We start from the raw sequence: 121578 nt of genomic DNA, 5'->3' as shown, positions 1-121578 counted from the left end.
CCTCCCCGTGCTTCGGGTGACAGGCTGCCGCCCCAAGCCTCGCGCGCCCGTCGGGACCTCCCGCCAGGCGCGCAAGGCTTGCAGACACTCGCCCGAAGCTTCGGGTGACAGGCTGCCGCCCCAAGCCTCGCGCGCCCGTCGGGACCTCCCGCCGGGCGCGCAAGGCTTGCAGACACTCGCCCGAAGCACGGAGAGCCCTCGGGGGGCTCCCCGTGCTTCGGGTGACAGGCTGCCGCCCCAAGCCTCGCGCGCCCGTCGGGACCTCCCGCCGGGCGCGCAAGGCTTGCAGACACTCGCCCGAAGCTTCGGGTGACAGGCTGCCGCCCCAAGCCTCGCGCGCCCGTCGGGACCGCCTGCCGGGCGCGCAAGGCTTGCAGACACTCGCCCGAAGCACGGAGAGCCCTCCGGGGGGCTCCCGTGCTTCGGGTGACAGGCTGCCGCCCCAAGCCTCGCGCGCCCGTCGGGACCTCCCGCCGGGCGCGCAAGGCTTGCAGCCTGTCGCCCGAAGCACGGAGAGCCCTCCGGAGGCCTCCCTGTGCTTCGGGCGACAGGCTGCCGCCCCAAGCCTCGCGCGCCCGTCGGGACCTCCCGCCGGGCGCGCAAGGCTTGCAGACATTTGCCGGGGCTGCAGGCTGCTGCCCGCAAGCCTTGTGAGCCGCGGGAACTCCCGCCGGGCTTGCAAGGCTTGCAGATAGCTTCCTGAAGCCTGGAGAGCGAGAGGGGTCGGTGTGCACCGATGCCTCTCGCTCTCCAGGCTTCAGCGAAAGCCTGCATTCGCACCATAGGACGCACACACATTTCCCCTTCATTTTTGGAGGGGAAAAAGTGCGTCCTATGGTGCGAAAAATACGGTAAATGGCGTTCAACCTGGGATACAGGTGAGGACCAAACCAACCTCGTGTCTCTTTGCTGTGATTGAGGAACAGAGGCAGGATTTTCCTGGCTCTAATAGCGTTCCTGTGTGGGTACCATAGAAAGTTGCCATTCACTTCAATGGAGACAAAGTCACTGCTGTTATACAGGTACAACCTGAGCTGCCCCCAACAGAAGTCCCATTGAAAGTGAAATACACAGACTGCAAAGAGAGATACTGTGGTCTCCCAAATACATCTTCAGCACATAGTCCCATTCTCTCTCTCTCAGTCGCTATTACATGGATACTGACTTCCACTAGTTACTGAATATTCAAGTTCCTGTGTCTGATTAATTCTTCCCTTGCTGACATGGAACACTGCTGGCCTGAATGTCACAAGATGTCAGCGGTGTCCCATTGCTGACAGAGGGGGAGAGCTTGGAGAGACAGGAGGAGGTAATTAGGCAGGAATGCGGAACAAGGGAGGAGCAGCCAAGTTGTAGTAGATGCCTGAGTTCTGAGAACAAGGGGAAGGAAGGGGGGAGTTCCAGGGAGAAGACACAGAATGACAGTTTAAGCAGAGGGAGGGCCACTGGAAATAGCCTATCCCAAGACACGTAGGCTCGCAAGAATTAATGGGAGGTGTGAACAGGAAAGGAAGTGTAAGTGGGGCTTTAAAAGTGGGAAGAGGAAGGGGCGGAACTCAGACTCGGCAACAACTAATTTGGAAGCAGATGCTGAGTGACTGAGCTCCAGAGTGATTTGTGTGTTTTGAGCAATAAACCTGAGTTAATTGCTGCCGGAGTTGTCTCGCTTCTGTGGGAGAAACCCAACCATTACACAAGAACTACATCACTTTTGGTTTGGTTCCCCTCTTCCCCTGCTTTTTTACATTGCCCACGAACATATCTCATCGTAGTGGCATCACAGGGGGACCAGCGTGCACTAATGGCTTTTGCAAAAGGGGAACTTGTGTAAGGTGGAACACCGAGACCAAAAGTGGGTGTTTTGTTTGAAAAGCATGACGGCTTTTAATAATTTCCAAGTGATGTTGGCAGACTAGGTTGTGTCCACATAGGATAACAAATCTGCTGTTTTACTCATGAATGGGCAACAACAAAACATGTGCCTCTGAAAGAATATATTGTGCAGTGACGGAAAGCACACAGTACCAGTTTCCTTGTTCTATTGAAAGTTCCAACAAGTGGGGTGTTTTGCTTTGTTTTAATTCAGCTGCATGACAGCTGCCTGCCTACACAGCTGAACTAAATGAGGTGAAAGGAATTCGTGATTTCTACCACTCCTCCACATGCATGTTCATTTCATGGAAATTTGTGATACACAGTTCTCCATGCCATGCTTGACACAGTGCGGTAAATAATAAAAAATCCTCTTTCCTTATGGGTTGTTTAGGATAAATGCCTTTGTGCCTGTGCATGATGCAACCAAAAATAATAACTCTGTATCGAGTACTCTCCCCCACCCCCACAATCAATGGTGCTGGTAAGTAATGGGACTTAATAGTCCTATATCCCCATTTGTGCGTGCGTGTGTAATTTTTATTAAATCTTCTATTTTACAATTAAAAATATTCATTAAACAACCTTAAAATGTCAGGGACTTCCCTTCTTCTCTTTCCATGGTTCAGTTTGCACATATAAATCCCTGCATATTTTACATTAACTAAACCATTCAGTATTCCATGAATACGTACATTAAAACTTGTTTACACTGTTGAATTTATCTCAAAGCTGCAAACGTTTTCAAGTGTAGAGTTTGCTCCCATATATTCAAGAAACATTTCCCAATCTTCTTTAAACGTATGTTCTTTTCGTTCTCTTATTCAATATGTTAGGTCAGCAAGCTGCGCATATTCCATCAGTTTAAACTGCCATTTTTCTTTAGTTGGGACCTTGCTCGTTTTCCATTTTGGGGCTAACAAAACATGGGCCACAGTACAGTGGTACCTCGGGTTACATATGCTTCAGGTTACAGACGCTTCAGGTTACAGACTCCGCTAACGCAGAAATAATACCTCGGGTTAAGAACTTTGCTTCAGGATGAGAACAGAAATCGTGCTCCGGCGGCGCGGCGGCAGCAGGAGGCCCCATTAGCTAAAGTGGTGTTTCAAGTTAAGAACAGTTTCAGGTTAAGAACAGACCTCCGGAATGAATTAAGTACTTAACCCGAGGTACCACTGTAGTGGCATACATAAATAGCCTTTTTTGACACATTGGAATTTCCATCTGAATTATCCTCAACAAAAAGGACAAAAAGGCAAGTACTTTTCAACATTTTTTTCAATTCATTATAAATTATTTCCCAATACTTTTTTACCGGCCCACCACATATGAAAGAAACTACCCTCAACCTCATTGCATCTCCAACACTTATCTGATTCAGTCTTATACATCTTAGCAAGTCTAAAAGTAAAGGGACCCCTAACCATTAGGTCCAGTTGTGGCCGACTCTGGGGTTGCGGCGCTCATCTCGCTTTATTGGTCGAGGGAGCCGGCATACAGCTTCCGCGTCATGTGGCCAGCATGACTAAGCTGCTTCTGGCGAACCTCAGAGTTAAATACCATCTGTAAATCATTTTCAAATAATTCTCCTTCAAAGAATAACATGCTGTAAACTTCAGATCGTTCAGTTTCCTTCCCCCCTTTAAATAATGATGTGCATTACTTCATTCACTTCAAAATGTGGTAGGACAGCCTTGCTGCATTTAGGGGGCCTCCTGCTCATTCTCCTGAGAGGAGCCCTGGCCAACTGCCCCAAAGTCCTGCCCTGACACACACAAAAAGAAAGGCCTTCTTCACACAGCATGTAAACTATGGAATTTTCTCCAACAAGAAGTAGTGATGGCCAACAGCTTGGAGGGCTTCAAAATAAGTGTAGACAAATTCATGGAGGATAAGGCTATCAATGGTCATGTTCTATCTCCCCTATCAAAGGCCGTATGATTTTGAGTGCCAGTTGCTAGGACTCACAACCGGGGAGTGTTTTTCAGAGCTCTGGTCCTGCTTGCAGGCTTTTCAGAAGCCATCTGTTTGGCCATTGCAAGAAAAGATGCAAATCTGGTTCTTTATCCACTATGTCACCTTCTTACTCGCCTTGACCCAATGGCGCTGACTCCATTTAGAGTCAGATGCCATATCTTCCACTACAATTTTATTTCAACCACTATCCCTATAGTTATCATGGCCTTCATCAAAGGCTTCTGAGCTCGGTGATATTGAGAAATTGCCATTTGAGATCCCCATAGCTCGTAGTTCCTGAAGCTTTCTGAGGGCCAAACTATCAGTGTCCCCCCCGACACCCTGAAATCTAGGCATGTGGAGCTACAAATCATCTAAGTCCAGCAAGGTGGAGGGTAAAGGGACCCCTGACCATTAGGTCCAGTTGTGACCGACTCTGGGGTTGCGGTGCTCATCTCGCTTTATTGGCCGAGGGAGCCGGTGTACAGCTTCCAGGTCATGTGGCCAGCATGACAAAGCCGCTTCTGGCGAACCAGAGCAGTGCACGGAAACGCCGTTTACCTTCCCGCCAGAGCGGTACCTATTTATCTACTTGCACTTTGACGTGCTTTCGAACTGCTAGGTTGGCTGGAGCAGGGACCGAGCAATGGGAGCTCACCCCGTCACGGGATTCGAACCGCCGACCTTCTGATCTGCAAGTCCTAGGCTCTGTGGTTTAACCCACAGCGCCACCTACATCCCTAAGAAGGAGGGTGGGGGTTACAAATCAGCTAAGAGCAGTAACTTTCCCCTTGGGTTACCTTCCCAATCAAAATTGCTCCTCCAAATGTTCTCCTGCCTATTGACCAAATAATAAATTTGGCAGTGCCAGTTCTAAATTTTGGGGGTCCTTGGGTAAATGGTCTCAGTGGGCCTCCCTTTCTGAGGGGGCTCATCCCTTCCTCCTCCTCCTCATTGTTGCCACTGTCTATTCACTTGTTTTTTTGCTCCATCACATCAGAGAGAAAGAGAGATGGGGGACAAGGTCTGCAGTGAACAGGTAAGAACTGCAAGGAGGAACAGCAGCACAGCCAGGAGGCTCCATGGATTTTAGGCATAGGTCAGCAGCACAAACAGTAAATCACTTGAGGACAGTGAAGTAAAATCTTTATTCAAGGAAACAAACCACAGTTCTGCTTCTTTCTCAGCTATGTGAAGACTATGGACATGGTCCCATGAACCAAACCACATGTGATGCGCTTAATGCTTTAAAAAAACCAGCCACTTTGGAAAAATAAAACCATTTGGAAAAATAAAAATAAAACAGTGGGGCCACAAGGTAGCTTGTGTTCCCATGAGAATTTCAAGCTGAAAATCACCTTTCCCTGGCTGCTATTGGCTTCAAATCTGCTTGCTGCAGTAAACTGCAGATTTGAGGGCAAAGAGCAGCATATGCTCAGGTTTTATCTTTCACATCTGGAAATAAATCCATCTGTTGCTTCCAGTGGGCTTGATCCTGGAAAAAATAGCTGAGTATTATTAAGCAGATTTTTTAAAATGTGAAGGACATACCCCAAGATACCCCCCCCTGCTGTAAACACACACCTGCCCATTTTTATAACACTGAAAGGTTTACATAGCACAAGAATACTATGTTCATTGTTCTTATTCTCTGATCTTCTTAGCTAATGCTATACACAGAGAGCCTGCAATGCAGATAGCAACACTTGAAACCAACACTGGGTAGCTAAAGCACTACAGTGTTTATTGCGTGGCGAGTTCCCGCCCCCCACCAAGATAAATAAACACACGAGACACCATAATTAAGGTTAATTGGGCGAATTAGGCCACAACTTTATTGAATTCAGGAATGAGAGGCATTGGCTTAGGCATTGGTCCTATCGACTATCCGGCTCCAGCCCATTTGCTGGAGACACGGGGAAGGGTTAACACTAATCGGGGGAGTCTCCCGCCGAGGCACGTCGACTAGGAGCTCCCCCGGGTCACCGCTCTGGGGCGTGCCTTTGGCCCACACCTCCATAGGCTTCGGACAGGGCCACGCCCCCCGGAGTCCTTTAATGGACCACCCTTCGTTCACTGGGGGGAGGTGATGGCGTTCCTCCCCCCCCACACATCCTCTTAACCCCTTCTTACCAATGCCTACCGCCAATGCCGAAGAGTTGTGACGAGTTGCTACGAGGTAGGCGAAAAACCAAAAGGCTGTAAATTGCCAATTGGGAAAAATTCCTACCATGCCCCTTGCGGCGACAGACCGAAGTCCATAGCAAAGTCAGACCTACCTAAAGCCCAACTAAAGGGAGGGAGGGTGGGAAAACGTGGGGGCTAGCCGGAGAAGAGAGGGCGAGCCCCCTCCGCTCCGGCCCTAAATAGGGCAAGCCACGCCCCCCCAGCCAGCCGATTGGCTGGCTGGGAGGCGTGGACGTTGGGATTCCCCTGTTCTCGCGGGGGCTGAAACCAGCCCCCGCTCACGTGGGGAGGGCGTGATGCCCGCAACCCCACCTCCTGGGGCAGGCCTGGAAGTGGCTTTGATCTTTTCCCTAATGGGCCAATATCAAATGTTTATTCAAAGGCTGCTGATAAAAGCCTAAAACGGTGGAAACACAGCACAGGGCTATCTCTTGTTCATCATGTTTTCCTTGTTAATGCTACCCTAATGGGGTACTCTTAATTCATTTCCAACAGAACTGCGTAAAAACAGTCAGTTCTTATTTAAAGACTATCCTCCCAGAACATTCTCCCTGCTTGGTGTAGCTCAGCACAGCAGAGTGATTCATCGGCAAAGGCAAATGCAATGAGAGCTAAGTGGGAATTTATTTTTTAAAAGAAAAAAAATCTTATTTTGAGGATGTTCAACCCAAGGCTCTGTTGCCAATAGCAAGGGGTATATGGCTGTACTCTATCCATTTAGAAAAGGCCATAATGGCAGAGTTCTAGGGATCTCACAATATTACAGTGGTGCTTCAGGTTACAGATGCTTCAGGTTACAGACTCCGCTAACCCAGAAATAGTACCTCGGGTTAAGAACTTTGCTTCAGGATGAGAACAGAAATTGTGCGGCAGCAGTGGGAGGCCCCATTAGCTAAAGTGGTACCTCAGGTTAAGAACAGTTTCAGGTTACGGAATAAATTAAGTATGTAACCAGAGGTACCACTGTGCTGCTAGGTACTCAAAATACCGTAAGCCAAACATACCCAACTATTTAGTGAAGAAATGCTTTATGAACTTGTTTGTATAAGAGACAGTAACCTTGCTTTGAAAAAAGGTGCAATACTTCTAGAGACATGAACCAGAGAAGTGCTTCTTGGAATTTTACTCATTGTACTGAGATTAAGTAGCAACAAGAGATCCTTCAGTGACCTGATGCTGTTCTTTCTTAGTCAGACTTCCATCTGTCTCTCACCCTCTTTCTCATGTAAACACATAACCAGCAGCACTCATATGTGGAAGTAGTAAGCACTAGAGGTGTGCAGGAACTCATGCTGAGATTTTAATCATAGGGTTTTATTTTACCCAAACTCTCCAGCGTCAGTATTTTGGGGGAGGAATGTTTAAGGAAATCAATAGCCTTTGTTTCAAGTGCTTCTTGCTCTTTCTCAAGTTCTGTCTCAGAGGACCAGGAACATTATTAAAGGTGTGGTGGTGGTGCAGTTAGGTTTGCTGCAGCTATGGACAGCAAACACATTCAGAGCAGCATTCCTGAGCACACAGAGGGTGTGTGCTGAGGGACAGTGGCCAATAGAGCTTTCTAGAGTTAAGAATCCTTTGCAGACAACTGTGAAGTCCCTTGAAGAAAAACACCATATAAGACTTCCTGAACTCCCCTGTGATGGCAAGACAATTCAAATGCCTCCTGCTTTTCTCTTACCCATTCCTAGGGAAAGTCATCACCATTCTTTATCATGGATGAGGTAAGTTGTGACAGACAGCCTCTGGGATTCCGGAAAAGAACAGTGGGAGTGAACAGGTAACAAGCATATATGCATTAAGAGACTTATGATCTTGTTTTGTTTTCTAATTCTTATTTGTCGAATCTGCCAGTATACAGTGATAAAGTTTATGACAGAAATGAAACCAGGAAATGAAAATGTGAAAATTCCTGATTACAGACATTCTACAATGAACCTTGCTTGTAAAGGCAATAAAATGAAATACAACATAGAGATAATCTGGTCCAGGAATTGCGTATTAAAGAATAAAAACAGAATCAACCTCTGCACCATATAAAAAATCAGTGTTTTGCTGTAAATGCGATTTGCAGTTCTCGTTAAGCACAACGTACTTAATCTCTTTCTCTAATTGAAGGACCATTACTTTAATTTATCTAATATTGATTCAACATCTTTTAAACTACATCAACTTCACCTACAGGTCCTGTATAAGTCTTTGATCGAATTTCATTAGCATATATTTAAAGTAACATCCATGTTGTGCCAATTCATTTAGATCATTTCTTATATTCCTTGAATCATGGGGAAATGGAAGGCTTTAAAAAAAAAGCTTGCCTTGATGATCTTAACAATAAATTGAAATCAGCACAGGCCTAATACTACTTTCTATGTAGGTTTTCAGCCCTTGAAGTGCTACATTGTTGATTTCTGTTCTTTTTCTGATGCATATAGATTCTGAAATACTAGAACAGCTTCTGCCATTTCTCAAAGGTACTACAGGTAAGCTACAAGTGGCAATTTCCCTTCCAGCTCACTCTGCCTTTTATTCCAGACAAAGGGCTGTCATTCAGTTATGGTTCCTCAGTAGAACAGTGTGTCCTTTCTCCTTTTTCCTTCCTCCTTCTCTCTGGCATTAACTGATTTCCCTGGCTCTTTAAATGGAAGTTGATGCTGGAGAGAACAATGAAAGAAAACCACCCGAGTACACTGTGATGCGGTAACCCTGTGCTACCACAAGTAGCAGTAAGGCAATTTGCTGTTATGAAGGTGAACTGCAGAGGCCACAATGCCTGTATTATAGGGCAAGGTTTGGGATGGAAGGGGAATCTCTGGGCATGGTGCCCATAGTAGGTTTTGGGAAAGAAGGTGAGGGAAACTTATTTCCTACATGGTGCTGGTAAATATATTAATTGGCATAAAATATAGAGAAGTCAATTCTCAGCTTTTATACAGCTTTGGTTCCTGTATAGGACACACTTCTTTCCTTTGATGAAGACAGTTTCCCCCATTTCTGGACTGGTGTGGAATTCAGTTTCATCCACCCTGTGAGGCAAAGAATTGCAGTGCCTAACTTCCGTCTCCCAATATTCCAACCCCCACAGCAGTAACAATGGTCTTGCATGCAACACAGCCGATAGGGTAAACTGCACAGAACTATGGATGTAAACAAAACCTTTTATTAACAGTCAACTTTTCACAGAATCAGTTGAATACATGTAACAATGTATTTACAAAACAAGCAACACACTATTTGCAGACACCTTTTAAATGCCATCATCAGTTAGCTGATTTTTTTTAAAGATCCCAGTATTGCACATATCAGCTTGATGATCAACAGTCTAACCATAGATATCAGTTTATGAGACACAATTTGAATAAGCTTAGACTACCAGGCAAACATCCCAGATCCCCAAATTTAGCTTAAAATTGGCAACATCAACAAATTGCACTGAAAGCCCAATAAAAACCATCTAGTAAATGTTCACTTAGAAACTTAAAGCAGACTAATTCTCTGTAATAAGCAAAGTAGGGAGTGGGGGGGGTCCCCTGATTACACTGAAAATCCTCTCATCACAAACAATAAGAGTGAAAGGATGTGGTACTCTTCATTTCACCCAATTTTGACTTGTTATGGGAGGCATGCTGATATGCCTCTTGCACTACCAGAGCCTTGCTGGGTAAAAAAACAGAGTTAGATCTCTGCTCTGCTAAGTTAAGGTTGGTATGTATTATAGCATAACTGACTGCTTGATTCAGTGTTTGCAGATGTGTCTGTTTGGAATGGGACCATTGTCCACAAAAGGATACTGCATTAAGCAGAACACTCTCTACAGAGTTGTGGTTAGTGATTTGGGACTGTACTGCGTAAGACAAACATGAAGCAAGTTTAATACCAATTACTTGTTTAGGAGTGTGGGAGAATTGAATCTCAAATTCTTCACCTTTCTAGCCTCCTCCTGAAAGCACCAACTATTCAGAGGATGCAGGCAGGCAGATGCTCTTACACTCAAGCTTGAATTCAACCCACTGATGTGCATATCTGGAGAGGGGCTCCAGGCTGCAATTCTGTATGCATTTCTTAAAAGAGAGATTTTTTTATTGAAATCAAAGGGATTTACTTCTGAGTACAGAACTGCACAGTACAGAATCGGGAAAGAAACTTGAATGTTTGTTGTCACAAGAAAATTTAAAGCAATTCTTGAAATCACAACTTCTACTTTAAAAGCATAAATAAAAGTTTGTAGTCCTTAAAGGCATCACAGGACATTTATATACCATGATTCAGGATGCATAAAACAACAATTTACAAATATAATCATTGGATTCATCCACCAGTATACACAAGACGGCATATAATCCATATGCAACAGAAGACTAGCGCTCACACAATAAGACAGGGATACGGAAAGGTTTAAAAAAAATTACACAGGTAAACAGATGCACAATTCAAAAACTCTAAGACAGGAGTGTTATGCACAATTCAAAAACTCAGACAGGGTAGTGCTAGACCACTTACAGTTCTCTGTCAGAAGCAAGGGCATATAGGCAAACATGCACAACACCATTCCTTATTAAGTGTTGTTAAAAGGCACAAGGGTCCAGGGCTTGCATATGAATTAACTGAAAATATAACACCACAGCAGTACTTGGTAACTTGGCTCTTTCAGTGGACTAGTATAAAAGTATCTATTGAAAAGGTTGCTAGAATGCAAAAACCACTGCTGCCACTCAGACCACAACTGATATAATTCTCCTTGAGTGAGAGCTCAGTTTGTACAAGTTTAACAAACTGTGACTCAAAATGTATCATGCATGGGCACTTAAAGCTGCAGTCCTGTGCATATTTTTAAGAATAAGTCCCAATGAGCAAAATGAGGTTTCCTTACAGATTGAGCTAAGCACAAAGAGGCTTTATCTACATATTTTTGCCTAGAAGTCATAGCCTACAAATTAAAATGTCTGGAATTTAATCCAACAATACTAAAACAATACTTGGAATTGGTTAAAAGGGAATTGCATATAAATACAGAACAGAGGATGCCATCCCAATGTTCCAGATTTACAAATAAAACCTTCCATGGGTACAGTTGCCCACCAGGGGCTTAAAATATCTTGTGTTTTTGCTCCCTGCCAGGGACTACAAAATCATAGACTCAATGCAGTTGTAAAGATGGCTGGTCGCCTGTGTACCAGAAGTTGCCAGAAGTTCTGTTCTGTTCATATCCTTGCAGACATTCAGGGCTTGCCCCACAGCCTCCTCAAATGACAGGTCAGAGTTACATAAGTAAACATGCCACTTCTTAAAAATTTAACCCCTCTCATTGCTCTGGCTGCAATAATTATGGGTAGAGTGCATAATTACAGCAGACAAAGCTGTTTGTATAATCTTCATCTCAACTGGACTTGACAAAAAGCAACCCAAGTTACTGTGCAACTACAGCCACTTATTTCATTTACATCTGTGCCAAGTCACTCTGCAGCTGAGTGTTCGGGTTTTTTTTAAAAAAAATATTGATTCTACACAATTTAAAATAACTAGTGTGGCAAGCTAAAAACACACACATTTAATTTGTTAATACATTTAAGTTTGACACGGATGGCATTTTTTGTCAAGCAGAACTGTGATTTGTTGGACTTGATTTGCACTGTTTGCTGCCTGTTTTACAACCACTGCAGTTCATTATACACTAACACAAACATATTTTAAATACAAAACTATTGCAAATCCTCCATTTATATTTACAAGAACACTTATAAATAAGCAGCAGAGTGTTGATGCTCAAACGATGAGAAAGCATTTTTGGCTAAATATGTAGATTTTTTTGGTGACTGCAATTTATCTTTGGCATATCTAATATACACTATATAATATTATTTTTCTTAACCGTACATCACTTCGGGGGGCGGGGGATGACAGTATCTTAGCAGACTGAGCACATCACAAATAGAAAGAAAAAAATTGTAAGCCAGACCGTTTCAAGATGTCAGAAAGGTTTTGATTCAAAATTTGAGGAAGATGCTAAATTCAGTCTGGTGCTGAATACTTTTTGTCACACTGCTCTCCAAACTCTCTTCAAAACCCCATAGGTTATGCACAGACCCTTATAATATATGCACAAAGCAGAGCATGGGCAGTAGGGCAATGGTGACTGAAACCCTGTCTCTGAGCATGGAAACCTTTGAAATTAGGTTCAATAAATAGAAATTGGGCTAACAACTTACATTCTGCAGACAGCACCCTTAGCACCTTGGTTTTTCCTGCAGACCTCTCTGCTGGAACAGCCCATTAAATATGGGGTGTGCATAGGCTCTAAGATTTGCTTTGTATCTGTACATTTAAAAAACTTACAATCTGCTTCTAAGTCATTCTGTGCTCTGTTTGCTTTAATCTGTTTTTTTTCCGGTTCAGAGCTGCTCTGTATAAAATGAAGCTGTGTGCTCCCGATTTACTATAATGGGGAATCTAAAGTGAATCTAAAAACCTTCCTCCCACCTTTGACCAAAATGGATGAAATTTACATGCCCAGGAGCTCCATGAGAGAGATTAAATCTGCTAAATTGCAGACAAAGAGGTCCAGGGACTTTTATTGTGGGAGAATTAAAGGACTTCACTTTCCTCCATAATGCTCTACTGGATAAGCACAAGGAAATGGGAGTTTGTCTCTTTCTTACCATAAAACAATTAAGTGATAGCCAAGTGGTGCATATTCTTACCTGAACATTATTTTAACATTTATTTTAACATTTGCAGCTTCACAACAGCCTTTCTTTCTGGCCGAGCAAAGAAGACAATTGAGGAGCAAAGTGGCTGCAAGTTCCTCTCTGGGGGTCTGCATAGTTTTGGCTTACTGTGTTATGCAAACCATGCTATTATAAATGCAAACATTGAATTATACAGCACAGAAAAGCAAAGAAACAGAGCAACAGAACCCCAGGAGAGGGCCCTATCTGATTTGGGGGAAGTTACTGATATCATGTGTCAATGAAAAAAAGGAGGAAACCCCCAAACCCTGCAATTCTCATTGTTCTATTCCTGGAGCCATTGCTTGTTCTTGTTTCGTTTTTTCGAGACAGATACTATGAATCTAATCTGGGCATTTTGCCCATTAATCTAGCTCTTTTCTTTGCCAAGGATATGAGTACTGTTCCTTCATTCATTGGGATCTTTTACCATAGTGTTTCAAAGTAGATAATTTGCTCTTTTGCCATAAGAAATGAAACCAAAGCACACAAATGTATAAAACAGCATAATCTTTAGCTCACATGCTAGACACAGCCTGGGATATTTGTTCCAATACTTAACAGTCAAGAATAAGCTTCAAAGTGCAAGTACTTTATGTCCAACATGCTTCATGTTTAGTGAATTCAGAATTCAGCAAGTGTTTGTTTCTCAAGGTTCGTATTGCATTGAGCAAAACACCTTGGAAGTTTGCAAAACTTGCTCCTGACCAGCTACTAATGCACAAGACTGAGTTTGAAAGCTGATACTTTCATAATACCTGTGAATTCACTGATAAGATACATTATGCTACATAACTTACACTACTAGCATTTTCACATCTTTTTTTCCTTCACAAGTGCATGTAAATAAGGCACTATGCAGTGTGGGGCAAACTCGGGTATAAAAATGTAGCAAAACTTCAAAAATACTTGTAGGAACTTAAAATTATATAACAAAACACTGCCTGTAACACCTTCTAGCTAAGTCTACATGCACAGTTTACACTAAATAAACTTTATAAATTTGCAAAATTGTCTCAAGACAAAAAAAAAGGGAACTGTTTCTCTTCTTAACATTTAAAAAAACCATTATTTCTAAGCATTGCAGATTTGGCTACATTAATGTACATAACCTTTCATTCATTAAATATTATGAATAGATATTCTGTACAAACACAGAGATCTAGTATTAAGGCATATTCACAACAAATGGCTTTGTTTACAATTTATCCCTGTAGATAATTTACTCAGGGGTTTTGAAAAATATGAAATCATTTTTAAAAATTTCAGAAATAATGACTTCATATCCCAAATAATACTACTACAATCACAGGTAAAACTCCAGATTACCTCAGTGGATCTGGTCTTGATAAAGTATATTTCCAATTCAATATCTTACTAATTTTAGGAAGAATCTGGTCATCTTTCTAACTCTCACTAATCATGTAAGAATAGAAAATTATTTTATTTTATTTTAGGAACTCTGAGGTATAATTCCTTAAACTTCCCTTACTATTTTGGAGAAAATATGGCTGATGAAAATTATTAAGCATAGAAATTACTTATGAAAAAGTAACTGTGGGTTTTAATTTTTGTTAGGTCACTATAGTTACTGAACTGTTAAATCTACAAATATGTTATCCGTGCCTTAAAAATAACCTACAAAACAACCCACCTCAAAAGGTACTGAAAGGTACAGGTTTGTGCGGCAGAAATGCACACGTGATATGTGAAAGATTTTCCAAGTAATGTTCCAAAGTAATGCATGATCAAGGCCAATGTGTGAAAAGTACATGCTTTTGAATAGCCAGTGCTACCTATCAGACAAATACAGATTAGTACTTCTCTAAGTAAGGCATCCAATTTAGTTTTTTGTTTGTCTGATGTTAGCATCTTACAGTAAAGGCTCCCCAAACATTTGTGTACTTGCTGCACTAAGCCCCTTCTGCCTTAACAAGGTTAACTATGACTAGCATATTGGCAGTTCAGATCCCAGTTTCCCCAACTCTGAGAACAGGCAAACAAAAATAGGATTGAACTATAGAGCCATAGGTTGGAAGGGGCCTTGAAGCTTGGTTAGTCCTACCAAGATGATGCATGAAATCCACAGCCACAGCATCCCCACCGGAGTCTGTGGAGTGCTTTAATATCACCTGAAGAGCATGATGAAAAGATACAGAATTCCGTTTAGGCTCTAGCATCATCAGTTGACAGTGCAACAACTAAAGGACAACACACCAAACTCTTGGCCTTATCAACTAATAATGATACTAATTAAATATAGGCTGGGTGAGGGAGGAACTTCCTGAGCTTCATTCAGGACGCCATTGCCACACTTACCAAGAACTGTGACTGCAAATGTGGAACATTATGAACTTTTCGCTATAACACACTTAAGACAATTCTAGTAATGAGAAACATACAGTCTTAGAAAGGCAAGGCATTTCAGCAGTGTCATGAGCAGATTCATTTTTCAAGGTTCCACAGCAGCAAAGGTATGTAGCTTGTTGATTGGCCAACAGGAAATCCATGTTGATTCTCTCCACTTGCTTCAGTAAAATTGTTAGAACCAAAAGAGAAGCTTTCACGCATATTGAACTGCTCATCTCAGATTGGACAACCAATTTTCACAGGCTGGAATTTCACAGTCAGCTGTTCCTCAGGTTACATGACTTCTGATAACTCCACTCTCCCTTCGGTGGCAATGACTTCCTTTTCCATGCTGGCAGTGGTCCTGTTTTCACACAGCTTCTGCTTGAGTTTATTGAGTTCATACTCATGCAAGATTTTCTGAGTTAAGTACTTCTCACGCTTTATTTTGGCTTTCACTTCAGCCGGGACATCAGGAATCATCCAAGCCACAAAGAATTTGACAATGAAAACAACATGCTGCAAGGCAGGGGAACAATGCAAAAATAGGAGGATGTGTGCAAAGAACTATGGAGGCAAGGTATTTCATCAAACAGTTGTTATTCCCTGTCCTAAACATTTGCAATGCAGACTTTCTAGGCTTGAGCTCTGAGAAAGATGGTTTTGCAAAGTGATGATATCTTCCTACACTAGGCTTCCTCAACCTCGGCCCTCCAGATGTTTTGAGACTACAATTCCCATCATCCCTGACCACTGGTTCTGCTAGCTAGGGATCATGGGAGTAGTAGACCAAAAACATCTGGAGGGCCGAGGTTGAGGAAGCCTGTCCTACACCTTAAAGTTGTGGCTACAAAGAGGGTTTTTTGGGGGGGGGGATCAACAATAGCATGCCATGCACACTAATTTCATTAGCTTCGGATGCATTTAGATAAATAGCACAAACTTTTGGGAGGCAAAACAACAGAGGGTTGTTTGCAGTAAAGCTTGCAAAATTCTGCAATTCTTTTATAATCTGCATATATGCAAATGGTGTTCGATTCTGGATTTCTGTTTGCAACTTGTAAATCCTTTGTGTTTTGTTGTTACCTTTCTTTTAAAGCTACAATTCCATGAATCACAACAAGATAATTTTGTACCCTCATCAAAACTGCAGTAACTCTACACTGACACTCTACACTGAATCAATTACAAGAGGCAAGGGAACAACTTACCTCCATAATAATGATAAAAGCCATCTTGGCAGCCAGGATGTGCCAGAACTGCATTGTGTGTGCATATTTCCTCTCATGGTCTGGTGGATATCGATAGTCCCTGTACCTGTTGAATACAAACATGTAAAGGTGAAGGGCCACATTCAAAGGCAGACAGATTACAAGCTCAGTGGCATTTACATTCAAATACACCTGTCACTTAAGAAGCCTTTTGATCCTGATCTTAATGTTTTGCTTTATTTATTTCTTTTCAAGACATGGCTCTTGTAACTGGTTCAGTGTCCCTCGTTTGCTCTTTCATAGCAAAAGCAAACTGTAGAGCACATGCTAGCAGAGCTTTCAGCTATCATAAGGAGATGTTTGGCTAGGTGGATCATGGAAGAGCATAAATCAGGGAACAGAAACGTAAAACAAGACGTGGTGTAGGAAAGTTGTTCAAACAAAGCACTAAAGCTTAAATGGTACATACAGAAGCCTTGGGCTTTAAGGGGAACATGTCCTTCACTTCTACTGTAGATTTCCATGGCTCATTTATAGCCAACAGGAACAGTCCTCTTTACATGCAACTCACACAAATGGATAGCACAGAGATAGAGAGCTGCGTGTATAGCCCCACCCCTGAGGCAATGTGAGTCCTCCTGGCCCCCCTTGAGCAACACCTTCCATTGACAAAAAAGGCTCCCTCTTCCAGAAGGTATCTGTAAGCACACTGGGGGCCAGGAGGAATTACATGAGCTCCAGGGTAAAGCTAAATGTGTGGTCTTTTACAGCCATGATGCCCCTTTGCATAAGAAACATGCAAAGAAGGCTAATGCTAGAAATGATTCTGTAGGCACCTTGTAGTGAAAAGCCATGTGGAATCTTGTGTGTTATAGTAGCCCCATTCCAAGAGGTGCACTCAACAGGGAATAGGGTTATCAGGAATGTCATGGAGGTAGCACTGGATAAAACAAAATGTTGAATCCATTCCTAGCCGATTACATATGAGTCTTCTTTTAAAGGAGACTGTAAAAGTCTCCATGTGATACAACTCCCCTTTCTCCAAACTCTGATATATGCATTTTATTTTAGGTCACCTCTCCAGGTGAGACAATCACAGAGCTACTACTGAAAACTGTAGTTCTGTGTTGCGGGCCCCCTCTTCCCCTAGTGACATGTTAGAGAAGCAGGTGACATTATATCATTTATTTATTTATTTTAGCTTTTCCTGACCCACATAACATGTTACTGAGAAAGGTGGCAGGGGGGTTGCCAATATGGGGTTGCAGAGACACCATGATCAGCATCACATCTACTTCTAGAGTGAAATTACTTTAAATTTAAAAAGCGAGAATAAGGCAATGAAAGGTTGTAGTCTTTACACTTCCTTACTTCTGTCCTTTGGGCTACATTTGTTCTTTTTTTCCTACTACCATACTGGTAATATTGCCACAATTACATCTTGCCTTCAAGATGACATCAAATTACATTCCCTAAAACTCCTATAATAAAGCAAATGTCTTATTCTGATGGCTAAAGGGCCCCTCATTTCATCTTATAGAAGGCAACAGTAAGGAGAAGAATTTAGTGATCAAGACCAATATAACTGATTTATTACAGAAATCTACTGCAAAAAAACACACACACACAAACAGACATGTAAAAGGGGTTAATTGCAACTAACCTGCAAGTGGAAAAGTTTTCTGGGTTTATGTCAGGCCTGTTTTTATCAGGAAAATCTGAGGTTTGAAATATGGAGAGGCTGTCATTAATGTATCCAGACATGGGTGAAGAAGGATCCATAGAGTAGGCATAATAATATACCAATCGAGGGATCATATCAGATGTGAAGGCAACAATAAATGCCTGCAGGAAAGAAGTTGGATTATATGTTAAATGTTTCATTCACAGGAAATGCAAAGAAATGAACAATGTATCTACCTTTGAATACTAATCCATGCATAGATACGAAGGTCACCAGCTGACCTTAAGCCACTCTTTCTCAGCCTAAGCTACTTCACAAGAATGTTGTGAGGATATCGGAGAAGAAGAAAAACCAGGTATGTCACTTCGAGCTCCATTGAAACAGGGATTGAAAAGTGTCTATTTATTGATATATGTAAAAACATAAGAACAATGGTGATTTATCAGATGAAAACCCTACCTAGTCCAGCATCCCATTTCCCACAGTGGTCTATCAGATGGCTATGTGAAGCCCAGAGGTAAGACAAGAGCACTTGCCTGTTCCTATTCCACAGCACCTAGCATTCAGAGCCTCTGATGCTGAAGGAAACCTGGATGTACAACTGGTAAACTTAACTGGAACCATTATTGATCTGCCAGTGCTCTATGATCCTCTGCCAAGGCTCTCTTCCATGTACCTCTTCCATCTGGAGTATGACAATACCTTCAGAGGAGAGGGCTTTCTTGGCAGTGGTTATAAAGCATCCTTCCCAAAGAGGAAGGTGCAATCATTTAAATGCCAGGTAATAGCACATTTTAATTGATTTAATTGAGCAATCATTTAATAGTTCATTTTAAAGCTTTCATCTGCTGCTTTTATCTTTGTTTTTGTATTTCATTACATTGATCTTTTATGTTTAGTGCTGCCCTGAAATCTAACCTGACAAAGCATGGTCCACAATGAAGGCACCACTATGGATGCTTTGCCATTCACACTTCTGCGAAGGTCAGGACGAAAACCAACAATTTATTCCACTAATTTTAATGAAACTAACTTTAGCTGAATTGGGGCCCTGTGCTTTACATATTACAATTTCCCTTAGAAAAAAGTGATTATGTTGGAGTGCACCAATTAGCACCTTCTTAGAGCTTCGGTTCCCAGGATCCCTGAAGTAAGACATGAGCTTTAAAACAATGTGTACTACCATACACCTTCCAATCGGCTTAATTTTTTTTACGTACACCCAAGCCTCAGCAAAATGCAGGACCAGCTGTATGGACTCTAATACAATAGCAATTCAAAGAGGCACAAAACAAGGATGCCCACTGTCTCCCTTCCTATTAATCTTGGCTCTGGAACCTCTAGCAAACCGAATCCAAGCAGCCACAGACATCAAGGGAGTGGAAATAAAAGACAGAACCTATAAATTAGGGCACTTTGCAGAAGACCTGATGATCACAACACCAGACCCCATAACACAGCAACCACCCTAACCAAAGAACTCAACACATTTGCAATGGTGTCGGGCCAACAATTAAACATTGCAAAATCTGAGGCCATGTGTTTCAACATCCCCCTCATATCCAAAAAGAATTCCCCCCAATCTCTCTCACCACCAAGGAAATATAACAGGCGAATAGAAAGCGAACCCACACAAGTGACACTGACACAAAACCCCACACATACACTGAGTACAAGAATAGAAGCATTACCACCCCACTCTACTCACTGTCCCCCTCCCCCTCTTTTCTTCCCAACCTAATACTGCATGCAACACTAATGTCTCACAACAAATGGAACGGATCTGTAGAAAACACAACTTGAAAAAAGAGACAATGCACATATTTTTGTAAACTAAGAAATCACACACACACAACTTACATTTGTGACAACAGACAAGATAGCCATCCCATTCAGAATTTCTTGCCAGACTCCTATGCTATGGGCTTTGGCTGCCACCGGCCTTCTAAACTGCGTTGTAAGCTTCCAAGAATCAACTCGAATTTCCAGGATATTGTTCATCAGAGCAAGTAGTGGAGCCAAAGGAAAAGAGGCCACAAATAAGGTGATAAATCCAAACTGGATAACTACATGAAAAGGAGAGAGAAAAATAAAGGAAAACATCTGAATGAAACCTTAGAGAATTGACATTTGAATTAATTGTGAATAGTAAACATACATATCAGAATATTTGTGTGCAGCTGTGGATGCAAGTACATGGTATGAATCAAAACAAATGTAGCAAGTATTCCTGGGGAAAAAGTAAGCCTGTTTTTACATTTAATGACTTAATTCAGAAAAAATGGTAGTTATTTATTAAGAAAAATAATACAGAGACTGAAGATGAAGAGATCAATTCCAGAATAAGACTGAAAATCTTTTCCCTGAAGAAGAAAAACCCTAACACAGAAAAGGAAATTCTACCTCTTCCTTCAAGTCTTTCACTCAGAGGCTGGAAGCCAACAACCTTCCAGATGTTGCTGGACTACAGCTCCCATCATACCTGACCATAGGCCACACCGACTGGGGTTTATGGGAGCTGGAGTCCAACAACATCTGGAAGAGCACATGTTCCCCACTCCTTAGTTCTCATGACCTACCATAGTCTGCAGTCAATCTTAAGCATGCATGATCAAAGCAATGGCATAGTCTTTCTCTCCGCCTCCACTTTCTTCCCTTTTCTTGGTTGATTTCCCTTGACTGAATTTTAGATTGTAAGCTCCTCAGGGCAGGGTCTCTGTAAGTGCCATGCATACTGTTGGCATGGTAATCACACTAAATGATAAACCAAGAATTTGTGTGACTTTAGCTGTGTTCCAGCCCCATCCCTGGCCTAAAAGCCTTCATGGCAGTAGTGGCTGGTGTGGCAGCCATCAATGCTCTCCCAGCTTCCAAACACAGTATGTTGCTGGCACTTACAGGACGGAGAGAGGCTAGGAGCATGGTGCTATGCAGCGGACCCAACCCACCGCTGTTGCCATTATGTGCCTGCACAGTGCCTAGTTTGGTGCTGGGAGGGCAGTGGTGCCCCGCCTAAGCCACGACACTGGCCACAACAGCTTCATTGAGACTTTATTTCCTTGCAAGTCACTGCCTCTCCATGGCTGTCAAAGTGAGCATGGGTGGGAGAGAAGGGCATTTTATGAGGTAATAAAATTTTAAATGGGGAAGAAGGGGCTACAATTTGACAAGCTGCCCAGTGAGAATAGGATAGGGTCTAAAAACAGAATAATAGAATGCATATTTGCCTTTACACTATAATCTTCTCTGCCCCCCAGCTTTAAATTTTCATTTGGTAATACAGGTGTCCCCCCTCCACTTATGAAGGGGTTACGTTTTGGGCCACCATGCACATAAGTGAAATTGCATAAAGTAGGAAGCACCCTCTAGAAAGCCTCTAAACACTCATTTTTCCATGCTCTCCAGCTCCCTCTCATGCTCTCTCTCAATACAACTCTCTCTTCAACTAGTGTAGAAGCTCTGGGGCCAGCTGGAGGCTGGAAGATGCGTGGGGAGGCTGAGCAGCCTACACAAAACCCCGCTGTGTCTCAAGTCTCTTTGGGGCTTCCTCCACCCTCACTGATGTCCTCTTTGGGCTCTGTGAGGGTCTCCTCATGAGTTATGAGGACTCTCCAGTTCTCTCCTGCCATTTCCTGGTATGATTCTATTTAGAACATGGGAAAGTGGGGAGATGCCTGTATTGTCCACAACAAATAAAAAAATATTTTGCTCTATGGTGCTTTCAGATAAAGAGAAAACCCAAAACATACTTTATTCATTACTGCAATGGATACCAACTCAAATCAGCATGTCTGCTTTTAGTTTCTTAAAGGCTAGCACACAAAACACAATGTAGCAGCCATAACAGCACTATTTTAGAACAGATTTTCTTGCAAGCTACCATATGCCATCTGTTGGCTGCTCTGTGAAATCACAACAGCTGTTGGCTTCTTATCTTCTGCTCTCTGTAGTCATGCTCTGTTTATGTGGTAGCACATTGTGACAGCAGAAAGTTCATGTCTTTCACTGTACAGAATGGGTCAAACTGCAGATACTGCTGTTTTCAGATAAGGCAGGTGTTTAAGCCTCATGAAGTCTGTGCTGAAAGCTCACTAAAAGCAACGTAATTATTGTTGTGAGGCACAGCACTGCAGCAAAATTTTAGAATATTTTTTTAATGGATATTCTACATTTTGTACCCAAGAAGTTGATTCTTTTCCAATACTTCACAGCTTGGCAGCCAGAAGTTGTTACTGTTTATATAGTGCCATCTATATATAAGGTGCTTTACAATGAAAAGCTTTGACAGGTCCCTATTCCTAGGGGACAACCACTGCAAATGCATCTATTAGTTCACATAGTCTTTCAGCCAAGAGACATCAACTGAGGAATATGTATTGGCTCCATTCAATTGCACGGAAGAAAAGCAGCTGTCAGAAACTTAAAAAGCTCTATAGAGAGGTATTTTATAACCATTCCTTGTGCTTACCCATTTCCAAGTACTCATAGAATAGGCCCAAGGCTCCAAAGTTCTGCAGATCATGGTCCTGCTCCCATCGACTGTATAAATTCTCAGGACTGCTACTGGCTTTCCGACGGCCCCACCAATTCCGGATCCAGCTGTGGGTTGGGGTAACAGAAAACACAGGATGGGGCAGGTTGCATAAAAGGTACAGCATTGAAGTCAGAATCATGTCCCATATGGTATGACACCAAAAGTGTTTACCAAGTATCTCTCCCATAAAGAAGACTACCCAGGGTTTAATACAGGGTGGGAAAAGTCCAGATTACAGGGCCACTGTGGTTCTATGTGGGTGTTCTAAATCACACAACACACACAATGCATCTCTGCAGTCAAATCACCTACCATCATCACCCCTACTGTTCGCACACTGGGGTGAAAGTCTGAAAAGAGGAGCTTGGCTCTTTGTGTGTATGACAGTGCCATGATTTGCAACCCTGATCTCACAGTGCTCCAAATCAAAGAGAGACCATGTGTGTGCAGACACTCCCTCCTATAGCACTGATTCTGGTGCCTAGGAATGCTCCCTCTTTTCCAGTTCCATAACCATTGCCTACATTTTAAATAATTTTCTCTCATCCTGCAGTAAGAAGTTTCTGCAACCAAAATTTATATTGTTATGCCTTTATGCGCTTATTGCGTACACTGTTGAGATGCATAACGCAACCTATTCCTCTCTCTTAAAAATGAAACTTACTCAACATGAAGGCATCACTTACGGTACAATAGCCTCTTGGATGTTGCCCCATATCTGTTTGCCAGCCATGATAATGGTAAGCTGTGTTGTCAGCTCTATCAGGCATCCTGCAGGATCACACTAATGAAACAAGGGTGGGGAGAGGAAGAAGCAACATGTAATTGGTCTTTCCCTTGAAAACCACAGTGTTAAAGTAGAAGACAGGAACTCTTTACTAAGTAGTAAAGAAAGCAAAAAGAAAGAAAGCAAAACCACACGGGTTTAACCCTAAAACTGCTTACCTACAGAGCAACTGTTCTTGATTATGCCTAGAAATTAAACTGACTACAGCATTCACTATACTCCTCAACCTTACCCGCGAGTTGATATCAAAAGCCAGCAGAAAGTTTCTGCCAGAAAAAGAGAACAGCAGGACCAAAAAAGAAGCTTTCCAGTGCTGGACTTGTCATCTTTTGTTTTAGGAAAACTAAGGCAATGAGAATTGGTTAGAGAGCTGGGTCAGGGGTGAGAGGTTGAATTATGTGTATACCAAGTATTGATGTAAAGCACCTATTTTTAATATTAAAAAGCCAGCAGCCAAACATCTGACTGGCTGTTTCAAATCAACAGGCGACCCCTCGTTTCTGTTCCTGTGATGTGCAGCTTTTTTTCTGTGCCCAGCCTCCCAATTTTACTTCTGTCAGGTTCCTCATTCTTGCCTTCTCTTCTTGCCCACATTCCTCTGGACAGCTCAACCCAGGGAAGTAACCTGTTCCAACCTTCATTTTCTAAAGTTCCATGGATTCTCTAGGGCAGCAATCCTTCTTCTCAAGTTCTTGGCTCCTGCCTTCTTCTGCCCTCCCTCCCATGGTCTCTCTGACTTCTCTGTCCCTTTCTAAGATCTGAACACCTCAACTAACGGCAGCCAGAGACTCAGAGGAAGGGAGCTAGGCTGACTTGCTTCCTTTGCCTCAGACCCGGTTAGCTGTACAGAGGATTCTTATGCAGAGAAGGTATATCCCACTATTTACCTAAGGTCATCTTCTGAGGAAGCCCCTTAAAATTTATCCATCACATTTTGTAGGGGCAATTTCACTGATAGGGAACAATAGATTTCAGCCTATCAAACCCAGAAGCTCTTTCTCCTACCCCACCCTGTCATTAGAGTGGCTTAGTCTGTCGGTGGCACTGTCAGCACCATCACAAAATCCCTTAACACTATATAAATTTATGATTTGGGAAGAAAGGGAGAGGCAAAGCCTTAATGCCAGAGTGAGACACGACTATTGTTCTCAGAGAGCCAGTCTGTTTCAGCAGTTTACTCTTGAGTTATATAATGCAAGGACCTTTGTTTGCAGATAGCACATTCCAAAACATACACTGAGAAACACATAGACAGGCATCTTCTACTGCATCTTATGTACATTTGTGACATTTTCCTGGCTTTTTATTCAGAATATTGTGTTGTTTTATTGGCTTGTCTTTACAAAAATGAGGGTGGTTAGCAATTACTTCCTTAATTCACTGAAAAATGACCCCATACCTCTTCATTTCTCCAGCGATCAAACATGTATGTGTAGTGACCCGGGTACCCCACAAATTTCCCTTTGAAGAAAGCCACGTAGAAACATGAAGAATAATAGTTGACAAACTGAAACAGGAACATCTTCATGGTGAGTCTGTTCTCATATTCAAGGTGAGTTCTTGGGATCTCTACAAGGTCAACAAAATAAACATGGAATTTTTTTCTGCACCATGCACAGCAAACAAGGCTACAGCAAACACTGACAATTTTGAATTTGGCTGAAGCACTGCAGAGCTATTAGGTATGAAAAAGAACAGGGTTTCCAAAGGAATACTGCAAGACCATTCACTGCATTTTTATGCCAGCAGAGGGCAGCAGCTATAGAACAGTGAGTCGAGTCTATAGCCTCTCTATGCAAGTGACAGGACTACTGCAGAATTATTCCTACAGGTGAACAATTAAATTCTTTCACATTTAAAACACACTATAATTATTATTTCCACTGTGGAAAAATGAATGCAGATTAAAAATTTCCATTTGCCAGCTATAATTGGGGATCATCATCTTAGCTCAGGAAGCACCTATTTTAGGATTATTCTAAATGCTTCATTATCCTAGTATTTACTGAAAAATTTATCTGAACAACAAACATCACTCTAGTGTGGTAGTTAATGACACAAATGGAATTCGTGGTCCAAATCTTAATCGTAAGGTTTGCAAATTGTAATAAATGCTCACATAAGCAGCCTACTCATATGAAAAATGTAAAATCTGGAGAGGTGCGTCAAGAAAAATGTCAGTAGTGGATGGTATATTATTATGGAAGGGGAGAATCGCTCTTCCATGAGTTCCCTACAGTGATGTTACACTCCTAATAAGTAGTTATTAGCATGGTCAAGCCAGCTGCAATAGTGTACAAGCTCTTTCTCATAAAATCACAGAGCTAGGATGCAGCTGTGGATAATCTAGGAACAAAGCTACATGATACAGAGGGAGGTCTCAAAAACAGTTTCCCAGGAATGCTAGCCAACTTGGCCAGATGGAAAAATTGTATAAATATTCAGCTTCTGGTTGCCAATAAACTCAGCATTTCCACCACAGGGACAGAAACATATCCCTGACAGTTCTGTCTTTATGCAACATACCTACCCATATCTGTGATCCAGATGGCTATCCTCTCATACAAGAAATTCAGTATCATAATGATGACAAAATTCAGGCATGAAGCAGTGACCGATGTTGCCAGTTGTGGTGTCAGGATACCTTGAATAGGCTGCAAGGTTTGTGCATTCTCCATGATGCTGGCAAAAGCAGCATAGACGGCAAGGCGGTAAACTATCACAGCTATCATACTAGCTATGATCAAAAAGATCTGAGAGAAACCACAGAGGTTTAAGAACAATGACATCATATCAGAAACAGCCTTTAATGCTTTATACTATATAGCAAGCATGGGGAATCCATGGCCCTCCAGCTGTTGATGGACTCCAAGTCCCATCAGCCCCAGCCAGAATGTCCAATGGAAATGATGGGAGTTGTAGTTCAGCAACATCTGGAGGACCACCAGTTCCCTAACTGTACCATATAGGACTCTAAGGGCCAAACTACACATTGAGAATAATAGTGTAGTATGGCCCCATCGGGACTGTATCACTTCAGACTGCAAGAGGGAGGATGTGTGTCTATCTGAAGGCTGATCTGATGTTCATCCAATGTATTCTTCTTGCAAGTAAAACCCAAGTACATCAGGGTGAGAGCCAAGCCAGACCCTATCCACCTGATGCACTGTTATTTTTGTGTCTTTCAGTTGATATTTGCTACCAACAGTTGTGTGTAATGGATGCGATGCTGTGATAGTTCTGCATCTACCTCCAGGGTCAGTTTCAGAAAGCTGCAGTGGGGAGCTTCTGCTCAACCACCATGGCACTTGTGTCGTAGAGTCCTACATGGCTCTGTTTTATGCCCCCATGCTCTTTCTCAAACTGCTCAGTAAGGTAATCTAACCTAGATCTATTTCTCTATGTCGTGTGAGTCAAGTGAGGCTCAGCCAGTGCCTGAATTTGGAAATGGACAGATGAGGGTCAAGACTGAAGCTGAATCCTGACAAGACAGAAGGACTGTGAGCAGGTGATTCTTGGGTCTGAGAGACAGATGTTCAGTGTGTTCTGGATGGCACTGCACTCCCCCTAAAATAGCACACAGGGAACTTGAGTGTACTCCTTGATTTAACATTGCCACCTGATGCCTTAGTGGCCTTGTCTTTTAACATTTTTGCCTGGTTCTCCAGCTGCATCTGTTCCTGGCCAGAACCTCTGGTAATATCCTGGATGGATTAGACACATTATACATGGGGCAACCCCTCAGTGTTATACACAGGGCTGCCCTTTAAGACTATATAGAAGCTTCAATTAGTGAAGAACTCAGCTGACACAATTTTAAGTGGCTCAACCCAGTTGATTCACAGTACTCTGATTCAGAAAGAATTGTCTCGGCTACATGGTCACAACTGGGACCAGTATTCAAGATGGTGATATGTACTTGTAAAGTCTGAAATGGTTTGGGTCCTTTTCTGCAGTGGTACTCCAACTCTGGAACACCCTCTTCAATGCTGGTAAGCCTTTTGCTGACATTGTAATATTTCTGGTGCCTCTTGTATTTGGCCAAGCATTTCAAAGGGCTATGTTTGCTTTTGCTTTTTGTAGCTTTTCCTGCCTATTTGTTTTCAAGGTTGGTTGTTTTTAATTGTGTTTGTGTTTCATATAAGTAATTGTTTATGCTTATTGTACATTGCCCTGGAAACCGCTAGATGAAGGGAAATTTAGAAATAAGTAGAATAAATGTAATCATGTCTTCAGTCTAAAGTGGTATAGTCCCAACAGAGCAGTAATATTGTCTTTTTCTGCTTAGCTTGTCTGTTAGTACACCAAGCAAAATCATGCAAAGCACACTAGTGGCATGCTGTTTCAAAATCCACCAATATCATGTTACAATTTCATTGCACAGATATGGTAGCATTATAAACATTTGTGTTTATAACACATTATCCACATACTAAAGATCACTCAATTTTTTTCTGTATTGAAATAGAGAAAGTTGAATTGATTCAGACGTAAATGATGCAATCCAGAACCCAATTTCTCCAGAGTGTTTTGGTCAATAATAAATGACTACAGGTTATAGGGAAATTTTATAATCAAGCATTTGAACAATTCAAAATAGGGCAAAATTCCCTTGGTCTACAGATAACTACAGAGACTGATTATCTAGATCTGGTTTCAAGCCTAGTTATGGAACAGAGGCTCTGTGCAAGGAACTGTGCAAGGACAGTGTGTCCCTGTTGGCTCTGCTAGACATCTTGACAGCTTTCAGTCCATCAAACATGGTATTCCTCTGGGCCACCTTGCAGGGATGGGACTTGGAGGTACTATTTTACAATGGCTCTGCTCCTTCCTGGAGGGACTCCTGTTTGACACCTTGGACATTGGCCTGCAGAGTCCCCTCAGTGTTCTCTTCTGTCCCTTGTGCTATTTAACATTTACATGAAACCACTAAGAAAGGTTGTCTGGAGTTTTGGGGTTCATTGTCACCAGTATGCTGATGACCCAGCTCTATTTCTCCTTTCCACCAAAATCCAAGAAAGCAGTCTCAGATGCAAACCAGCGTGTGTCATCTGTAATGGACTGGATGAGAGGGAACAAATTGGAACTTAATCTAGACAAGACTGAAGCACTATTGGTCATTCAGAAGGCAGAACAGGGAGTGGGGATTCTGCTTGTGCTTGATGAGGTAACACTTCCCACAAAGACAGTTTGGGTGTGCTCCTGGAATCCAGACTGAGCATGAATGCCCAGGTTTCCGCAGTGGCCAGGAGTGCATTTGCACTGTGCCAACTGCACCCATTCCTTGAGATATCTCAATTGGCCACAGTGACACATGCCTTAGTTACCTCCTAATTGGATTACTGTAAAGCGCTCTAGATGGGGCTGCCTTTGAAAAGTGCTTAGAAATATCAACTGGCTCAAAGAGATATGATCAGATTATTGACCAGAGATAATTATAGGAAGCATAACCCTTTAGGGAGCAGTGGAACAGCTCCACTGTCTACCAGTCTGTTTCTAGACACAATTCAAAGTGGTGGTTATGACCTTCAGACGCTACATGGCTTAGGTCCAAGCTACCTGAAATAATGTATTCCCTCATACAAACCTGCTCAGGTTTTGAAATCTTCAGGAAAGGTCCTTCTCTTGGTCATGCCACACTCATATGCATGGTTGGTGGGGACACAGTAAAGGGCCTTCTCAGTAGCTGCTCCCAGACTCTAAAACTCCCTCCCAGGAGGAGCTAGACTGGCTCCCTCCTTGTTGTTCTTTCATCAGATGGTAAAAACTGTCTTGTTCCAACAGGCTTTTGGGAACTGCTTTTAATGAAAGGGCTGGTGACATACCATTTTTACTGTAACTATTTGCTTGTTCTAAACATATTTAATACACGTATATAGTTTAATTCTATCAGTGTTTAATTGCTTTTTAATTATTATTTTTCTATGTTTTTAGTGATTCTTGTTTTTATCTGCATGCTGCCCTGAATCCCATCAGGAGAAAAGGTGGGGTTTAAATAAATACAATAATAACAACACAGTCAGTGGCATCTCATAGATGTCATCTTAAAAGTAGGTTCCATTGAATTCAACAGAGGTTATTCCCAGGTATGTGGGTATAAAACTGTAACCTAAGTCACTATATTCATCATCATGAATAATGGACAACTAAATAAAGTCAAATGGATTGATTTGGCAGAAGAGAGAGTTATGGATTGTATGCTATACGATTCAGTGTGTACTTTGCATGACAGTAAGAAAGAAGAATGTTAGTTACAACCCCTTGTAGTCAGAAGCACAGAGAGAAAGATACCAACAGCAAAAGCATTAAGGCATGTTAAAATTCAAGCTTAAAAAGTGATGCGTTGCTTGTTATGCATTACAGTGATGATTCAAAAGGATGCTCACCCAGAACAACACTGTCGTTCCCGAGATGCAGAATCGTATAGCCTGGCTAGTTAATGGCAAGTAAGGCTCCAACTCCTGAAACAGTCAAGCAAGCACAGCACATTTCACCTCCCGCAGACATATTCTTACACTGAACACTGCAGAAAGCAACCTCAACCACTGTGAGAAAGCAAACACACCCCAAGAAAATAGTTTTTACACTCCCAAGGAATGCATGATGTAGCACATTTCATCTTATGGGAGAAAGACAGAAATGGAGGAGTCCATATGTAGATGAGAAGCCAGTCATCCAGAGCTTTTAAGACTTTGCCAAATTTACAAGACGGCCAGAAGGCCATTTTTGTTTTCCTTCTCTGTGATCTTCTGAACAGAAGGGGGTGAATGCAGTTCAGTTTCCAATATGCCCAAATTACATGACAGGAAAAAAATATGTATGTTTGGATTGGACTAGCTATTGCTGTTAAGTGTTGTCCTCCATTCTCTCAGGTCTTTTCATTGCTTTCCCACTTGAAGAAATGGCTCTTTCATTAGTTGCCACTCTAAGCTGCTGAGTTCACGCAGCCCTGTCTTACCCAAAACAAAATTCCAAAGTACAACAAGCTCAGTTTCCCATAGTCATGTATGCTCTTCCTCTTAACCAATTCTAATTCCTAGAATAGCAGACCAGACAATTTAAAAAGCAGTAATTAAAGAACAGAAAAGATTTCACTGTGCCACCATCACCTGATACTAGTGCTACTCATGTCTGCAGCTATCTAACCAGGAAGCATCCAATTAACCAGAGTTTCTCATTTCATCCAAGCCAGGAAACTAGGGTCACCACCATCAGTTTAAATGCAATGAGAAACTATGGTTAATTGGAGACTTCCTGGCTTGATTGTTGCACAACACAAAGGGAAGAATGGAAGCAATTTATAACAAAGGTAAATGGTTATGTCCAGGCCTTAAGGCTAAGGCCTATGCAGTAGTAAGTCCTTTGCTGCCTCTCACCTGTGAAAGCCAGTGGAAGGAGAGCAAATAGAAGGAATGACAACAGAGAACTGAGCACATTTCAAACCTGGCATCGCCTCTGGAGATGTCTGAGCTCAGTTCAAAACTGGCTTAAGGTGTCTTCCAGAAAAGTGTTGTTCAACCGCACACACTCCTCCCCCATTCTGAAGTTCAGTACCATCATAAGTAATAATCTCCATGAGAGCAGATCATAACCCACTGTGACCTAGCTTAATGCTTTAAGATTGATTACAATGTTGCTAGACCTGCGAGTTAATAAAGAGGGCACAATTCTGATATAAGTCTATGGAAGTGCAAAATGACCGGTGACCAGCAAAAGTCTCAAATTAGTGTAAGTAACAATGAAATGTAGTTGTACAGTTGAAGAATATCAGTGTTCTTTTCAATCTGCAGATATAATCTTTAGAGCCTCAGATCCTTCACATTTTCATTGTCTAATGTAACACAGCAAGAACATTCAACTATAATTTGGTTAACCATTGATTTCTTTCATATCTGGACTGCTGACAGGATGTTTACAAATTTCTGTAACCTAGAACCTTGACAAATAGATAATAGATGATTTAAAGGAGAGGGAACAAGGTTTTAGCTTTCTTTTTTTTTAAAAAATTAACTAGGAATTAAAGCAAGTGACTTGTAATGATCAAACACATATTTAAGAATGTCAACACATTTAGACTTCTCATTCTTCATGAGCTTCATGTACAAAAGGAAATATCTAAGCTAGGATAGATAATAATATGTAATATAAATCAGGATTCCTCTAACTTGTAACCGTGCTCAGAGGATACCTTCATTTTGTCCCAAAACATTTTGCCAATCCATTGTAAAGATACTGCAAAATCATCAACTTGCTGATTCTAACTGGTATGTTTTATTTCCTTTGCTTTAATTTTTTTTTTTTTTACTTTCTATTTTCCTGTAGTTGAGCAGCTTTGACGGAAAGGCAGGATAGAATTTAACAAATAAATAGATACATTAATATTACATCCAATGTAATCACATTAACACCAGATAATTGTTCCTTAAAGCACCAGAGTTCCATCATAAGGATCAGGCTTAGTGAAACAGACATTTATTGCATCTGAAGTAGAATTGTAGCCATTTTGTCTGTTATTTTCCCCCTTTGGTTTAGCTGCCCAGAAACTCACGGCATGCAGACAAAAGCTTATCAGCAATTCAAACACTCAGAAGAAGCACATGCTGTAGGACCCTAGGACTGTGTTGCTCTAGAATGCAGGTGTGAAAACTGCATATTTGAATGCATCCACATCAAAAACTACCTATACTTAGAGAACAACTGTTTCAGGAAAAAGGCTAGGTAGAAGCTTTCCATGTTCAGTATTTTTGGGGGTATGGGATAGCATTCAAACATGCAACTGTTAAGCTGTATTCTGAACCAATATAGTCTCAAGGAGAGCAACATAAGCTTTTTTTTCTCAATGGTTGAACCAATTCCTATAGAAGAACAAATCAGTTAAATTTGCCCTCTTGAGCTCCTGCCTTTCCCTACTGGAATGATATATCTTCTTCTTCTTTGGCGATCACTTGTAGCCGAGTAAGATTGTCTTCCATAAACACAGTTTTAACAATGAGTCCGTAAGTGATTGTGGATAACAGCATTTGGAGAAAGCCTGATTCTTTTCAAATCCATTTTATATCTGTCATTGGATCCCATATATTAACCCTAAGCACCAGCAGTTGATTTCCCACCTTGTTCTGAAACATTTACAGAATTATAACTTTCTGGACCCTGTCAGAACAACATGCTTGTGTAATGTTCTGGCATAATTCCTTCTTAAGCACTTAAGACATGGCATAAAAGGTAAAGGGACCCCTGACCGTTAGGTCCAGTCATGAATGACTCTGGGGTTGCGGCGCTCATCTCACTTTACTGGCCGAGGGAGCCAGCGTACAGCTTCCAGGTCATGTGGCCAGCAGGACTAAGCCGCTTCTGGTGAACCAGAGCAGCGCATGGAAACGTCATTTACCTTCCCGCCATAGCGGTACCTATTTATCTACTTGCACTTTGACATGCTTTCGAACTGCTAGGTTGGCAGGAGCAGGGACCGAGCAACGGGAGCTCACTCCGTCGCGGGGATTCGAACCGCCGACCTTCTGATCAGGAAGCCCTAGGCTCAGTGGTTTAGACCACAGAGTCACCCACGTCCCACAAGAGATGGCATACTTGGTCTTAAATACGCAATGGGTAACTGGAACTTATGTATCCCCCAACCTCCATGTGATTTTTGTTTTCTATTGCTCAGGTTACCTGCGTTACTGGATTCTTCCTTTTTTGAGTACATTTTGCTTCATACTCTGGCCTCAGTTGGAGTTGTTGCTGTTCCTCCTCAAAATCAACTAGATCCCATTCATACTCAAGTCGAGCTTGCCGACGCTTCCAGAACTCCAAGAAAAGTGTGACTGCAATGAATAGAGTATGGTGCAAACAAAAATAAGAATAAGAAATGTCTAGTAGCAACTGAGCAAAACCAACAGTCCCAGATGATACTTTCTCTATTATCTTTGTGATGGATTTGATGTCTATACAGTACATTAGTTACATAAAAAACTACTGCAGATTCCCTGGAGAATCCATTTCTCATTTTGATGGAATTTTTGGAGCTGTGACAAAGTTAATCAGATTCATTACTGTCTGCATATTTTTGCACATTGAGGGTTGTACCACTCCATGGGATTTGGTGTGCTTAATAATATGGAAGCGCTGTTCAGTTCCATTGAAACAAATAGGACCCAAGTTATCTAAAACATGCTTAACTTCCTCTGGATCAAACCCAGTGAATTATTGCACATTTACATATATCATTACAGAATGATATTTATAGCATTCATACTATACTTACAGAGGCTGAGATCTAGAGTTGCTCACCCAAAAATAAAAGCAACTCCAATCCAACAAAAGTAATATCTGCCAATTCCCCCCTTTCCCCTGCAATCCCCCCATGTCACCTCCCACATAGTTCAGAGCTGAACACTTGGGGGGGGGCATGTGGCGCTGTGGTCTAAACTACTGAGCCTCTTGAGCTAGCTGATTGGAAGGTCAGCAGTTTGAATCTGTGTGATGGGGTGAGCTCCCATTGCTTTGTCCCAGCTTCTGCCAACCTAGCAGTTTGAAAACATACCAGTGCAGGCAGATAAATAGGTACCACTACAGATGGAAGCTTTTCCATTGTGCCAGAACCGGTTTAGTCATGTTGGCCACATGACCGAGAAAGCTGTGGACAAATGCTGGCTCACTCGGCCTGAAACGAGATGAGCGCCACATCCCATAGTCACCTTTGACTAGACTTAACCATCCAGGGGTCATGTACCTTTACCTTTTACTTTATGTTTACAGAGGGATTCATGAGGGAGTCGTGAGCTCTCCCTCTTTCCCTTTCTACCAGAAGGAGCATCCCATGAGTGAACAGTCACTCACAGGACCAAGTCATAGTCTTGTTGTCAAAAGTGCCATTGACTTGCATGCACTATGAGACAAAGCTAAAGCTGACCCACATGGCTTGAGTGTTATTTAAGTAGCACTAACAAATATACTCACCCCAGATCCCCATAAAGATTGCAAAAAAGAGGGTCGCCACATTATCAAACAAATGGGAGTACTGGGGAAAAAACACAAATTAATAATTTGAATGAAAACAACCATGGAAAAGCTATTTTTGAAAAAACAAAAATTGCAGCAATGACTACAGACCTCTGAAGACTCACACGTGGAGTTCAATCTCCAGTAATCACATTTTTGATCACATAGTGGGCACATGATAATCTTTCCCCCAATTTCGGAGTCACATATTTCTTGGCTGAAGGGGACAGATAAAAGTATTTAATTAAGCAATAGACAGATAATTTGTGTTTTTGTGCAGATGCTGATATTTGACTTTACGAAAGGAATATAGAGAACCCGTTCCCTCTCTTTCAGTGCGCAATATTCAGCAGGGCCATACTCACAATAATGCAGTGGCACATAGTTCTACATCTGGATCATACGTTTAAGCTAATGTTTCTGTACAGTGGCTCACAGGATCACTGCACACAATGTTACAGAAGGCAAGGGGACTCAAGCTTTTCAAAGAAAAAATTGATCCACAACAATTAGCATTGAAGTGGACAGGACAGCTGTCATCAGTCAACTGGTCATGATTCAATCTAACCAACACGACCATGTTAATTACTCTTACCTACTCATATTTTCATTCATTGTAAATGCACCATACAGGAAACAGATTAATCCAACGATAGCGGCAAAGAACAGCATCTCAGTGTAGAACCCCAGCCAGGCAAAGTAGATTCCAATCCTCTCCCCATAATACTTCCTGCAGGAAAGTAACGTGGAATGGAATGTAAGGGAATGCAAGAAACAATCAACATCTTAAAAAGGGGGAGGAAAGGGGAGAAAAGCTCGGAAGACTAATTGCAAATAAAGATACAGGGCTAGATTTGGATGACAAGTTTTCAGGCAAAATTCAAAGGAATGCTACTGAGTTGACTGTAAAACAATTCTCAGAAATTCTTGTTCTTATTTGTGCCCTAATTACATGGATAGCTAGTTTTTGCTCATGTGTTGCCCAGCAACCAGATATGATTCTCCCTCCCCTCATTTTGATTTTAAAGCTGCCTTAGACCCTGGCATGAAGCCATGGAAGTGATGATATGAACATGGCCAGTGACAGCACCTTTAACATCCACAGAATGTTGTTTAGCATAATTGGTCAAACAGCCAGTTGGGAATAAGCATATAGAAGCTGAACACCAGAGAAAAGGAATCTAACAGTTCAAAGTACATCCTTTTACAGCTATACATTGACATTGTACCCTCACCTCAAACAAAATGAAGCATTTGGTGGGGGGGAGGGTTACTTGGAAAACAAATCTGATTCTCTAGAGTGTTGATAATGAGGGAGACCACACAGCCCACCCCACCAGGGAGGACAGCCCACAAATGGAGAATGGCCAATGAGAAGGTCCTGTCATGGGTCAGCAACAACAGGGCAGCGGGAAGTGGCAGCACCACCAACAGGGTCTCTCCTGTGAATTGTAGTGATTGAGATAGTGGGCCTTGGGAAAGGTGCTCTTTTAGGCACATGGCCCCCAAGCCTTTTAGGGCACTGGTACTAATACCTTGAATTGGGCTGAAGAGCTCACTGGCAGGCAGTGCAACTTTCAGGATTGACAGAACATGGTCCTATCAGGATGCCCCACTCAACAATCCAGCATTCTGCGTTAGCTGCAGCTGCCTGACCAATTTCAAGGTCACTCCCATGTAGAGCACACTGCAGCAGTCCAAGCAGGAGGTCATTAGATTGTGGACCCCTAAGGCCATTTTACAATTTTTGAGGTTTCCTTGAACTATGGAATAATCTACAAATTAAAGTAGGTATATATTGCAAGGCAATGCAAAAGCTGGAGCTTTCATTAAGACAAGAGTACCCAATTGCTCACCTGATAAGGTCCAAGGGCTGTTCTTTGAAAAAACGAGGAAACCTTGCCCATTCTCTGTAGAGGGTGTACCTTTCATTTTCACACTTCGGGTCGTTCGCCCTCTTCCAGTACTGGCACTGTGTCAGCGTGGACAATGAAATAAAGCAGAAATAAAACAGATCAGTAAACGGCAGCATGTGTTCTGCAACACTGGTTCCTCCTAAATATGTACCAGGATAACATATGTAGAAATTGGTACAATTCTATGTATATGACAGGCTGGGGGCGGGTGGCAACAAATAGCTATTTATAGTATTAAGACCAACAATGTGGGCATTCCTTAAGAACAAGCACACTTAATCTGAAACTTGGGAACCTCATCTCTGCCAGGTCTAAATAATACATCCTTTAAAACTTAACTGACTGTGGGGCAACAACAAGCACGAGTGGATGGCAGGGAACTAACTATGCTGGCACCCCTGTGGCTTACCAGGAAGGAGAAGGGAAGGGGCTGTGCAACAAAGAAACTGGGATTGTGCAGATGTACTCCTCCTGCCAGTGTGTCATCAGAGCACAGACCTTCCTGCTGCCTGCCTTCCCCACCCCACCCTACCCTGGCAAGTTGCAGTGATTCTAGTGCCAGGAACATGTTGTGCTTACTCCTCCAGCAATTAAGGCACTAATTATTTTTCAAATTCTCAAACTATTTAGGCATAGAAGTTCAGGAGTCTTGCAATATGCAAGCCCAACTTTCAAGTCTGTTGTGTTAATATACAAAGTGCTGACCAACTTGTATTCAGGAAACCCTATATCCCATCTTGATCACTGAGATCATCAGGAGCCAGGCCCATCTTACAGAGGCCCGACTGGCCTCTACCAGAAGCCAGGCTGGTTGCAAGCAGTGAAAACAGTCTTCTAGCAAAGATTCAGCAAACACCCTTGCTTTTGATTCTGATGTTTCGCTTGAAGGAATCTCTACCTTGTTACGCAGGCAGGTCCATGCAACTGCTTAATTTTTTTTTTTGAGCAATTAGGAATTAAAATGATCATTTTGTACTATTTTATATTCCATTGCATATATTGTTGCATTGTATATATTGCTGTTCTTGTTATATCACATGAACCGGCACCGTGCAAGTATTTTTATGAATACATAAAAGGCCACAATTTCCTAACATAGTTTCTAAAAACAATTATGTGCCCCATTCATATATAAACTGCTAAAAAGAAAATCCAAAAATGGGCTCCAGTGAAGCACTTGTTGTATGCCGCCAGAGGGCGCTTTGACACTAAACTTTAACCCTGCAATAACCATCCCAGTTTGACAGCACAGTTGTAATTAACCTTCTTCCCCTCCTCGCTCTTTTCCCGAGGCTTGCACAGGTGTTATGTTATGTTATGTTATGTTGTAAGCAGTTTCCCATAGCAGTAGTCACAATTACAGAGAATCACACATATTATGTCTTCCCCAGGAGGTGTTACTTAAAAACAGATAAAGTGAGGTTTGGAAAACAGGGCAGTACTCTGAAATGAATGTATGAATGAATGACAAAAAACAAAACACCTACATCATGAAGAGGATAAGCAGCGGTGTAGGTGCCATTATTCAAGAGCCGTTTGATTCCAAACTTCTTTTTCCCTTCTTCTGTTCCATATGGACACCTTGTTAAAATATAGAAAACCTAAAAGAGGGAGAGAGAAACCAATCCCACAGTTTAAAATGACTATTCTATGATTATCAGGTAATCTAATTTTCCTTCGCAACTGTTCTTCACCGCAGTGCATGAATACAAAACATTTTCCACACTCCAAAAATAGATATGTTAGTCAAATAAAATTACATTTGACCTTTAAACTAATTTATTAACCCATTACCTTTACAGACTATAATAATAATAATAATAATAATAATAATAATAATAATAATAATAATAATAATTTATTATTTGTACCCCGCCCATCTGGCTGGGTTTCCCCAGGCACTCTGGGCGGCTTCCAACAAAGATGAAAGATACACTAAAATGTCACATATTAAAAACTTCCCTGAACAGGGCTGCCTTCAGATGTCTTCTGAATGTCAGGTAGATGTTTATCGCTTTGACATCTGATGGGAGGGCGTTCCACAGGGCAGGCGCCACTACCGAGAAGGCCTTCTGCCTGGTTCCCTGTAACTTGGCCTCTCGCAGTGAGGGAACCACCAGAAGGCCCTCGGAGCTGGACCTCAGTGTCCGGGCAGAACGATGGGGGAGGAGACACTCCTTCAGGTATACTGGACCGAGGCCGTTTAGGGCTTTAAAGGTCAGCACCAACACTTTGAATTGTGCTCGGAAACGTACTGGGAGCCAATGTAGGTCTTTCAAGACCGGTGTTATATGGTCTCGGCGGCCGCTCCCAGTCACCAGTCTAGCTGCCGCATTCTGGATTAGTTGCAGTTTCCGGGTCACCTTCAAAGGTAGCCCCACGTAGAGCGCATTGCAGTAGTCCAAGCGGGAAATAACCAGAGCATGTACCACTCTGGTGAGACAGTCTGCAGGCAGATAGGGTCTCAGCCTACGTACCAGATGGAGCTGGTAAACAGCTGCCCTGGATACAGATTTGACCTGTGCCTCCATGGAGAGCTGTGAGTCCAAAATGACTCCAAGGCTGCGCACCTGGTCCTTCAGGGGCACAGTTACCCCATTCAGGACCAGGGAATCCTCCACACCTGCCCGCCTCCTGTCCCCCCAAAACAGTACTTCTGTCTTGTCAGGATTCAACCTCAATCTGTTAGCCGCCATCCATCCTCCAACCGCTTCCAGACACTCACACAGGACCTTCACCGCCTTCACTGGTTCTGATTTAAAAGAGAGGTAGAGCTGGGTATCATCCGCATACTGATGAACACCCAGCCCAAACCTCCTGATGATCTCTCCCAGTGGCTGCATGTAAATGTTGAAAAGCATGGGGGAGAGGACAGAACCCTGAGGCACCCCACAAGTGAGAGCCCAGGGGTCTGAACACTCATCCCCCCCCCACTTTCTGAACACGGCCCAGGAGGAAGGAGCGGAACCACTTCAATATAAGGCTCCAGAATGTTGAATTGCACCTCATGTGTGCTGATGTGTCGGAAGTACTCACAATTCTGTTCCGGACAGACGGGGAGAAAAATGTATTCTCATCTTCAATGAGGTAGAGTTCTTGCCTTTCTTTGCTGAATGGGGCTGTGAAGTAGTCTGGTTCTGGGTGCATCACAATTTCAGGCAGTCTAAATGGCCAAGATATCCAATCCAAAGGGTTTTCCGCAGTACAAGGGATATCATTTTCTTTGATGGGCATTTTTATGCTCAGCACTTCAGCATATGTGATCAGAACCTCCCATGGCGCATGAATCTTCACAAAGTAAGTTTTGCCATTGTCAGATTCCTACGAAGGAAATGATAAGGGTTGAGGTTAAAACAGGCAATACTTTCATATTCATACATCTATAAAGAAGCTTCACATTAAATACAGATATCATCTATGGGAGCTAGGGCCACTGCATCCATGTGGTAAGCAAAAACAAGAATACTTCGGGTGGTACTGAACTCCTGTGACCTGCCAGTGCAAATATTTCCACATGGGTAATAAGACTTTCTCTCCTCTTTTAAACCCTCCACAATGAGCATCCTATGCCCTCACTAAATCTGCTCCAGAAGGTGAGGGAACCCCTGGAACAGATTTTTTTTGGGGGGGTGCAGAGTGAAGAGAAAGGGAGAACATTTCATTACCCATCGAGAAATCCTTCCTCTGATGAAATGAGAGACTTAGTGCTACATTGGACTCTAGCACAAATATTTATTTAGCCTTTACCACCATTTTTAATCCACCATTACAAGTGTTTCTGGGCGATATACATTTCTTAAAAAACAAAACGCCATAAAATATAAACATGCAAAATAAACCTTTAAAATATTTTTTAAACTTCAGACCAGAAACGAGTCCTAAAAGGCATATTTTGAACATAATGAGAAAGTGCAGTTTAGAAAGCATGTGCTTCTATTCTATGTCAAGCAGCCCTGTTTGCTATTCATCTCATTAGTCTTCTAGGTATTTGATAGTATTTCTTTTGGACTATGATGTATAAAATGTTAAGTTACATTTAAAACTCACTGAAACCAATAGCACTAACTTGTTCTATTAATCCCAGTGGGAGTCAATCATGACTAATCATCTACAGGCAAAATGGGAGAATAATCAAGACCAAGAGAAGTTAGTTGTGCTCATCAGAAGTGGTCCGTATTCTGTCTCCATACAAAACCTTTATTTTGACCACAGGCCTGAAGATTTTCTGCATGTACAACTCAATGCTCTTCTAGCCCTTCTTTTTCCTTTATTGTAGGCCTTTAACAAACCTCCCACTGTTGATAGCCGAAGGATTACAGCTTATCAACAAGATCTACAAAGAGGCTGTATTTCAATGGGGCTACCCTTCTCATCAACCTGTACCCCCGCACAACAAAGGATAATGGGCCCAAACAAACCCTAGGCACACCTGGAATCAGGTGAGCTCATAATCAGAGCAATTGCCATACTTTGAGTTAAGAAAGTGAAATTCCTCTGCCTTGAAACTACTCGCTGAGACTTCTCCTATAGAAGCATTGTTGTTGCAGCTGGACTGTGCAGTCTCCTGATCCCAGGTATGTCTTGGGCTTGCCAGGCAGAGGAGCAGGGATATCACTGTAGCACCTCTCCATGTTGTTAGGCACTGCAGGGTTTTGGATGACACCTAAAGGTCACAGAACCTCTCCAGGAATGGAATGCATCACTATTATTTTCTGATCAGCATCTAGTACGCTGTTAACAAACGAATCTTAAACATGCTGCTGGCAGGGAGGTGAAAGATGCCGCAATTCAATATTCTATTTCCTAGCAATTCTATTTCCTAGCAATTTCCAAGCAGAGTTCTTCATCCCCCATCTAGTTTAAGCATATGTTCAAGAAGTAAGAAGGCATAATAATGCTTCGTTACCTTCTTGTCTTCAGTTTCTAGTTCCAGGCCAGCCTTCTCTAGATTGTTCTCAAATTCTCGTCTCCTTTCCTGAAGGAATACAAAAGGCTCTTTACTTCTTATTAAAATAGTAGGTGCATTTAAATCGATAAATACCTGTTATGTGTCAAAGAAATGTTCTCAAGGGCAGCCCAATACAAAGCACAGTGCAATAGTCTAAAAATGATATTACCATTCTCTTGGTGACAGTAACCACATCTTGGGTCAAAAAGAAGAGAGATCATAGCCAGCTTACTAGCCAAACTGTCAACCGGCCATCTCCCTGGACATCCAGCAGCAGAAAAGGCATATCATTTAAAGGGATGTTTTTCTAGCTAGATGAAAATGTCCCTGCCTTAGGTGACCATTTTGCATTGTTTTCTGTTTTATGGTAGGACTATAAAGCACACCAACACATGTGTAAAAGGCAGTAACTAAACAAACAAAAATAATATTTATCAGCACCTATTTAGAATGACTTGAACAGTTTCCTTAACAGACTTCCTGTTTTATATTGTAGACCCATCCCAAGTTCACCCTCAGGGTAACAGTTGAAGGCAGACTTCAATTTCCCATGGTACAGTTTTATGAAGATAAAAAATAGGCACCAAAGTCCAGTGATTAAAGTTAATGATTCCGAAAGAAGTTTAATATAATGAACAGATAATACATGTTATCTTAGAGAAAAGTTGTGCTATCAATGTAAAAAGAAGTTCACTTTCAGATAACAGTGCTGTTTGCTCCTAACCTTCAAATAATCAGCAAAGTGATAACATGTTTACAGTGTATGTATTATAATTCAGGGGTTCTCATGCATGGCTTGCGTTTTGTTACGACTCTTTGGAGGGCATCATCAATAGTCTCCCTTTCACATCTCTCAGATGTCCTACATTGTAAAGAATGTTTTGCATTTGTGATTACTGCCTACAAGATGGCACAGTCCACATGGGGGGGAGAGAGAGACAAATAGAACAGGGCCTATTATTTTAGGCAAATGATTACTACCATTTTGCTTCTTTAGTAAAATCAACAAGACTAGCACCAGGAAAATCTACTAGGTGGACAAACAATAAGTGAAAATGATATGTGCAACAGTGGATAAATTCCAAACATTTGCCTGTTTCTAATTTGTTGCCAAAGTTTGTGTTATTTTGATCCAGGTAAGTCAACACCAGAAATACCAAAAACAACTAGTGCTTTTCTGGTTAGATTACAAAATTTCCACAGTAGGGGAAAGGGGAAGGTTTACTAAGGGGGAAAATAAGACCAAAATTCATATTCTGAACATGAACCTCTCCCTGTACTAAACAGACAAAACATAACAGTGCAAGTTATTCAAAGAATAACTTTACCATTCTACTTTCACATGAGGGATATTTCTCTGGAGTTGTCTGCCTGTGAGAATCAAGAAACTTGATGCACTACTTTTCAAGCCTGTTTTCTGATGTGGCAATTTTTGCATAATCCACTATTCTTCATGTGAATCTTAGGGAGATGTATTTCACAATTGCACATGTAAATTGGCCCAACTTCTATAGCAGTGGCATGTTTACCCAAATAAATATGCTTAGGCATGCACTAGAGTGTGTTGGCATGCAGCATTGAACCAACTCTTTCTATTAGACAGCATTTCAGCTCCTCATTGATACATTTTAAGGTTCTGCTGAAAATGGAAGTGATTTTTAAAAGTTTTCTTTGTATGAAAAATTAAGTGCTCCACTAGCATATGTCTGCAAAACAAAGCAAGCATACAGACTTCCAGGCTGTGCAGCTCTCAGATGTTTTCCCAAGAATGCTTCTATTCTTAGCCCACAGAACATTGCCAAGTCACTGTGCTGTAGAAAGAGCAATGCATGAGATTTCCTAGCAGTTACTGTACAGTATGACACTGCATGCATTTTTTTTCCAATCCTTAACAAAGTGTCAAGCCCAAATCCATTATAACAGCAAAATAAAATAAAAATCCATGGTTAGAGTTCACTGCTTAAGCGGGAGACGTTGCTAAGTAAACCTTTACGTCTGACAACGCCTCCAGCTTTGCTTCTCCCAATGACATATAATTGGACTGAATGTATTCAGGCAGTGGGCAGATGTTAAAACTAATATCTCTATTAAGATTAGTCAACCTTCTAGTTTATTTCCAACAGAGTAACCCTCAAAAACATTCCAGATGATCTTCAGTCTGAGAGTTTTTAATGCAGCAAAAAGAAAATCACTTGCTACAGTTCCATGGTTTGGGCTTTTTAAACCAACAAGAAGTCAAGCTGGGGTCGACACAAACTGGGAGAGGAAAGCAGTCTCTCCATAATTTTTTCTTTGAGGACTAGTCTGCCATCAGCAATGGCCTTGATGCTGTACTAAACTCTCCATTCTTCAGAAACGAAGGCCTCACACAGTCTCAAAAAGAAAGGAACACAATAAACAACTCCCCAAGGAAAAAGACAATGAAACTTGAGCAGTGTTGCAAAAGCCCAGTCTTGCTGTCTGAATGCAACTGAAAGATTTAACTATGGATCAGCAAACTATCTTGGGTGCATAGGCCTCATGTACAAATGGTTCCTACCAGGTGAGACCACAGGATGATCTCTTTTCTAAGGGTTACATACAGAATATGTGTATGTTATCTATGCATTTTTTTAACCAAGTAATACTGTGCAGTAAAGATCCTAATTAGCAAACCTAAGGATAACATGCCATGTATTATCTTGTCTCTTTACATTGCATTCTGAAAGCCATGGAACAATTGAGATGCAAAAATAATATGGCATATGTAGTGCTTTAAAAACACACCCAACCATCCTATAATAGAACAGTTATCATCAAATTGCACAAGAACAGAAATATGACAGTGCTCAGTCTGTGGCATTAGAGATATGCTACACTGGATAAGGGCATCCAAATTACTCATAGCCTAATCTTCAAACTGCCATCAGAAAACATGCAGAACAAGTCAATTTAAAAAAGCAAAGGCAACCTAAAAAGCCAAACACTTTCTAGTGCTGCATATTACAATGAAACTTAAAGTCATGTAAGCAAACTCCAGGAAACTGCCAAATGATTCAGTGAATGATCCAATTATTCAGCCATTGGAGCCTGCAAGTCTTCTGCATATTGCCTAAGACCATACAGACTTGTATGTTGAGCAACAGCTATTAGCCACATTGTGGGATTCATATATTCCTCACCTGATTCTACATAAGCCAGGGTCATAGTTAACTCAGTTTAAACTCACTGAAATTAATGGACACGACTAATTTAGGCCCATTAATTTCAATAATTAGAACGTACCGTATTTTTCGTTCTATAGGGCGCACCGGCCCATAGGACGCACCTCATTTTTTGGGGGGGGAATGAATAAAAAAAAATTATTCCCCCCCCCCCAGCCGCGGCTGCCGCCCCAAGCCTTGCGAACACTTGCCCGAAGCACAGGGAGCCCTCCGGAGGGCTCCCCGTGCTTCGGGTGACAGGCTGCCGCCCCAAGCCTCGCGCGCCCGTCAGGACCTCCCGCCGGGCGCGCAAGGCTTGCAGACACTCGCCCGAAGCATGGAGAGCCCTCCGGAGGGCTCCCCGTGCTTCGGGTGACAGGCTGCCGCCCCGAGCCTCGCGCGCCCGTCGGGACCTCCCGCCAGGCGCGCAAGGCTTGCAGACACTCGCCCGAAGCATGGAGAGCCCTCCGGAGGGCTCCCCGTGCTTCGGGTGACAGGCTGCCGCCCCAAGCCTCGCGCGCCCGTCGGGACCTCCCGCCGGGCGCGCAAGGCTTGCGGACACTCGCCGGGGCTGCAGGCTGCTGCCCGCAAGCCTTGTGAGCCCGCGGGAACTCCCGCCGGGCTTGCAAGGCTTGCGGATAGCTTCCTGAAACCTGGAGAGCGAGAGGGGCCGGTGCGCACCGATGCCTCTCGCTCTCCAGGCTTCAGCGAAAGCCTGCATTCGCACCATAGGACGCACACACATTTCCCCTTCATTTTTGGAGGGGAAAAAGTGCATCCTATGGTGCGAAAAATACGGTAATTGGATATAACCCCCTGGTCTCCAAGGGACAATAGTATTATCAGTACAGGATGGTAGCTGGGATCTCTGAAGTACTGTTGTCCCAAGAAAATCATGTAGGGTTACACCACCAGAAAACAGCTCTGACCAGGAAACCAATTTAGTGTACAATCCCCTCTATTCATTGCCAAGTGACTGATTAGCAATAGGCAAAGCTGTCTCTGCTTTCTCTGTAGTGCAGAGGTAGCCAGTGTTGTACCCTATAGATGTTGTTGATAACTGCATGGCCACGGGTGAGGGAAACTGTAGTCTAAGCATCCGGAGAGCTCCACATTGGCTATCCCTGCTGTTGTGTATAACAGCTATATGGAACTAGATGTGGTACAAAGTACCGAGGCCAAAGTTCCCACCCCATCTTAGAAGATAAGATTATTTCTATGCTTTTGTGGATAAGGAAATCTAAATCGCTTACAGCCTGGTTCTCAAACTACTCTGGCAGCATTGCAAGTCACTAGATATGTAAACAAAAAACATTTGCTGAAATGCTGTTGTTTATTATTAGTTTACTGGACCCCTGAAAATATATAGTATCTTATGTAAGCTATGCAACAACATATGTTTCCAATACATTTGGAAATAAATTGTTTTGATTATAAAGGCAAGTCACATTGAGATGGAGGTCTATTTATTTTTTTCCTAACAGAGTTTCAGGGCTCCATTACCTTGAGTTTTCTTGCAAAAAGTCAGTGTCTAAGCATACATTCCTCTCCTACATTGAGAGAGGAATCCAACATTGCAGTGAGGCAATCCTTCTGTCAGGTCAAGCATTTTGGCTTGCCGAACAAAACAATTCCCCCTCTTCTCCCCACACATGCTGTTTCAGTGTTTCTCCCAAAATCCCCCAGAACCAATTTCAGGGGGCACGCGGAAAAGGGAGGGGCTGCTGCACAAGTGGATGTCCTTACACAGGGCTTCTGCTGATAGGATTCATGAGTTGAATCCCTCCCAGAGACTTTTCTACCAGCAAGGGAATGAGGGATAGACCAAGAACACTACAGCACCTAAGCATTCCCATTTGTGCAATGAAGGACCAGTTGGCTAATTTCATACAATTAAGGGATGTACATATGCTTGACATGACTGCAATCTCCAACATCAAGAGGAACTGCAAACAATCTTAACCTTGAGTCATTCACTATGTCTGTTGTTGTTTCACTGACTATTTGAAGGGCAACACAAACTATGATTCTATGAACTGTCCAATTACACAAAATAGTGCTCAAACCTGAAGTCAAAATGCTGCTATCGTCATCAGAGAAAAGAAGCTGCTGCTCCCCACCCTTCCTTTTAGGATAACCACACAATTGCTGCAGTTCAACTGGCACCACTCAGCACATCTATACTTTAAAAGCTATATTATGATTATTTAGAAGATATATACAGGCATTAACAGAACTTTACACAGATAATATTAAATGTATAGAGCAGAATCATTAACAGTGAAGAATGCAACACTTAGAGTGGCATCCTGACACTTCTGAAGAAGTAGATGCCAACTTAGAACAGAAATTCAGACAGAACTACATCATGCCTCAGTAAATTGCTTGGAGCTGGTCATACAAGAGGCAAAAACAGGAAGCAACCATTTGTGTCCTAGGTTGCTCCATCAGAAAATGTCATAAAAGAAACTTACCACTTTTTTTTCTCCTTCTATTTTTGGATCATCTACATATGCAAGTACGAAGTCTATTCGCCGGACACCGTCCCTGAAGAAAACAGAGTCCTTGCTTTGATGTCGTTTATCAATCTATATAGAATATAATGTACACTATTAATATTTCTGGCTGCTTATAAACATGGCAGAAAACAACACATCTTCCAGTTTGTTTCAAGCACTCAGTCTCCTATTTCCAAAAGAAGTATGAGATTTATGAAATAACTTGAGGGAAATGCTTTCTAATTCATGGATGTAGTGTGTGTGTGTGTGTGTGTGTGTGTACTCTTCCCCTTTACACTTCCTCGCATTTGCCCTCTTCTATTAATCACTAATTTCCAGACAGTCACTCACACTACTGACCCCTCTCCATGCATGAACAAGTTCACACACTCCCATACATCACAGATGTTTTCAAGTCACACATTTGACTGAATGAAATATATGAAAAAGAGCATCTGAAGCCCATTGCACATAAATGTTATTCACCTGCCATACATCAGACATGTTAAATGCAACATACAATGACAAAAGACAACAATCTTTAAATTCTTTTTACATTTTGTCTAAATGTCTGCTTTTAGAAGCAATTGCAAACACTGAAAAAGTTATTTTAGTCCTAGCATAATTTTGTACTGTAAAATAATAACACTCTGCTGTTAAAACAACACACTTGCAATATGTGAAAGCAGGAAGCACAGCAGTGGTTCTGAAAGTAAAGAAAATCTGTCATTGTTTTTTAAATAAATATTTAAGAAGGCAACAGACGCTTAGCAACAAAATCTAGTTGACTTTGGATTCTGCAGTAACAAATGTGGGAACAAATTTGGTACATAAGTAATGTTATAGAGGTACTTGCTTCCATAAAGACTCCATAAATCTGGGAGTGGTGTCTTTTTCAGCTAGTTTTAATTTTTTTATGCACTTAGAAGATTACTATTAATCGCATAGCTGTAAAGTGATTTTCCTTATGATTTGCTTCATAATTGGCTTGACTATTCTGAATTTCATTAGTGAAATCTCAGGGCTTGCCCAAGAATTCTCCAACAAAACTTGGAAAGACCAAGTCAAGGAAAACTCCCTGTCAGTAGCCTTCTATTGCCAACCCTCCAGTACTGTGTCTCCCTCCCCTTCCCAAATTTACTGTGCAAGGAAATAGTGAGGGGAAACAGTTGGCGAGAAATTGGCGATTATATACCCTGGACAGCAGGGGTGCCTTAAGCTAGAGGCTTCCTTTACGGCAAGGCCTTCCTAAAGCTATCTCATTACCAGAGTAAATTTGAGATTTTTTTTGCACCACGTCAAGTCCCTTATGAGTTAGGCTAAACTTCAGTAGGGACCTTGGATGGCATTGCAGGCAGGCAAAAAATATTTTTATTTAACCAGACATTGCCCTTCTGAGTCATTCTTCTCGGCTGCTCTGTGTTTTAAATTGAATTATGTTTTTAACTGGCTTCCGCTGTTTGGATTTCTTATCTGATTTTACTGTACTATTGTTTATGGTGTGTGCAGTCAAGCCAATTGATTTTGTGGACTTTAGTGCTATCTGCCTTTGTAATTTTTTTATGGATAGGTGGAGAACAAATGCAACAAACAATAAAATCCTAAGTTTACCTTTCTGAATTCCACTAGACTTGGTGCCATCAGTAGTAGCAGCAGCAACCGTATATAGAAATTTAGGCTATATGCAATGCCAAATGCTTTGCAGCACTGGTTTTATTCATTCTCACGCAAGGTAGCTCTTCATTTTCATTCCACTATGAAGCCCATATTATTATTTATTCTGCTAGCTGAATTTTGGGTGTATGTGAGAGACAGAGTTTCAAGTGTCATTTGCACCTTTTCATAATTTTGCTACAATGTCATATGTTGCTTTTATCACACTGTTGAACTGACTCTTAATTGTGCTTTTTTTCCATTTTATCTTATGGGATATCCCTGAGCACTTTATTTCTGTGCGGAAAGCAGACTCATAAATCACAACAGCTGCTATGCAAATGTTCATCTAATGCATGGTGGTTGGGGGCTTGAAGGAAATTTGGTCCAATACAGCAATTGCAGTTTCTCCCAACATATGCATGCAAAACAGAGCTTAAGTTAATCTACAATTAGGTTTGTATTCAGTACCTTGCAGTTGGTACTCAGTACCTTGCAATGATTAGAATGAGTCTCTAGTAATATCAAGTTCACCCTAATACAAAGGTTTTCAATGCTGAAAAACCCTGGTCAGAAATTTAATATCATATAATGTCCAATTGTCAAATAATTGGATAAGGTTTGCAGTCACGTAGGCAGAGCTTTGATGCTGTCATCAAGTTTAACATGAAATTATGTTAGGGTGGCTGTGGGTTTGTTTTGTTTTAAGAAACAAGCTAAAAATCACTGATCATTATTGGGGGGTTTCTGGTCTAAATTCTGTTCTTGTTTATATTATGCAAACTACTATTCTTTATTTAAAGACTATTGAGGCTACAAATTTAATTCCCAATTAACCAGAGACATCACATAGTGAAGCTTGTTATCACTGCAGCCATCCAAGCTATTAGCAGTATCAGCTCTCTATGGTTTACCCTGAGACGTTGCTTCAGGAACAGATTGTATCTCCTTCCAGCCTTCTGGAACAACCAACAGGGAATTAGCATGTCACCACACTATTTTTTAAAAAACCTAAATCTACAATTGCATAAAGTCAGGAACAAGACTCATTTTTCCAGATCAGAAAGTTATGGCTGCAGTAATAAAACCTGCCATAATAAAGAATACTTATTTCAAAGACAATATATGCTTACATAGACCTTAAGTTCTAATATGTATATCATACATTCAAGATATCATTTTTGGAGATCTGGTTCTTAAATTCTCTATAACACATTCACAACAAGAAAACAATGTGCTGCAAGAGACACCCATGGACAAATACAGACTGAGCATTTTGCATTCAATTCCTGTTATCGCAAGAGCTGGAAGTTTACAATCAAGGTAATTTGATGCCAGGAAGCTATAGCTCTACCTGCAAACTTCCCAAGTTGCATTTATGTGTCCACACTGAAATATATGTGATGAAAGGGAATTGAACTTGCCCATTGTATGACTAGTCTGTCCACATACGTAAAAAAGAAAAAAAGGTAAAGGACCCCTGGATGGTTAAGTCCAGTCAAAGACGACTATGGGGTTGTGGTGCTCATCTCGCTTTCAGGCCGAGGGAGCAGGCGTTTGTCCACAGACAGCTTTCCAGGTCATGTGGCCAGCATGACTAAACCATTCCTGGCACAACGGAACACCTTGATGGAAACTAGAGCACATGGAAATGCCATTTACCTTCCCGCCACAGTGGCACCTATTTATCTATTTTCACTGGCATGCTTTCAAACTACTAGCTTGGCAGAAGCTGGGATAGAGCAACGGGTATTCACCCCATCGTAGGGATTTGAACTGCTGACCTTCTGATTGGCAAGCCCAAGAGGCTCAGTGGTTTAGACCATAGTGCCACCTACGTCCCTTTCTGTCCACATAGCAGTAAAGGAGAACTTTCAGAGCTATGTAGTGGGCACTGCAGTTATTGCTATCAGAAGTATTTTTCGAAGGAAAAGGAGGCATTCCATGCAGGGGCGGCAGTTTCCCATGCTTCTAGTTACATGCTCCAAAGCAAAATTGGAAGAATGGATATGCCCTCCAGTTCATAAAGCTAAGAACAGATAAAAGCCTCACATTTTATTTCTGTCCTGAGGCTTTTACCACAATATGATTAAAACCAGTTTCAGTGCCCTCTTATTTAAAAAGTCAAAGCAAGATCCAAGTTGTCTGTACCCTAACAGCTAAGTAGGTTGTGTACAAGCTTTTAGCACTTCATTCCCTAAAGGTAGCTGCTAACTCCAAAACAAATAAGAGGTCAGCCACCAGTAACATAGCTAAGAAAAGCAAATTTTGGTTACAGCCTCCACCACCAAATTATATTAACAGAAGAGTTCTTGGTGTTTCTTTTTTTAATAATACTTGCTTATACATTTATTATATCAGATGAATACTGTAAGAATTATTTGCTGCATATGCCACTGGTTCCCAAACCCTATCCCCTGTGGACAACTTAAAAATTACTGAAGTCTTGGCAGACCATTTATTGATTTTTCTGCCTGTTGTAGCAATCGTGATGCACTGTGCTAGATGCTGGATGATTTTTAATTGCTTTTTTATTGCTTCATTTATTTCTTATCATGTATTTTATTGCATTACAGGTTGCATGCCATAAATTTCAAATTGTGATACAATAAAATACATAAAAAAGAAGCAATAAAAGACAATTAAAAATAAATATGAGTGTTTGATGCAGACATGCTGTGGATCACCTAGATAAAGCTCATGGAGCACTAGGGTCCACAGACCGCAGTTTGGCAATCTGCACATGTACAGTACAACAAATCACTTCAGAAATAAAATCAGTGCACAAAAAGGAGATGATGTTCATGATGCATATGCACTGTATTGTAAGATAACCAAGATATCACCAAAGTCTGCTAACATGATTCTGGGATGGAAGTGTGAGCGATCAACTGACCAGAAATACCAAGGAAGAATATATGGTCATAAAAAGCAGTAAAAAGTCACAGCGATATTTTTCCACATCTTTAAATTCACAACACATTGTGTTGGAGTTATATTTCACAATTACAAACTTTATATTGCTTAATTGTACAAAATATTATATAACATATTAATTAAAACCTGTGGGTTTTTTTTAAAAAAAAACATAGTTTAGGGGTACTCTCATTTTCCTATACATATTGAAATACTGCCCCTCAATGAGGCCAAACTTAGATTCACAAAATGTTTAGGGGTATGCGTACCCCAGCGTCCCACTAGGGGGAAAAGCACTGATTAAAACCATAAAAAAGACAAACATTCATGGAAGTTATTAGGTAAGAAAAAAAACTAAAATAGGCCTACTTCACTTAAGCACATCAAATAAATAAATGTAAATCCAGAGTTATAACTTTCTCTTGGCTCAGAATACAAGGAGCAGTACAGTAAATAATGATAAAGATCCATCCATCGGGCACCACAAACCGGGTAGATAAATAAATGGAAAAGTAACACCAGTATTAGTAACACCAATACACAATGATAGTAAGAAGTCAGAAGCGGCTACCTCATATAATTTCGTCCGTGAATCTAAGGATATCTAAGTGTACCTGAAAGGCAGACTGCCTCAACTCCATTCAAAATTCATTGGATTAAAAGCGAGATACCATGTTAAGAATGTTAACAGATACCATTTTTATCCTGCTTTCACTAGCTGCATATTGTTACAGTAATTAATAAAGCAAAGCATTACACTTTCTTGGACTTCATTTTTCAAACTGATCCATTAGAGACTCCCCACTGCCCAACACTTATGCTTGCTTCAGTACAAGACAAGGGGGTGTTGAAAGTCCATTTATTCAGAAGGGGCATGCAGACTCCCACTGACAGATGAATGAGCAAGGTGGTAGAAAATAAACCCAAAGTCCTGTTAAAACAGCAGAAAAGATCCAAACACATAATAGCAACTCATTCCACAGCAAACCCAAGAAATTAAAAAAAAAAACTTTCCAGTTTTCAGCATTGTGTGGAAATTTTATGCAGATTTGTCACTTCATATTTGGTGTACTCTCTGTCCTTGATACCACTGTCCATTTTAATGATTAAAATGAATGCCAGCAAACTGAGAACACTAGGCAATTAAAGAGACAAGAATTGTTTAATTTTTGGATGGACAGAGACTCCATATCTAAAGGGTAATCGCTTATTCTAAAGTGTCATTCCAGAAACAGACATTACCCTTATTTCTGAAATCTTGATACTGTAACTCAAAGGAAGAAAATCAAGGGTCACCATTGCATTTGCAGAATGGCTTCTGTTCTACTAGAGGTGTCTACTAATATAAGAGAAAGGGGGATCATTGTTGCTGATTTCTCATGCAGTCTCCCATTTTACCTTCCACACTGTTCTGGAGAGTCTATTGCACAGATTGTTGAAGGGATATCCAAAATATCTTAAGAAAACTGGAAAATATTTTTTTTCTGTTGTTGCATTTTGACATACAGTAAGAGACAACACTATTCATGCAGGGATGCATAACCACTGCCACTGATTGCTGCTTACCCCTTGAAGATCAGAGATGAGTAATGTAGTCTCAGTGGTACTTAGGCCCTGCCAGTGGCATCATGAGAAAAATATAATGGGATTAGTGTAGATGCAAAAGCTGCAGGGTGCTTAAAACAAAAAACAAAAACCCCAGCAGTAACCATGAAGCCTTGGAGGGTTTGTATGTGTTTTTAAAGCTGCAGTGAGTAATTTCCAGTTTAATTCTCAAGGAAACAATAGACTGCCATAGCCACCTGTCAGCTTTATTTCCTGTGAGGAAATAAAGTGAGGAAACTTAAACCACAGTAATTTATGTTTTACATGGTTATTATCTTCCTGTTTGCGAACAGGAATAAAAGTTTCTATCTAATAATCTTTTGGTTATTCTGCTGTAAAAAAATAAAAATAGAAAAAGGCTATGGTTTTGATAAGAGTTTTATACCACATTTGGAAATGATGGGGAAAGGAAGCTTTCTTTACATTTTTATCATAATAAATTTCCTGTTGGTCACTAAAAGCTTTTGGAAATTTCTATAATCTAGCGGTCTCTTGAATGCAATCAAATTTACTATGTAAATTAGAAGTTTGCTGTATACCTCAAGAAGTGAGTAAATTTGGTATGAAAAATGATCTAACGTTTTATGTAATAGCGAACAAATGCTTAGGACAAGGTTTTCCAACAGTGATCTCAAAACATGAGTTTAAACTGGCAGTCGAGCGGGGTGCATAGTGGTGATGCATGAAGATATATAAAGACAAATGTTTGATGCGTTAGTTTCAAATACAGGTAGGGAATATGAAACAAGATGTGCAAATTTTTCTAGGTTAATTTCAGTCCAGTGCATATGAGTGCATGAGAATGTTACAGTATTAGACAATAAAAGCCAATATTCATCCACAAATTAAACTGGATTCAAGTTTGTCACTGAGCATCTAGCACAAAAATTCAAACAAGTGATCACCTTTGTATTTAAATTAGATAAAGATGTACAACAGAATATATTGGACGGTAACTGTTGCAGCAAGCAAAGTGGATAAGGTATTTATTATGTGAAAGTATGGCAGCCAAGCAGAACTAATTGTAGGCTAACATTCATCACAATAAATATTACTCAAAATGCATACTCATAAAACATTTTGGTAATGGCTTATCCATAACTCATCTTGTATACTATGCATTGCATGTAAATTATTGTAAAGAAATCAGAATTTAAAATGCTGAAAAAACTTAATTGAAGTAGCAAATATCTGCCCATATTTATCATAAATATGTGTAGCCTTGATGCAGCTACTGAATTTACATTTGCTTTGCAACCAGAAGCCAAGAAATACAATTTTAGTATCAGATTTACACACAGGCTTTACCCAATAAAGCAAAAATACATTTGCCTTGAAATATAATTGCAAAAGTGAGCAGAATCATATTGCCCTCCCCATTCCTCTACAGTGTGTCTTGAACTTGCACCTCATTTTCCAGCTCTATGCCCTATGGCATTGGGCATTATTGCTGTCAATATGTGGCTATTATGTTGAAAAATAAACAGTACCTGTGCACAGTTTATGGTACAAAGGGAAATAAACTTCTATGTGGAGGGATACATACACTGGCCTCTTCGTGCTTGTTCAACGGTGGTTCACACACTGGAAGATGCTGCAACATCATTATATCTGGCAGGTGTATATTTTGTGAGAGAACAAAGATTGACTCCTCCTACATCTGGTTAACATGGGGACATCTCTGCAACCTCAACCTCAAATCCACACCACTGCCTCACTCCACTGCCATGGACAATGGGGTGTGGCGGTTGCTGTTACTCTATTTTGGAGCAGAGCGTTTTTCTGGGATAGTGAGTCTAGAATATGGCAGATGTTGTACCAGTGTAGTGAAAGCACAGCTCTTCTCCTGGTGTATGGGAATAAAGGATTGTTCTTCCCACATAGTACTGGTATATGCCCTCAAATACTACCACGTGTTTAAACTCATTAAACTCATGATAGGTATGCGATTCGCAACCTGAACAATTTCACTAAAGTAATGAAGAGAATATATATTTACAAGAGCAAATACATACAGTATCCAAAGTATACAACAAGTGGGCTACCAATATCAAATCAAGACTTTCTAATAATCAGCCTAAAGCAATAAATAAATAAATACAGCACTAAATATATATAAAATACAGTTTAAGTTGGGTTGTTAAAAAAACACTTTACATTAAGATATAGGAAGCTGCCTTGAACTAGGTTAGACTATTTGTCCAGCTATGCAAAGAAATGGATAGCATTAACTATGATGAGAACTGTGAATTAATACTTTTATTATTATATCACATGGAAATACAAACACAAGGCATAGATGGCTTTCTCATATCTAAATCACATAACATTATTTGATTTCATGTAGCATTCATCAGCTTAATCATCTAACCAATTCACACATGTAACCAGGCTTCTATATGCAGTTTCCTAGATTAGGGGGCACTTGTACAATTCTGCTGCGCAATGGAATTTAGGGTGGACAAACTTTCCTGGCTCCATTTTCCTTGTCTTCTGTAGACTGGCAAGGCCCTGCATTCCAATCTTTTTGTCTTCCAATTTCCCCTGAGAATTCTATAATTGATTCCTTAGAAGCCAATTTCTAAATATTAAGGTGTATGCCTTCCCTGAGAGATTAACGGCAATCTAAAGAGGTTTTCACTTACCCACAAGCATTACTTCCCTTTCAGTATCAAAAATCACATTTTATAAAATGAACTGTGCCCACAGTTAAACCTTACCTCAGAGTTGCAAGGCAGTTCTGAATCTGTGTTTGATAAATTTTCAAATAAAGGTCCATTGCTTTCTTCTCCTAAAGAATACAGGAATAAAATTCACATTTACCTCAAATGTATGCTTCCCTAAAAAATAATAATAATTCATGTTTGAAGTTAAAAGAAATATTTACAGCCCAATCTTAAATATGTTTACTTAGAGCTAAGGCTTTCTGAGTTTAACGAGGCTTATTTCTGTTCACATGTACTAACCAATAGGTGCCCTTGGTAGTCACATAACAACACAGACAATTCTGGCAGTGTTGCCATGCTTGCAATTCTGGAATACTGATTTCATATTTTAGTAGCTACATCCTGAGAGGCCATGATCATCCACAATAAGTAGTGCATCATGTACAGCAAAGGGAGGACAAGCGTGTTTCGCATCATAGGAATCTGCCTTCTACTGAGTTATTGGTCAGCTAGCTGATTTGTGATGGCTCTCCACCCCTGCCTGGAGATGTCAGGGACCTTCCACACATAAAGCATGTGTTCTGCTAAAGTTACAGCCCTTTCCCACATCTGTGCAAACATACTGAATTGAGGCAAAAGTTAGGAAAAAGGTAGGAGGGGGGGAGGGAGAGGGGGCATGTGGGTGAGGAAGGGCTTGGCCTCCTCCATCCCTTCAAGATGGAGGGGCCCTCAGCCCCATCCCAAAAGACATTGGGGGAGGGGGGCTGCAGGCACCTCTGCCCTGTAGAGTTGGCACCTATGTGTACCAGCAACTCTGTTCGACACTCCACATAATCCATGAAAGTTTATGCCATAATAAATGCGTCAATCTTTGAGGTGCCACAATATTTTTTTTGCTGTTTTTGCTGCAACAGACTAACATGTCAACCATCTCTAAATACATTGTTGTGCTTGTTCTGTAGCCATTTCCTGAAAATGCAACCGGCCTTTCATTGTTAAAGAATCAATGAAGAATACTTTTTTGTGCTTCTCCAAGCAATGGGATCTTGTCTTCTGTACACTGAAAGAAGTATCAACCTTCAAGCAAAGATTATCCTGTATTCTGGCCACACTTGTACTCTACATAGAGTTTGTACCTCTGAATCATTACATGAAGAAAAGCCACAGAACAACATGCATCCTAATAACTAACAGCAATGCAGGAATTCACATGAAGAACTTTCTTATAAATGGGCTTTCTCTGTTCACACTTTGTCCTGAGCTCAATAAGAGCTGTTTATTTTACCTGCAAGCGTACAATGTCTAATGAATGGTTTTGAATGATGCCAGCTGATGCCCTGATATCAGATTATATAATTTACATGAGGTAAATAATCTTTCAAAAGTGATAATATACATGATAATATTTTATATCCTTATACCTTGCTGCTGTTCATTTAACTGTTTGCCAGCGAGAAAGAAAACAATTGAAACATCTATGTCTGGCATTCAATGAACTTCTTGCATACAAGTATGAAACACTGACCACAATTTACCTATTTCATATGGTCATGAAATCTTTAAAATATGCATCAAGACCCCCACCTACTAGGAGTTTCCTGCTCAGTTTAACGAAGAAATTCTACTTCTACTGAAATCAATGGAGAAACTCAGACCTGTTCTTTGGAACTTCCTCCTGTTGCAAAACTGGTTGTTTTCCATGGCTTAAAAATTTCCATAAATTTTACATAAAGAAGAGCTTTATGTGCACAGTGGAGAGTCCAAACAGCTTTGGATCATAGACCATTCATCTATGAGCCCAAATGATTTCACCATAATCCCGCCCCCAAGCGTGCCTAGAATGGCAGCTTTGGATTTTTGTATTCCACTATGTTGAGCTTGTATTCATGAATCTAGTAGTATATGTAAATTGAACGTTGTATGTTGAACATGCAATGTTATTAGCATACCTTGTTGACTTATTGTGTAAACTGCCTTTGAAGTACCATCATATGGAACTCATTCTACCGTATTTTTCGCCCTACAGGACACACTTTTTCCCCTCCAAAAATGAAGGAGAAATGTGTGTGCGTCCTATGGGGCGAATGCAGGCTTTTGCTGAAGCCTGGAGAGTGAGAGGGGTCGGTGGGCACCAACCCCTTTCGCTCTCCAGGCTTCGCGGACCTCTCCGCAAGCAGCGGGAGCAGAGAGTTGCCAGCATTCCGAAGCCTGCGCACGCTGAGATCAGCGCGCCCAGGCTTCACGGACCTCTCCGCAAGCAGTGGGAGCGCTCCCGCTGCTTGCGGAGAGTTGCCTGCATTCCGAAGTCTGCGCGCGCTGAGATCAGCCCGTCCAGGCTTTGCGGACCTCTCCGCAAGCAGCGGGAGCACTCCAGCTGCTTGCGGAGAGTTGCCAGCATGCCGAAGCCTGCGCGCGCTGAGATCAGTGCGCCCAGGCTTCGCGGACCTCTCCGCAAGCAGCGAGAGCCAGCGCTGGGCTCCCACGGCTTGCAGAGAGCTGCCTGTTTGGGGGCTGGGATCGGGGGAAGCTCGGGCCTCCCCCGCCCCAGCCCCGCGCCTGGGATCGGGGGAAGCTCGGGCCTCCCCCGCCCCAGCCCCGCGCCTGGGGGGGGGAATAATTTCCCCCCCTTTATTTCCCCCCAAAAACTAGGTGCGCCTTATGGGACGGTGCGTCCTATAGGGCAAAAAATACGGTAATTCTCACATGCAACCTATACTTGATGCTTCTGTCACCGACTACCAAATATGCATGTGTGAACTTATGCTTAGGCTTTTGTCTTAAGCCTGTTTATATGGAAGGCAATTCTGTGAAGTCAGTCTGCGAAACACTTAAAACATTTAAATTTGGCTAAAGAAGAAACTTAATATCTTCTTGATTTACAACTACATCTCATTAGATAGAAAGGAGGGGAAAACTGAATTAAATTTCCTTTGAAATGTGTCTGAAACATATTGAGGTATATACACTAACCAGCAAGCAATCTCTCTCTAGCACATATTCACTTTATTTAATAAACTTTACATTTCACTTGGCTACAGTGAAACCTCTATGTGGTTTACAAGAAATATTGTAATTATCAACAAAAACAGTTTAGCAGGCACTGAAAAGTGTACAGCAAAGGTGCCTATGCAATGTCAAAACGCAAGGAACAGACATAGCACAAAGGAATTGAGTTTCCATTGTGCAATATCTGTTGCAGAACAAATCCTTAAAGAAATGATTTGTGTTTCTAAAGCAGAATGAAATCTACTTTGTGGCAAAGGAATTAAAACTGCCTGGAGAGAACACATAATAAATCTGATTCAAACCAGCTCTACCAAGAGACTTGTATCATTCTGTTGCTCTGAACATGTTGTTCTGTACCTACAGACCTCCCTGCCTTTGAGTGTAATGAACACTCTAAACTGGACGAATCTGAGTACAGTGGTACCTTGGTTGTCAAATGGCTTGGCTCCTGAACAAATCAGCTCGCGAACCCTGCAAAGCTGGAAGTGAGTGTTCCGGTTTGCGAACGTTTTTTGGAAGCCAAATGTCTGACGCGACTTCTGCAGCTTCCAGTTGAGTGCAGGAAGCTCCTGCAGCCAATCGGAAGACTCCCAGAACAGATTAAGTTCAACAACCTAGGTACTACTGTACCTCTCCTCTCTCATAGCTACAGAGAAGTGTTCAGAAGCTTCTGTTTCCATTTTGAATTGATTGTAGATTTCTGTCTCACTCAAACCTGGACAAATGGTAGTTAATTTCAACAATGATGAAATGAAACAAGCTACAGTTTATGAAGTTGGCTTGTTTTGTATAACCATACTATACTCAAGATTACAGTTAGGGTTTAGACAACAGAATAAAACTATGGTTAATCTAAACCAGAAGTGGGATTTTACAGTCTCCTCCAGAGGAGAGGGGAAGAAGTTCATGCATGACTCAGGTTTGCAAAGGCTCATTCTCACAATGCTAAACCAGGGCAGATCCATACTATACATGTAAAGTGAATTCAACATTTATTTAAAGCATATGGCTTCCTCCAAAGGATCACAGAAATTGTAGTTTGTTAAGAGCACCGAAAGTTGTAGCTCTGTAAAGGGAAACCACAGTTCCCAAGATTCTTCAGGAAAGTCATGTGCTCTAAAGGTATGGTGTGAATCTACCTCAAGACACACAAATAAGCCATGGAATTCCATGACACTACTACTACCCTGAAGGACAGAAGAAATAAATAAATCATGTAAAACTTGTTTCTTTGTAGAAATAACCACATCCTTCTTTAGAATGAAAACTTGTTTGCTGAGCCACATTTGAACCCAACTTTGGTTTGGTTTGTACATTGGTTCACCTTGTTAGTGACAAAGACTTGCATAATTAAAGTCTTTCCTCAGGCCAAAACATGAGGTGAGAGGCTTTCAAATAGATCATCCCAGCAGAAGTTCTGTCATGTGGATATGGTTTAAGTGCCCTCTGTTTCTCCAATTTCTGATTTAGTCACTGTATCTCTTTGCTTGATATTTGTTCCTGTTCCTCATTTGGTTTTCAACATCCTGATTCAGAGCAGATCTCTTAATATCCTCTCCTAGTTCCACATACTGTGTGAATTCTGTGTGCACACAGAAGCACTGCTGAAGCAACAGAGGTATCCACTAATACAAGAAGAGGGGAGGGGATTTTTGCTGATGCCTCTTCCTCTGCACAATTTATTTTGCAAGCTACTTTAAAATAAACAAAATGGTGGTATATGACACCAGCGAAATTAGCTAAAATGTATAAAACAGATAATAAATGTTGGATATGTAAAGAAAAAGAGGGTACCTTTTACCATATGTGGTGAGAATGCAAGAAAGTGAAGGACTTCTAGGAAATGATTTATAAGATAAAAAAAATGTTGAAATACACATTTGTTAAAAAACCAGAAGCCCTTCTGTTGGGTATGGTGGATACAGAAATTCGTAAGAATCAAAAAATTTAAGGACTATTTACAGAAACATTGTAAAATTTAAGAAAGCTAGATGGTGTTGGATTGAAACTGAGAGGTTTCTAGCTGCAATAATATATAAGAACATAGATGGGGAAAAGAAAGGGTTTAAAAATAAGGTAATGTTATAAGCTGTAATGCTTTAAATGAAGGATTTGCTGAACAAATAATCTTAATTGGGATACAAGAAGGAGAAGTATGAGGAGGTCTGAGAAATTTGTTATTTAAAAGCATGGTTTATGAATTTTATGTCTGTATTTAATGTTTCTGTTTGTTTTGTTTGTTTGTTTGTTTGTTTAAAAAATTGGAAAATTTAATAAATATTCTTTAAAAAAAAACAACAGAAATTCGTAAGAATGATAAAAAAATGTGTTTATGTGATAACTGCAGCAAGGATACTATTAGCCCAAAGATGGAAACAAGAAGAAATACCAACTAAAGAAGAGTGGTAAGAGAGATGGCGAGACTAACAGGGGAAATTCAGGACCAGACTAAAGGAATGGAATAAGTTTTTGATATATTTGGAAAGCAATTGTAATCAATTGACATCGCTTGTAGGGTTAAAAGAAGTTTTGTAAGGAGTAATTTATAAATTATTGTGAAAAGAATTAAGAATAGATGTATTGGAAATTTGAGTTTATAGCAATAATTATAGTAACAAATTGCATAATTAGAAAGGCTTTAGAAAACCATCAGTCGAGGTTGAAGGAAGTCTTAGGCTGTGATAGCCAAAAACTTTGAAATGATGTTTAAAAGGATGTTATGCTGTGTAAAAACCAATAAAAAATTAAACAAAACAAAACAAAATAAACAAAATGAATTTGAAAATTCTATTTGAGATAATCTTGGGGACCAAGTGGAATAAAAATGAGATAATGAGTTACTGTATATAATGCAATACAGTTTTGAAACTTTCAAAAGTATAAATCCATAGATCCTTGTAGCAAATGTTTAATCTTTCACCCATATTATAGTTTCGGGTTGCACTCAAAATAAAGTAAGAGCTGGCTGCTGGCTGCTGGCTTTACTGTGGCCTTGCAAAGGTCTTTTTCTTCTTCTAAGTATCCATTTTCAGTTTGTAATTGTCAGCACAATACTTGTCAGGCTTGCTCCAAAGATGCTAAGTCTGGTCTTTCACATATCCTAACTTATAGTTAAGAAGAAGTCTTTGAATAGCAAACCACATATCACTGTGTAATTTCAAAGTAAAGCTATGGAAAAATTAGAGGCCCAAAGAAGTTAAATTTAGCAGAGCTTCTTTTTAGCATGTGCCCCACCAAGCGTTTTCATACCGCAGGGGCATTTGCCATCTCGCCACATTCTTGGTCGTTCTAAAAATCCCTAGGTATCACAAGAATCCTGTTGAGAGAAGCTATATCATCACTTGGAATGTCAAGCTATAAAACTGGACCACACCTAAAGTATTGTGGCTTCTGGAGAGTGTGTTCTCTGGAACTATTTTATCAGCAATAGATAACAAGAAGAAAATACTGACCCCATCAAGAATTTCAGATAACAAAATAAGCATGTGATTTCTTTAAATATCATGCTTCTTTGTGCTCATGAGGTGAAATGGGGTGGGGAGAGGTGATATTCACAGATTCCCACTTTGCTATGTACTGCATTTCTTGGCACAACCTACCACTTTGTTGCAAAGGTCCATCACACTTCTTTAGCAGATTGGCTGGGTACATAGGGCTTCAGAGGAAAAAGGAATTACCAAAACCCATTCCTCCTCTTTACACTAATGGAAGTATCCATTAGTGATGCAGGTGGCACTGTGGGTTAAACCATAGAGCCTAGGACTTGCCAATCATAAGGTCAGTGGTTCGAATCCCTGCGACGGGGTGAGCTCCCGTTGCTTGGTCCCTGCTCCTGCCAACCTAGCAGCTCGAAAGCACGAAGTGCAAGTAGATAAATAGGTACCGCTCCAGTGGGAAGGTAAACGGCGTTTCTGTGCACTGCTCTGGTTCACCAGAAGCGGCTTAGTCATGCTGGCCACATGACCCGGAAGCTGTACGCCGGCTCCCTCGGCCAATAAAGCAAGATGAGTGCCGCAACCCCAGAGTCGGTCATGACTGGACCTAATGGTCAGGAGTCCCTTTATCTTTAAGTATCCATTGGATCAAAAAGCTTTTTGCAAGTGGAGTAATACAACTGAATACAATCCATAAAATGGCAACCTGAGACTAGTAGGAATTAATTTATTCAACTATATCTGTTTTCGGCCAATAACTCTAAATATGTATAAGAAAGCTAAAGAAGTTAGTATTTCAAAGGCTGTAAAGTATACACTGGGGTATACGGCTGGGGAGGGCAGGATATAAATAAAATTATTTATTTATTTATTTATTATTATTATTATTATTATTATTATTATTATTATTATTATTATTATTATACACAAATTCCAGACCAGACAGCCAGACTGTCCCTTTCAGATTTCAATGAAAGTTTAAGTCCTCAAAGGGTAAAGGAAGGTTCAATCCAGTATTTATTGTAGTAGCATCTCTTGCAACTATGTCTTCACCACCTTGCATTATATCTTTGCTTTAGTTACTTTCATTATTATAGATCACAAATATTTCATATACAGGAAATAAGTACAGTGGTGCCTCGCAAGACGAAATTAATTCGTTCCGCAAGTTTTTTCTTCTTGCGAGTTTTTCGTCTTGTGAAGCACGGTTTCCCATAGGAATGCATTGAAAATCAATCAATGCGTTCCTATGGAGACCGTCCGGGGACAGAGGGGAAGCGCCACGCGCCTTCCCCTCTGTCCCCGGACCTGTTTTAAAGCAAGGAGCAGCGGGGAGAAGATAGCTTCTCCCTGTTGCCTGCCCTGCAATCTCCGGGGACAGAGGGGAAGGCGTGCGCGCCTTCCCCTCTGTCCCCTCTTTTGAAGCAAGGGGCGGAGGGGAGAAGATTGCTTCTCCCCATTGCCGCCCCTTGGTTCAAAAGGGGTCCGGCGACAGAGGGGAAGGCGCGCACGCCTTCCCCTCTGTCCCCGGAGATTGCGGGGCTGGCAATGGGGAGAAGCGATCTTCTCCCCGCCGCCCCTTGCTTCAAAAGAGGTGCGGGGCCAGCGGGGAAGACGCGCTGCGCTTCCCCGCTATCCCCGGAGCTTGCGGGGCAAGCTTCGTTTTGCGAAGCAAGCCCATAGGGAAATGCGTCTTGCGAAGCGGCTAAGAAAACGAAAAACTCCTTCGTCTAGCGAGTTTTTCGTCTTCCGAGGCGTTCGTCTTGTGGGGTACCACTGTAATACTGAATTGTTTATTGTTTCCCCTTATAGCAACTCTGCAGCATGCACCACTTCTAGTAAAATATTGAATGAAAATATAAAAGCACTTCAATTCCTTGTCATTTGCAAGTGAATTGCGAGAGCAGGTCTTGCTATAGTTTTCAAGATCATGAACGACATCAGTTTGGAAAATAATGGCTAGCACTCTATGATATAAACCAATTCAAATCTCCCCTCTGCTATAAATTCACTAGCAGGCCTTGCACAAGGTTTTTATCTCTCAAATTCAGTCCCTAATCACAAATATGGTTACAGTATTTCTGACCTAAACTACAGGATAGTTGTAAAAGTTAGTGAGATAATGTATATGAAGTGCTATGATTATTCTGAAGTAGTATATAATGACAATTGTATTGTTGAATACTGTGTACAGTAGGGTATACTTACAAATGTTAAATACATCTGATGTTGACATCTATTGTCATCAGAGTGATATGTTCTTCATATACAGCCTATGCCTAAGTGACAAACGTATTTAAACAATGTCTGTCACAATGTTTAAGCAGCTGTTACAGTATCAATGAAAGTGGAACAGCCAAAAAAAAATCAAAAAATGACCTCTGTCTTTTCAAACTCCACAGTTAATATTCTTATTTCAAAACTGAGAGTTTGTTTTTGTTTTTATGTGCTGTAACAAATGATGACAAAACAGGGTAGGAATAGTCCCGTCTTTTGGGACAATTTAAAAGCTGTGTGCAATAGCTAATCAGATCCCTAACTGGGTCATTCCTTCATCTTGGTCACTTGATAACTGTTTCTTTATTTGACATCTTCAACATGTACATGTGGAGATTTGTGGCTGTGAGCTAAAGACATCATATACATACAAAAACAAGGTCATCCTTGTTTAGTCATCATCCCAAGAGAACGTTAATTATTTCACGAGAGATGCTCAACAAACTGAAAATACATTTTCCTAAGTACTGGTCTGGGAATACACATGCTATCCTATCTCTCAGTGTTGTTAGGAAGAGTATTGAGGGGTTAGCTACATGTTACAGGCAAACAACCATGACACCCTAACACCCTTGAGAACTCTCTTTGTCTTATCAGACCCCGCTCCAGATTTTTTCAGTGTGTCAGATATGAATAACATATGAATATGTTGCTCCAAGCAGAGCTGTAAAATGACTTCAAGTCATGAGGAGGGACTGACCTGCTCCACATCATTTTAATAAAAGCTCTAAAAACTTTGGCTTTTGATTCCATGCTATCCCAAGGGGCTTTGATGATTTTTTACCTGTTTGTTAAGTTTATAGTGGTACAGTCAAACCTCGGTTGTCGAGCAGCTCCGTTTTTTAACATTTTGGCTACCGAATGCTGAAAACCCGGAAGTAAATGCTCTGGTTTTTTAACATTTTTCAGAAGCCAGATGTCCAACAAGACTTCCGCTTGAGTGCAAGAAGTTCTTGCAACCAATCAGAAGCCATGCCTCAGCTGTTGAACATTTTGGAAGCCAAACGGGCTTCCGGAATGGATTACATTCCACAAGTGAGGTTTGACTGTATGTTTATTGTTGATTTTTGGATTAGAATTTTATTCTTTACATTATAGCTGCTTTGAACATTTTTAAAAATATGGTTAAAGTATTGGTCTAGGACTGGGGGGAGGTTCAAACACACAAAGTCATGGCCCTTTTTTTTAAAAAAAAGAAAAAACTAGAGAAGTAATTGGAATGCATCTTACCCTTTTCTGCTTGCCATTTCTCTATTCCAAATAGTGAACAACAGTTTCCCCCATTAAAAACAAGCTATTTCTGAGGTAGAAGGAAAGCATCCATCAATGCTTCCTTTCTGCCCCCCTCCATATATACATGCATATGGCTACAGGGCTGTTATATGCATTAGTATATAAATAAAAGTTAGCCCCAGAGATACTATCAGTGCTTCCAGATGTGGACAATCAGCAGCACCCAATCATTCCTGGTCTACTTAAAGCTGCAAATGAAATAGCAACTCGGTTTCCAGACTTATGGAATCCAAGAAATATTCTGCATCCATGTGGGTAGCTCCCCTTTCCCCAGTCCCAAATTTCTCGGAATGTTACATGGACCACAGTGCAGGTGAAAAGCGAAATGCTCGCCCCCCCCCCCTTGCTGCACTCGCAATAAGTATATGCCTTCTGCTGCGATTTGGGGCTGGGTAAAAGAAATAGATATGAAGGCAATATTATTTGGAAAGGGGATGGTGAAAGCGATAGAAATGATTTTTAGAAAAGAGACACAAGCGTATGAAAGGAAATGGCTACAGCAAGCTACGAAAGACCAGCTGGCTCCAACAGTTGCACCATAAAACATCTATCCCTAGGGAAATTCAATACAGTGTTAAAGGAGGCATAATTTCTGAACATGGGGGCAGGGAAGGAAGTTAAGCAGGGGAAATATAAGAGCAGGGCATTTTGTTGACAATACCAAGTTAATGCTCTGTAAAAATGAATGAAAACAGTTGACTATTTCACAGTAAAAGCCCAGTGTGGAAACAGATTATATGTAAAACACTCTGAACTTGTACAAAAATAAAATCTATAAAACATTAGTAATTATGGCTATGGCTTATGCCTACCTTCCATTCTTTGCCTCCTGTCCCCCTCTGCACTCCTAGCCTGCTCTCTCTCCTGCATGCATGTCAGCTGATCAGTGAAAATTTGAAGCCTTTGAAGCTGAGGCCACACCCTCCTCTTTACAGGCCACTTTCAGAGAGTCAGGCTGATTCTATTCCCCCCTCCCACTGCCATTTTATTTTTCAATGACTCAGTGTTCCATGGCTATTGGGAATGCTCTGTCCTCACTGGGTTTGGGGGGGGGGAGTAGTTTCTCCTTATGGTCTATCTATAGCTATATGGAGGGGGGAGGGGAATTGTACTTCTGCATCTCTTTAGATTCCCCCAAGTATGCTTGTGAGATGAGAGTGCTTTTTTATTATTGCTTAAGGGCTGGAGCTCATCCATGAATTTTAAAAATATTGCTTCAATATTGCTCAACTAGAGCACAGCTAGAGCCTTCATAGCTCCCAATATTATCATGGATAATTTCAAAACCTATATGGTGGTGCCAATATAGGTATGTCATAATTGCAACTGAAATTGTAATTACTCTGGCTCATCTGCAAGAACATTAGTTTGATAAACAATAAACCAGAAATATGGGCTTCTGGATTACTGTGGAATGGCAGTGGATGATGAGCTGTTTTCTCCATTCATGAGAGCCTTGGGGGAAGCACGAAGGTGGCATGCGCCCCCCAAGTAAGCCCCATAAGACATAAGAGAATTAGTAATCAATTGGTTGCAATATCACCAACTTAATGAAGTGTTTAAGATGGATAAAAACAAAACCTCCCAGTTCGAAAGGGAACTGTTAGAAAATAAAACTAAGTTAATTTCTAAAATGTATAAACTTTTATTAGACTGGCAAACAAAAGATGAACAGGTCAAATTGATTATGATTCACTAGGCGAAGGATTTTGGTTATAATATTGAATTAGCAGCATGGGAGAGATTATGGACAATAGGATTAAGAAAGACAGCCTGTTCAAAAGAAAACTATATGAAAATGATGTATCGTTGGTACTTAACTCCTAGTAAATCAGCTAAAATGTATAAATCAAAGTCTAAAACATGCTGGAAATGTAAAGAGAAAGAGGGCACGTTTTATCACATGTGGTGGTCATGTAAGATGATAATAGACTTCTGGGAAATGATAAATAATGAATTGGAAAAAATGCTGAAAATAATGTTTTGTTAAAAACCCCAGAAGCTCTTCTTTTAGGTATTTTAGGTCCAGAGATCCTGAAGGACCAGACAAAATTATTCATGCATGCAACCATGGCTACATGGATGATGTTAGCCCAGAGATGGAAAGATGGCAAAACTCTGACCAAGGAAGAGTGGTAGATAAAACTGATGAATTATGCTGAGATGGCAAAACACAGGAAGAATTAGAAACCAGGAAGAGACTGACTTTAATAAAGAATGGGGTAAGTTTATTATTTATTTTAAAAAATACTGTAAACAATTACACACATTGGTAGGATTGACAGAAAACTTGTAGTAAAAATTCAAACTATGGAGTGATAAAGGATTTATAAAAATAGAGCTACGGAAGAGATGCAGAGGGAGAAATTATTATATGAAGATCCATGAAGGTGGGGGGGAGGTAAGTCAAAGAGGATTTTATGTTTGTAGGTTTTTTTATTCTGTTTGTAAAATTGAAAATGCAAAAAATAAAATTTTAAGCTGCTCAATAAAATGAAGAAGAAGAAACCAGAAACTTGAGAACCATATGAAGAGGAGACAAAACAAAACTAAGAGCTGACTGAGTGAGAGATTATCTGGACAAATGCATGTTTCCCAACTTGCATTTGGCAAGAAAACAATTATACAGACAAATATAAATAGTGTTTGGGATGGTTACACTAGTAACCAGGTACACTGGGTTCGCGTCTCCGCTCCTCCACATGCAGCTGCTGGGTGACCTTGGGCCAGTCACACTTCTTTGAAGTCTCTCAGCCCCACTCACATCACAGAGTGTTTGTTGTGGGGGAGGAAGGGAAAGGAGAATGTTAGCCGCTTTGAGACTCCTTAAAGGGAGTGAAAGGCGGGATATCAAATCCAAACTCTTCTTCTTCTTCTTCTTTAGAACAAAATCACTCAGATTATTTGTCTGTCCTCACCATGTCCCTGCACTAGCTTTCAAAACAGCAGGCAAAGAGCACAGCTACCAAGTTTTTGATATAATATCTGCACTAATCCTAAAATCATCTGTACCATAAGGCTGAGATGTCCCTGACTCAGTTTCATTCACTGCAACTGAAAACCTTGCCCAAAAGGCTTAACAGTGAATGTGCATTTCTACTTGATGTGAGTCAGCGCCACAGCAAGGCTATATTTGGTCAGAACTAGCAACAAAAGTTTCCCTCCCCTTTCCCTGTAGGAAGTTGCTACTTTAGAACTAATGATTTTACATCAACATTGTGTCCATGAACTAAAGACCTCATTCTCAAATTTGTATGGGCAGGGTAAAACAGACTTCAATATACGGTATATAATGCCAGTGCCTTAAATATGTCCCCATTTTCACAAAACTAATCCAGATGCAAATACATTTCCTTCAGACTAGAATACTGACAGAGTGACTCAGTTCTAAAACTCAGTATTTTTCTACAGCAGAACAAACATGTACTTTGAGTAACATGGAAGCAGTACTGTTTATTTGAAGGAATAGTAGTCAGTGGAAACTTGTCTGTTCCAGGTTCCTCTTCCCCCCACCCCCTTTTCATAATGCCTGCTGGATGATGACAACATCATAATAATATATAGGGTTGGTTGACATGGTACCAAATTGGAAATTTCACGTGCCAAATCCACATCAAAGAACAGGCATTGAGAGACCTTACCCCTTTTGTGCTATTATTGGACTCTCCCCAAAATGACAGAACAGGGTTGAGTGTGTCTAGACTGTACAGCATGCTAATCTTAATAGATACATATATAGCTGATGGTCTAAGGCAGATGTGGGAAGCTGACAGATTACCGTATTTTTCGCCCTGTAGGACGCACTTTTCCCCCTCCAAAAATGGAGGGGAAATCTGGGTGCGTCCTATGGGGCGAATGCAGGCTTTCGCTGAAGCGTGGAGAACGAGAGGGGTCGGTGCCCACCGACCCCTCTCGCTCTCCAGGCTTCGGGAACACATCCGCAGCCTAGGCAACCCTGCGGGAGATCCCGCAGGGATGTCTAGGCTGCGGATAGCAGCCTGCTTCCCGGAGCATCGGGCGCCCTGAAAGCAGAGCGCCCGGCGCTTCGGGAACACATCCGCAGCCTAGGCAGCCTTGCGGGAGATGCCCGCAGGGCTCCCCACGCTGCGGATAGCAGCCTGCCGCCTGGTGGGCGGGGCGCCCTGAAGCAGAGCGCCCTGCACACCGGACAGACATCCGCAGCATGGGGAGCCCTGCAGGAGTTCCCCGCAGGGCTCCCCACACTGCGGATAGCAGCCTGCCGCCCGGCGGGCGCAGCGCCCTGAAGCAGAGCGCCCGACGCTGCGGATAGCAGCCTGCCGCCCGGCGGGCGGGGCGCCCTCAAGCAGAGCGCCCCGCACGCCGGACAGACATCCGCAGCATGGGGAGCCCTGCAGGAGTTCCCCGCAGGGCTCCCCACGCTGCGGATAGCAGCCTGCCACCCGGTGGGCGGGGCGCCCTGAAGCAGAGCGCCCCGCGCACCGGGCAGACATCGGCCAGCCCCACAAGCTCGGGGGACAGCAGGGAGGCACAGCGCCGCCATCCCGCTGTTCCTCGACCTGGTCAGGTTTCCCCGACCTGCTTTTGGGGAGGAAATAAAGGGGAAAATTTTTTCCTTTATTTTCCCCCCAAAAAACTAGGTGCCTCCTATGGGACGGAGCGTCCTATGGGACGAAAAATACGGTACTATCAGTAGAGATGACTGGACCTCAACATGGGGGAAATTTGTTTTGAAATCTGCCTTGGCCTCAACAGAAGAGGCAGCACTTAAAACACTGTAAAAATGCCATCTCACACCTATACATTTGGCTCATATTACTTCCTGACATTCACCAAGCTGCTGGAGAGGCTGCAGAGCATTATGCTTGAATCAACATATTATGGGGTGTGTGGAGGGGGGGTGAGAATGGTTTGATCCTGTGAGGAAGTATTTATTGAAATAAAAGCAGTTATTGGACAAAACACCTTGAAATGTCCAGAGCTAACCCTGCTCAATTTTTTGTTATGGGAGACATTAACTTACATTTCAAACCCCTAATAAGTCATCTTTTACTAGCAGCCAGGCTGATAATAAAAAGATACTGGGAAAAATCAGAGGGTGCTTCTTTGACAAACTGGTACAATAAAGTATGATAAAATATGACTAATAAAATAAAAATGTTACAAGGTTCAAAGCATAAAGATTCTTTTGCAACTGATTGGTACAAATTTATTATGTATACAGCTAAAAATGAAAACATAGGACTCCCTTCATGCTATAAGACTTTTTGGTTAGCATAGCTGTATGTTGCCTTTGATGCAAATAAATGGGACATGAAGTGATAGCAACACGCAGTGTAAGAAACTCAGATATATAAGCGAGGTGCCAAGTGGCTCCTTAAACCAAGGTTACAGTCACCAAAATGGAATGTCTAATTGCCATTTTTGGGTAAAAGAGCTCTAAAATCTTATTTTGCAAATGATGGATTGACTATGATTGACTATCTGGCTAGTTGAGATGACAACCTTGAGCTAGGTTAAGAACTTTGAGAACTTAAAGAAGAAAAGTCACTTGATCCAGGTCCAGTCCATGAATATATTGGCCTTTTCCGACCACCTTTTTTTCTTAAAGGTGACTGAACCTGCTTAGGCTGCACAGAAAAAGCATTTTGGTTTCAGAAATTCATTTTGATTGTGCAGATGAAATATAACTGATAGAATTCTACAGGATGGGGTATTAGTATGTGAAAACAAACCAGATCCAATGATCCCCAGGCATGCACCTCCACATGGTGGAGATGTCAGGCACCATCCTGGCACCCAGGCATCTTCACTTGGTTGCAAGTGGTCAAAAACCAGGTGCAAAGTGAGCCTGGCACCTGGCTAATTTCAAACACTGCTTTCATGATGCAGAACCATGAGACCTATCTTGTGATTGTTTATCCTGACCTTTCAATGGTCTCTGACTCGGAATATGACTTCTGTGGAACTTTTATAGCCGCATTTCTGGGCCTTGAAGGAATCAGAAAGCTATTGAAGTATAGCCATATCTCCTAGCCTTAAAGAGATATAAGAAGCAGGTAAAACAGCATTCCAGGGCATCTCTAGAGGCAAGGAAAGAGGCAATGGATGAATAAGTTAGGGAAGGGGGTGACTTTGGACCTAGGAAGTCGACAGTTGAATGAAAGCTAGAAGTGGGAGAAGAGTAGATAGGGAGTAGAGGCATCATTTGCTCACTTTGCTGAAAACCTCCTTGAGGCCCTTATTACTTTGCTCTTTTCAACTGCTTTCAGGCTCATCCCATATCAGTTTTTAAGGTATGTGGTTGAGGTCTGCCTTTCCAGGCTTTTCCTGGAAATTAGCATAGTCAACTGAAGTGTTCCACTAGCACAAAGACACATGACTGAGAATTTGAACCCCTTTGCCTTCTCCTCTCCCCATTCATCCTGTGCATGCCCCATAAATCTGTTCTAGAAGATTGTGGGAGCCCCCAGAAAAAAATAGGGGTTGCACAGGGAGCGAATAAGCTCCATTGCACAACTAAAAGTCATTGCTCTAGTGAAACTGTTTAATTGAATACCACTCATGGTCTCAGTTTCCACAAGAGTGCCTTGTCTGCTTCATTCTTTCACTACCTAACAGAGGGGAACTTATACTTCTGTGCAGTGCATGACTGAGAGAACACACCTGCATGTAAGTGATTATGTGAATGTGTATGTGCAAGTGTTGTGTGTATGTGTACACGACAGAAAAATCACACATGAAGTATGCTGGCTATTACAAAAAACAGGATGTCAGAGCTGCTAGAACTCTGACTTCAGTTTTATTCAAAGATGACACCTATACCAAACACAGTCTGGGATGCTATGGAATGCTTTAAAAAACTTTCAAGTCAAAGGCCACTGAGACAGAAAGTTCAGTGTGTTGGTGGTTGGAATAGAACCAGTGAACATCAGTACATTTCTAGCTTGCATTATACTTTAATAATGGGTTCCTTTAATGATTAAGTAATGATGGGGGAAAGATGCTAGGCAAAAATTGATGCAATGGATTTTTTCCTGGCTTAGTAACTGCTTTGGGAATGGCATCAACTATGCACTTTGTAAATATTCACTTTAGCTTAGTCATAGCAATAACTTCATCTCAGACACTTACGAGAAAAATACTCAACTTGGAAGTCATTATGAAAGTGCTTAGTAAGTCTATTTTAGGCAGTATTTAATTTACAAAATAATGTTTTCCAGCATGATGATAACACCACACTCTGACCTTCACATTATGTTGGTTCACTTGATCTATCTTATAAAAGGGAATGAAAACTAAGTATCTTGAAAGAAGGGATGATGCGTTCCCTCCCCCAGCCCTAGATTTTACTGTCATTTTTTAAGTTGACTAGTAGTATACACATACACACACCAGAACTTCACACATACAAAAATACATTATTCACTTCTCTACTGCTATGACCCAGTTGCCATAGCTACCACCAAACAACAACAAAACAACACGGCTTTCCACTTCCTCACTCAGTTTTTCTCCTTCCTCACCCCAGCCAATTTCGTTATTTCCATCTTTTAGCCTAGCCTTCAGAATGACCTGCCAGGCATACTATCCTATTCTCTTCTTTGTCACCACTCTGGGGTAACGAAGATGGTACCTGCAGCAGCGTTGTTCTTTGTTGCTTTGCTGAATGATGCCACCCTCCATTGTCACTGCAACCCAGCCAGGCAAGCATATGAGGATTGGGGGAGGCTGAAGCCAAGGAAGGAACAGGTGGCAGCAACCAGTCCAGAGCTCAACAGCAAAGCACTGAAGAAGTACCTGCAGGAGGTACTATTATTTTCATTTCCCTCCTGAAGCCACCAGAGTTGTTTGGGGAGGAGGCAAAGGTGTCCTCTAGCCTTGGGAAGGACCTGCATCCATTCCCCAGTGCCATGTCTAGCTTAGCTATAGTATCCATTCCATTTCACCTCGAGGTGAAAGTCCTGCAAGTATCAGTTCAAAGGCAGTGACATAATTTCCAATTTGCATATAATGGAGGCAAGAACTACCAGGCAAATAATCATAGCATCTGGTAGAGTAGAGCTGAGCTTCCTCTCCAATGCTGGCATCACTGCAGCTTACCAGGGCAGGGCTGGGTGGTATCAAGGTTGGGCTGTGCCAGACTCCATCAGTGGCCACAAACACCCAATGTCATCACTATCCTGCCCTGTCCATCCAAGCACTGGTGTCAGGAGGGTGTCCCCAAGCTATACCATACCAGTCACTACTGGGAGTAGTTTTACAGCATGTAGAAGGCGAGTAACATCCAGACCCCTACTTTCTAACTTGTGTTTAAAACTTTTGTAGTAAAAAGGCCCAAAGCTTAGTATCGGTGAAAGACAATTTGCTCATATGTCCTCTATTGTTGCACCACTGGGAAACCAACTCCTGCCTTCATCTATAGCTTCGTAATGAAGCAGGTTTCTTTCTCATGCTGGGTCAACCATGTCAAAGGTGCTTTTAGGGTCATGTATGAAAATGTTTTTTGCCTCTATTTCTTCTCCATTTCACAGAGCTGAGCCGTTTCTTTTAAATTACAATGCAATGCTCAAAACGCTGCAGGAAAATAAGTTCATTTGCAAAGCTAACAAATAGCATAATCCACATTAGGGCAATACCTGTGTTAGGCTAACCCAAATGCCAAAACCAGTGTGCAAACTTTCAACTCAAGCTTTCAACTCAAAAGCTTGCACACTATTTTGGGATATTTTGGCTGGCTTGCTCAAAGTATTGCCTTAAGATAAGCTTATTTTTTCCTTATGTGCCACCTTTTATTTTATTTTTGTTTAGAACAGAGATCACCAAACCAGGTGGCCCTAAGGTATTTTTGCAAAATCACTAGTTCTTGCATTTTGCAGGGGGAGATATTTTATTTTATTTTTGCAATGGTAGGCACTTCCTTCACTCATGAAGGGCCTTTTCTGAATGTGTGTGTGAGGGTTCTCATCTAAGCTCTCTGTGTGACTGAGAGACATACACTTGGGCAGACAGAGGGGGAAATGTGTGTGAGAGAGATAGAGAGAGAGTTATGCATGTGTGTCTGTGGTCTATATGTGTGTAGTGAGTGTACGTGTGTGCTGTGGTGTGGCCAACGTGTATATTTTTCCTGGTACAGGGGCATGCTCCCTGTTCTTAACATGAGTGTGTTCAGTGGGTGGGTGTGATCTGAACAATCAGGGCCAGCAGGACATATATGACTGCCCACAGCAAGAATGGAGGGAAGGGAGCAGCTATTATTTTGTGTTATGCCATGCTCCCTATAGCAGCCACTTTGAGAACGGCACCCATAAAGGTAAAGATAAAGGGACCCCTGACCATTAGGTCCAGTCGTGACTGACTCTGGGGTTGCGGCGCTCATCTCGCTTTATTGGCCGAGCGAGCCAGCATACAGCTTCCAAGTCATGTGGCCAGCATAACTAAGCCGAACCAGAGCAGCACACGGAAACACCATTTACCTTCCCACCGGAGTGGTACCTATTTATCTACTTGTGGCGCTCATCTCGCTTTATTGGCCGAGGGAGCCGGCATACAGCTTCCGGGTCATGTGGCCAGCATGACTAAGCCACTTCTGGAGAACCAGAGCAGCGCATGGAAACGAATGGCACCCATAGAACTTTGAATTGTGTCTGCTGGTCCAAAAAGGTTGGCAGCTTCTGGTGTAATAATAACAGCTTTCAGAAAATGATATGAAGGCCTTTTTTTAAGAAGGGGAAAGTTAAATAATGGCAATCAGCCTTAGCTTCATTATCTCTGTTGCAGTCTGGTGAATTGGCTGTTGGAACAGAGTTGGGAGCCCCATGATCTCAACAAGGCCTCACTCTCTCACCTTTCCCCAACGGTGCCAGATGCAAAACACCGCACCTTCCCATGTTTCTGGTCAAAGCTTTGGGTGACATAGGCGTCCTACGATCTGCGGAAGGAAGGACCCTCCCGTAGAAATCTACTGGCGACAGAGTCTTTCGGTTTTGTTCAACTCCTGGGAAGAGGCCTCTGGAGCCGGAGTGGACTGTGGAGCCGCTTCCCTTTGAGGAAAGGAGGGAGCCGCCCTCCCTCCTTGCACGGCCGCCTGTGAATTCCGCTAGCCTCGCTCCTTCTCGCCCACCCGAGGCGCGCCTTTTTCTCCGGGCTCACCCTTCCTCCCCACACCGCAGGTGCCCACATGGAAAAAGTGAGCCTGAGGCGACGCATTTCAGCCAAACACCGGGCGGCGGAATGAACAGCCGCGGCCAGCCCCGCCCGCCCGCCAAGAACCAGGCCGGGATCCTCCATCTCCCAGGCGGCACCCGGCCCGGTTTTGTCGGTCTCGGGGTGGGGGGTGGGGAGAAGCTGCGCCTTCAGCACCGGACAGGGAGCGCGATCGGGGCAAGGGAAGCCCCGGGATTCCCAGGCACTGGCCCAAGCGCCGCCTCAGGAGCCGGAGTGGAGAAAGGGAAGTTTTTCCCCGGGCAAACTGGCGAGCGACCAAGACGCCCCCCCCCCGCCCCGCTTCCCTCCCGGTGGCTTTACTCACCGTCATTGGCCAGACCCATCTCGATGAGGGTCTCATCCTTCTTGCCCACTCGGTTCATGGCTGCTCGGGAGAGGCGGGCGCGCAGGCTAGCCAAGCAGCCTTGCCCGCTAGAGAGAGCCAGTGTGTGGGAAGAAGGGGGGGTGGGGAAGGCGGGCGGGCAGAGCGCGAGCGCGCCGCCCCCAGCCTTTCCTCTCTCTCGCTCTCTCTCCACCCTCGCCCGCCCACCGCTTATCTCTTCGCCCTGGAATCCCAGAGGGGCAGCGGACGACCTAATTAGTGTTCGCCGGCAGAGCTCAAGGAACGGGTGGGAGGGAGGGCGCGCGCGGAGGTGGGGGGGGAGAGGTTGAATTGCTTTAAGGGGAGGCTCCTCGTGCGGCCCTGGAGGCTGAGCCGGGGAGGAAAGGGAGGGGGCGAGAATGCGCGAGTCGGGGTCTGCGCGCGCTGCCAAGGTTCGGACTCGGGTTACTCCTGCGGATTGCGTCACGGGGGAGGGGGGAGGCGCCGAGGCTTTGCTCCTTGCGCTGTCTCACACTCTCGAGCTCCACACCCTTTTCCTGTTGAGTCTTTCGGCGCTGATGCTGCTGGCTGTTCTCTTCTCTCTCTCTGAGCAAGCTCACACCCACGTGCTGCATTAGGAGAGAGGCATTCTCAAGAGTATAGTCACCCGTCTTCCACCCCCTCCTCTTTCACAAAGGCGAATATTTTTCACTTCCACTTGAGTGTTATTATATTTTTATTTTTATGGACATCATCAAATATCTCAAAGGCCAGATGGAGCAAGCTTGTTTTCTCCTGCTCCGGAGGGTAGGACCCAAACCAATGGATGCAAGTTACAAGAAAGGAGATTCCGACTAAACACCAGGAATAACTTTCTGACAGTGGGAGCAGTTTGGCAGTGGAAGGGACTCCCAGGAGAGGTGCTGGAGTCTTCTTCCCTGGAGGGTTTTAGGCAGAGGTTGGAGGACCATAATAATTTAATAATAGTAATAGTAATAATAGTTATACTCTGCCCATCTGGCTGGGTTTCCCCAACCACCAACCACCTGTCATGGATGATCAACTTGAGGTTCCTGCATTGCAGGGGGTTAGACTAGATGTCCCTTGGGGTCCCTTTGTTGTTGTTGTTTAGTCGTTTAGTCGTGTCCGACTCTTCGTGACCCCATGGACCAGAGCACACCAGGCACCTCTGTCCTCCACTGCTTCCCGCAGTTTGGTCAGACTCATGTTTGTAGCTTTGAGAACACTGTCCAACCATCTCGTCCTCTGTCATCCCCTTCTCCTTGTGCCCTCCATCTTTCCCAACATCAGGGTCTTTTCCAGGGAGTCTTCTCTTCTCGTGAGGTGGCCAAAGTATTGGAGCCTCAGCTTCAGGATCTGTCCTTCCAGTGAGCACTCAGGGCTGATTTCCTTCAGAATGGATAGGTTTGATCTTCTTGCAGTCCATGGGACTCTCAAGAGTCTCCTCCAGCAGCATAGTTCAAAAGCATCAATTCTTCGGCGATCAGCCTTCTTTACAATTCTGGGGTCCCTTACAATTCTGTTATCCTGTTACCAACACCACAAACAGGAGGCTGTCAACTTCAAAGGAGTGGAGAGGGAGGGAGAGGAAAGTCACCATAAGAACATAAAAGCCCTGCTGGATCAGACCCAAGGCCATCTTATCCAGCATCCTCTTCTCACAGTGGCCAATCAGATGCCTGTGGGAAACCAAGCTGGAAATCAACACAAAAGCCCTCTTCTCTCCCATGGTTTCCAGAGACTGGTATTCAGAGGCATGATGCCCCTGATTCAGTTTTCTCACACCAGTCAGCTAGAATATGTGAGGACCATGTGAGCCATCCTGGGGAAGGATAAGGATAAGAAAAAGAAAAAGAAAGGATCTGCATCTCCTTTCCCCCCCTCTTTACAGTCCCCCTCCCCTCAGAATTTGCCTCCACCCTGAAGCTGCATTTCCATCACTGGTTCAACACTTTTATAAGTTTTATGGGGATACAATTACGGTATATAGCAAGCTAGTTCAGTAATAAAAGTTTTGGATGCATTTAACAAGAGAGCCAGAATAATTTGTGCATGGTTTCAAACAATAAAATGATCTAATCATGAATAAGAAGGGGAGAGGAAGTACTATCACAGTAATTTCTTAAGTCAAATAAATTCCAGTGAAGTCCACTTGACATATAGTAAATTTCTATTAATGTCTTCCCCACATTGGTCTCTACAGCAGACACTGCAACCGTCCAAGAGTTTGACCTCACCCCCAAATGTACACTCCTCCATTGTCTCCCAAGACAGACAGATGCCAACAATTGTTATGTATGTATGATTGGCCTTGGTATTATCAGCACATGTATGCAGCAGCAACACATGTGTATGTTGGATTGTCACAAGTAGTCTACAAAATGATTTATAATATATCAAATCACCTATAAAATTACTCACTTGTTCACATACCTGTTCCTTTTATAGGACCACCTCTCTCCATATGAACCTATCTGGACCCTGAAATCATCCTCTGAGGCCCTTCTTTGTGTGTTTCCTCCAAAAGAGGTTTGGAGACTGGCAACTTGAGAATGGGCCTTTTCTGCTGTGTCTCCCCGTTTGTGGAATGCTCTCCCTAGGGAAGTCTATCTGATGCCATCATTATACATCTTTAGGTGCCAGGCAAAAATGTTCCTCTTCACCCAGGCCTTGGGCTGATTGACATCCAATGCCCTTTCAAATGTGTTGTGGGAGGGTGCATTATTTGTTTGTTTTTGTCTATATTTTTATTATGCATTGTGTGAACCATGCTGAGATCTACAGATGAAGAGCAGCATATTAATTTAATTAACAATTTTGTCTATATTTTTATTATGTATTGCGTGAACCATGCTGAGATCTACAGATGAAGAGCAGTATATTAATTTAATTAACAGCAACAGCAACAACAACAACAACTTTCTTGGGCTCCATGATCACTGCAGATGGTGACAGCAGTCACGAAATTAAAAGATACCTGCTTCTTGGGAGAAAAGCAATGACAAACCTAGACAGCATCTTAAAAAGCAGAGACATCACCTTGCCAACAAAGGTCTGTATCATTAAAGCTATGGTTTTCCCAGTAGTGATGTATGGAACTGAGAGCTGGACCATAAGGAAGGCTGATCGCTGAAGAATTGGTGCTTTTGAATTATGGTGCTGGAAGAGACTCTTGAGAGTCCCATGGGCTGCAAGAAGATCAAATTTATCCATTCTTAAGGAAATCAGCCCTGAGTGCTCACTGGAAGGACAGATCGTGAAGCTGAGGCTCCAATACTTTGGCCACCTCATGAGAAGAGAAGACTCCCTGGATAAGACCCTGATGTTGGGAAAGATGGAAGGCACAAGGAGAAGGGGACGACAGAGGACGAGATGGTTGGACAGTGTTCTCAAAGCTACTAGTATGAGTTTGACCAAGCTGCGGGAGGCAGTGGAAGACAGGAGTGCCTGGTGTGCTCTGGTCCATGGGGTCACGAAGAGTCAGACACGACTAAATGACTAAACAACAACGGTCTATGAGTTACTAGTATTGTAAGCCACCCAGAGTGGCTGGGGAAACCCAGCCAGATGGGCGAGGTACAAATAACATCATCATCATCATCGTTATTAAATTAATTATTACTAGAATATATTACTAGTATATATTTTTATATGTAACTTGCAACTGATGTGCATAAAGCACATTCATCTTTATGCACATGGCAAAAAAAGTGGGGGTGGAAAGGGGGTTGGCATCCAAGAAAAAAGACTTTGGCAATCCCACTTGCCATTGAACCATGTGTGTTTTGACTATATATGCTTTTGGTTTTATGCGCCACCCCTGGATTGTAACCATAAGTTGAGAGTTGCCTGTATACTAGTGCACTTGGTATTCCCTTGGCAAGCAAAGGGTTTAAAGGTCTGAGGATCAGCTGATATGATTTATAAGTGAATAGGCCTTGTTGTGGCAGGTCTTGTTTATGTTTCCTAGATAGGTATCAAATATAGTTACTTGAAACAAAAAGAAAAGTGAGGCAACAGGCAGGCACACAAGGTTGCTTGTCAGCTTCAGTTCAAAAGAGGCTGAAATACGTCTGGACTCTCAAAATGCTACCCATTATCAAGTGAAGTAATAAAACACTGTGGACTATTATATGTGCTGTACAAGTGTGAAAGATCATTTATAACTCTGAAACCGTCTGTTAGAGTTATGAGAAAATTGTGTAGCCTTTTTCTCAGTACTGGTTCCAACTAGCACATAAGAGCACATGACAACTTCAGGAAAAGCTTAGAGAAGATAAAGATCAAGTCACTTGGCTGATCTTCTGAGACAAAAATTTCCCCACATTGTGGCTGATTATTTCTTAGAATACAACGTTGAATGTCTACAGCCAAGGCATTTCAGTTTAATTAGTGCCCGTAGAAATTTTTTAACAGCCTATTGCTTGTGAACTTTGTTCATGATTAGTGGACAATAGATAGTACTATAATACATGCCTTCCCAGATCAAACCGAGGTCTGCCTAGCGACCATTACTGTGCTTCTAGTAGCATCCAGCCAGATGCATCTATCAACCTCACAAGCAGCATACAGTAGCAATTTCTGTTATCCTTTTGTGCCCCTCTTCCAGTGCTCTAGTCTAGAGTTACTGAACACACACACACAAATCATTAAACTCATTATGGCTAGCCTTCCCTTCATCTAATTCCTTCTTATAAGGTATGATCATAACACCAAAAGTCATAACTTTGTATGAAAATTCATAAGAACATATAACACAAATGATGCCTCGTATCAGGAAAGCAACCAAGCAACTCCATTTGATTTAAAACTTGGCATAAAGGCAGGATAAAGGGTACCAACTCAATTTTACTTTTGTATAAAACAAAATGCTCTGGAATATCCATGCCCCACCCCCAGGTGCATCTTTTCCAGCTGCCTGAGCTGCTGATTGAGCATTTTTATTACCGATTGTGACAGTGATGCGGAAGGGAAGCAATGGATACATATGAAGAACTGGTAAAATGTATCACTAAGCTTAACACTGGTGTGGCATTATGCGAGTCTCTGAAAAATACAGACTCTTACTTTCCTCATTATCTAGTATATAATTTGAAATGAATGACATTGAAAAGGCAGGTACTGTTTTTGCTGGGTTGCCAGCTGAGACGTGCTAAGAATGTTGCACATCTCCATTAGCAGTGCCAGCGAGGATAGGCAGGGGACTGGCATTGGCTGAAGTCCCTCTGCACTGCGAAGGTAAGTGATAAGTAGATACCCAAGTCCTACAGCCCAGTCAGAGTTGCAACAAGTTAATTTTGATTGTATTGAGTGTTCCGGTTATTTCCCATGCATCTTTAACATGCAGCTATCCACTTACAACCAATGTACGGTATGTGAATCTATTTTTGAAGGTTCTGTATGCCATGGGGAGTGTAAAGTAGTTGGACTTGCTGGTAGACCTCCAGGTGAATTATCATAGATCAGGGGTCAGCAAGGTTTACCGGCCATGGGCTGGATCACTCCCATATAGATCATCTGTGGGCTGGACGAGCGCAGCGCGACGCTGGAAATAATGTCTGCGCATGTCCGCAGCGCCGGAATTTGCTTCTGTGCATGCCCAGACGCCAAAAACTCTGCCTGCGCAGAAGCGATTTTCAGCGTCTGGATATGCGCAGACGTGATTTCCGGTATCTGCGCGTGTGCATACATGATTTCCAGCACTGCTTGGCGAGTCCCCGCACCACGCTGCGCCGGTTTAGTGCAGCTCATGGGAGACTCACCAAGTGGACTGCTCAGTTTGAGGGCGGCTTGGGGGCCGGTAAAACGGTCTTTGTGGGCCACATCTGGCCCATGGGCCGCACGTTGTCGACCCCTGTAATAGATTGTCAATAATTTCTCTTTTTTTTATTAAAGATTTTCTTGTTTTACAGAAGTATGTGTAATGCCTCTCGTATTTTTTCCATGTAACATTTTTACAAATCCGTTTCATTTATTGAGACATTAGGGAGAGGAAAAAAAGGGGGTGGAGGGGGGGAAGATGGGTGGGGTGGGGTCGGGTGGCGGTGTTTCTATTATGCTTAATGTATGTAGGGTTTGGTGTCAGCGTTGCTTGTGCCGTTCACTTGTGTTCCTTTGGTGGTGAGAGAGGTTGGGGTTGGCCTAGGGTGTGGTTGTTTGTTTGTGATTGGCTGAGGTGATCTTTGTTTTCGTGTGTGATTGTCAATAATTTATTATTCCCCAAACAGCAACAGCAAGAAACATGGCAAGGATCTCCTTATCTCTTAGGGTGTAAAAACAAAAAAAAAATTTCCTTCCAGTAGCACCTTAAAGACCAACTAAGTTAGTTCTTGGTATGAGCTTTCGTGTGCATGCACACTTCTTCAGATACACTGAAACAGAAGTTGCCAGATCCTTCTATATAGTGAGAAGGTGGGGAGGGGTATTACTCAGAAGGGTGGTGGGAATGGGTGATTGGCAGATAGCTGTGATGAGCCTATTGACGACTCTTAACGACTGCAATAGGTCTTACAGGAAAAAGCAAGGGGTGAGAAGGTGAAAAATGGCTTTGTCATGTATAATGAGATAAGAATCCAATGTCTTTGCTCAGACCAGGTCTCTCCATGGTTTTAAGTTTGGTAATGAGTTGCAATTCAGCAGCTTCTCTTTCCAGTCTATTTCTGAAATTCCTTTGTAGTAAAACAGCTACTTTGAGATCTTGTATAGAATGTCCTGGGAGATTGAAGTGTTCTCCTATTGGTTTCTCTGTCTTGTGATTCTTGATGTCCGATTTATGTCCGTTTATTCTTTGGCGTAAGGTTTGGCCTGTTTGTCCAATATAGAGAGCTGAAGGACACTGTTGGCATTTGATGGCATATACAATGTTAGACGATGAGCAATTAAATAGTCCCGAGATGGTATGTGTGATGTTGTTGGGGCCAGTAATGGTGTTGGAACTGCTCATCGTCTAACATTGTATATGCCATCAAATGCCAACAGTGTCCTTCAGCTCTCTATATTGACTATGGCAGACCAACACGGCTACCTTTCTGTAACTCTTAGGGTGTGTTCACAGTGAATTTTTAGTTTTTTGTTTGTTTTTGTTTTGGGGGTGCATATCACAGCTGTTTCCCTCCTGGCTGTTCACATCGGCATAGCTTCAACAGGGTCAGATTTGTTTCTTGTTTGCATAGACAACAAAGAGGCATTGCCGGAGGGATGATGTCTACCATATGCAAAGGTGCTCACGCCTTGGCTAGAGGCAAATTAGGAATGGCTAAAAGCTTCCAGTAGTTGAAATATTATCCTGGATTATACTGAATGACACCAAAAAAAGGGGGGAGGTCTGACACAAAATGATGCCTGTAATTTTGAATCTATTCTGGGTGTTAAATATATGTGTGTGTGTTTTGTTGATAGAGGGTCTAATTAGAATGTTAAAGGTACCCCTTCCTGTACGGGCCAGTCGTGTCCGACTCTAGGGTTGTGCGCCCATCTCACTTAAGAGGCCGGGGGCCAGCGCTGTCCGGAGACACTTCCGGGTCACGGGGCCAGCGTGACGAAGCTGCTCTGGCGAGCCAGCACCAGCGCAGCACACGGAAATGTCAACTCCTTTGCACATCTGCACTTCCACATCATGCTGAAGGAGCTGCAAGTTTTTCACTGGGAAAGATTAAGGTCCAGACGCTGTCTACCTTCCCGCTATAAAGCGGTACCTATTTATCTACTTGCACTTAGGGGTGCTTTCGAACTGCTAGGTGGGCAGGAGCTGGGACTGAAAGACGGGAGCTCACCCCGCCGCGGGGATTCAAACCGCCGACCATGCGATCGGCAAGCCCTAGGCACTGAGGTTTTACCCACAGCGCCACCCGCGTCCCTTAATTAGAATGTTAGGACTTCACAAAAAGCAAGACAAGAATGCCAATGGCTGTATCTTATTTACTAATTACAGACCACTCGTGACTCCACCCAATATGTTGTGCAAGGAAGCTTGCAAGAAAGCGTGCAAGGAACAGTTATTCTGCAGAAATCTAGAATGTCTGGTATATTTTTCTAGCCAAGTGGGTTACTGAGACGTTTGTGGTTTACTGACATATATGATTAGACCGTCCTAATTTCAGAGTGGCTCAGGATAGAACCCCAAGGAAGCTGTAGGGAGCTACAGGGGCGTGTGTGTGTGTGTGTATGTGTGTGTGTGCACCCACCCACCTGGGGGTGTCAACTTGAATAAAATATTGTGTGGGCCCAGGTAACCAATCACATGATGCAGTGCACACACAACATTTGAATGGGAATGCCCATCAACTTTGTGGGGGCCTGGTCCCCTCAAATATTTTACGATGTTGCTCCTATGCACCCACTCATGCCTGCACAGCAATGTATTTCAAAGGATTGTCCCCACCCATTCAGTTAAGGCCAGCTAAGCAGAGAGCAACAGTGAGTCTCCTTCTATAATAAATATCTTTTTTTTGTTCAGCATTTTGCATTTATTTTTTGAATTGGGGAATTGGGAGGGGGGAAAGCGGGTGGTGTCTGTATGTATTGCAACAAACTCTGTAATAATAGTTTCCCTGCATTTGCTCATTAAAACCTGCTGCTGCTGCTGCTGCTGGATAGGGCAGGGCAGGTAAGGTAGATCACGGACACATGTAATTCCAGTGTTTTTCCCCAAAGTATTTTCAGAAAAAGGTGTGCAGATATGCTTCCAGCAAGCTAGATATATCCAAAATGCATGGGAATGGAGTCAAATGCTGCCACAATTATTATTTTTTCCTTTATCTTTATTGACTTTGTCAGTGAGCAGAATAATGATGATAATGATAGTGACGATGACGATGATGATGATGATTAACTTGCCTTTTGGCTTACAGATAAAAACAAGAATTTCTAAAAGCATAGAAAAAACAATCATTAAAAAATGAAACATTAATTGAATTAAAATCATATACATAAATCTGTTTAAAACATACCACTAATTACAATAAAAACAGCATGGCACCTGAACTTTCATTAAAAGCAGTGAATTCCCCGAAGCATGTTAGAACAATGTCTTCACCTGCTGGTAGGAGGACAAGACAGAGAGACTCAGTCTAGCTTCTCCAGGGAGACAGCCAAGGCTTAGAGTCAGTAAAAAGATTTACATGCTCTCCAATATCTTCTCTGATTAGAATTTACAGGGTTTTTTGATGCATGGTGCCCTCTCCTGGGCAAAATGGATACTTTAAGCATTTATATTTTACTTCGGTTTGTTGCCATGCGCTGATTTGCAATAAATTCATGGATAGATCAGATGGAAGTTAAGGCTTTTATTTAGATTTATACCCCTGCAGGCTTTACACCCTGAGGTCACCCTGTAGAGCTCAGGGCTGATAACCACTGTTTTTTATTCAGCTTCACAGGATTTGGTCACAAAACCCATTTTCACATGAAAAATTGATGCTGGGGAGCAATTTGTTCAGTGCCAAGGAAGACTCTACAGCTAAGACTATGCTGGAGCTGGAATTTTAACACAAGGTTTCCTGTGGATTTATTGAGTGGTCTCTGCTATCAATTGTCAACCAAATCAACCTTAGTTGTTTAATTATTTGTTCTGAAGATGAAGCAAAAGTGACCACTGACTGCATCAACATTGTGTTTGTTTTATAAACACGCTTTTAAAGTGTAGAAATAGTATTTATGCCCCAAAAGGAGGTGACCTGTGTTAACGGAAAAATCTGAGGGCTCCCTTGGACAAAAACAAAGACACCAACCAGGATTACTTGGAGCAAAGCAGCAGCCTGTAGGCTTGGCCTTTATTGAACTGTTGCAACAGGGTGCTCCCCTCACTTGCAGGAGAGAGGAGGGACCCAGAAAAATGGTGTGCAAGGCCTTATAAAGACTTTTGAAATTGCCACCCTATAGATCAAGACCACCCCCAGAAACATCATACATACATCACAGAAGGGGCGTAACCTAAGACCATGCCTCAGATACATCATACCTACATCACAGAAAAGGAGGTCCAAAATAGAAATTTTAATATTGTTTTTCTCCTGTTTTTGCCCAGCCAAAATCTGTCTGTACATGATTGGATTTCCTGGGTAGCCTGGCCAGTCTTTTGTAATGATAAATACTTAGTTCCTGGGCCAGGTCACAGGCTCACACCCTATTCAAACACAGACATACCCTTAAGACAGGATTTGTGAAGGAAAAGACAATGGGGAGGCTTTTCCATCTTGACCTTGCAGAGAAAAGATTTGGTCAGTTTAGGAATCAAAATGGTTCCAGGTTGGCCTTCCTGTGCTGATCTGTGTGTGTGCTTGGTTGGTACGCTTATGAACATTACCATATATCTAAGACCATAAAATTCCTATCACACCTGAAAAAGCCCCTCTCTGTGTATCCATGTAGACAGCAAGTGTGTGGAAAGTGCATTCTCAGAAAAAAGTGGATTATAACCATTCCAGCAGAAAGTGCTTTATATTGACAAATAGCATGGGGGCAGGGATGAAGTCATGTGTGTTAAGTATAATTTGTTTAACTGACAATGAAATGGGAATGCCTGTGTATTGATGAAAGGCTTTAACTGGAAGACTCTACTGAAACTAAATTAAGAGCAAAAAGGGCTCTCCAAGCTTTAACTGAGTTGATTTCTATTAACTATTGTTGTTTTCTGCTAGCTAACACATGATCGATCAGCTTAGATCACCTGAGAAGTATTGAATTGCAAATTCACCATCTTGGAAGCATGGTGGCTGGAGTTCTTTGTTCTCAGACTCTGTGAGAGCAAGGATGTACATGAAACTCTCCAGGTAAACTGCCTAAGGCAGGATGTAGGCTGGAATACAGGCCCTGGGGAGAGACAGACCTTTGCTTCGAGGTCTGTTGGAATTATTTCAGATTTTGTAAGATGTTGAGCCTATGCCTTGGACCGCCATATATCTTATGCAACTGTTTGGATGTATCAGCTGACGTTCATGTTCTGTTTTAAAGAAAATTTTGCAAGTAAAGTTTTGAATAATATCTAATGGGTCTGGACAATGCTTCATTTCCAAAGGGAGTCAGTTTTTACACATCCAGTCACTTCAAACTGTGCGACATCAATGTCTGCAATAATGTGTTCTGCACCCCCAAAAGGCGCTTGTTTCCAACACCAAATGCATATTATCAGTGTTTACATGCCCTTCATTTCATGTTGCTTTATGTGAACATGACCCATATTGGCCCTGTATCTGACTGCTTACTTTGAGCAACATGCCTCTCCAATTTATGATAGCTAAAGAGTGGAGTAGTAGTATGACAGCAAGTTCTTTTACGCTAAGAACTAAAACTAAGGGGCAATGTTGCCAACACTTATTTTCTGACAGCCATACAGTAAAAGCCTTAATCTCCTCCTAAATTGCTGGAATAATTTGGAAGGGGGAAAAAGTGGTTGGGTCACATAAAATAGTGCATGTAACAAAACAGACAGCAGGGTGACATATGACCTCTAATTATTTAGTTTACAAGGAAGTTCAAATAGCTCAGACTGAAATGCTGTAAATGAATAGGACTGTAGACTAAATAAATGTATCGACATCTCAGTCACAACTGAAATAAATGATTTTTTCTTGTTCACCATTCATTAAGTTTCAGATTAATTTAAAAACAGCACATATGAATTTAGAGAGCCGCATATTAATTAACAGCCTTGCTAATTGTATGGATTAAAACTGAGTTAACAGCTCAATGTTATGCATTTGTGAACTCAGTTAATGACCTTGATATGTTCTTTTCTAATTCATTTGGGTGGGAAGGTTGAAGACAACTAGCCAGCTGGATGCACTGAATGTTAATTTTGGACTGTTAGTTGTACAATCCTTCTGCTTTCCTTGTAACCCAAACAACAAATATAGCCAGAATCCAAGAAAGGGCATGGCAGATGTTTATGGAATTATCCATAATGTGGGAAAAGTGGATAGACAGAACTCACTGTCTTATAATTCTAGAACCCAGAATCATCCAACAAAAGCTGAATGTTGGAAGATTCAGGACAGATGAAAGGAGCTATTGCTTCACACAGCACATAGTTTGCTAGCCACTAGTTTAGACTGCTTTAAAAGGTTAATGCTGTGGGTTAAACCACAGAGCCTAGGACTTGCTGATCAGAAGGTCGGCGGTTCGAATCCCCGCGATGGGGTGAGCTCCCATTGCTCGGTCCCTGCTCCTGCCAACCTAGCAGTTTGAAAGCACGTCAGAGTGCAAGTAGATAAATAGGTACTGCTCCGGCAGGAAGGTAAACGGCGTTTCCGTGTGCTGTTCTGGTTCGCCAGGAGTGGCTTAGTCATGTTGGCCACATGACTCAGAAGCTGTACACCGGCTCCCTCAGCCAATAAAGCGCTGCAACCCCAGAGTCGGTCACGATTGGACCTAATGGTTAGGGGTTCCTTTACCTTTACATTTATACACATTCAGAAGGGGATAAGAGGATAAAGCTTTCATAGTTATGAGTAACAATGGCTATATACAACCTCCATGATCAGAAGTGCACACATCTGAATACCAGTTGTTGGGGAACAACAGCAGAGAATTGTTAGCCTGGTTGGCCACTGTGGGTAGCAGGATACTAGAGTAGATACTTGGGGTGTGCATTATGTTTGGACAGGTTCCAGATCCCAAGCTGAGATGTGATTGGGACTTGTTCAAAGTGAAGGAGGAGCTGTACAAGGCTGCATGGGTATAATCAGAGACTCGTGAATTGCATCCTGATTCCTTAGTGATCCAGAGAGAAAAGAAAAGAAAAACTAAGCCTGTAAACTTATTGTAGAAAGAAGGTGCCAAGTTGGGGGACGGAGAGAAGCTTTACAAAAATGAAACTTAAGTGTCTATCATAAATAATGGACCAAGATCAAGATGGATGAGAGGGAGCTCCTTCTTGATTGACAGTCTAGTATACTCAGTCTAGTATGCCTGCAAATTTAATCCACTTCTGCTAAAATAAAAGTGTTGTAGCTGTTTTTTTATCACCCAATAGTGAAAAGGAGTGGCAACGAGAGGAAAATAGTTGTAGATGTTTCCTTTAAACCCCCCCACAAAGAAACAAAAAAGAACTTTAAAGGGGTCCAGCACAAAAGTCCTATTTGCCTGTAATTTGGTGTGCTTTATCAACCCTGGAGGGGCTAGTATGCCTGTAAATATCACCCATTTCTGTCAGAAAGAAAAAAAGTTATAGTAATTTGTAAAAATTCCCAATAGTGAAATGGAGGGAGGAGAGAAAGAAAAACAAAGACCCTGAGCCAACTCAGACAGCCCAAAGAGCACCATAGACTGTGGCAGGCTGTTTCTCAGAGCACTGAATCATGATACAAACCTAATCTTGTGATCACCACTAGATAGGCTTTTGGCGCAATCCAGCAAAATTCTGCTTTTGTTCTCAAGCCATCACCTTGTAATACCTTTATTAGAATCAACCCAAGTGCCACAAAGTTGTGAGCAAACTTTTGAGTTCTCCAGAAATCTTCATAAAGCAGGATATTGAACAAAACAGATGGCTAAAGGAGAGGGGAAGAGAAAGGAGGAAACTACCGCATTGGCCTGAATATAAGCCTCACTTTTTTTCCAAATTCCGACCATGAAAAATTAAAGCGCAAAAATTGGCTTCTATGGTATCGCTGCTGTAACAGACATATGGTAAAATGGAACGGGTGTGCAGTGGCGAAGCTGCATGCTCTGGCACCGGGGGCGGAGACAGGTGGGGCTGTGGCGTGCGTCCCGGGGGCATAACATGTCGCCTGTGGGGGCGCGTTGCCTGTGGGGGCGTGGCACCCAGCACAGTGGGGGGGGGTTGAGCAGCACGTGTTCCGGGGGCGGCCACGATGGTACCCCCTCCCCGATGGTGCCAGGGACGGTACGCTCCCCCACCCCACCCCCCATTCATCCGCTAGTGCGGGTGTGAGTGCCTGTGGAATTTTAAGGGAGCAGCTTATATTTGGGTATTGGTCTCTCCCCCCCCCCTTGAATTTTAAAGGTGCAGCTTATATTTGGGTGCGGCTCATATTCAGGCCAATACAGTATGTGGGCTTTGGATTCTCTCCCCCCCCCTTATGTACCTATACTGCTATCTTCTATGTGTGTGAAATGTAGCCATGTTTTTGACTATTTCTGCTCTAGTGAGATTCTGTGAACCACCTTGAGACCTTCAGGTATAGGGCGATATATAAATTCAATAAATAATAATCAGAATACATTTGGGCCAGTTATTTTGCAGTGGGCATTTCTGTGGTTCCCAAACCAAAAATTGAACCAGGCAGGAAGCATACTTTCCAATTCCACAAATAATGGAACATTCACTTCCTATGAGAACTCATGTCTGAGACCATTGAGCAGGCAGAAGAGCAAGTTGTCACCAAGTGCTCTGCCGTGTGATGCTACGGAATTTCATCCATTCATTCATTAAACACTGTAATGTTGGTGAATGAAAGAGATAGGCAGCAAATCTTTCACGAAAGGCATCTTGCAAACAAGCAGGAGAAAAGGGCACCCTTTATGATACAAAACAAATCGAACCAGCACGTTCAGAGACCTACCTGCAGATGACTGAGCCTTTTCAATTGGGCAGCTGTATTAAAGAAACCTTTACTCATTACATGGGTATCAAAAAGCATGAAGCATTCTGAAATCAAGGAGCTAGTGCCTAAGTTCAAGTTTATTGAAAGAATGATTGATCGCTTGCAGAGCGGCTAGAAATTACATGGCGCAGGTCTTACTGCAAACAGCTCTCTTACTTGTGCTTTTATTCCTTAGCTAAAAGATGTTGTGAAATGCTAGTTACAGGAAATTGACCCCCTTCTATTCTGAAACACAAATATCCTACACTTAAGACTACTTTACTATTCAGTACAATGCAGGATTTTCTAAATTTTCTTTTGTTGTTGTTGTTGGTGATTACTCTATATTTGGTTGTGGTGATGATTACTCTATATTTACAAGAGATGTATTATTTCTGACCGAAAATATATATACTTTTGTGCATTCATACAGTCTGCCATACCATTTTTCAGCCTGGGTAAGAACAGACTCCAAAGGGACTGGGTTATAACATTCATAATTGGGCTGAAATAATTCCAGAGAAAGATTTGTAATAATCAATATTTCCTGTACACCAAAACAAACCCTTCCTGTTGTAAGCCAGCAGACTTGACTAGGTGTTAATTCTTAACTTGCTTTCAAAGACAGCAGATGTAGCATGGTTTATGTATTACTAATATATATTATATTTAATGGGCACTCTCTTCCAGTGTATTTGTATCAAAGATGACATCTTAAACCAAAAAAAATCAAAAATCAAATAAAATAGTAATATAAACCCAATAAAACAGAGGCATGTGGAACAGATAATATTATTACTGATGGTTCATCACATAAAAATACTCAGTCCAGCTGGTTAAATGCCTACTGGAATAAGGTTTCATAATCAGCAAGTGTCATGGAAAAAACAGGACATCCCATTTTTTTCTTGTGAGAGGACAGTGGCCGTTTTGGGTGCTGTGATGTAATGCACTTTTGTGCACTGAGCTCCCCCTGAAAAAAACATTATTGCGCTTTATTGCACAGTGCCCCAAAATGCATGTTTTGGGCACAGTGCCTGGGAAAGCACCTTTTACAGGCGGGCACTACAGTGTGAAATCACACGAAATCACAGCACCCAAAATGTCCTCTTGTGGCAGGCAGTGAAAACTAATAAAAGAGGAAGGTTACAAAAATACCCCCAAATCTGTGTGCAACAACAAATAAGGAAGGGGGCATACTGGTATGGGAGGAAATGGTTCCTTAGAGATATTGGACTCAAGCTAGTTAGGGCTCTAAAGCAGGGTTGGGGAACTTCTGGCCCATGGGCCAAACTTGGCCTGACAGGCTTTCTTAGTTGGTCTGTGAGGCTGTTTTGAGCAAGCCATGTCCACCTGTCCTACACCTGATGTGCTGGTCCCATGGGCTAACCAAGAGGTGAGGTCCGAGTCCAGTCTGAGGTCGAGTCCAGTCTGAGTATGGAGGCCATCTGTAAAAGTTGAAGCTGGATGCAGGGCAGGTAGCCAGGTGAGGTCAGGAGCTCCGACAGGATAGCAGGACAGGGTTCAGGCAGGAACTGACAACCAATGAAGTTGCTCCCACAACTTGGGACTGAGGCTGGCTGGCTTTTATCTGCCCCGAGGCACAGGGCGGCCCCGATCCTCAGGTGACTCGCCTCTCCTGGCCTGGAAGCGAGCATTCCTTCTGCGGGAACTTAGTTCCCTCTGCCTCTCTGCCCTGAACCTCTGCAGCTCAGGAGAGGCTGGAGGGTTACCGGACCCAGAGGCAACCTCAGCTTCCTCTGACGGGGCTGAGAGTGGAGCACCTACAGGCAATGGGTCCTCCACCCCCTCAGGAGCCAGAGCAGACTCAGCTGGTGCCTGCACCTGAGGATCCAGCACAGGTGAGGACCCTTCAGGCTCATGCCCCAGCCCCGACTCAGCTGGTTCTGGAGGCGGGGAATTCTGTGCGGGCTGGGATTCCTCAGGGTCAGCACCCGAATCCGAATCCCAGGCCATCACACCTGATATCATATAGATCTCCCAGAGTAACCTACAACTAGGGGTACAAAGTGGGGACACAGAACTAAGTAGGATCGCTCTGCCTTCACATCAGCTGATGCACAAGGACAGTGATCATTCTGATTTAGGGTTCAGGGAGCTGTCTAGCATGTACAAACTTAGAGGTAAGTTTAGGAGAGAGGGAAATTCTGTTTACCACTGGGTTCAGGAGGATCCTGACTCCTTGTTCATCTCAGCTGCCTTTGGCTCAGACCTAACAATGGCATCCCAGGGAAAAAAAACCAGAATAATAAAGAAATGGTGCTTCCAAGGGCCATCTCACCCAACCAACCCAGGAGGATGAATGCTGCTGAGATGCTCAGCAGAATTAATATGGACATTCTCCTTATCCAGTTGCTAGCGTAGGCCATTCACCATAATAACCAAAGAAAACGTCCCAGTTTCCAAAACAGGCCTGGAATGGGTCTAGTTAATCCATTTCATTCATGACCCACTCCCCCAAGTAGAGTTGGTATGCTTCAGCATCTTGCCAAAATAAAACATTTGAGATTGGTTGGAAATTATCTGCTGGGCTTTTATAATAGTAATAAAAAGTAGAGGAGGAACCCACAATGCACAAACACTAAAACTGCACTGCACTGTTGTAGTTTGGGCTTATTAAGGGCATAAAAAGCATTAATTATAACATACAACATAAGAAATAGAACAGTTATACATGCTGTGCCATGGAGTGGAGATTAAGAGAATGTGAGCAGAGAAGAGAGTGTGGCTTTGCAGATCATATTGTTGTGGGGTTGCCGAATATGCATTAACATATATGGCCTCAATGACCATAAGTGCTTTGAGCAGGCTATTGCAAGAGATGAGGAAAGGAAGATATTCAATGCAATAACCTGTAACACGAGATCCAATCTGCTGTGAAAGGCATCTTCCTTCAATTTGTCTCCATTCATTGATCTTGCAGCATGCACCTGAGCCTTATTCCCCAAAGACAATCATTTTCCATGCAAGAACTCAATTTACTCATCTTATATTCTGACATTTCCAGAAAATCATAGTATTTCATTTCTCTGGAAGGGAAATGCGTTCAGCATGCAAATTAGACCACAGTAAATGTTGGGAAAGTTTTAAAAGAGAGAAGCCAAGATGGTGAAGGATTTGCAAAGCATAACATACAAGGACAGGCTGACACAATCTTGATCCAGTCTGGGTTCCTACCTGGCTTTGGGACAAAACTGGCTATGGTTGCCCTAATGGAAGACCTTTTCTGGAAGAGAGACAGAGGAAATGCCACCTGGTTAATTCTCTTGGACCTTTGTTGACTCATCTTCCTGAACCATCACCATGAGTTGAGGGTTGGGGCACCATTTTACCGGGTTCACTCCTATTCGCATGGTCAGTTGCATTGCATGCCTGTGCTTTGAGCACACTGATAACAGTGTGGAACAGTGTGGGCCTTCTTGTTTATAGCAACTGTGGTCTAGAACACCCTCACCTCAGTTATTCATGCGGCAACTGGGTGAAAGCCAAATTGATTTTATCTGTAAATGTGCCTTGATGCTTTCTGAAGTCCTTCTATAAAACAGTTTGTTCTTGAGATGTGAAATGCAAGCTGCCCAACATGTTAATAATAAAGATACAGCTCAACATAACAAAAGAGCAATAAATATAACACCTGGGCTAGCCTGGGGAAACTTTGTTTTTTTAAAAAAGAAAACTGTCTAATAGAGAAATAATAATTTTGTCATTTTTGCTGGGTAGTTTTGTGGGGGAAATCTGAATTTTTACTGGGAAAGCTGGGTGATGCTTGTAAACAGGCCTGTGAAATATGTCTGTTCTACTGTGATATACCAACAACTTACTGCATCTTCTCTCTCTCTCTCTCTCTCTCTCTCTCTCTCTCTCTCTCTCTCTCTCATTTCTTTTTACCAGCCTGAGCTTTATGGCTATAATAATACCCTTACAAAAAGCGATGTAAAAGATTTGAAAGTACTAATCAACTGTCCTATTCATACATGACTATGTATGAATAGAATATATGCATTTACCTGAACAGATGTGCTGACTCCATAATTTACCCAGTTTATTCTGGTCCACAAAAGTAACCGGAATTAGCAGCAATAGTAGAGCTCAGTAACAAGAAGAGAGAAATTTATTGCACATATTTACCCATTGAGAACAGGTCTGGAGTAAATTATACGGTTTCGTTTTAGCAGTCATATAATTTTTACACCACTATTCAAGTCCGATTGCTTGTTCTTGTTGCTCTATTCTTGGTTGACATGTTATTCTCATTATTTCCTCTGTTCACACAGAGTGAGTGAAGGTCTGCATCAGGAACAAGGAGGGAATAAATACCTACATAAGGACAAGGGTGGGAGGAGACCAGCAGCACCTCCTATCTGCCAACAGGCCAATGTAGAGGCAGCATTGGAGAGGAAGGGCTGCTGAGGAGAAGTCACATTTGGCCTCGAATAAGTGTGCCGCTGCAGGTGATGCATTTCTTGAAGCTTGAATCTGCTGCCCCTGTGGATCCTGCCACCTGAGGCAGTTGCCTCACTTTGCTTCATGGGAGGACCGACCCTGCATGCAGACATTACACACTTGAACTTTATATGTTTTCATTTTTGAATGTGAAAGTCATTCTGCCATATCTGAGACAGAGCTCTAAAACTTGAGTTGTATCAAGGACATCATGTTCCCCGTAGTAGTTCTTCAGATAACACCCAAGTTCTGAAATGCACTTTGTAGTCATGTTATATTTAATAGGTGCTCTCCACCTTATCAGCATAGCAGAAATAAATGTGGCTGGTAAAATATCTCTGCTTAGTCTCTGAGATATTAAAGTGATGTAGCATTCTTTGGGCCAACCATTAATTTCTTGGGGTTTAACTTCAGGCCAGAATAAAATATTGTATTGTGCCAGGAGTCAGGTTTGCTTCTGCCTTGCTTTGATTCTTACATTTGCCCACAACCTTTATTCATTCAGTTCTGCTACCAATTGTGGTTTTCATTGGTGGATCAGGCCATACCAAAATAATTTGGGACATAAACAAGGTTTAATTTGAGCCTGTGTTCATCTGGGCTGAGCTCTGCAATTTCCCTATGAACATATGCATAATGATACTTTTCTTACCACTTAAATACCACATTGAAGAGTCCACAAACATCTATGAATTGGGTGGATTTCCCTGATCAGAGTTTATTAGGAAATCTTGAATTTAGCATATAGCTTTTTAGAAATTAAGCGCATAACACCATTCTGCACATCAAGTTAGTGAGTACACTACTAGAGAAAACTATGTTGTTGAACAAATTGTATTCATTCCAGTGTGGCTTCTACAACAAATTTCACCTGACAAAACATCACTAGGCCAACCCCCACTTAACTGTAAAACCTGAGATGTTTTCTACTGAAGCCCCTCCCCTCCCCACACCCCCATCTTTCCCCCTACTCCTAATTGATGCGGGTGGCACTGTGGGTTAAACCACAGAGCCTAGGACTTGCTAATCAGAAGGTTGGTGGTTCGAATCCCCGCGACGGGGTGAGCTCCCATTGCTCAATCCCTGCTCCTGCCAACCTAGCAGTTTGAAAGCACGAAGTGCAAGTAGATAAATAGGTACCACTCTGGCAGGAAGGTAAACGGTGTTTCCGTGCGCTGCTCTGGTTTGCCAGAAGTGGCTTAGTCATGCTGGCCACATGACCTGGAAGCTGTACGCCGGCTCCCTCGGCCAGTAAAGCGAGATGAGCGCCGCAACCCAGAGTTGTCCGCGACTGGACCTAAGGGTCAGGGGTCCCTTTACCTTTATGTTCAACATTACAGGTAGTTCTGGTATAGGAAGCAATAAATACATGCATGCTTTAAAATAATTGATAGATAGGAACTATAAGCAGCAGTGCCTATGCACAGATTGAATATCTCAAGGACCTCCTCTCCTAATATGAACTGACCCAGACCTTGTGATCATATCTGAGGACTTGCTTTGTGTGCCTCCTCTGCAAGAGGTCCAGAAAGTAGCAATATGAGAGCAAGCCGTTTTTGTGGTGGCTCCCCGCTTACAGAATGCTCTCCCCAGGGAGTCTCAGCTGTCGCATTTGTTAAATATCTTTAGGTGCCAGTCAAAAACATTCACCTTCTCCTAGGCCTATGACTAATTAGTATACAATCTATGATGTTTTAAATCAGGGTTTTCCAAATCCCCATCATCCCTGACCACTAGTCCTGCTAGCTAGGAATGATTGGAGTTGTAGTCCAAAACCAGCTGGAGACCCGTAGTTTGGGAAACCCTGTTTTAAACTGTGTGTGGGTTAGTGCTTTTGTTTGTTATTATGGTATGTATTTTTGTGTTTTCATATTGTGAACTGTCCTGTGATCTTTGGACGAAGAGTGGTATAGAACTGTAATATATTAATAATAAATTAATTAATTAATTAATTTACCATGTGCATCTGACTTTATCCAATATATAATATAGATTCCATCCAAAGAATCAACAGTCTGGCAAACAAACAAACAAATCCACATAACATATATTAATAATTCATACAGCATTAAACATACTCCTAAAAGCGATAATGAAGGCCAAGCAGAAGACAAACCTATTCTCCAAATGCCTGTCAGAATAAGCAACCTCATAATCTGAAAGTGTTCAGCCCCATAGGAGATAATATGCCGCAAACAGGGTCTTACCACTGAAAAGGCCTTGCAGCTTATAGATTCCAAATTCAGCTCTTCCAAGGAAGGCACCTGGACAAGAACCCCACCAGAAGATCTCCGTTCCCCAGGAGATTCATAGGAGGAGGGCTCTGTCTAAGGTGCCTGGTCCATAGCTGTGCAAAGGTGTAAGATTCAACAGCAGCATCTTGAACCTGGTCTGAAAACAAACTGATGGCCAACAAACTGATAGTTCTCTTAATACCACCATACTGACCATTACGTAGCCACATCTTGAAGTTTCAGAACTTTAATGCACTTCAGTTATATTCCCATGTATAATTACACAGAACTAATATTCATCTGGCCCTGATCTAGGAATCTAATAATCCCCAAATGTTTTTAAAAGGCTTTTTATTCTTTCTATGAGCCAAGCGTCATTGGCCACTTATGCACAGCTTTAATAGCACAATATATTAGGGGAAATGCTCACTTGGAGCCAGCAGGGGGCGCTCACAGATTAGTTTGCTTATTTGGTAAAAGAGGAGCTAATCCCCGTGCTGGAAAAAAACTCAAAACGCTATTCATCCCCTCGAAACACTGGTCAGAATATTGGAGCAACTTTGAAGGAGGAAGGAATCTTAACATTCCTCTCCTGTCTCCCTCCATCACTTCGTCATTCTTTGCTCTACGGTGAAATATAAGGTTTATTTGCTGATATATTGCAAATCAAAAATCTGATAATAATCACAGGGTCAATAACTACGTTCCTGATTTTAGGCTCAAGTGTCTTTTACCCCCGTCATACTCTGCCATCATCTCTCTTGTGCCGACTGTGAAGAGCAATTGCCACACCAGTTCTGTCATCCCCTCCAAATCCTTGGCTCTTTCTGAAGACAGGGTCTTTTGTCTTCCTGATCGGAAACCCCTATGTGAGCCTTGATATCCGTGAAAGAATTTTGGAACGGGAGGAGGGCGATGGCTCCATTTGCTCAGTGGCTTCGTCTCACTGTGGAAGTGTGTCATTGTCTGACACCAGATTGACTTTGCATCTTATCGCCCTTAGGCAGTAATTCTCTCTTTACTGCCAGTGATGGAAGGCACTTTGCCTGTACAGGCTCTTTATGATTTTATTATTGGATGTTTACTTTATGGCTTTCTAGGAAGTTCAAATCTCTTTTGTCTAAACGAAAAGAGGGGGAAGCAAGCTTGGCTAGCAGAGCCTGGGAGAGGGAAACCAGCCATCTCAGCAGCCAGAGGCCTCTAAATTTTTTGGCTTTCTCTCTCTCTCTCTCACACACACACTGCAACCAAGCATGGGCATAGCCAGGTTTTTGTTGGGGAGGGCAGACCTTTGGTTGGGGTGGCAGGCCTTTTGTTAGGGGTGGGGTAGAACCTCACTTTGCTATGTATTTTTATTTTTATTGATTTAGGGGAGGGGGGCAGCTGCTGTCAGGAGTTCAGCCTACACTCGAGTAGGACCCTGGCAAAGACACATGCCCGACTGGCATGTTCTCTCCCTCCTGGTCGATCGTTCAGGAGCTTCAAAAGCTTTCTTCTGCCTGAATATCACAGTGACTGATGTTAACTGACACTGGCACACTTAGGGATCCGCAGAGTCTTTGCAGCTCATGCGTGACAGACCTCAGCAACTCAGCATTTTGGCTAATCTACTTTATTTACATATAAACACACATAGAGCACTGCAACATGGCTCCCTCTCTCTCTAGCATCAGACAGCAAAAAGAAAGAAGAACAAAGGACAATAGTCCCACTTCATGGAACACAGTAACACAAAGATCCTGTCTCCGTCACTTCCCACTCTATGGAGTCAAAACATATACCGTCATGTGAAAGACAACAATCCTATGACTGCAATCATAGATCAGGAATTCTAACAGCTGCCTCTCCCTGCTCCCCCTTTGGCTACGCCCATGCAACCAAGCACACATCACAAACTATTTTATTTGCTTTCAAGCTTAATTTCAGTGGGGAGAGGACCCTGTAGGTGCCAGAACTGATGTGTGTGTCCCAGTGGATACACCTTGGTGGCGCTTCAGCAATAGGAAGTTTGTAATAACTGATAACCAGGCCAGTTGAAGGGGCAGCATGCTGTCTGTATGACGTAAGTCTTCATTCAGGAAGTGGAAGAATGCCTCGACTGGGAGGGAGAGATGCTGCTTGTATGATCATATCTATGTTTGTAAATGCCCACTTTTGGCTGATCCCACTTTCAGAAGAGAAAGCATGAGTGCAGGTAGAAAAAAATTAACAACTAAGTGTGCCCTGTGATGTATGCAGGCAGCCCCCCTAAGCAACAAAGCCTGCCAGCTAGTGTTGTAAAACCTTGGGAATGTCTCCTTGGTCTCTTCACATGTGTTCTCTCTGTGCATTTGTTTTCTCTCACATAACACACACTGCGACAAAAGGAGGGGGGAAACAGAGGGGAGTGGAGGAAAGCAAAAGAGAGAAAAGAGAAAGAACAAGGAGAAAGACAGAAAATCACAAAGAATGTCAGAAAAAACACAGAGAGAGAACCAAAGGGGGGAGGGGACTAGAGAGAAAAAGAGGAAGGAAGGAAGGAAGGAAGGAAGGAAGGAAGGAAGGAAGGAAGGAAGGAAAACCAACACAGGAATGGTGCTTAGGGGGATGGGAGAGAGAAACCCAGCCATGGAAGGGAGGAAGGAAAGGGGGGGAAACAAGGCTCAGGGATGGTGGAGGGAAGGAGAGAGAGAGAGAGAGAGAGAGAGAGAGAGAGAGAGAGAGAGAGAAGCTAGGGAGACTGTCTTCTTTGCCTTTGCTCTGTTTCTCTGCACTTCTCTACTCAACACAGGAAGCAGAAGCGAAGAAGTCACTTGTCCTGTGCTTTTGCTCCTTTTATTACAGAACCTCCATCCAGTGCCAGTGATGCAGTACAAAAGCAAATCAGAAAACTATAAGAAAGGGGGAGGAATAAAAAATAAAAGCCATGCAAACTTAGGGAGAGAGGACAGGTGAAGACTCTCATGCGGGCACAATGAAACACTTCCAGGGTGCCATGGCACCCCTAGGACTACAATGAGGAACAGTGCCCTATGCCAGCCACTAAAGTAGTTCTGAACCTCAGCTTGTATGGTTAGAGCCGTATGACACTTTTACATTACCTTCCACTTCTACTCCCTTACAAAAGGGAAATAACAGAAGGGTCCCTCTCATCCACTTGACCTCTGTGTCAACACAGTGATTTCTTATGTAGTTATTCCTGATTTACATGGGCATAAATGGAAGGAGGACTCAGCCAAATATTTCTAATCGAGGTCAGCTTGGAGCAACAGCCTACTGTAGATCAATATGCACTGGATATTCTGAAATGTGGCTAGCTTGCTCTGCGGATAGTATGATAGAGTGACCCTCATTTGGGGGGAAGGGATGGAGGTGTTAGAAGGTAGCTCCAAACAAAGTGTATTTTCCAATCTGTTGATATGCAGATTTCTTACCACATTTATGGCCTTGTGGATATCTTTTCTTGGTATGTGCCGCTCGTAATGAGTCAGGTGAAGTGTTATTAATGGCAAAAGATTACTCTGTAAAGTTTATGGTAGCAGTCCTGCTGATACAAGCAAATACCTTCCATTATATTAATGTCCCATTTAAATAACACATTGCCAACAGCTGAGTTTATGTATAATTTCACCATATGTGAGAGGAGGAGCGGGTGGGATTTATAGTTCAGCAGTCAACACACTGTTAATAAAAGGTCATCTGGCGTTTAAGGCTCACAACTCAATGCTGGCCCCCTTTATAAGTGATGTTTATCAATTTCCTTTCAGTGCAGTAATGAAGTCAGAAATTACATGGGCTGGAGGCTGAATGCTCTGGGGGATAACGGAGAAGGAAAAATTAAAGTGAATTAAAGTGAGGAAACCTTTCTAGACATCGAGCAGAATGCTGTATGCCAGCGTGACATTTCATCCCGCTCGGGCTGCCGAAATTTATCAGCCAAGCAGATGAGCTGCTTCTGCTGAAAAGCACAGGTGCAGAACTAGTCAAATTCCCTTCCAAGCAGGTCACCTCATCACAATCTGTTTGACAAAATACCTAATCAAGGCTGCTGATTTCCCACGATCCCAGAAAAATGGAAAAAACCACACAGAGAGAAATTGGTTGTCAGGACTTTCCATACTGTGTGGAGGCGCAAAGCAGAAATCACCTGTACTGCAGTCTTTGTTCTGAGATTTCTGTCGAGTGCAGATTTCCTTTCCTTTCCTGCCATCCCAGCCTTTGTGCAGGAAGCAGTCTGGGCAGTCTGAGGGAAGAGCATTTGGGGCTGTTGCGTTTAGAGAAAATCGAGTAAGAGGAGACACGTTTGAAGTGTATAAACTCATGCATGGAACGGAGAAAATGAACACAGAAAAGTTTTTCTTTGTCTTTCATAACTTAAATATACTCAGAGTCACAAAGTGATTTCATGCTCTTTGTTCAGCTCATAGTGGTGAGGAGGAATGAATGAATGTCCCCTCAAAGTATCTGCTTTATATACATTATTTACACAATGGGCTGCACATGATTGGCTAATTCCGGAATTCTACTGTAAGCCAATCAGGTTGTGGATTCACTTCTATCTGGAGCATGATTGGGTGGTTCCTGCAAACCAATCATACTGCTGTATTGTTCTAGGACCAATCAGCCTTTTGGATCCTATTGTTCTAGGACCAATCAGACTGCTGCAGTTTGGATCCTATTCAACTCAGTACATAACAATAACACTCTAACTTGTGGACAACCAATGACACTGAATGCTGGAGGATTCAAGACAAACAAAAGCACTTCTTCACAGAGTGCGTAAACTATAGCATTTTGTCCCACGGGATAGCCACCAATTTGACTGGCTTTAGATGGCAATTAGATAAATTCATGGCATTAAAAGCTATCAATGGCTACTGGTCATGATGGCTATGTTCTGCCTCCATGGTCAGGGGAAGTAGGTATGCTTCTGAATACCAGTTGCTGGAAACTACAGGAAAGGAAAGGGCTCTTGTCAAATCCTGCTTGCTTGTTTCCCATAGGAAACTGGTTGGCCACTGTGCAAAGAGGATACTGGATTAGATGGGTCATTGCCCTGATCCAGCAGGCTCTTCTTATGTTCTCAAGAGGTGACAGGGAGAAATATCAAGCCAGTGTTTAAATTTCCATAACCAGGATGAATATATAGTAGTTTAAAAAACATAGGCCAATCATTTTCCTGATGTTTTGTGAGAACTCCGGCTTTCCTTGTGATGGAGGGCACTTAAAAAATAATCATTCACCCAACAGATTTATGATCTTCTTTTGACCTCACTCAAATCAGCTCTGAGCAGGAGGATATTCTTCTAATCTAAAGGATCACTCTTCCTTTCAGTTTGATGAAGAAACTAGATGCCAACCCATTGGCTACAGATGTTTTGTTTATTTCTTTTAAGTGGGACATTGCCCCACCAACCTCAACCTGCCCACTTGATGGATTCCAACAGTTTTTATGCCCTCTCCAATGAAGTGAAAGGCAGCACATTTCCAAATTCTGATGTTTCCCCAACCCCAAGGCTGGAGAGGGATTTCCAACAATCAAAGAGCACTGATGTTGTTTTGCTTTGTTATAGCAATCAAGATGGCCCAACTAACAATGTCAAGTATTCCCCACAATGCTTCATATGTTAGGTAGATGCTCATAACAGGTGTTGGAAACACCACTGGCTTTCTAAATACAGCCAATGGTGCATTTCCACTTACAGTTAAAATTAGTTAAAGTAATTCGGGGGGGGGCACTTGTTGCAATAGATTGATCATCTATAGAAGGAAATGGCCACTGTGGAAAACTGAATGCTGAACCAGATGGTCCTTTGATCTGATCCAGCAGGTATCATCTTAGGTTCTGTTGGGAAATTTCCAGTACTGTACAGGAAAATGTTCCACACGGACCACAAGGTTTCAAGTACAGACTGACTGGAAAACAAAATGTCAGCAGGAGCTCACTTTGCCCAAGGAAGTTACCACACTTACTATAAATGTCTCTGCTCTGGAAAAGAAAGTATTGTTAAAAAAATAAAAAGAAGAAATGAAATTTGTTGCTAAGCTGCAACAAGAGAATGCACACTGAAACACACATCTGCCTGGGAGTAAGTCCAGTTGAGCACAATTGGATTTGTTTCTGAGAAAACATGTATAGGTTTGCACTGAATATAATCCCAAACCAATTCTAGTATTCTCATCAACACTACTCTGGAAACAAAAGAGCTTAAAAGGCTGTATTTGCTCCAAAAACACAATCAAAATCACAACAAATGAAGACAATAATGTCAATTTTATTTTTCTCATGCTAATATTCTCCATGTGCAGCAGCATGATACATAGTATTATTCTAGTTTGGATATCTATTGAGCTGGCCACAAACTAACACATTATTACCTAAATCTTGACTGGATTCAACTTTGGTTTACCTTCATCTAAATCCCAGGTATTGCCAGATAATGTTAAATAACTAAAACTAAACAACCTTAAATGTGAAACAAAGTGTTATCAATGCATAGCTGGCACCCTACTCTAAATCCCTATGCATTCATAGCCCCTAGCCTCATGAACTGATTGGCATATAGAAGAAGACATTTTACAATTCCAGAGAAGTGATGGGCAAGAATAACTATCTTCCTTTCAATTCTGCCTGCTAGAATGAGCAGAAGAATGCAAGAACAATAATATCAATGTATGCGAAGTCCATTTGTCATGTTGCCAACACTATGCAATCAGCAGTATTAAAAGTTCCTTGACTATCTAATAAAATCAATGAGGGACAATTTCCTCTGTCAGTGACCAGGTACAGACCATCAACCAAAGAAAAGAGTCAAGTCATTGTATCAAATGTAGGATGGAATAACACACTAAGCAAACACAGTTGTTGTTTTAATTCTCATTTATACTGTTGATGTCTTTCTCTGCCACTTCTGGTATTATTGGAAGAAACAAATAAGAAAACTGTGTTTGACTTTGCTATCTAACCCACTCTTCAAGATACCTTTATTATGTCCCTCTTCATCAGCTTGCCTTCAAACTCTCAATCATTTCAATGTGTCTTTGTGAAAGCCATGTTTTTAATAACTTGTCCTGCCCATCATGAAGTCTCTATTTTCATGCATTCTTCCCTGTTAGCTGAAGTGGGTCAAACAATCAGCCTGTTGATCAGGCATATCTCAATTATTCCTGTACTAGCTTTCCTCCTGAAGGCATTGTTTCAATTTAACTAAACACAGAGATATGCATACTTTTCCAAATAAGAATTTCTCTGACAGCAAACTGAGTGAAGACTGAACAAAAGGATATTGGTTATTATATGAATTCTACAAGAATAGAAATTTCTGTTCCTGTGGTACAGACATTACCGTAGCCGGCTAACTTCTGTAAATAATGTCTCATGAAAGTGGCTTATTCATGTGAACAGTGTAACACCTAAAAGGGGGCTGCATGGAATAGTGTAACAACTATTTTTGTGATTAGAAACTACAAAATATGCTCCCCCACCCCCCAAAAAGACATGGAGTTGTTAAATAGTTATGATCTTCTATGTATCCCCAGTTCAGGCATTAATCTATATGTGAAAAAAGAAGTGGGAAGTCTTTTGAAAGGTGATGTGAGCATCAACATTTTCAGCACAAACTTGTTGGACGACTCCCAAGTAGCAAGATGAAAATCTGAAGCCGCAGCATTGTCCAGTCTCCACACAAGCACACCTAGTAATGTAATTTTGTTATGTGTATTTCTTTTAAATTCTGTTGATAATATCCATGCTTTTGAAAAACAGTATTATGTACACTTTTTATTATGATTAAGTGATATGTAAATTTTGTTTTTAAAATAATATGTAATATTGTATTTACATGCAGGGGAAGTCCCTAACTCACCAAGTTGGAGACTCATTGGCTACCCTCACCTGGTTTAGCCAGCCAGTCAAAGCCATTTGTGGAGTGTGGCAGCTGTCACATGCTGAGAGCTTCTAGGAGGTGCAGGTGAAAGCTCCAGCAGTTTGAGCGGATGAGACCAACAGTTGGTCCAATGGTCAAGAAGGAAATTTCTGCACAAGCTGTAGAGGGAAATGAGGGGTAGATGGGACTCATCAATCTGGGAAGCAGGTTCCTTCTCCATCTAGAAGGAGGAAAACTCTGGTCCTAAACCTCCACTGCCTTGTGGGATATCTTTCAGAGAAGAAAAGGCTAAGAAGTAAACTGCACAAATCCAGAGTGGAGTCCCTAAGATGATGCTTTTTACGTCTCTTTCCAGAAACTCCTGCAGCCAAGCTGGTGTGAAGCATTTTGCTCTGCTTTCCTTTGGACCACATCAAGGAGGTCTTGTCATCTGGGCAGCCCAGGATCTCCATACACACTGCCCAGGCTTGCATCCTGAGGAGATCACTTTGGTGCTGCTAACACAGCGGTTTGACTTCACCCTCAGAGACACACTACATTGCCTCTTGAGACAGACAGATGCCAACAACAACATAGTGTTAGATCAGGGCTGCTGGGCATCAACCTGTCTGAGATTTCTCCAAAGAACTATTGTATATCCTATGAGACTTCCAGTTTCCATTTTTAAAAAAGAAGTTATATACTTCAAGTTTGTAGAAATGTATTTTTAAAGGAGTCTTGTTTTTGGAGAAAAAAGGTTTTTTTTTACTCAACTTTGACAAAAACTTGTTAAAACCTTCCAGCTGCATGACAGGATGTTTATAGTAGAGGCTAGATGAAGAGGTTCTGGAAGAATTAGATGGGACAGATTGGTAATCCCTTTAAAGACACATAGCCCTTGCTAAAAGCCTGATTTGAAGGGCATAGAAGGCATGATTTCTCCTCAGCAGATATCCTTAGTGGCTATGGAAACACTAAAAACCACAAAGCAGTTAACTATCATTCAGGATTCATAGGATCTGCTTGTAGAGGGCTTGGTGGCAATCACAGGAACATTGGAAGATGATATAGATAGATAGATAAACTTTATTCGCATTAGCCAACGGCCATAGCAACATAAAACAAGCAATATATACAATTAAAAAGACAACAGTGGGTAAAAAGGGCAATCAAATGACCAAGATTATCGTTCAGATAGTTTGGAAGATGCTTTATACCCTGAAATGATTGGCCAGGTTGGGTAGAGCCACAACACTAGTTCCACAACAAATGTCACTATTTCTTACTGGGAGGGAAGGAGAAAGCAGAAAGGCAGTGGGAAGGATGATGATGAAGACAATGGTGATGGTGTAAATTATTTTCATTTATTACCTGACCTTCACCCTAAGGTCCCAGGGTGCTTTACAACAATCTAAAAATACAGTTTAGAACAGTTAAGAAACTTAGAATTAAAAACACAATCACAAAAAATAGTGTGCGACCTAGAAATATACATCTCAACAATGAATCCAGAAGTTGGTTATGGAAGTTGGCTGCTATAGCACCTGAGAAAGGTAAGATGGAGTACCCATGCTATACTACAACCATTTGGAGATAGCATTTGGAGTCTGGGGTGTAGCATTAACATCCATTGTTTGCACCAATTGTGCCAGAGAACTCAGAATTCCATTGTTATAGTCTTGAATGGCTATAGTTGCAAAGCACCCTGGAATAGCTAGGCTATGCTTTCTTCAGATGATAGAACATACCGGTATCTTGTGTGAAAATTGTAGGCAGTTTCCAGCTATGCAGCTATACAGTTATGTTAGTGCAAATATTTCTGGCTGCACAATGGAAATTCCCCTCCTCTCTTCTTCATGCAGGACCCCTAAATCTGTTCAGGGTTCCCCCCAAAAAAATCTTCTGGAGCAGATTTAAGAAGGCTGTTGGGGAGATTTTGTTGTGCAAATGAAGATCTTTGAGCTCATGGAACTAATTTGTTGGATACCACCCTGCATTTTCTCAGATTTAATATTTATTACATTTAACATTTATCCTATTTATTCAAATTAGGGCTTTCTTTAGTAATCAGCCCCTTTGGACAAAGGCCCTGAAGATATTAGCTACTGAAAATAATATTTCAGGAATTTCACTGCAACTTACAAGATTCCATACCGTCATGAATTCTTGGAGAAGAATGGAAGCCCTGCTCCAGGTGTAATCCCCCCCCCGACTCTGCACCTTGAAAATTAAATTGTACAAAGGAAAGAGCAAGGCTTTCTCAGTAATTTGCCCAGTTTTGTAGAATTTCTATCCAATGGCTCATCAGTGTTCTTCACTTTGAAGGGAACATTACTTGGGTCCATGCTGAACTTGGTACCACAATTGGTTCAGGGTTCCCGGAGGTTTCTGGAACATTGTTGAATGACAGAGTGTGGAATTGGTTTCAGTTGTTGCAGCCTGAGGGTGTAAACAAGATTCTTGCAGTGGTGAGGCTGACTACCTACCCTCTTGATCCCTGCCCATAATAGTTGATAAAGCCTAGTGGGAGGGGGGTTTGACTAGATGGGTCAAGGAAGTGGTGAATGCATCACAGGGGGAGGGAGTTAAGCCCCCCTTGTTGGACTCAGGGCTGATGAAAGCTGTAGTTCAACAGCATCTGTAGGGCTACAGGTTTCCCACACTTGTTCTGATGTTTACAGTTTACTTACTTCAGTTTGTTACACTGCACGGAGTTCTTTATAAATGGTCCTTGTGGGATGCCTTGAGCAACTTTGGTGAGGTATAAATGGGTTCTGTTAAATAAACAAATGAATAAACACAGAAGCTTGTAGTCCCAAGGGGAGAGTAATGGAGCCCATTAGCATACCCACCTTGCCTCTATATACTACACCACTTCCTCCTCCTCTTTGAAAGATCAATTTATTACCTCTCTGCTTCTCTGATAGCTCCTTCTCACAGATTATTTCTGATTATCCGTGTGTGTTCTTGATTGTCATCCGTAGCTTCCCTCCTGCAAGCTAAGAAAAAAGACAGTTGCTTTATCCTACCAAAGGTTACATACTCCTGCCTTGTCTCAGAGTATAAAACAACTATCCGTTTTTGGAAGCTTCTCCACAGATTCGTCTTCTATCACATCCCACACTTTTCTATAAGTTTAAGGTCTATGCTGCTCCCATTCATTTGTCGGCAATGGGATGCCCAACAAGACAGTCCATGGCTTTGCTTCCTGTGATTATTCTCTTAGATTTCTCAGTCACAGAAATACCCATGTTGTCTGCATCATACAGTCCCATGCTAATTAAAGCTGTGACTTTTAAGCTGCAGGAAAAAGTTTTTCTTTTCCAAGCTTGTGTTTGGCACTGTCCATTTCACTCTTAATTACTTAGGTCTGCACATTGCATTACTACTCCTGAATGAGAAAATCGGAGGAAAAGAACAATGAACAAATTTAGTAAAGAATTCCTGTTCAGCAGTGTATGTGTGTGTTTGCTGCAAACAGAAGCAGAAGAAGAAGCAGAAGAAGAAGAATCCATTTTCATTTCAAATCCCCTTTCCATTTCGAGATCGAAAAGATGAAATATTGAATATGGCATTTGGATAACCCTGACAGTAATCAATACACCCTCCTTTTCTAAGAAGACCTTTTAAAAGCCACCTTCATGGCATGACAATGGCTAATGTTTATTGCCCCCTACAGAATTTTAGTCAAGAATTTATTTAACTTATTGGCCACTAAAGCAGGACAATGGATAATTGCTGCTTTTCTGGCCCTGAACATACTTATTTAATGAGGCACTTAGAGAGATCCATAAACATTAATCATAAGGATGACATATATTTTGTGTCTGCCTATTGAAGCTGCACTCTTATACCTATTTACTTGGGGGTAAGCCATATGAAACTCAATGGGGTGTACCTCTGAGTAGACATGTACTGTATATATGGTAGGGCTGTCTAGGCAGCTACAGCTTTTAGCCCTATTTGCCTAGTTGCTGGCGATGGGTGGCTTTCAACAAATGACTGTGCAAAATAGCCTGCATAAGGGTTTCTTTCTCATCTGGCCTCTGCCTTGCATGCCCCAGCTGGTGATTCCACATGTTGCCATCATCTCGCCACTTTTCACTTAATGCTGTCATTCTAGGGTTAAGGTTCAGACGCAAGAAGCAAAGATGTTGGTCCCACTCTCTCATGTCTACTGCCATTAGGCTCCTCCGTGTATGGTATTAGGCAAATCCATTATCTCCTTCTGCTTTTATCTATATAACGACACCCTGCCTACTTAGCTAGCCTTCATTAGCCATTCCTCAGAGGAGGAAGAAATATTGTATGGCTGGTGAGAACAACATACAGCCTGGAGGCTGAATAGTGAATACAGTCTCTGGAATGGATTTCTGCAGCCTGTCTCCCCATCTGGCAGAAGCGACGTAATGTGGAGTGATCACAGTCCATCAATACCACTGCCAGATGGGGTAACAAGTCACGGGGAAACCCCCAGAGGCCAGAAAAATCAATGGATGTTTCCACTCTCAAGAGCGCTTTGCCTTAGTTATGGACCCCCTCACCAAAAGTTTTATTTCTTGATTTCAGGCATTATTTTTCTCTCTAAGATGACCCTTGTGCCATTTAAGTGTTTGGGGGCTTTGCTCCACAGGCTTTTCTGAAGGGCTCAGAAAGAATAATATCATTTTTGGGGTGTGGGTGTGTATTTTATTCATTTAATTAATTTGCAGCTTGTAGGTAATGCCCAATAACTTTACATTCTCTAGGTGGCAAATGATATAGCAAGGGCAGGTATTTGAACGTGGACATTTTTGCCCTAGCTTAAATGTAAACTGAAGACACCCTTTATCCCAGTTACCAGACACAGGCTGCACTCCAATGCCCAATGCACTCCATTGACTTCTTATCACATTCACTTTTGAGTACATATGAATAGAATTGTATCGTTAGCCTCTATGCTGTATCAGCTCTTTATATACCATATTGTCTAACCCAGGGCAGGGGTGAGAGTCAAACTAAAGTAGACAGAATAATGGTGATTTTTTGAAAAATGCCTGTCAATACATACACATAAGCACTCTCCACTGAAATGTGTTTATTTATTTGTTTGCTTCAATTATGAATTGCTTCCCATAATGCATCCCAAAGTGATTTTAACCATAAATCAATCAACAATACAAACAGATATTAAAAACACAATTTCAAGTCCAATAAAGATAAGACAGACTGGGATAAAAATCTCAATTGAAAAGACTTGTTGGAAAATGAAGGTTTTCAATGGGTTTTGAAAAAAGATAATACAAGATGCTTGGCTGGTGTGTAACTGGAGTGTTGTTCCAAGGTGGTTCTGCTGGCATCAGTTGGAGTCTTAACTGGAGTTGAAAGAATCATACTTGAGAAAGCTGGATGGAGAGCGACACTTTTTCACATGCATGAATCCAATCATTCCATAAGGACCTAATTACTACAGCTGTGCACTGGAGCTATCCAAAGCCCAGAAGCTGAACCAAATCTGTCAATTTGGGGCCATCAGGGTTTTGGCCAGATGGGGTTGATGCAGCACTGCATTACCTCAGGTCAAAAGGAGGGGAACAAGGAGAGGCAGGCCGCAATCTCAGCCAAGAGCAGAACAGGGCTGTTTGCAAAATGGCTTTCAAACAACCCTGCACTGTGCTTTGACTGCACATGCCTGTTGCCAGCAGGGGAACACACAGGCACAGCTACACTGAGCAAGATGGAACCCTCAGTGGAAGATTCCATCTTGCTGACCACAGGGAATGCGCTGGCGGAGCAGCACCCAGCAGGGTGGAACTCTCCACTCCCCTGCTGATGAACAGGAAGTTCAGTCCTGCTCTCTGTAGCTGCAAGGAGGAAAGGAGATGCAGTGTCTCCTTCTTCCCCTGCCTCCAGTGGTGGCTGGTACCACTGAAACTGGTGGGGCAAAAGGCCAGCAAAAGGTGGAACCAGAGCCAATGAGTGGCAGAGGCACCCCATGACTGGTCATAAGTAAGACAGAAATAAGGTAAAGGGACCCCTGACCACTAGGTCCAGTCGTGGCCGACTCTGGGGTTGCGGCGCTCATCTTGCTTTATTGGCCAAGGGAGCCAGTGTACAGCTTCTGGGTCATGTGGCCAGCATGACTAAGCCACTTCTGGCAAACCAGAGCAGCGCACGGAAACGCCGTTTACCTTCCCACCGGAGCGGTACCTATTTATCTACTTGCACTTTGACATGCTTTCAAACTGCTAGGTGGGCAGGAGCAGGGGCCAAGCAACAGAAACTCACCCCGTCACGGGGATTTGAACCGCCGACCTTCTGATTGGCAAGCCCTAGGCTCTGTGGTTTAATCCACAGTGCCACCCGCGTCCCAAGACAGAAATATACAACCCTAATTAAACATTAGGTCTAGCTCCCAAATCAATTCAGGGCCCAATCCAGGTCGGAGCTGATCCAAACTGACAGGTTGTGCCCAGGATTGAATTGGGGTGTGTGTGTGTGTGTGTGCAGCCCTTCTATTTACATGTGATCCTCTTTGTCTTGCTTGCAATTGCAATGTTGTTTTTTCTTTCCTTCATTAGAACTGCATGGGTTTTTTTATTGGGACTCCAGCATGTAATGAGAAGCCATTTCCCCCTGCTACAGTCTTAGTGTAAGCCACTGCCTCTCCCTGCCCCCTGGTGTTTAGGAGAAAAGAACCTATTGGCATTCCATATATGCAACCTATTGAGCTGGAACCGTTCTAACTATTCTTTCCCAACAGATTATCAATCTATCACCAAGCAAAATGAGCAATTTAATAAAGCACACGAGTTTATGCCCACCGTTGTCAGAGCTTTTGGATTAGTCCAGTTGATTTGAACTTCTCACATTCCTGAATTGTCTACTGCAGCATTAAACACTGACTGCTTAATGAACTCCTATATTTACTTCTCACCCTATCTGAAAACAGTCTTTAACATTCACCTCTCCTTTGGGCGAGAAAAGCTTGCATTTGCAGGTGAAGAACTGAAGCAAAAATATGAAGCACTAGCTGGGGGATTTGCCCTTTAAAAGCCTATACTTGCTTTGGCAAGGAAAGCTCAAGGGGAGCGTGGAATGGAATTTCAATCACCCATGTTCCACATCAGATCACCTGATTGTTTTGACCCACACGATGTTATCTGAAGTAAAACCAAGATGATCTAAAGTCTACACTAAATATTTTGCATTTTACCTGAATCCATCATTTCCGAACTTCAGCTAGCTTCCAACCAATGTCCCGGCCAAACTCATCTCTAGATGTGGCTGTTTTTAATTAATTAATAGATGTTGATCATGTTTCAAAGTTTTCTGGCAAGAACAAAAATGGCTACGAAAGCTTGGTTTGTTTTAGCATAATGAAAAGTGAGATCCATAAGTCACCCAACTGTCCAGCAGATCTGTTTATCACCAGCCCTTTCAAAGAGACACAAACCTGCCAACATAGGTTTTGTTATTGTGTAAATGTGACCTTAGGTTTGTAGATTCCTTTGGCAGCTGCCATTCCTCCATAATGGAACAAAGTTGGCCTGATCCTCTTCCCTGACATTTAGCCACCTAGAAAAAAGACTTGGAGCACCATTGCATGTTAATAAAAACGAGGATGTAGAGCCTGTCTTCTGTATTAAAGCCTGTTATTAATCAGCAAACAACCATTGCAGACTTTTGTTTTCAGCAGAATACTTCCTTTCCCTGCATCTGAAGGGCTTCTGCTGGAAGTGGGCTGTGAAAATTTCTCAAGTGAAGTCAGAACTGCTTTTTCTTTATGGCCTCTACACAAGCTCCCTTTCCAGGCATATGTGTTCTGAGTTTTTGAATTGTGGATGACCTTTTTGTGTAGGGCCCACAAGTACTTTCCCCTGCTTGTCCCCAGTGCAAAACAAGCAGAGACCTGTATTATATCAGCTCAAGAATTCAATTTCTTGCTGTCAAGTGTAATAGATGCACTAAACTCCGAAGTGAGCTATTCTCCGAACATAGGTACTCTGTTCTGTAAACATAAACATATGTGCTTCCCTTGTGCCTAGAGATTCAATCTACACAAGTATCTCCTTTCAAAGGAAACAGGGTCATGGCTATCAGGTCTAAAGCTCCATTAACAACTGCACTTCCTGGGTGTCTTATTTAAGTTGGTTTTCACCCACTGATGTCAGTCAAGTGCCATCAATGATACTCACCTTTGGCTTGGGCCTTTGGCGCTTCTTATTGAGGTCAAGTGGCTTTGGTTCGTACATGTTTTGAATGAAATATATAGATAGATAGATCCAGTTTGTTTGTGAGTGAGTCTGCCTTCTGTTTGTGAGTGAGTTTGCCTTCTGCTCCTGCACCGCTTCACTGGGTGGAGGAGGGACTATTGGATAGCTGGCAGAAAGGGAGAAAGCTCTCATGTTGAAGAAAGGCCTCCCATCCTGGAACTGCAGGTTTGAACCCCGTCATTACTTTATCAGACCCTTTAGACCAATTCTGTCCCTCTGCTCACACCCGTCTATATGACTGAACACCTAGGGATGGGTTCTCTCAAAGTATTATGGATGGAAAGAGAGACGAAAAGCAGGGCAGGAATACAGAAAATACAGCAGATGGGGAAAGCGAGAATGGAGGGAGCATAAGAAATGAGTTGTGGAGGAAGCAAGTGCCAAGTGAAGGTAATCTAGTATAGGAAAGGAAAAAGGGAAAGAAATCTAAGTAAAGGCTTGAAGGAAGGGCCAGATCAGTCCAGGGGCAAGTGAAGGAAGGATGGAGGAGGCAGGACTGGAGGATGATAGAATTGCTATAAATATTTTATTGGGCCAACTGGCTATACCTGGTAAGCAGTATTGGGATCTGAAATGGAAGCAAATCACAGATTTGACTTAGCCTCACCCATAATTTCCTGGATTCTGCCAGGATGGTAACCTAACCTGCCAAATGCTGCTTTAGTCCCACCCCGGTTCTAATCAAGAGTGCCCTGACTTTATCTATGAGCCATCAGGTTCTGAGTTAGGTCTACTAGCCTCCATTTTATGCTTTGAGGTTTCTTCCTGGGACGGGGACATATTTTTGAAATACTCCAGTCCAGGCTGGGGCCAATATAAAGCAAAGCTGGGTGGGAACAGGACAGATATGTTGGGCCAACCACAGGCATGGGGAACCTGTGGCCCACACGCTCACCCGGGGATCAAATTTAGCCCATGACGCCAATCAGTCAGCTGGCATCAGTGGGTTTGGCTGCACTTGCAGGTAACCAAAGCAGCAGGATTTAATCCCCCATTCGCCATTGATGAGGAAGCATTGATGAGGAAGCAGCATCCTCCAGAGAGCAAGACTTAAGTCTCTGCTCACCAGAGTTTCATTCTGCTGAGTGCTGCTTTGGCATTGCATTCCCTGTGGGGAACTTACTGGCAAAATAGTACCCCTACAGAGAGTAGGAGGGAACCCTCCACTCATATGATGAACAGAGAGTTTAGGGCTGCTGGGTGCTGCTTCAGCAATGCATTTCCTGCAGGGAATGTGTCGAGGAAGCAGACTTCCACCCATCCATATGGGTCATCTTTGAGACTACCCATTATATGAGAGACAGGTGGATGGACCCAGCCACCTGTCAAAATTGGCTCACATGGTGCAGGGAGAAGGTTCCCCACACCTGGCCTAGCACTACCACATCTCTTCAGCCCTTGCCTCACTTTATGGCCACATTTCCAAGTACATTCTCATAATTTTTCAGGACACCTCAGTAGCAATAAGAAGAAAAAATCTCTGTCTGCTGCAGCAAGAGATAGCAGTATCTCAGGAAATAAGACTTTACACAGATTTATTGGAACCAATAAGCTAAAATATACCTTAAATAAGCAGATAATATCAGTTTCATTGACCATGGTGGGTGATTTGTTTCTTTACTTTTATTACTAAGCACAGCCTCTGTCTCAGCAGTAATTTAGTTTCTACAATTAATACTGTCCTTATAGTTAAAGCATTTTATTTCTTTTTTTCTAGATTCTAAACACTTTATAAATAAAAGTGTGCAGGAGGGGGAGACACCACTGTTTTATGTCCATCTCTGTGGAAACAAAGAGTGCAAGTCAGATGTTGTGAGAAATAAACCACCCCATTTCCTACCAGTGGGTAAGGAACAAAACCAGGGCAAATGTGTGGTGAAAGTAAATCTTAAGATAGCTTCATTAATTTTATTATTTATCCATGGCATTTATATGCCACTGGTCAGGCAGACCTTACAAAGTAGTTTACATGATACGATTGGAACAGTATGCACCAGTAACAATAAAACAAAACAAGATAAAACAGGGGAAATAAAACTTTTTTGAAAGACTGTTTTTGCTTCTCCCTCCCTTCAGAGCATGATGCTTGCTCAGGATCTCCTGTGGGTGATGGTTAGAAAATGGAGGAGCCACTACTGAGAGCTAGATAGCGATAGCACAACAAGATGCTTCTCTTTCTTCTCTCCTTGTCTCCAGGCAGGGTGGTTTTTCAGAAGACCCTGTGGTGGCAGTTAGTGAACGGTTTCTTAAGATTACTACCCTTTGAAAAATGCAGACAGGATGTTGTGACCACTGTGGTCACACACACCCCTGACCTCTGCTCTGTTTTTGTCCCTGCAGTGTTGTTAAAACACCCAGACCAGGCTCAGAGACTCTGGCAGGAAATTTCTGAGGCTGGGCTGAGTTAGTTGCTTTAGCAGTCAGAGATTACGTTACATGCTCTGGCAGAGTTGCCAGTGCACTTGATTTCTGGGCTGCCCAAGCCCCTGTGATCCTTGGCTGACGATGACTTCGCTCTGCTAGGAGACAGATATTTCTTTGCAGGGCAAAGTATTTATCAGCTGGCAATTGTTCCTCAGTTCAGATTGCCATTTGAGCCAGAGAAGAAGTCAGGAGCTTTTCAATCTCCCATCTGCTTTGAATCAGGCTTTTGTGAGTCTCAAATGCTCTCCTCAGAACCATCCGGAGAGGTCTCTAATGACAGGGACTAGGTGAGAAAGCACTGGATTGGAGTGGATAGGGTTCGAGGTTTGAATCTCCTATGCAGGGAACTCAAAATGCAGAGTTATCTTCAAAATTTTGGAACCCCTTAGGCAAGAGACCACATGTGTCCCCCTCTTGAAGGGTGAGATTCCACAAACTCTGAGATTGTCTCAGTAATCACTTTACATCAGACAGAAGCTTTCCTCCAGAATTCACCTGGTCATCTGTCTTCATTCCCCTACAGTGCTTTGCATGCCCTTTATTGACTTCTGGCTCTTGGTCTCACTTTGAATATTTTTTTTTTTTAAATCTTCACCATTGGTAAATCTTCTTACCATTGGTATTATTATCATGTCAGCATTCTTATGTCCATTTTTCATAGCTTTTCTACAAAAATGGTTTCACACTAGAAATAACTGCTCATCTTCTCTCCAAGTTAACTACCAAAATAGAAACTGCATGCTACTTCTTATCAGTGTGGTATATATAGTAATATCCCCCTTAAGTGCTCAGCCCCATCTGTTTCCTTTTTAGCTGCCTGGTTAGAGGGAAAGGTATGAGAGTTAAATACGTTTACATTTTATTTTCTAGCATAGCTCTCACAATGGCAACAGTTCATCTCCTAATCCAGATGGCAGATAGGTTCAGATGGTGATAGCAGAACAACTTGGTTTTCTTTTGATTATTGGACTGCAGGATGTTTGTCCAAACTCCAGAGGTTAATGTGACCTGACCCTGAAAGTCAGTGAAAGGACTTCCATTGACTGACAAGATTTGACTCAAGAAGGTCTAATATTTCTGCCAGGGAATATGCTGTGCAAGCAATCAGGTAGGCATAAAACTATGGGTTTATACTTATTGATCTTGAGTCCTGAGATACTGGAAGGCCGGTAATCAATACAAGGCTATGCGCCGGTCACATAATATTTTTCCAATATCTTCCAACATTCATCTGATTAATTTTGTCACAGGTGTAGCCTTGGCTCATTTATTAAAAGTGTTCTCAAAGCTGATGTAAATTAGCATGATAACAAAGAGAGTGGCTGCCTGAGCGAAGGCAAAATTGTACAACAAACGCAGGCAGTTTATAGATGTCTGAAAAAATGTACATGGCTAATGTATACAGCAGCCCCTAAACTACAAGGGACAAACTACAAGGGACAAACCAATCTGATAAGTAGTTCCACTAAAACCAATAGGACTCATCTATGCATTCTAGGTCGTCTCTCTCTCTCTCTCACACACATATAATTGAAAATGGTTGGGGAAATATCACAGTGCATACCCTGACATTGGATTTTGCAGCCTTAAAACATATCCCTTTAAAAAAAAAAAGAAACTATCCCTAACTTTAATTAGGAATGACATACTAGCTGAACCTTAGCTTGCTAAGCAAAGTCAAACAGCCGCCACTGCATTTTTGGCCAGAAATCAGGTGCTCATTGCCTGCGCCTGATGCCCAGACATAGCTGCTTGGCTACTTACCCTCATGTCCATCTGTTGAAATGGCAAGGCGCCTTCACAGAAGTCACTTGGACTCATGCCTTCAGGGCAGAGAAACCAGTCATTGACAGACAGCCTGTGTTACAATGCCTACATCATATCTTCTGGAGGTGCCTCTCCTTTGAGCCTTTCCTATAGATCTGTTAATTGCAGACATCCTAAGGCCTTGTTACAGCTGATGGGAATGGGGAGCCAAGGGAGGAAAATATGTGAATTGTGCAGGAGGGTTTTTCTGAGTTGCCAGCGAGACAGGTTGCGTTTGCAATAGGTGCAGGAAAACTCAGCTGTACTACATGGAGTGGCAAAATAAAAATATGCAATGTGCAACCATGGCCTTTTGGTTTGTCAGGAAGAAAATGAGACAGAAAGAGCACATTTACAAAACGGGTAGAATAATAGATCAACACTGTGTACTACATTTCCTTGCCCCTTGATGCATGAAATTTACATGAAAATAGTGAATCTGTGTAGAACAACTAAATGACTCAGGTCTCCAATACCTGAATGACTGCCTTGTTATCTACAGGCACCGTCTCAGGTGCCGTCTCTATCTGCAGAGGGTGCCCTCTTAGTTTTTCCTTTGCCCTCAGAGGGTCAGGGTGATGGCAGCCCAGGTAAGGGCATTCTCTGCAACAACCAGCATTCTTGATCTTGTCTTGTCTGCAGATCCTAGAAGAGGGTGTTAAAGCAATGGGTAATGGGATACAGAATGGCAAAGCGTGTTCTCCTTCATGGAGAGCACATGTCGCGGTGGGGCCGACAGAACACTCCAAAGTTGTGGGGTGGGCTAATTGATCGTTGGCCACTGATGTGATTGGGCTTCCCTTGTTGTTGGGAAGGAGTTAATGTTGCCATTTGTTGATTGACAGCCAGAAATGCTAAAACTCCTTGCACGAGGCATAGAGCTTCCTTTTTTCGCCCCGTGGATCGGATTGCCTGTCCCCCCTCCCTATATTTAGGGTTGTTTGCTTAGACCTTGCTATGCCTGTCATGGGGTCGTCTGCTCTTGGGGCAGGGGCCCGGTAGGAATTTTGTCCATCTGGCTGATTGGCTGGGGCCATTTGGTTTTTGCCTACTGCGTAGCAAATCGTCACAACTTGGAAGGTTGAGGTTAGGCATTGGTTTATGGTTTGGTTGGATGAGGGGCATGGATTGGCTGTGCCTGCCCCTCTAATGCTACTGCTGCAAGGGATTCCATTAAAGGAATACAGGGGCTCACTATTGCTTTTGTCCACCCTGTCAAGGGGCTCGGGCCATGCAAGAGCCCCTGGTTGCATTTGGGGAGGGCTGAGGGCAGGTTCCCTGCTCTGTCGCTACCCCCAAGTGTATTCCCCTTTTCTGACTTTCACAGGCGTGCGGAATGTCAGTCTGTCCCCATGGGGCGGCAGATATTCACAACCAATGCCTAAGCAACCACTCACATTTTTGTATTTTAATAAAGTTGTGGCCAAAATTATGCCAAAAACCTTAAACAAAATTTCTGTGTGATGTGTGAATTATTGGGGTGGACCTGGGGACCTCGACACGCAAAGGGTGTTTTGTTTTTTGTTTTTGGATCTATGCCAGGGCATTGGAGCACATTTGGTAAATGGGCTATCTACCTTGCACTGTGTCTTCACAAGGAAGAGGGATGAAGAGAAAAGTAGTGAAGCTCCCAAGGAATACCAGAAATCCCACATGTCTCCAATTTCTCTCTCCATTTTTATTACAGTAAGAAGTGGCTTGCCTTGATTCAGATCACCATGGGAGCACTGGCAGGCCACGTGCATGTTTGCAGAGAAACACTGCTTAAGGATCTACGATTAGGACAATTGCATAGTGGTTCCCCAGGGAAGTTCGCCTGCTGCCTTCATTATTACACCTTTAGGCGCCAGACAAAACCGTTCCTTTTTAACCAGGCCTTTGGTTGACTAGATCAACATCCTATACCATTTCAAAATGTGGCTTTTGGGGGATGTTATTGGGTTATTGTTTTTATTTTGATTTTATATACTGTGATCTTTTCTGTGAACTGCCCTGAGACCTCTGGGTATAGGGCGGTATATAAATTCAATAAATAAAATAAAATTTAAAAAAATCTGCGTGCAGCAATGGATGAGCTGCTGGGTATATTCTGTGTCTCTTCTTCAGCATTTACCACACTTGGCTGCATATGCTTTGGAGCACATATAGATTGCATTTGCTGACTCCGGTCAGCTAAGTTATTGGATCAGAGTATGAGCTCAGTTTGTTTTAGATTTTGAGATGTAAACATTTGCATGACAGCTATTCATTATGGTCAGGGTTTTCTTTTTTGCCTAGGATCAATAGAATGTGCTGGGTTTTTTTAATTATCTCCTTGTATTCTCAAAGGATGTTCTATACCCTGTAGTGGCTGTTATATTTTTACTTATATGGTCTTTTCACAAGGGCAGAACCAGTGTAAATGCATTTTAAAGTACAATATAGAAAAGAACTAAAAGCGTTCATTTGCCTCTGTCTATGACAATGGTCTCAGGAAGAAAATTTTGCCCCACACCCAGAATTTATTTTGTGGATTAAAGGGAACAGCCAAAATGTACCATGAACATCTGGTAAATAATTATGCGGAGCAAAAGTGGTGTAATAAAATAAGCAGAAGGGTCACTGCTGCCCTTCAAGTCACTTCTAAAAATGACTATCTTTTATGCGGTATACTATGCAGAATTTAAGAGCAAGAAGTAAGCTCTGCATACTGATCCCAAGAAACCTCAGAAAAGTCTTCATTTCAACTAGAGTTTGTTCTGTGATGACCTCTGCTACCATTTGACTACGTAAAATTACCTCGTATTAGAAAAGGAAGTCAAGTTCATCCACTCTCAGATGGCCTTTGAATTTTTATCTCTTAGGCCTTGATCTCTGTTATTGGGACTGAAGCCATTATCAGGCGTGGCTGACTCCAGAGGCCAGACAAAGTTCTCAGCTCAGGTTGTTGCCTCCAGAATTTCTCTTCCATTCATCACAGCCCAAAGTAGACTCTGCCTATGTACACATTACCCTTTACTCCAGCTCTATTGCTTTCTCCTTGCTGGAGTACACAAGGTGTTAGCCATAATCCTTTCAAATCCTGTACCTTGGTTTTCGAACAGCTTAGTTCCTGAACGTTTTGGCCGCCGAACGTCGCAACCCCGGAAGTGACTGTTCTGGTTTGCAAACTATTTTTGGAAGCCAAACGTTCAACTGGAGCTTCCTGCAGCCAATCAGAAGCCGCGATTTGGTTTTTGAATGTTTTGGAAGTCAAAAGGACTTGTGGAACGGATTCCATTTGACTTCCACAGTACAACTGTAGTTTCTTGAGAAATACTGCTGCTAGATGGGTTTCCCCTCAAACCAGCTCCCACCCAATTTGAAAAAGTAGGTGTTAAATTGATGTGCATACATTTTAGACGTCTGTTATATATGAGCACATGCAGCAGGGGACATGACCTCATTGCATTTTTAGCCGCTAATGTGAACATATCCTCTCTGACACCACTCAACTCTCTCTTTTGACCATTCTGCTTGTTGTGAATGTATTTCTATGTCAGGAACAGTGATTCTAAATGATGTTTGGGATGGTGAAAATAGAATACAACAGTGGTAGTTGCTCCATATCAATTAACAAACGTAGGAACCTGCCTTATCAGCACTTTGGTCCATCCCACTACTGATTGCCCTGATTGGCAGCTGCTCCCCAGGGTCTCTGACAGAGATCTCTCCCAATCCTACTACCCCAAATGCTTTTAACTAGAAACAAATTAACCAGATTGAATTTGGGGGTCTCCTGATGAAAGGCACATTACTTGCATT

At 42.2% G+C, this 121578-nt stretch overlaps 1 protein-coding gene across 6 annotated transcripts; it reads right to left on the bottom strand.

Annotated features, from left to right (window-relative positions):
- Positions 1–13231: 13231 nt before the first annotated feature.
- ANO5 (anoctamin 5) lies at positions 13232–76517 on the bottom strand. 6 transcript variants are annotated; one of them, XM_053389237.1, is made up of 22 exons: positions 76208–76517; positions 55742–55812; positions 52983–53030; positions 49415–49459; positions 46824–46937; positions 41126–41194; positions 39256–39540; positions 37707–37820; positions 36160–36275; positions 34899–35033; positions 34415–34520; positions 34262–34322; positions 32975–33126; positions 30264–30341; positions 25836–26058; positions 24705–24874; positions 23205–23302; positions 22453–22583; positions 19845–20050; positions 17964–18145; positions 16301–16406; positions 13232–15608 (listed from the first exon to the last, which is right to left on the bottom strand). In XM_053389237.1, exons 1-22 carry the CDS (start codon positions 76263–76265, stop codon positions 15384–15386), a joined length of 2793 nt encoding a protein of 930 aa, XP_053245212.1. In that variant the 5' UTR covers positions 76266–76517; the 3' UTR covers positions 13232–15383. The 6 variants fall into 6 exon arrangements, with proteins under 6 accessions (XP_053245212.1, XP_053245221.1, XP_053245229.1 ...); XM_053389246.1 differs by lacking the exon at positions 30264–30341 and adding an exon at positions 29692–29766; XM_053389254.1 differs by lacking the exon at positions 49415–49459.
- Between the last annotated feature and the right edge of the window lie 45061 nt (positions 76518–121578).

This window comes from Podarcis raffonei, chromosome 1 (assembly GCF_027172205.1).
Source record: "Podarcis raffonei isolate rPodRaf1 chromosome 1, rPodRaf1.pri, whole genome shotgun sequence".
In the NCBI taxonomy this organism is placed as follows: Eukaryota; Metazoa; Chordata; class Lepidosauria; order Squamata; family Lacertidae; genus Podarcis; species Podarcis raffonei.
This window is presented reverse-complemented; position numbering and strand designations above follow the sequence as displayed.

What these genes read in the sequence shown, in the direction of transcription:
- ANO5 (XM_053389237.1), bottom strand. Translation starts at nt 76,265, where the DNA reads ATGAACCGAGTGGGCAAGAAGGATGAGACCCTCATCGAGATGGGTCTG. An exon ending in AACTGCCTTGCAACTCTGAG is followed by an intron (nt 53,031 to 55,741) that starts GTAAGGTTTAAC and finishes TGCCACTGGCAG; the next exon opens with GGCCTAAGTACCACTGAGAC. An exon ending in CTTTTATCATTATTATGGAG is followed by an intron (nt 15,609 to 16,300) that starts GTAAGTTGTTCC and finishes CCTGCCTTGCAG; the next exon opens with CATGTTGTTTTCATTGTCAA.